The sequence below is a fragment of the Apodemus sylvaticus genome, chromosome 9 (assembly GCF_947179515.1).
Source record: "Apodemus sylvaticus chromosome 9, mApoSyl1.1, whole genome shotgun sequence".
Lineage (NCBI taxonomy): Eukaryota > Metazoa > Chordata > Mammalia > Rodentia > Muridae > Apodemus > Apodemus sylvaticus.
Window position 1 is genome coordinate 16,469,835 of NC_067480.1, and position 144,179 is coordinate 16,614,013.

At 37.7% G+C, this 144,179-nt stretch overlaps 1 protein-coding gene across 1 annotated transcript; it reads right to left on the reverse strand.

The window, feature by feature from the left end:
* Nucleotides 1-3,174: 3,174 nt before the first annotated feature.
* Nucleotides 3,175-115,078, reverse strand: LOC127692777 (solute carrier organic anion transporter family member 6C1-like). The gene is made up of 13 exons (XM_052193374.1): nucleotides 114,787-115,078; nucleotides 113,045-113,305; nucleotides 98,774-98,962; nucleotides 94,043-94,139; nucleotides 76,553-76,671; nucleotides 65,008-65,117; nucleotides 59,562-59,706; nucleotides 50,627-50,822; nucleotides 37,174-37,327; nucleotides 26,504-26,691; nucleotides 18,397-18,461; nucleotides 9,645-9,782; nucleotides 3,175-3,341 (listed from the first exon to the last, which is right to left on the reverse strand). Exons 1-13 carry the CDS (start codon nucleotides 115,076-115,078, stop codon nucleotides 3,175-3,177), a joined length of 2,121 nt encoding a protein of 706 aa, XP_052049334.1.
* Nucleotides 115,079-144,179: the final 29,101 nt, after the last annotated feature.

Sequence of the window (144,179 nt, forward strand, 5' to 3'; positions counted from 1 at the left end):
CAAGCAATACTACAGAGCAATAGTGTTAAAAACTGTATGGTATTGGTACAGTGACAGGCAGGAGGATCAATGGAACAGGATTGAAAATCCAGAAATGAACCCACACACCTCTGGCCACTTGATCCTTGACAAAGAGGCTGAAAACATCCAATGGAAAAAAGATAGCCTTTTCAACAAATGGTGCTGGTTCAACTGGAGGTCAGCATGCAGAAGAATGCAAATTGATCCATCTTTGTCTCCTTGTACTAAGCTCAAATCCAAATGGATCAAGGACCTCCACATAAAGCCAGACACTCTGAAGCTAATAGAAAAGAAACTGGCGAAGACCCTTGAGGACATCGGTACAGGGAGAAAGTTTCTGAGCAGAACACCAATAGCATATGCTCTAAGATCAAGAATTGACAAATGGGACCTCATAAAATTACAAAGTTTCTGTAAGGCAAAGGACACCATCAAGAGGACAAATTGGCAACCAACAAATTGGGAAAAGATCTTCACCAATCCTACATCAGATAGAGGGCTAATATCCAATATATATAAAGAACTCAAGAAGTTAGACTCCAGAAAACCGAACAACCCTATTAAAAAATGGGGTACAGAGTTAAACAAAGATTTCACCCCTGAAGAACTTCGGATGGCGGAGAAGCATCTTAAAAAATGCTCAACTTCATTAGTCATTAGGGAAATGCAAATCAAAACAACCCTGAGATTTCATCTTATACCAGTCAGAATGGCTAAGATTAAAAATTCAGGAGACAGCAGGTGTTGGAGAGGGTGTGGAGAAAGAGGAACACTCCTCCACTGCTGGTGGGGCTGCAAATTGGTACAACCACTCTGGAAATCAGTCTGGCGGTTCCTCCGAAAACTGGGCACCTCACTTCCAGAAGATCCTGCTATACCACTCCTGGGCATATACCCAGAGGATTCCCCACCATGTAATAAGGATACATGCTCTACTATGTTCATAGCAGCCTTATTTATAATTGCCAGATGCTGGAAAGAACCCAGGTATCCCTCAACAGAAGAGTGGATACAAAAAATGTGGTATATCTACACAATGGAGTACTATTCAGCCATTAGAAACAATGAATTCATGAAATTCTTAGGCAAATGGATGGAGCTAGAGAACATCATACTAAGTGAGGTAACCCAGACTCAAAAGGTGAATCATGGTATGCACTCACTAATAAGTGGTTATTAACCTAGAAAACTGGAATACCCAAAACATAATCCACACATCAAATGAGGTACAAGGAGAAAGGAGGACTGGCCCCTGGTTCTGGAGAGACTCAGTGAAACAGTATTCGGCAAAACCAGAACGGGGAAGTGGGAAGGGGTGGGTGGGAGGACAGGGAAAGAGAAGGGGACTTAAGGGACTTTCGGGGAGTGGGGGGCTAGAAACGGGGAAATCATTTGAAACGTAAATAAATTATATCGAATAAAAAAAAATTAAAAAAAAAACCAATACTGTCTGTTTTAAAAGATGATATCATGGGCACTAGAGAGATGGCTCAGTGGTTAAGACCACTCACTGTATTTCTGAAAGTCCTGAGTTCAATTCCCAACCCCCATATGGCAGCTCACAATTATCTGATGCTGCTCTCTGGAATGCTGATGTACATGCAGATAAAGTACCCATATCCATAAAATACACACATAAGTACATCTTTAAATATGAGGTCATGAAAATTTCAAGCGAATGGAGTGAATTAAATGAAATCTTCCTGAGTGAGATAACCCAGACCCAGAATGACAAAAGTGGTATAAATTTATGTACATACATGTGTGTGTGTGTGTGTGTGTGTGTGTGTGTGTATTAGTCATTGGATAGATGATAACTGACAAACAACCTGAATACCCAAAAATGCTGCCTTAGTTAGGATTCCTATTGCTATAAAGAGACACTGTGACCACAGGAACTGTTATAAAAGATAACATTTATTTCAGGCTGTCATACAGTTCAGAAGTTTAGTGTCAGCTGTCATTATGGTGGGAGATAGGACCTCAAGGAAGCAGCATCCAGACATGGAGCTGGAGAGGAAGCTGAGCAGTCTACACCTAATCAGCAAGCAGTGGGAAGAGAGAGAGTGACAGTGGGCCTGGACTTTAACTTCTGAAACATCAAAGCCCAACCCCCTAGTGACACACTTTCTCCATCAATGCCACTCAGACTCCAACAAAGCCACACCTCCTAAGAGTGCTGCTACCTATGAGCCTATGGGGGCTGCTTTCCTTCAAACCACCTCAGAGGTTATGTAGAGCTTAAGACTCTTGGGGAGGTGGGGGAGCAGATGGATCACCCTGGGAGCTGAATGTAGACCAGGTTTGGGCAGTGTTTCCACTGACAAGTTAGTGGGGACATAAAAATAAGGATTAGGTGGGGACAAGCAGGGAGATAGGGTGAGGCTGGGAATACAAGGAGAAACACCTGGAAATGAGGGGCATTTGAGAGAGAGAGAGAAAGAGAGAGAGGGGGGGGAGAGGAAGGGGGAAGGGGAAAGGGGAGGGGGAGGGGAGGGGGAGGGGGGAAGGGGAGACAGATAGTGAGAGGATGTCACCATCAAGTCCCTTCCCTTTGACCTCCAGCAACTCAAAGGGAGAGAAAGCAGAGAGAGTCTAAGAGCCAGAGGACACAAAGACAGGAGAGGTACTCTGTATCAACTGAAAACGTTCTTGTGATTTCACAGAAACTGAAATATCATGCACAGGGCCTTCATGGCTCTCCACCAGGTCTTCTGCAATTGTATCTTTGAGATTATTATTTTTATGGGACTTTTGAGAGTGTGAAAGTGTGGGTCTCTGACTCTTGAGCCTGCACTTTTCCCTTCCATTACGTTGCCTTGTCCAGCATCAAAGCAATGGATTTTCCTTTTATCTTATTATAATTTATTTTGGTATGTTTGCTTGTTATCTGCTAAAAGCCTGTTTATTTCTAGAAAGAGATAGGAAGGGGTAGCATCTGGAGGTGAGGGGATATGGGAGACCAGGGAAAGGTAGAGGAAATGCAAAATAATCAGAATATATTTTATGAGGAAAAGAAAAATATCTATAATATTGATTGTTTTAGATGTTAGGAAAACTGTACATTTCATAATATCTTCAGCATTTTAAAATTATCAATGTGATATTCCATTGAGGAAGGGAAAGCAAACAATCCTTACCCAATGAAATCAGTTAGAAATTAATCATCTTCTTTTCTTTATTTTTTGCTTTTTTATCCTTCACAGGTTTAGCCAGTCTCACAGATGTAGCCAGAGTTTTAGCGTTTTCTTCTACCATGTAATCATGTCTGCAGATCGCGTAAAGACAAAAAATGCCTGTGGCTATTTGCGTGCTAATCCCTGAAATTAAGACAATATAAATAGTACAAGTATAACTATATCATATTTAGCAAGTTTTTCAAATAAAAAATGCCATTTACCCAGATAAAACATATAGTTTACTTCTGAAGGTATTAATTTCCCATTGACAAAAAATTATAATTTTATGGTAAATTATGTATTTTAAAATGATACCAAGTTTTTCATACTTCTCAGATAGCTTCCACAAAGTGATGTTCCCTGAATTCATCAACTTAATTTGCAAGTACATAAATTATATTTTCAAAATTTAATTATCAATAAGAACTGAAACTTACTTTAAGTTTTATGTAGCTTAATTGATTGAAATATTGATCACACATAAATACTAATAATTGTTTTATAGATTTAGTTTTGTCTCAAATTTCTTAAAATTACAAATATTACATAAAAATAATTAAACTTTATAAGTGAAACACCCTACTAGAGTTTGAAAGTTGTAGAAAATAAAACCAGTTATCTAATACAGCCACTTCAAACAAGAAACATTAATAAGTCTTTTCCATTTATGGAATATGGCATCTGTTTTAAGGAATAGCATCTCAAAGACATAGTTACCTGTGATAGAAAAGTATTGTTACCATGAAAATTGTAAGTAGTAAATAACTGTAATGTGCATTTGGAAGCACAAAGTTTGAGAAGAGAATTAGAAATTACTTAAAAAAAAAAATAAATAAAAAAAAACAACCCAGTACCTCTTCCAAGAAAAGTGGAATGTTAGGAAAAAAATCTGATGACAACGGAAAAAAATCTAGACAATACACTAAAATTCCCATGTTTAATAACTAAAGAAATAAGGAATTAACATCCAAAGGAAGGGAGAACTTCATGACAGTGACATGGAGTACATTTTCCCCCAGCAGATGGGAGCAACAGGTGGAAAACCACACTTTGACCCAAGAAGGATCTGTGAGAGAATGCAGCATTCTGTTGTAGTCTTTTGTAAGACTAATCTGGAATGATTGCACACAACAAACTCCAAAGAAATGCCAAGAGATGTGCTTAATATTTAAGGGCAATGTTCACACAACCAAACAGTAATGATATGCAGTGAGCAGTACTGGCTGGTTTTATTCAGAATTTTAGACCAGAAAAGACTAGGAAACTTTACAGCCTGGTCAGGAAGGAGCAAGACCATGTTTGGAAGAACAAAACCTAAGTGTAACCCAGTCAGCACTCACTAATGAAATTAGTGTGACCCTGCAAGAGTGGACAGTTGAGGATCAGAACCATGAAGAAAGGCCTACAGAGCATTCCAGACCAGAAATGGACTTGCTGCTCAGAGAGCTTCCTCTCCTTGCTGCCAAGTGAGTGCCACAGAAATAGCCATGGCTCAGCCTTCAGTTCACAACTCACACTGACAGCAGATCGTACTAAATGGTCCTAGTTGTCCAGGGAAGCAAAATGCAAGTGCTGTGGGGTCCTGACAGCTTCAACAAATTCTCACAAGAAGTCCCGAAGACAAGACTGACATGTGCTACAAGGTTTGAGCCTATAGAGTATAGACTTAATGGGGCTATGAGAAGTTGAGCTTCGGAAGTGGACCTGCTTAGGAGACAATAGACAAGCAGAGCAGTAAAAAAAAAATTTCTACTGCTTCAGATAAAGTTGTAGATAATTTGCAAAGCCAGAGCAAAATAAAAACTCTAGGTCATAAAGGATTATTAACATCACAGGGCAAAGGTCGCCTGAAAGTAGACCCTTCGTTACAATTTTTACAAGATACAGCTTCAACAAATTTTCATAGGAATTGAGAGGTTTGAAACTTTAAGACTCTGTCTTCTCTGCTGGATTTCAACTTTTGATCTGGCTTCAGTACTCCTTTCCACTTCCTGACATCTTCCTTTGGATTACTGTTGATTATCCTGTGTTTGTCACACTCTGAAATTGTATACATGTACCTTTTTTTCCCCCTTTGGTTTTTTGAAACGGGGTTTCTCTGTGTAGCACTGGCTATCCTAGAACTCTGTAGACCAGGCTGGCCTCATACTCAGAAATCCACCTGCATCTGCCTCCCTAGTTCTGGGATTAAAGGTGTTCCCCACCACTGCCTGGTGACATGTAACTTTTCAAAATATTAGTTTATATATGAAAGTGCTTTCTGTTTTACAGTTAAACTCCTGGATTTAAATCTTTGCAGTGATGTTGCAGGGTCCTAACCACTATGAGGATGGGGTTATTATATTTTATATTAGGAAAAGATCAGAGATCTTCAAAGCCATGGACGGATTGTTATAGATTTGATATTCATGCATTGGAAGCTTGATTGTATTGTGTTAAGACACTGGTGATGATTCTTATAAGATGTAGGGCACCATGGGAGACTCAGAGAACATGAAAAATATAGATTTTACGAGTCATTGTCCTCTATTTTTTCTCATGGTAGCAATATCCCTAAGCTCTGGATTTTGTTGGTTCCTGTTTTAAAATGTGGTAGTTCTCAGACAGGTCCCAGACATCATGTTGAGGACTATGATCTGATAGTACAGCAAAAGGTCTTTTGAGAATTATAATCCTATTTGTAATTTGAAACTCCCAGCCTATGGACTATATAAACTTTATTATAACATACCAAGATTTAACTAATTTTTAGAGCAATTGAAAATGTAATAGTAATACACATAATATCTATAAGATTTATCCATATTTTCAAGAGACATTTTTTCCTTCTTTTCAGATAAGAATAGTATCTGCCATGCAATGTCATATGGTCATCATCCATTCATCAGTTGGTGAGAATACCGTGCATTCTTTTTGACATTTCTAGATGATGACCAAAAACACCTATAACTTTTCTTCAGTATCTTATATTCTCTTTGCTTTGTGTTTCCTTGACTGGTTAATATAAAATGGTTTGACTTCTGACTAACCAGGTCATTTTTATGCCTGTGTGAGCCAGCCACTGAAATTATACTTTACTACCTCAGCCCCTGTGTTGCTAGCTTCATATTTCTAATTTGTTCTCATTCTCTATTTTTAAATTTTTGCTGAATTTATTTTTCATACTTTCTTTTCTGATTGCATTCTCTTGTTTATGTCTATACAATAGAAATATTCCAGTGGAGTATATACCAATGTATACACAGCATTAACTACACTCATTAACACAAACATGCCTTGCATATAATATTAATTTCTGTTTCAACATGCTGATATCAATTCCATTAAATCACATTCACTGTTCACGTCTTTTATGCACACATATTTTATCAAGTGTAAGAATTCATCTTGTATGGGGTCCACCATTCATGAACTTTTAGATAAAATATCTGAATTAGCATAATTTTCTTTTTCTTTCTTAACAGATGTGTCGTTAGTTTGATCCAATTGTTTTCATGAAGCTCTTATGTTTATTTTTAATTTTATTTAAAAGAAGCATTCAATGATACTTCTCAACAATACTTGGACATCAAGTCTCTCATACATTTTAAGGATTTTCAATAAGTTAATATGGTATAATATACATCTTGTCTTACCCAAAATGATGAAACTTTCTAGTTTAGTCTTCAGAGAGTTAATAGTGCTTTGATGATATTATATACATCTTGCCTTAGTTTGTATTTTATTTTTGTGAAAAGAAACTATGACCATGGCAACTCTTCTAATGGAAAACATTTAATTTGTTCTGGATTATATTTTCAGATATATCAGTCCGCGATTAACATGGTGGGAAGCATGGCAGCATGCAGGCAGAAATGGTTGTAAAGATGGAGCTTAGCATTGTGCATCTTGATCCACAGGCAGAAGAAAGAAACTCTGTGCCACATTGGACATAGCTGGAACACAGACAACCTTAAAGCCCACCTCCATAGTGAAACATAGCAAGGCCACAATTACTCAACAAGGCCATACCTCCTAATAATGTCACTTCCTATGGGTCAAGCCTTCAAACACATGGGTCTATGGGGACCATACCATTGCATTTAAATTCCTGGCCCCAGTAGGTTTGTAATTGTATAATGATGCAAAATATGTTTAGTCCATTTTCTTATGTCTCTATAGTTTATCATAGTCTCAACACTATTTAAAATTCTAAGTTCCAAGTGTCTTCTGAGATGCATGCAATCTCTTAACAGTAATCCGTTGTAACATGAAAATCAAAAGGCAGATTACATACTACCAACATGGCACAGGTTATACATTACTGTCCCAAAATGTAAATCAAAAACCAAACAAATAAAGCCCAGATTGCCAAACTCTGACCTCTGCATCTCTTTGTCTGATGTCAAAGTGCTATTCAAATCTCCATCTCCTTTCATCTTTATTGATTTCAACAAACATCTCTCTGTTGGGCTGATTTCATTCCCCATGTTTATCTCTCTTTGAAGGTATCCAATGGATCTGGCATCTCCAACATTTTGGGTTCTCCATGCAGGAGACCTTGTTAACACAGTCCTTGTGTTAACAACTTTTCTTAGTCACAGAGAAAGATTTCATAACCTCTTTCTTTTATTCTTCTCAGCACAGAATCACATGTCCAAAGATACAAAGTTTTGCTGTTGGCTGAAGTTGCAACATGGCCCTGTCATTCAATTCTGTCTTCACCAGCTTTCTGTGTTTGATGACTTCCTTCATTGCCTAAACTCAACTGGCCTGGAACTCCAGCTGCAGTCTAGGCTGACTATGAACTCACATCTCTGCATGCCTTTGTCCTCTGAGTGCTAGGATTAAAGGCATGCACCTCTATACCTAGATTTAAGCTGTCCTTTAATACCTTTTTACAGGATGGAAGTTTACCTTGGTAGGATCTTGTTCTCATGTCATATATCCCTTCATTCCAGTTAATGCCTTTAATATGTTTATCTGCTTGAACATGGGATGCAGCTCCATTGCACTCCCTAGTGACCATTTTCTCCTTGAAAGGTATGTTTTGTATTTTTCTTGTTCCTTTTCATCAAACTAAGATGTTTTGGAGATTTTGTTTGCCAATGAAATTAAACCTCTTCACTTTAGCCTCAGGAACATTTAAGACAAGAGCAGCCACAATCTGTACCCTAATTTCACAAGAATAATCTCTAAGTGGCATATTAAAATTCTTCTCTTCTGAAACTTCTTGAACCCAGCACCCACAGTTCAAATCACTCTCAGCAACACTCTCTTCTGTGTTCTTAGTTGTATGGCCCATTATTCACAGTTAAAACACATTCCACTGCTTTCCTAACTCAGGCTCAAGTCCACATTCCTCCAGATCACATCATGTTCAGGCCTGTCATAGCAATACTCCATTCCCTGGTACCAACTTCTATCTTAGGATGCTACTGCTGAGAAGAGACACCATAATAACTCTTTATTTTTTAGTTTTTATTTATTTATTTATTTATTTATTTATTTATTTATTTATTTATTTATTTATTTTTGGATTTGGTTTTTTTGAGACATGGTTTCTCTGAGTGGTCCTGGCTGTCCTGCAACTCACTCTGTAGACCAGGCTGGCCTTGAACTCAGAAATCCACCTGCCTCTGCCTCCCAAAGTGCTGGGATTACAGGCATGCGCCACCACCACCTGGCTTATAATAACTCTTTTAAAAGAAAACACTTAACTGGGTCTGGGCTATGCTATCAGAGGCTTAGTCCATTACTGAGATGGTGGGAAGCTTGCTGAAGTGTAGGCAGACACAGTGATTGAAAAGAAATTGTGAGTTCTACATCTTGATCTGCAGGTTGCAAGTGACTATATGCCACACTGGGCATACATAGATTGAGCAAAGGAGTACTTAAGCTCAACTCCACAGTTGCATACCCTCTTTGAAAGGTCCACCCCTACTTTAAAAGGACACACCTCCTAGCAGTGTCATTTCCTATGGACCAAGCATTCAAACAGATGTGTGTTTGTAGGGGAGTTATACCTATTCAAGCCACTGAAAAACTGTAATAGTTTTATTCAAATGTATCTAATATTTAACATCATTACTCTCAAAAAACTCATAGGGAAAATAAATAAACATACAAATTAGCAAATACACTGAATTTATAATGATTTTCACACTTTTTTCCTTTTTATTAGATATATTCTTTATTTAAATTTCAAATGTTGTCTCCTTTTCTGGTTCTTCCCCCATAACCCCCTAACCCATCCCTCCTCAGTCTGCTCATCAATTCGCCCACTCCAGCTTTGCTGTCTTGACATTCCCTTATACTGGGGCATCGAGCCTTGTCAGGACCAAGAGCCTCTCATCTCCTTGATGTCCTTTACTTATCAAAGTTCTAATTCATAGATATTGCCTTGGTATAAGTAATTGAAATTTTTTAAAACAACTTTAAGTTTATGCAATTCATATCACTTACATGTTCCCATAAATGTGTAGACCAATTTTTCCTTATGATAGATCCAACAACGTACTTTTCTTCCACATTCATTAATGTCCCAGAAAGTACAACATAAACTTGATACTGTTTGGAAAAATAGTGGTGAAGGGACAAATCCTATAAAAAAGTCAATGATTAGAAGTAGTTCATAATAAAACAGAATAAGTATAATTTCTTCTCAACAAACATGCACTTGCACACACACACACACACACACACACACACACCTGATGCTTGCATATACACCAATGTTAGTCATTTGTCATGATTTTAGAATTCTGTTCATGCTATTGTTTACAAGATATCATAAAGTAGGTTTTTGCATTTTCAGGGAATATTTATCAGGCATATTTACAACAAAGAAACTGTACTACATGATTTTTTGACTCTCACTATCTTTAACGATAGATAACTATGAGCCTTTTTTTGTTACTTTTTTATTAGATATATTCTTTATTTACATTTCAAATGATTTCCCCTTTCCTGGTTTCCCCCTCTCCAAAAGTACCATAAGCCCTCTCGCCTCCCCCTGTTCTCCAATCAACCCCTTCCCACTTTCCTGTCCTGGTAATCCCCTACACTGCTTCATCAAGCCTTTCCAGGACCAGGGACCTCTCCCTCCTTCTTCTTGGGCATCATTTGATATGTGAATTGTGTTTTAGGTGTTCCAAGCTTCTGGGCTAATATCCACTTATCAGTGAGTGCATACCATGTGTGTTCTTTTGTGATTGGGTTACCTTACTTAAGATATTTTCCAGTTCCACCCATTTGCCTAAGAATTTCAGGAATTCATTGTTTTTAATAGCTGAGTAACTGTGAGTCTCTTAATGACCAAAAGTGACTTCATACTATTATCTGATTGCATTCTCTTGTCTATGTCTCTTGAGAACGCTTTTCTTATTCCTGAAAAATACATTCCAAGTATCTCCAGTGGATGTTTGAAACTGTATGTGGCACCAACTTGTTTATACATGCATAAACACAAACACACTCCCACAGTCCAACACATACTTGTGGTGTGTGTGTGTGTGTGTGTGTGTGTGTGTGCATTCAATGTAGTTCAATGTGTTGCTATCACTTAAATCACATTTTTATTAGACATTTTCTTTCTTTGCATTTCAAATGTTATCTCCTTTCCTTGTTTCTCCACTGAAACCCCCTATCCCATCCCCCACTCTCTGTTCTCTCCTGCTTCTCTGTCCTGGCATTCCCCTACCCTGGGGCAATGAGCTGTCACAGGACCAAGGTCCTCAACTCCCATTGATGTCTAACAAGGCTATTCTCTGCTACATATGCAGCTGGAGCCATGGGTCCCTTCATGTGGAGTCTTTGGTTGGTGGCAAAACACATTTCTATTCGTATCTTTGATTTTAATTTAGCTTAAAATCTAGTGAGATCATACATATTTTATTGTTCTTTGGACTCATCCTCTATTCCTTCCCATTCATCTCATTCCCATTCTTTTAAAACCACAACACCCAGTATTCCTCTCTGTGGTTTCATGTCACATGAGTTTGATCATTCTTGTTTATATACTTTTACTCACGCTGCAAGATCAGTGTTGTGCATGTAACTTCTTTATGAAGACTTCATTTGCTCTAAGGCTTCCCTGGACCTTCTTTTGCTGCTCCATTATTCCACTCCCTGCCCAAACCCCTCTGTTCCCTACATTCTCCCTCTCTACTTTCATCTCACCTATTTCTGTCATCTCTTCTCCCCAAATGCATCCTATCAAGCAACGAGCCATTTCTAGTTTCAACATGGACTTTGGGTTAAGTCTACAAATGATCAGAAGCTAGATTCCATATATGACTAGAGACAGTTAGAATTATATTGTTGGACATGAGTTACCTCACTCAATATAATTCCTTTTGGTTATATCCATTTTCTTGCAAATTTCTTTTTTTTAATATTTTTATTTTTTATATTCTTTGTTTACATTCCAAATAATTTCCTCTTTCCTGGATCCCCCCTCCCCATATGTCCCATAAAACTTCTCTCCATCCATTCTCCAATCACCTCTCTCCTTTTTTTCTCTGTCCTTATATTCCCCTCCAATGCTAGATCAATCCTTTCCAGGATCAGGACCTTCTCCATACTTCTTCATGGGAGTCATTTGTTAGGCAATTTGTGCCTTGGGTATTCAGGGCTTCTGGGCTAATTAATATCCACTTATAAGAGATTGCATTCCATGTGTATTCTTTTGTGACTGGGTTACCTCACTTAGGATGATATTTTCTATATCAAACCATTTGCCTAAAAATTTTGTGAATTCATTGTTTCTAATTGCTAAGTAGTTTTCCATTGTATAAATATACCATATTTTCTGTATCCATTCCTCCTTTGAGGGACATATAGGTTCTTTCCAGCTTCTGGCTATTATAAATAAGGCTGCTATGAACATAATGGAGCATGTGTCTTTATTGCATGCCGGGGAATACTTTGAGTATATGCCCAGGAAAGGTATAGCAGGGTCCTCCAGAAGTGTCATGTCCAGTTTTCTGAGGAAGCGCCAGACTGATTTCCAAAGTAGTTGCAACATCTTACAGCCCCACCAGCAGCAGAGGAGTGTTCCTCTTTCTCCACATCTCCTGAGTTTTTGACCTTAGCCATTGTGACTGGTGTAAGGTGAAATCTCAGGATTGTTTTGATTTGCATTTCCCTAATGACTAAAGATGTTGAGCACTTTTTAAGGTGCCTCTCGGCCATCCGAATTTCTTCAGGTGAAAATTCTTTGTTTAGATCTGTACCACATTTTTTAATAGTGTTATTTGGTTCCTTGGGGTCTAACTTCTTGAGTTCTTTGTATATATTGGATATTAGCCCTCTATCACATGTAGGGTTGGTGAATATCCTTTCCCAATATGATGGTTGCCGTTTTGTTCTTTTAACAGTGTCCTTTACCTTACAGAAACTTTGTAATTTTATGAGGTCCCATTTGTCAATTCTTGATCTTAGAGCATAAGCTTTTGGTGATCTGTTCAGGAACTTTTCCCCAGTGCCCATGTCCTCTAGGGTCTTCCCCAGTTTCTTTTCTATTAGTTTCAGTGTGTCTGGTTTTACATGGAGGTCCTTGATCAATTTGGAGTAAAGTTTAGTCCATGGATATAAGAATGGATCAATTTGCATTCTTCTGCATGCTAACCTCCAATTGAACCAGCACCATTTGTTGAAAAGGCTATCTTTTTTCCACTGGATGTTTTTGGTACCTTTGTCGAAGATCAAGTGACCATAGGTGTGTGGGTTCATTTCTGGATCTTCAATTCTATTCCATTGATCCACTTGTCTGTCACTGTGCCAATACCATGCAGTTTTTAATACTATTGCTCTGTAGTATTGCTTGAAGTCAGGGATACTGATTCTCCCGGAATTTCTTTTGTTGTTGAGAATAGTTTTAGCTATCCTGGGTTTTTTGTTATTCCAGATGAATTTGAGAATTGCTTTTTCTAACTCTGTGAAGAACTGAGTTGGCATTTTGATGGGGATTGCATTGAATCTGTAGATTGCTTTTGACAAGATGGCCATTTTAACTATATTAATCCTGCCGATCCACGAGCATGGCAGATTTTTCCATTTTCTGAAGTCTTCTTTGATTTCCTTCTTCAGAGACCTGAAGTTCTTGTCATATAGATCTTTCACTTGTTTGGTTAGAGTCACACCAAGATACTTTACATTGTTTGTGGCTATTGTGAAGGGTGTCACTTCCCTAACTTCTTTCTCAGCCTGCTTATCCTTTGAGTATAGGAAGGCAACTGATTTGCTTGAGTTGATTTTATAACCAGCCACTTTGCTGAAGTTGTTTATCAGCTGTAGGAGTTCTCTGGTGGAGGTTTTCGGGTCACTTAAGTAGACTATCATTTCATCTGCAAATAGTGATAATTTGACTTCTTCCTTTCCAGTTTGTATCCCCTTGACCTTCTTATGTTGTCTAATTGCTCTAGCTAGAACTTCAAGTACTATATTGAAAAGATATGGAGAGAGAGGACAGCCTTGTCTAGTCCCTGATTTTAGTGGGAGTGCTTCAAATTTCTCTCCATTTTGTTTGATGTTGGCTACCAGTTTGCTGTATATTGCTTTAACGACATTTAGGTATGGGCCTTGAATTCCTGTTCTTTCCAAGACTTTTTAGCATGAAAGGATGCTGAATTTTGTCAAATGCTTTTTCTGGTTTTTTTTCTTTGAGTTTGTTTATGTGGTGGATAGCATTGATGGATTTCCTTATATTGAACGATTCCTGCATCCCTGGGATGAAGCCTACTTGATCATGGTGGATGATCATTTTGATGTGTTCTTGGATTTGGTTGGCAAGAATTTTATTAAGTATTTTTGCATCAATATTCATAAGAGAAATTGGCCTGAAGTTCTCTTTCTTTGTTGGATCTTTGTGTGCTTTTGGTAACAGTGTAATTGTGGCTTCATAGAACGTGTTATGTAGAGTTCCTTCTGTTTCTATTTTGTGGAATAGTTTGAAGAGTATTGGTGTTAGGTCTTCTATGAAGGTCTGATAGAATTCTGCACTGAAGCCATCTGGTCCGGTGCTTTTTTTGGTTGGGAGACTTTCTATGACACTTTTTATTTCTTCAGGTGTTATGGGACTGTTTAGTTGATCTATTTGATCCTGATTTAGTTTTGGTGTCTGATATCTGTCTAGGAAACTGTCCATTTCCTCCAGATTCTCCAGTTGTGTTGTGTATAGGCTTTTGTAGTAGGATCTAATGATTTTTTGAATTTCCTCAGTTTCTGTTGTTATATCTCCCTTTTCATTTCTAAGTTTGTTAATCTGTATACTGTCTCTGTGCCCTTTGGTTAGTCTGACTAAGGGTTTATCTATCTTGTTGATTTTCTCAAAGAACCAGCTCCTGGATTTGCTGATTCTTCGTATGGTTCTCTTTGTTTCTACTTGATTGATTTCAGCCCTGAGTTTGATGATTTCCTGCCTTCTATTCCTCCTAGGTGAAATAGCTTCTTTTTGTTCCAGGGCTTTCAGGTGTGTCATTAAGCTGTTAGTGTATGCTCTCTCCATTTTCTTTTTGGAGGCAATCAGGGCTATGAGTTTTTCTCTTAGTACTGCTTTCATTTTGTCCCATAGATTTGGGTATGTTGTGTGCCTTCATTTTCATTAAGTTCTAAAAAGTCTTTAATTTCTTTCTTTATTTCTTCCTTGACAAAGGTATCATTGAGTAGAATATTGTTCAGTTTTCACATGTGTGTGGGTTTTCTGTTGTTTTTTTTTTGTTGCTATTGAACACCACTTTTACTCCATAGTGATCTGATAGGAGGCATGGGATTATTTCAATCTTCTTATATTTTTTGAGGTCTGTCTTGTGACCAATTATATGGTCGATTTTGGAGAAGGTACCATGAGGTGCTGAGAAAAAGGTATATTCTTTTGCTTTAGAATAGAATGTTCTATATATATATCTGTTAATTCTAATTCATCCAAAGCTTCATTTAGTTTCATTGTGTCCCTGTTCAGTTTCTGTTTTCCTGATCAGTCCATTGAGGAAAGTGCAGTGTTGAAGTCACCCACAATTATTGTGTTAGGTACAATGTGTGCTTTGAGCTTTAATAAAGTTTCTTTTATGAATGAGGGTGCCCTTGCATTTGGAGCATAGATGTTCAGGATTGAGAGTTCTTCTTGTTGTATTTTTCCTTTGACCAGCAAGAAGTGTCCCTCAGAATATCTTTTGATGACTTTGGGTTGAAAGTCAATTTTATCTGATAATTAGAATGGCTACTCCAGCTTGTTTCCTGAGACCATTTGCTTGTGAAATTGTCTTCCAGCCTTTTACTCTAAGGTAGTGTTTGTCTTTGACCCTGAGGTGTGTTAAGGAATAGTGATTGCTACTTCCTGTCATTTTTGATGTTATTTTTTAAATTTGATTGGTTAACTTCTTTTGGGTTTGATGAGAGAAGGTCACTATCTTGCTTTTTCCAGGGTGAAGTTTCCCTCCTTGTATTGGTGTTTTCCTCCTATTATCTTTTGTAGGGCTGGGTTTGTGGATAGATAGTGGGTAAACTTGGTTTTGTCATGGAATATCTTAGTTTCTCCATCTACAGTGATTGAGAGTTTTGCTGGATATAGTAGTTTTGGCTGGCATTTTTGTTATCTTAGAGTCTTCATGAGATCTGCCCAGGATCTTCTAGCCTTCATAGTCTCAGGTGAAAAGTCTGATGTGATTCTGATAGGTCTTCCTTTATATGTTACTTGGCCTTTTTCTCTTACTGCCTTTAATATTCTTTCTTTGTTTAGTACATTTGTTGTTTTGATTATTATGTGACGGGAAGTATTTCTGTTCTGGTCCAGTCTGTTTGGAGTTCTGTAGGCTTCTTGTATATTCACGGGCATCTCTCTCTTTAGGTTAGGGAAGTTTTCTTCCATAATTTTATTGAAGATATTTGCTGGCCCTTTAAGTTGTAAATCTTCACTCTCATCTATGCCTATAATCCTTAGGTTTGGTCTTCTCATTGTGTCCTGGATTTCCTGGATATTTTGGGTTACAAGCTTTTTGCATTTTTCATTTTCTTTAACTGTTGAGTCCATGGTTTCTATGTTATCTTCAGCATCTGAGGTTCTTTCTTCTATCTCTTGTATTCTGTTGTTGTATTTGCATCTATGTCCCCTGATTTCTTTCCAAGGCTTTCTATCTCCAAAGTTGTCTCCCATTGAGTTTTCTTAGTTGTTTCTACTTCTGATTTTAGGTCCTGGATCGTTTTGCTTAGCTCCTTCACTTGCTTGTTTGTGCTTTCCTGTAATTCTTTAAGAGATTTTTGTGTTTCCTCTTTCATGACCTCAGCCTGTTGACCAAAGTTCTCCTGTATTTCTTTAAGTGATTGTTGTGTTTCCTCCTTATTGGCTTTTGTATTCTCCTGAATTTCTTTCAATGATTTTTGTGTTTCCCTTATAAGGGCTTCTAACTTTTGATCCATTTTCTCCTGAATTTCCTTAAGTATGTCCTTCATGTGTTCCTGTACCAGCACCATGACCAGTGATTTTAAATCCAAATCTTTTTTTACTGGTGTGATGGTGTATCCAGGGCATGCTGTTAAAGGAGAATTGGGTTCAGATGCTGCCATACTGCCTTGATTTCTGTTAGTGACGTTCCTGCGTTTGCCTTTTGCCATCTAGTTCTCACTGGTGTTAGTTGGTCTTGTCAATGCTGGACTCACCAGTGCAAGCTGCTTCTTCCCAGGTGGCCTCTGGTGCACTGCTGACCTCTTGCACTGCCTGGAGACAGGGTGCTGTGCCCCAGGCTGTTCAGATCCTGAAGCAGACACCTGAAGGTTCCCGCAGGGGCCTGCTGGACTCACCAGAGCACACTGACTCCTCCCAGCTGGCCTCCTGGATGCCCCTCTTGCCTCTTCCAGGACCTGGAGATGTGGTGTTGCAGCCCAGGCTGTTCTGGATTCCAAAGCGGAAATCTGAGGGCTCCCACCAGAGGCCTCAGGACTGGAACCTAGTTCTGTGCTGCTGGAGCAAGCTGTTCGTTTCCAGTCTGCTTCCGGGTTCACACCAGGTCTCTTGCACTTCCTGGAGACCGAGTGCTGTGGCCCAGGCTGTTCAGATCCCGAAGCAGACCCCTGAAGCCTCCTGCAGGGGCCTGCTGGACTCACCAGAGCACACTGTTCTTGAAAATTTCTTAATGCCACTTTTTTATTACTGGTAAACAATGTTATACTATGTATATGCATGCATTATCAGGGTTTATTTATCAGCTGTTGACCATCTAAGGTGCTTTGATTCCTAGCTGTAATGCAGTATAAAATCAATAAGCATGAATATGGTAGTATTATGTAATAAGATATTGATTTATTTGGTTATATGCCCAGGAATGGTATAACAGGTTCATGTGGCAAGAATTATTTCAGAGTTTGAACAGATATGTACTACATTTGTAAATAACACTCTTCTTGAACACATGAAGTATTAAGTGAAAATCTCAGTATCAAACACTATTTTTCTTTCTGTTAGTTATTGGTCAGGGAGGCTGTAGAGGCACTTGAAACAATATGGTCTAAGGCTATTGACAATAGTACCACCACCTCTAGATGATAAAAACCTGATTACTGAAGATACTACACATTTTGGTTACAAGACACAGAGAAAAGAACCCTGAAATATCTATGCTGACTAGTGTTCATAGAGTTGGGAGAGCTAAGCCATGTGATGGAGAAAAGTAGGGACTTATCCATGGCCAGACCAAAATGTTGCACAAAGCTTTCACGAAGATAGTGCCCATGGTATAATAGGCAAGATTGTTTATATGGGCAACAAACCCTTTTCTTATTGAACCAGAGAACTACTCTGCAGGAGGAAATTTATGAGTACTACTATAAATATGGTCAAAAAACTATGAGTAGGGAAAATATTTCAAAAGACAGATTTCTTATGGGAACCCACAAGCATGCAGCAAGTATTGCATTATCTTGAATATGTGGATGTTTTATAAAATCTATCAGTGTAATTTTTGTGTGAAAATGAAGACACTTCAGCTCCAAATGCAAGGCTTCACCTTACACAATATAATTGATGCCTATTTTGTTTAATTGGATGACTTTTATTTCACCTAATTTCTCTCTGTATTTACTTAGCTTCTAAATATTTCAGACAAATCTCATATTCAGTTTTGTATCACTTTACATTATTATTTATTGAAGTTTAAATATACATGAAAATTTACATATCAAAGCTGAACAATTCTATACATTGAATATAGCTCAAAACACATACCAATGAATTTCAAAAGTGTAAATGTCACACCCAGGCTTATTGAAGTCCAACTGGTAGGTACAGTTCTGAAAGCACATAGCAATGATATTACCTGTGAATGACACATGCTAGATTTATGTTTTTAAATTTATATGTTATACTTAATTTATACCACAAATATTTAGCTGGTTAAAAAAGTTCAATTTGGCCAATGAACATCGTGTATATCTATTTACCCATTATTTAACATGATTAAAATCTCAAACCTGTAAATTCTTTCCATGAGAGAGAACTTTATGGATTAAATCTGACCTTTTCTTGAAACAACTCAACTCTGTCTGGCTTTTACGTTTACTTTTCTCCCTTTTCCAAGCATGGTATTCTTTAGTGTCCATTTCAGCACTGTTAAGTCAACTCTGCATTTTCCCAGTTTGATGTTTCTGGTGGATTCTACACTCCATAAACTGTATCAGTAAGTCTAAACTTAACATTCTGGACTTTGATTGAGTTCAAATTAAATAGCACTTAGAATGAAAGGGACAGCTTAAATCCAATTTTTACATTCAGGCTTTTCCCCATGGTTACCTGGGATGAGTGAGTTCCACAGAAAGTTGTCTTCCTTACAAGGCTTCCTCTCACTCTCATTCCCTGCAGAGTATGGTGGCTGCACACCACACTATGGAATAGCATTCCTTACATCCAGCCTACATTTAGATGCAACTTTATTCAATTTTACCTGTATCATCTTAATTTATGAGTTTCCCCTATTTTATGTAGTACCCTTATTTTATTTACAACTCCAGATTAAAATAAATGAAAGATAACTTTACATCTTTTAAAAGAGGAAGCACTAATCCACACTGATTAAAATAAGTCTAATTTATCAAACCTTTCACAGAAAAACAGCATTAAAGACAGAAAAGTCTTATTGTGAAGAATAAAAGTTCAACAGGTACAGAAGAAATGGTAAAAAAGGAAAATCTAAAATTTACTATATACATTCATGAGTAAAAGTTAACATGTTTTTCTTTCTTTTTTTGACAGAAGTGTATACAGACTTGTATAAATTTATTCAGTGTCTCTAAATTACAGAGCCCCCATCCCTCCTTGCTTCAAAGACCCATGATTTCAAATCTCATCTTCCCACCCCTGTTAGACCTCCTCTTCTCCTCAGAGATAGAGGATCTGTCTTGTGTACCAGTCCTCTCTGGGACATCCAGTTACAGTATACCTAAGCGCATTCTCTCTCACTAAGGCCCACAGGACTGTTTGGTGAGAGGATGTGATCCAATGGCAGGCATTCTTGTCAGAGACAGACATTTCTCCCACTGTTAGGGGATGAACATGAAGACTAAGATTCACTTCAGTTCCCAATGTGTAGGGGCCTAGGTCGTTGGTTAATCTCTGAAGCTCCCACTGCCCCAGGTCAGTTTACTCTGTAGGTCTTCTTTTGGTGTAATTTGCCTTTCCATCTTTCTAACTTCTACTCTTCCATTGTATTTCATATTGAACACATGACATATTTGTTTAAGAAACAAATTAATTAAATCTTTATTTTAAATCAACACCTTGTGCTTTGGGAAAAATATTTATCCATTTTCATTTTTCTACATACAGATGACAAGTTAGACCACAGTATTTATTGAAGATGCTTTCTTTGGTCTATTGTATATTTTTGGATTCTTTGTCAATGATCAGGTGTGCATAAAGGTGTAGGTTTATTTCAGGGTCTTCAATTCTAATCCATTGACCGACCTTTCTGTCTATGTACCCATCCCGTGTTGTTCTTATCACTATTGCTTTGTGGTACAGCTTGAGGTCAGGGATGGTGTTTCCCTAAGAAGTTCTTTGTTTAGAATTGTTTTCCCTAGATTGGATTTTTTTTTCCATAAAGTTGAGAATTGAGTTTTCCATGTCTGTGCAGAATTGTGTTGGAATTTTGATAGGAATTGAGTAGAATATGTGGATTGCTTTTGGTAGAATAGGCATTTTTACTGTTAATCCTACCAATACACGTACATGGGAGATTTCTCCATTTTCTGAGGTCATCTTTGATTTCTTTCTTGAGTGGATTGAAGTTCTTGTGACAAAGATATTTCACTTGTTTGGTTAGAGTTACCCCAAGGTATTTTTTTAATTATTATTTGTGACTGTTGTGAAGGGTGTTGCTTCCCTATTTTCTTCTCAGTCAATTTATCATTTGTATAAAGGAAGGCTACTGATTTGAGTTAATTTTATAGCCAATCAACTCGCTGAATGTGTTTTATCAGTTGTAGAATGTCTCTGCTAGGATTTTGGGGGATCACTTTTTTATACTATTATAACATCTGAAAATAGTGATACTTTGACTTCTTTGCCAATTTGTAGCCCCTTGATTCCCTGTTGCCATATTGCTCTAGCTAGAACTTCAAATACTATATTGAATAGGTATATGGAGAGTCTAAGTGGGTCAAGAACCTCAACATAAAACCAGGAGCACTGAATCTAATAGAAGAGAAATTGTTAAAGAGCCTCGAACTCATTAGCACAGGGGGAAATTTTCTAAATAGAATGCCAGTGGCTCAGGCTCTAAGATCAAGAATTGAGAAATGAAACATCATGAAACTGAAAAGCTTCTGTAAGGCAAAAGACACAGTCAATAGGACAAATAAGTAACCTACAGATGGGGGAAACTCCACATCCAATATAAGGCTAATATCCAAAATAAATAAAGAACTCAAAAAGCTAAACTTCAGAAACCAAAACAACCCAATCAAACAATGAGGTATAGAGCTAAACAAAGAATTCACAACAGAGCAATCTTAAATGACTGAGAAGCACTTAAAGCAATGTTTAAAGTCCTTTGTTGTCAGGAAATTACAAATCAAAAGAACTCTGAGATTCTACCTTTATACCAATTAGAATGGCTGAGATCAAAAACTCAGGTGAAAGAACACTGGCAAACATGTGGAGAAATGAAGCACTCCTCCATTTCCTGTGGGATTGCAAACTTGTCCAGCCACTCTGGAAATCAATCTGGAGGTTACTCAGATAATTGTAAATAGATCTACATTAAGACCCAGCAATAGCCAGGAGGTGGTGGTACACGCCTGTAATCCCAGCACTCTGGGATGCAGAGGCATGTGGATTCCTGAGTTCGAGGCCAGCCTGGTCTACAGAGTGAGTTCCAGGACAGACAGGGTTATACAGAGAAACCCTGTCTGGGGGGGGAGGGGGGAAAGACCCAGCAATACCACTCTTGAGCCAATATTCAAAAGATGCCACACTGTACCACAGGGCCATGTGCTCTAATATATTCATGGCAGCCTTTTCTGTGAAAGCCAGAAGCTGAAAACAACCCACATATCTCATAACTGAAAGGATAAAGAAAATTTAGATCATTTACTAAATGGAATACTATTCAGCTCTTAAGAATGAGGACATCATGAATTTTGCAGGCATATGAATTGAACTAGAAAATATCTGCCTGAGTTAGGTAACTCAGACCCCAAAGGAGATGCATGGTATGTATTTAATAATAAATTGCTATTAGCCAAAAAGGTACAGAGTTCCTAGGATACAATCCACAGAACTCAGAAAGTTAAAAAACAGAAGGGCCCAAGTTAGGATGCTTCAGTCCCACCTGGGAGGGAGAAGAAAACAATCAAGGGAGGCAGAGGGAAGGAGGGATCTAGGTGAGAGATGGGAAAGAGAGGGAAAAGAGAAACATGGTCAGGTATGGTTTTCTGGGGGGTGGGGGTGGGAAGAAAGGAAGAAGCCCTGAGAGTCATCAGAATGAACAGAAATGTACAACCTTGAGGGGAGGGGTTGGGAGGTGGGATTAATCTCTGGAATGTACCAGAGACCTGGGAGGTGAGAGATTCTCAGAACTCAAAGGGAGGGGGCCTTACATGAAATGCCAACAGTGGGAAATTTGTAGAGTCCACGTCCAGGATAAAGGCAGGTCATCAAATGGAGAGATGGTGTTGGTATCCCACAGTCAAAAATTCTGACCCAGAATTGTTCCTGTCTCAATGAACTGCATGGATAAAGTAGAGAAGAGACTAAGGGAAAGGTGGTTCAGTGGCTGGCCCAGCATAGGGGAGGCTGCAAGGTTTGACACTATTACTGATACTCTCCTGTACTTACAGACAGGAACTCAACATGGCTGTCCTATGAGAGGCCCAACAAATAGCTGACTGACACAGATGCAGATACTTACATGCAACCAGTGGAGTGACTGATGTCGTCAATCCCTGTGATTGAATTAGGGAAAGCGTGGAAGAAGCGAAGGAGGAGGGTGACCCATAGGAAGACCACAACTAACCTGGACACCTGAGATCTCTTAGATACTGAGCCACCAGCCAGGCAGCATGAATGAGCTGGCTTAAGGCCCTCAACACTTATATGGCCTAGTACTGCCTGCTCTGGCCTCAGTAGAAGTGCCTAACCCTCAAGGGAAACTTGACGTCCCAGGGCAAATAATAAAAAAAGTAATGAAACAAAGGGGAAAAATATCAGCACCATGTACTCTCCATTCACTATTTATTTCCTTGTATTACAACTTTAAACATTATCCAAAATGACTAATTTATAACATTCAACATTACTGTCCATGATAAATAGTTTCATAATTTCTTCCTCTATCTTTCAGAATTTTGAATATAAAATGAATGCCTACTTGGCAGAGCTAAGCAAGATGAAATGTAGCACACAAACCTTCATGCATGTAAGTACAACTGGCCTCCTTTAGTGACATCTACCTCCTGCTCCTTTCTCTCTTCTACTCTTCTCAAAATCTATTAAAGGTTGTCACTCTACCTTTTAATGCTCCCAACATTTAAGTAATTAAATAAAAGCACATGTCTCTGAATTATCCTGCTCATCATGGATTGCAAACAATGTTCATTGATTTTAGTTGACAATATATTCCTATTTAAATTTCTTCGGTTTTGTTTCATTATTAAAAACTATTATTGGTATTGGTACTTATCTCAGTATGTAGCCCTAGCTGACCAAAAAACATTGTGTAGAACAGATTGGCTTTGAACTCACAAATATCCACCTCATTCTGTCTCACAAGTGGTCTATTTATAGGGACACACTGCCATGCCCTGCAGTTGCTTTCCTTTTTTATTATATATGCCAATTGCACAAACCAATGACTTCTGAGTATACAATGTACTCACTTTCTGTTTTATTTATTTATTTATTTATTTATTTATTTATTTATTTATTTATATTTATATAGGCAGTCTCAGGTTTCCTAGGATGGCAACAATATCCCTTCATTTCAAAGTCTGATTTTGAACTCCTGATTCTCCAGCAGGAACCTTGTAAATTATGGGATTAGAGGAATATACAAATAATTTCTAGGTCATGTAATGCCAGACATCAAGCCCAAGGTTTTGTGAATATTCAGTAAGTAGTCTCCAAACAGAAGTACAGTTGAGCCTTCACTTCTTTATACTTGCTTTGTGTTACCCTTGTTTTCCTAGGACCTGAAGATACATCATTAATCTATTTATTGAGATCGATGTAAAATGTAATACATGCCTTTTATTTAGAATTCTCCTACCTGCAAGTGACTTTTATTTGGATCTAAAATTTTTGTCTAAAACCATTTGATAACTCATTTGAGCCACTTTCAGGCTTCAAAACTGAAAGTATCTTTTGTATTGATGTGGAAAACCACAGTTAATTCTTGTGATAATAAATATTCTTCTGAAATTCTCCTACTTTAAGTGAACTCTACTGCCATCCATAGGATTCTGAGATGTCATGAAATGTCATGCTTCCAAAGATTATATATTCATTTACTGAACACTTATTTTCTATATTCTGAAAATTATTTTATTAGAGATATCCTGGGTATTCTCCTTGTCTTCTGTGAAATCGGTTCCAGATAGATTTTCACTTGTCTGCTTATACTCAGCCCTGTCCAAAAACATCTATATTTAAGTAGGAACCTTATATTCTGATAAAAATTATATGCAGAAAATTCATGACATCTGTAAATTCTGAGGTGTCCTTCAAATTTCTTCCTTTCTTTTCAACAAAAAATCACTGAATAACCCAAACTGTCTTCAAAGTCCCAGTGTTCCAGCTTCAGTATTTAGTGTTGAGTTCAACACAGTCATGCCACATTTGTTTGTTGTTCCTTAGAAACATTATTGTGGCACATAGGAGGTGAAAATCCAGTATGGCTTCAATTTGTATACATGTAATTTTAAATTGCTGTGTTTTATCAACTCATAATTTACAATATATATGTGTATGAAGGCATATTGTTATTCGTTTTTGTAATGAATAGAAATGAGAAGACTCAATCACATTTCAGGAATGTAATTCTCTCTCTGCCGAGTACTTTTATTGCATATTTGATTTCTACTTTAATGAAGTCACTTATTTACTAATAATTAATGTGTGTGTGTGTGTTTTGAAAGTGAGTAGGGGGATGGAGAGTGAGAGTGAGTGAAAGGGAAAAGGAGGGAAAGATAGAGAGAAAGATGGTGTACTGCTGAGGTCAGAAAAAAACCTTTCATTATATGTAAATACACTGTAGCTGTATTTAGACACTCCAGAAGAGGGTGTCACATCTCATTATGGATGGTTGTGAGCCAACATGTGGTTGCTGGGATTTGAACTCAGGACCTTCGGAAGAGCAGTCAGTGCTCTTAACCACTGGGCCATCTCTCCAGTCCCAGAAGAAACCTTTCAAGACATGGTATTTTTCCATCTGCCATGTGAGTTCTAAGGGATTGAAATCAGGTTCTCAGATTGATGGCAAGTGTCTTTATTCATGGAGACATTTCATCAAGTCGAGTATGAGTGCTTTTCCGTTTCTTTTCTTTGAATTTTACCTTTTCATTAATAGAGCCATTCTTTTAGTTGCCCAAAGTGGAAGCCTGAATATGATTCTAGATGTCTCCATATGATCACTAAGGTTATAACTTTCACCCTTTTAACACAAATATTTTTGAAACTACCAAATATTTCCAAATTATCTCTAAATGTCACTATTTCAACCCCACTTTCTCTTTTCTTCACTTCCCTTCTTTAACTTTATTCTTCCTGCTATCTTCAAACTACTCTATTCAGATGCACTTCTGACTGCAACCCAAGCCGAGGACAGGCTAGGCCAGAATTGTTAGATGTTTGAGGGGCAGCTTGGGTTGTACAGCAAGATCTTATCCACCAAAAACAATAGCAAACCAAATACTTCAACTACAGCAACATAGAAGAAATTTATGTTGCTCTTTAATTTTCTTCATCTTTTGTAGAGAAATTAATTATGCATATTATATGTTATGATCAAATCATCCCATATTTTCCCTCACATCCAGTTCCTCCTTATTTTTCCCTCATGTTTATTTTTTTCATCAAACTATATATTTGCTAGGATATTCTTTTCTATGTTCATTCCAAAACAGAGAATATGTCATAAGTAAGCTATTGTTTTCTTGTTGTCGGTCAGTCTTTACTGGATAGTTCGGTCGCAGACATCCTTGTTAACCACTCAACAGATTTAGGATAGAATAATGCCCCTTTATTATGTATCTAAAGTTAAAACAGGGGCTAGTTGGGCTAAACATATTCTGGACAATCATATAAATGACAAATGTTGGGGGCCATTTTAATAAATTGAAACTGTAATTGTTACCGTTGCCCTTTGTTGTTGACACTTATGCTTTCTCAGGACTGAGCTGTTAATATAGAATTATAGTTAAATACACATACTAAGTCAAATCTATGTGACAATTTAAAATTTTCTTGATTATGGATTCATCATGTATATTCTACAAGGTAAATATAAGATTTCTTTTAAAGTTATGTTGTTTCTGGTATATAGAAAACTATATTTGCTGCATAGTTAGAGAGCAATATAGACAATTCCAAAACTTGTAGCATTTTTAAATTAAAGTGAGAATAAAAGTAGCATCTATACACATTATGCTAAAAAGACCAAGTAAAATAAGTAAAAGAAAAACACTATATATGTACACAAATTTTAACAATATAAATATTTTCTCTTTATAGTTGATACAATAAAACAAAGGAAATCATTTGTTGTAAAAATTTGAACTATTTCTCAGTGTATCATTCTTATGAACTAGCTTCTCAATAATTGTAAAAATTACATACTTACTCCATGATAATCAGGAGGGCAGGTATACAACTGAGATTAGAATAAATGGCCGCAGAAAAGTAAAAGGCAAAAAATAAAGGTAAAGTAAGACATTTGGTATTACATGTTCCAGAAAATGCATCAATATATTGGCCTTCCTCATCAGGAGATGTCAATCCTTCTTTAATGCAAGAACAATTGTAGTATGCCTATTAATATTAAAAATAAAAATAGTATTTCAGAAACAGCCAGCATGTAATTGCCTTATTATTATGAGTGTAAAAATTAAATTTACATTCAAGAGATATTTCCCAGGCTTTTATTTCCTATTGCTTTCATATATTTTTATCTCATGATATTAAATTTTAATCATCTAATTTCTCTTTCCTTTCCTCTCCTCAAAGCCTTTATGTCCTTATTTCAAAATAGTAGCCACTTTCTCTGTTTTATATACTGTTACACACACATATGTTCATATATGTGTATACATACACAAATGTAAATACACATACATGTGTGTATGTAAATGCATCTAGCTCAGTCTGTATAATATTACTTATATGTGTAATTTGGGGGCCGACCATTTGGTATTGGGTAATCATTTTGCTGTGCTCTTCATGGAGAAGTCTATTTCTCTTGTTCTCAGTATTCCTGTAAGAAGATTTTACTACATAACCTGGATGTCACAGAGGTCTATCTGACTCTGTATACAGAGTATTGTAATTAAAGAATATGCCATCACACTGAGCTTAGAATGTGACTTTTAATGAATATTCTCATGCTGAACCTGCTATAAATTACTTATAAATTGAAAATTAGTTGAAAAGTCTGAGATATTTTACTTGCCAGTAAATCACATGGAGTTGTTTATGGGTATATGATTATAAATAAGGCAGAGGCCTACAAATTTTAGAAGTACTAGTCACTTATGTAAATTTCATTATTATTGGATGTCAATATACATTAAAGGCAATTAGAGGTAATAAAGTATTCATGTTTTAATTAATTACTTTTATCTGAGATTTGAAGTATGGACATTAATCTGACTATGAAAGATTGCATAATTATGTTAAACCTTTGTTTTGTGTGTAATCATGAACATAATTAATTCTTACTAAGCAGAATAGAAACATTGTATCAGAGATAAAATTTTGTAAGACCATTGAGAAGCTATTGTAATGAAAACATTGGGAGGAACACAAGACACATAAACATGCATGAGCACAAGTGTGCATGCACACATGCAAGCAGGCACACACACACACACACATACACACGCGCACACACACACACACACACACACACACACACACACACTTCCTATAACCCCCTCTAACCCCTGGTGAAAAAAAGCAGTCACTGAGCTCCTCCTAACCAAAAAAAAAAAAAAAAAAAAAAAAAAGACATGTATATTTAGGGAACAGTTCGAGTCAACTCCCATACTCTTCAAATTATTGCTCCAAATGGAAAAGTATCCACACTTGGTCTTCCTTGTTCTTGAGCTTCATGCATTCTGTGAGTGGTATCTTTGGTATTCTAATCTTTTTGGATAATATCCACCTATCAGCAAGTGCATACCATGTGTGTTCTTCTGTGATTGGGTTACCTCACTCAGGATGATATTTTGTAGTTCCATCCATTTGCCTAAGAATTTCATGAATTCACTGTTTTTAATAGCTGAGTAGTATTCCACTATGAAAATGTACCACATTTTCTGTATATATTCCTCTGTTGAGGGACATCTGGGTACTTTCCAGCTTCTGGCTATTATAAATAAGGCTGCTATAAACATATTGGAGCATGTGTCCTTATTACATGTTGGAGCATCTTCTGGGTATATGCTCAAGAATGGTATAGCTGGATCTTCAGGTAGTGCTATGTCCAATTTTCTGAGGAACCTCCAAACTGATTTCCAGGGTGGTTGTACCAGCTTGCAATCCCCTCAGCAATGGAGGAGTGTTCCCACCAGCAATGGAGGAGTGTTCCTCTTTCTCCACATCCTCTCCAGCATTTGCTGTCTCCTGAGTTTTTGATCTTGGCCATTCTGACTTGTGTGAGGTGGTTTTGATTTGTATTACCCTGATGATTAAGGATGTTGAACATTTCTTTACGTGTTTCTCAGCCATTTTTAATCCTCAGTTGAGAATTCTTTGTTTAGCTCTGTACCCCATTTTTTAAAATACGGTTATTTGGTTCTCTGGAGTCTAACTTCTTGAGTCCTTTGTTCTTTGTTCTTTGTTTTAATATGGTTATTTGGTTCTCTGGAGTCTAACTTCTTGAGTTCTTCTGAGTTCTTTGTATATATTGGATATTAGCCCGCTATCAAATGTAGGATTGGTAAAGATTTTTCTCAATCTTTTGGTTACCATTTTGTCCTATTGACAGTATCCTTTGCCTTACAGAAACTTTAAAATTTTATGGTCCCATTTGCCAGTACTTGATCTTAGAGCATAAGCTGTTAGTGTTCTATTCAGGAAATTTTTCCCTACGCCCATGTTCTCCAGGTTTTTCCCCACATTGTCTTCTATTAGATTCAGTGTATCTGGGTTTTTTTTTTTTTTTTTTTTTTTTTGATTTGGTTTTTTTTCGAGACTGGGTTTTTCTGTATAGCCCTGGCTGTCCTGGAACTCACTCTGTAGACCAGGCTGGCCTCGAACTCAGAAATCTGCTTGCCTCTGCCTCCCAGAGTGCTGGGATTATAGGCGTGCACCACCGCCGCCGACAGTGTATCTGGTTTTATGTGGAGGTCCTTGATCCACTTGGACTTGAGCTTTGTACCGGGAGATAAAATTCTAAAAAGTCTTTATTTCTTCCTTCAACAAGTTATCTTTGAGTAGAGTATTGTTCAGTTTCCATGTGTATGTGGGCTTTCTGTTGTTTTTGTTGTTACTAAGACCAGCCTTAGTCTATGGTGATCTGATAGTGTGCATAAAATTATTTCAGTCTTCTTATATCTGTTGAGGTCTGTTTTGTAACCGAGTAATTGGTAAATTTTGGAGAAGGTACTGTGAGGTGCTGAGAAGAAGGTATATTCTTTTGTTTTATGATAAAATGTTCTATAGATATCTGTTAAATCCATTTGGTTCATAACTTTTGTTAGTTTCACTGTTTACTTTGTGTTTCCCTGATCTGTCCATTGGTGAGAATGGGCTTTGAAGTCTCCCACTATTATTGTGTGGGGTGCAATGTGTGCTTTGAGCTTTAGTAAAAAGTTTACTTTTTTAGTAAAAAAAAGTTTCTTTTATTAATGTGGGTACCCTTGTATTTGGAGAATATATGTTAAGAACTGAGAGTTCATCCTGGTAGGTTTTTCCTTTGATGAGTATGAAGTGTCTTTCCTTATTTTATTTGATTACTTTATGTTGAAAGCCAATTTTATTCAATATTAGGATAGCTACACCAACTTGTTCCTTGGGACTATTTGCTTGGAAAATTGTTTTCCACCCTTTTTCTCTGAGGTAGTATCTATCTTTGTACCTGATGTGTGTTTCTTGTATGAAGCAAAATGTTGGGTCCTGCTTATGTATCATGTCTTTTAGTCTATGTCTTTTTATTGGAGAATTGAGTCCATTGATGGTAAGAGATATTAAGGAGAAGTGATTGTTGCTTCCTGTTGTTTTTGTTATTAGAGTTGAAATTATGTTTGTGTGGCTCTCTTCCTTTTAGTTTGTTAAAAGAAGATCAATTTCTTGCTTTGTCTAGTATGTAGTTTCCTTCCTTTTGTTGGGGTTTTTCATTTATTTTCCTTGGAAGGGCTGAATTTGTGGAAAGATATTGTGTAAATTTGTTTTTGCCATGGAATACCTTGGTTTATCTATCAATGGTAATTGAGAATTTTCTGGGTATAGTAGTCTGGGTTGGCATTTGTGATCCCTTAGGATCTGTAGAACATTTGTCCAGGCTCTTCTGGTTTTTATATTCTCTGGTGAGAAGTCTGGTATAATTCTGATAGGGCTGCCTTTGTATATTATTTCTTTATTTCTTTATTTCTAGTAAAACAGTTGGAAACCTATAGGAAATATTCAAGGGTATGCCATGGTGTAGCTGCCCCTCCTTCTTTCTGTGCTAGGAAGTTATTCAAGAAGGTTGCTGCTATTCCTTCCATCAGTTAAACATAACTTCATATCTAATACCTAGGGAAAAGACTCTGTGGATTTTATTTCTCTGGTATTACATGTGTCATGAGGGAAAAAAGGCTACTTTGGTTGAAGTTCAAATGACTAGGTGAGCTTCAAACTACACCAGGCATTTTCTGTTCAATATTGGCAACCTATGATTCAATTATGCTGGCTTTGAGGGAAAGGAGTTTGTCTGTGAAAGAATTTGAGTAATCCATATAAGCTAAGCCTGCCTCTGAAGAAAGGTAGCAAAGAAAAACAGATTTTATTGCTTTCTAGCTTAGAGAAGCCAGAAGAATTTATTAAGTCATTCCTTCTTAGAGATTCTGGAAAGTGAAGAGCTTGGGCTTGATCCCAGTTTTCTGTCTGGGCAACTGGGCCATATTTGTCTGGGATTCTGAACACAGAATTGGGGTGGGATCATAAACAATGTTATTCAAATTCAAAAGAATATTGCTAGTAGAGATAGGGTAACAAATGATGAATATTGATCCCAGCTCAAGATACATAGTGATTCCAAATAAATGAATTAAATGAAAATTATATTCATGATACTACAGAAAGCACAAGCAAAAGAGAAAATTATAAATGTTTGCAGACTGACAAGATAATACAGCTCTGTGGTGGTGAATTTTGGTTTTGAGGGTGCCCTGTTTAATTTGTGGAATTGATTGTGAGCATTGTGTCTAATATGACGTGGCCAGAAGGAAATAAAAATGCTAGATGTCAGCTCTGTTTCTTCATAAACATCAGGAGACAGAGGAAACAAAAGACAAGATTTTAGTGCCTAGATCCATATTTTATTCCAATAAAGAGGTAAAATCTGAAGAAAACATAGTTAGAAGCTATAAAACATGCACACAAGGACAGGAATGATAATTTTGTGAGGTGACAAAATGGGGTTCTCATGTCACCTATATTAAATCCTGGCATGGTAGTGTGCTTGTAAGCTCACAGCTGTAGATGCACAAATGTGTGGTTCCCTGGAGATGTGGGAGAGCTCCAAGCCTGTGCAGACTGCCTCACAACACAAGGTAGACTGATCCTCATGAGTGACATCAGACATTGTCCTCTGACCAGTGCACCATTTATCTAATTTCTTTTTCCCTTTTCCTTTTTTTATTGAATATTTTCTTTTTTTATATAACTATATTTTATTAGATATTTTCTTTATTTACATTTCAAATAACTTCCCCTTTCCTGGCTCTCCCCTCCCCAAAAGTCCCATAAGCTCTCTTCCCTCCCCCTGTTTCCCAATCAACTCCCTCCCGCTTCCCTGTCCCATATTCCCCTACACTGCTGCATTGAGCCTTTCTAGGACCACTTTCTCCTTCCTTCTTTTTGGGTATCATTGATATGTGAATTGTGTCTTGGGTATTCTGAGCTTCTGGGCTAATATCCACTTATCAGTGAGTGCATACCATGTGTGTTCTTTTATGATTGGGTTACCTTACTTAGGATGATATTTTCCAGTTCTACCCACTTGCCTAAGAATTTCATAAATTCATTGTTTTAAATAGCTGAAAACAGTATTCCATAGTGTAAATATACCACATTTTCTGAATCTATTCCTCTGTTGAGGGACATCTGGGTTCTTTTCAGCTTCTGGTTATTATAAACAGAGCTGCTATGAACATACTGGAGCATGATGTGTCCTTATTACATGCTGAGGAATCCTCTGGGTATATGTCCAGGAGTGATATAATGTGGTCCTCCAGTAGGATCATACCCAGTTTTCTAAGGAACTGCCAGACTGATTTCCAGAGTGGTTGTACCATATCCTCTTTCCAGGAAGCCCCTATCCTCTCCTCCCTCCCTCTGCTTCTATGAGAGTGCTCCAGCACTCACCCTCCCACCCACTTCTACCTCCCTGCTCTGTCATTCCCTTGCACTGGGATATTGAGGCTTCTCAGGACCAAGGGCTTCTCCTACCATTGTTGTCCAACAAGGCCATTCTCTGCAGCATATATGACTGAAGCCATGTGTATTATTTTGTTGGTAGTTTAGTTCCTGGGAGATCTGGGGTATTTGGTTGTTTGACATTGTTGTTCTTCTTATGGGTTTTAAATCAATTGAGCTCCTTCAGTGCTTCCTTTAACTCCTCCTTTGGGGACCCTGTGCTCCATTGCTTGGCTTCAAGCATCCACCTCTGTATTTTCCATGTGTTGGTATCACCTCTCAGGAGACAGCTATATCAGGCTCCTGTCAGCATGCACTTCTTGACATCTGCAATAATATTTGGGTTTAGTGGCTGTATATGGGATGGATCCCCAGGTGGGGTAGTCTCTGGATAGCCTTTCCTTCAATTTCTGTTCCAGGTTTTGTCTCCATATTTCCTCCCATGAGTATATTGTTGCCCCCTGAAGAAAGACTAAAGCATCCACACTTTGGTCTTCCTTCTTGTGGTCTGTGAATTTTATCTTGGGCATTCTGAGCTTTTGGGCTAATATCCACTTATAAGTAAGTGCATACCATGTGTGTTATTTTGTGACTGGGTTACCTCACTCAGGATAATATATTTTAGTTCTATCCATTGGCCTAAGAATTTCATGAAGTCGTTGTTTTTAATGGCTGAGTAGTCCCCATTGTGTAAATGTATCACATTTTCTGAATCTATTCTTCTATTAAGGGACATCTGGGTCCTTTCCAGCTTCTGGTTTTTATAAATAAGTTTGTTATAAACATAGTGGAATATGTGCCCTTAGTAGGTGTTGGGTTTGTTGCCCCAGTATAGGTTAATGCCAGCATATGGAAGTAGGAGTGGGTGGGTTAGTGAACAGGGGGAAGGGGAATTTGATATGGAGTTTTCGGGGGGGGAAACCGAGGAAAGCAGATAACATTTGAAATACAAATAAAGAAAACATCTAATAAAAAAGAATGGGTTGATATACATTCTTCTACAAAATTATCTTTCAGCACCAGCACTATTTGTTGAAAATGGTGTCTTTTTTTCCATTGGATGGTTTTAGCTCCTTTGTTAAATATCAAGTCACCATAGATATGTGGTAGGCTCATTTCTGTGTCTTCATTTCTATTACATTGATCTTCCTGCCTGTCTCTGTACTAATACCATATAGTATTTATCACTATTGCTCTGTATTATAGCTTGAGGTCAGGGATGATGATTCCCCTAGAAGTTCTTTATGTTTAGAATAGTTTTTGCTATCCTTGGCTTTTTGTTATTTCAAATGAATTTGCAAAATTATCTTTCTCAGTATATAAAGAATTGAATTAGACCCTGGAGGACATGGGCACAGGGGAAAAGTTCCTGAACAGAACACCAATAGATCAATAATTGCCAAAAGGGACCTCATAAAATTACAAAGGCAAAGGACACCATCAAAAGGACAATCGGAAACCAACAAATTGGGAAAAGTTCTTCACCAACTCTACATCTGACAGAGGGCTAATATCCAATATAAACAAAGAACTCAAGAAGCTAGACCCCAGAAAACCAAATAACCCCATTAAAAATGGGGTACAGAGCTAAACAAAGAATTTTCACCTGAAGAACCTTGGATGGCGGAGAAGCATCTTAAAAAATGGTCAGCCTCATTAGTCATTAGGGAAATGCAAATCAAAACAACCCTGAGATTTCACTTCACACCAGTCAGAATAGCTAAGATCAAAAACTCAGGAGAAAACAGGTGCTAGAGAGGATGTGGAGAAAGAGGAACACTCCTCCACTGCTAGTGGGGCTGCAAATTGGTACAACCACTCTGGAAATCAGTCTGGCGGTTCCTCAGAAAACTGGGCTCTTCACTTCCAGTGGACCCTGCTATACCACTCCTGGGCATATACCCAGAGGACTCCCTAGCATGTAATAAGGATACATGCTCCACTATGTTCATAGCAGCCCTATTTATTTATTTATTTATTTATTTATTTATTTATTTATTTATTTATTTATTTAATATTTTTATTTTCTATATTCTTTGTTTACATTCCAAATGATTTCCCCTTTCCCAGATCCCCCCTCCCCATATGTCCCATAAACCTTCTTCACTCCATTCCTTCTCCAATCACCTCCCTCCATTTTCTCTGTCATTATATTCCCTTCCCATGCTAGATCAATCCTTTCCAGGATCAGGACCCTCTCCATACTTCTTCATGGGCGTCATTTGTTATGCAATTTGTGCCTTGGGTATTCAGGGCTTCTGGGCTAATTAATATCCACTTATCAGAGATTGCATTCCATGTGTATTCTTTTGTGATTGGGTTACCTCACTTAGGATGATATTTTCCAGATCAAACCATTTGCCTAAAAATTTTGTGAATTCATTGTTTCTAATTGCTGAGTAGTATTCCATGGTGTAAATATACCACATTTTCTGTATCCATTCCTCCTTTGAGGGGCATCTGGGTTCTTTCCAGCTTCTGGCTATTATAAATAAGGCTGCTATGAATATAATGGAGCATGTGTCTTTATTGCATGCCGGGGAATCCTTTGGGTATATGCCCAGGAGAGGTATAGCAGGGTCCTCCGGAAGTCTCATGTCCAGTTTTCTGAGGAACCTCCAGACTGATTTCCAAAGTGGTTGTACCATCTTACAGCCCCACCAGCAGTGGAGGAGTGTTCCTCTTTCCCCACATCCTCGCCAACACCTGAGCAGCCCTATTTATAATAGCCAGAAGCTGGAAAGAACCCAGGTGTCCTTCAATGGTGGAATGGATACAAAAATGTAGTATATATACACAATGGAGTACTATCTAGCCATTAGAAACAATGAATTCATGAAATTCTTAGACAAATGAATGGAGCTGGAGAACATCATACTAAGTGAAGTAACCCAGTCTCAAAAGATCAATCATGGTATGTACTCACTGATAAGCAGATAGTAGCCTAGAAACTTGGAATACCCAAGTCATAATCCACATATCAAATGATGTCCAAGAAGAACAGAGGAGTGGCCCCTGGTTCTGGAAAGGCTCAGTGCAGCAGTATAGGGCAAAACCAGAACAGGGAAGTGGGAAGGGGTGGATGGGGGGACAGGAGGGAGGGAAGAGGGCTTATGGGACTTTTGGGGAGTGGGGAGCCAGAAAAGGGTAAATCATTTGGAATGTAAATAAAAATATATCAAATAAAAAAATTAATGAAAAAAAGAATTGAATTGGAATTTTGACGGGGATTGCATTGAATCTGTAGGTTGCTTTTGGCAAGATGACCATTTTTATTATATTAATTCTGCTAGTCCATGAGCATGGGAAATATTTATATCTTTTGAAATATTATTTCATTTCTTATTCAGAGACTTGAAATCTTCTCATACAGATCTTTCACTTGTTGGGTTAAAGTCACACCAAAGTATTTTATATTGTTTGTAACTATTGTAAAGTGTTTCATTTTCATAATTTCTTTCTCAGTCTGATTATCCTTTGAGTAAAGGAAGGCTTTTGATTTGTTTGAGTTAATTTTATATCCAGCCAAATTATGGAAGTTGTTTACCTTGTTTGGGAATTCTCTGGTGGAATTTTTGGGGTCACTTAAGTACTCTATCATATCATCTGCAAATAGTGGTATTTGGACTTCTTCCTTTCCAATTTGTATTAATTTGACCTTCTTTTGTTGTCTAATTGCTTTGGCTAGGACTTTGAGTCCTATATTGAATAGGTAGTGAGAGATTAGCCTTGTCTAGATCCTGATTTTAGGGAGATTGCTTCAAGTTTCTTTCTGTTTAGTTTGATGTTGGGTACTGTTTTGCTGCATATTGCTTTTTCTATGTTTAGGTATGGGCATTCTAGCTGAATACTTCTTACATTTTAAAGAATTAAATACCATTATGCATTCACAAGCATCCTTCACATATACACACACACATACACACACACACACACACACAAGCTACATATATAACCACATCATAACATGCATACACACAAAATTAAAACAAGAAAGTCTCACAAATTTATATAAGTAGTAGAGTAGGCAATTGCTCTCTATAACAGAAAAAGGACTTAATAAATGAAATTAGTTTAGTGAGTTGGCAGCATTTCTGGATGTAGGAATATTCAAATCACTGCTATGAGATATGTAATGACTTTTGAGCATATTCAATTTCTCCCATTTATTCAAGCTATAGTATGCTATAGCTTGTAGTTTTCTATGTTGGATATGTTTTTGAAACACACACACACACACACACACACACATATGATCTGGTGCTCAGTCAAAAAACTGGGAATTGGTGATGTGGCTCAGTGGTGGAGGACTGGATTTCCAAACACCCATTTTAAAAAATCATGACCATATCTGAGTTATTGTGGAGCAAAAATAGGTAATATCAGGAAAGTGTAGAGCAGGCATTTTGAATCTCAGTCAAAAACATAGTTGAAAGAAAGGTGACTCACAGGAAAACACTGGGTCACCCTTGGCATGTAAAAAGATTGTTAACAGAGTTCATGGAATGCTGCTGAAAGGGAATTTGGTAAATAAAAATTAACTTTTATTTCCATATGGTTAAAATTAAAATTAAGGAAAATTAAGAAAAAATTTAAAAACCATTGAGTGAAATCTAGGTACCATGTACAAGTTGTGAATGTTACTGGACAGGAAGAAGCAATAATAAAATCTACCTTTTCTGTCTTTAGGCGTTTAGAAGCACTGCACCCTGCAAAGCAGGGAGAGAAATATTGTTTCTCATTTCGTCCACATATAGCAGTATAGGAAGTAGATGTACAACCACAGTTCTCATTGCATGGAGCTCTAAGATTTCCAATTTCCCCAAATCTGTGAAGTTGAGATTGAACAGAATTATAATACCAAAAGTGAAATTTATAATGTGTACATGAAGGTACCAACACATTCCATAAATATGCCTTTTGAAATATTTTTTCGACAAAACTTAGGTTCCAGTCCTGAGGGTTCTGGCAGGAGCCTTCAGATGTCTGCTTTGGGATCCAGAATAGCCTGGGCTACAACACCACATCTCAATGCCCCAATAAAAAGACATAGACTAACTGACTGGATACGTAAAAAGGACCCTACATTTTCCTGCATACAGGAAACACACCTCAGTGTCAAAGACAAACACTATTTTAGAATAAAAGGCTGGAAGACAATTTTACAAGCAAATGGTCTCAGGAAACAAGCTGGAGTAGCCATTCTAATATCCGATAAAATTGACTTTCAACCCAAAGTCATCAAAAGAGACTCTGAGGGACACTTCTTGGTAGTCAAAGGAAAAATATACCAAGAATAACTCTCAATCCTGAACATCTATGCTCCAAATGCAAGGGCACCCTCATTCATAAAAGAAACTTTGCTAAAGCTCAAAGCATTATTGCACCTAATATAAGTCAACACTGTACTTTCCTCAATGGACCAATCAGGAAAACAGAAACTGAACAGGGACACAGTGAAACTAATTGAAGCTTTGGACCAATTAGATTTAATATATATATATAACATTTTATCCTAAAGCAAAAGAATATGCCTTTTTCTCAGGACCTCATGAGACCTTCTCCAAAATGGATCATATAATTGGTCACAAGACAGACCTCAACAAATATAAGAAGATTGAAATAATCCCATGCCTCCTATCAGATCACTATGGAGTAAAAGTGGTCTTCAATAGCAACAAAAAAACAACCGAAAACCCACATACACGTGGAAACTGAACTATATTCTACTCAATGATACCTTGGTCAAGGAAGAAATAAAGAAAGAAATTAAAGACTTTTTAGAACTTAATGAAAATGAAGACACAACATACCCAAATCTATGGGACAAAATGAAAGCAGTGCTAAGAGGAAAACTCATAGTCCTGATTGCCTCCGAAAAGAAAATAGAGAGAGCATACACTAACAGCTTAATGACACACCTGAAAGCCCTGGAACAAAAAGAAGCTATTTCACCCAGGAGGAATAGAAGGCAGGAAATCATCAAACTCAGGGCTGAAATCAATCAAGTAGAAACAAAGAGACCCATACAAAGAGTCAGCAAAACCAGGAGCTGGTTCTTTGAGAAAATCAACAAGATAGATAAACCCTTAGTCAGACTAACCAAAGGGCACAGAGACAGTATACAGATTAACAAACTTAGAAATGAAAAGGGAGATATAACAACAGAAACTGAGGAAATTCAAAAAATCTTTAGATCCTACTACAAAAGCCAATACTCAACACAACTGGAGAATCTGGAGGAAATGGACAGTTTCCTAGACAGATATCAGACACCAAAACTAAATCAGGATCAAATAGATCATCTAAAAAGTCCCATAACACCTGAAGAAATAAAAAGGGTCATAGAAATTCTCCCAACCAAAAAAAGCACCGGACCAGATGGCTTCAGTGCAGAATTCTATCAGATCTTCATAGAAGACCTAACACCAATACTCTTCAAACTATTCCACAAAATAGAAACAGAAGGAACTCTACCCAACTCCTTCTATGAAGTCACAATTACGCTGATACCAAAACCACACAAAGATCCAACAAAGAAAGAGAACTTCAGGCAAATTTCCCTTATGAATATTGATGCAAAAATACTAAATAAAATTCTTGCCAACCGAATCCAAGAACACATCAAAACGATCATCCACCATGATCAAGTAGGCCTCATCCCAGGGATGCCGGGATGTTTCAATAGAAGGAAATCCATCAATGCAATCCACTACATAAACAAACTCAAAGAAAAAAACCATATGATCAACTCACTAGATGCAGAAAAAGCATTTGACAAAATTCAGCATCCTTTCATGCTAAAAGTCTTGAAAAGAACAGGAATTCAAGGCCCATACCTAAACATTGTTAAAGCAATATACAGAAAACTGGTAACAACATCAAACTAAATGGAGAGAAACTTGAAGCAATCTCACTAAAATCAGGGACTAGACAAGGCTGTCCTCTCTCTCCATATCTTTTCAATATAGTACTTGAAGTTCTAGCTAGAGCAATTAGACAACATAAGGAGGTCAAGGGGATACAAATTGGAAAGGAAGAAGTCAAATTATCACTATTTGCAGATGACATGATAGTCTACTTAAGTGACCTGAAAACCTCCACCAGAGAACTCTTACAGCTGATAAACAACTTCAGCAAAGTGGCTGGTTATAAAATCAACTCAAGCAAATCAGGTGCCTTCCTATACTCAAAAGGATAAGCAGGCTGAGAAAGAAGTTAGGGAAATGACACCCTTCACAATAGCCACAAACAATATAAAGTATCTTGCTGTGACTCTAACCAAACAACTGAAAGAGCTATACTATCTATACGACAAGAACTTCAGGTCTCTGAAGAAGGAAATCGAAGAAGACCTCAGAAAATGGAAAAATCTGCCATGCTCGTGGATCGGCAGGATTAATATAGTTAAAATGGCCATCTTGACAAAAGCAATCTACAGATTCAATGCAATCCGCATCAAAATGCCAACTCAGTTCTTCACAGAGTTAGAAAAAGCAATTCTCAAATTCATGTGGAATAACAAAAAATCCAGGATAGCTAAAACCATTCTCAACAACAAAAGAAATTCTGGGGTAATCAGTATCCCTGACTTCAAGCAATATTACAGAGCAATAGTGTTAAAAACTGCATGGTATTGGCACTGTGACAGACAAGTGGACCAATGGAATAGAATTGAAGACCCAGAAATGAATCCACACACCTATGGTCACTTGATCTTTGACAAAGGACCCGAAAACATCCAGTGGAAAAAAGATAGCCTTTTCAACAAATGGTGCTGGTTCAATTGGAGGTCAGCATGCAGAAGAATGCAAATTGATCCATTCTTATCTCCATATACTAAACTTCACTCCAAGTGGATCAAGGACCTCCATGTAAAACCAGACACACTGAAACTAATAGAAAAGAAACTTGGGAAGACCCTTGAGGACATGGGCACAGGGGAAAAGTTCCTGAACAGAATACCAATAGCTTATGCTCTAAGATCAAGAATTGACAAATGGGACCTCATAAAATTACAGAGTTTCTGTAAGGGAAAGGACACTGTTAAAAGTCACTGACAAAACGGCAACCAACAAATTGGAAAAGGATATTCACCAACCCTACATCTGATCGAGGGCTAATATCCAATATACACAAGGAACTCAAGAAGTTAGACCCCAGGGAAACAAATAACCCTATTAAAAAATGGGGTACACATCTAAACAAAGAATTTTCACCTGAAGAAATTCAGATGGCCGAGAGGCACCTTAAGAAGTGCTCAACATCATTAGTCATTAGGAAAATGCAAATCAAAACAACCCTGAGATTTCACCTTACACCAGTCAGAAAGGCTAAGATCAAAAACTCAGGAGACAGCAGGTGTTGGAGAAGGCGTGGAGAAAGAGGAACCCTCCTCCGCTGCTGGTGGGGTTGTAAGATGGTACAACCACTTTGGAAATTAGTCTGTTGGTTCCTCAGAAAACTGGACAATACACTTCCTGAGGACCCTGCCATACCTCTCCTGGGCATATACCGAGAGGTTTCCCTGGCATGCAATAAAGACACATTCTCCATTATGTTCATAGCAGCCTTATTTATAATAGCCATAAACTCGAAAGAACCCAGATGTCCCTCCAAGGAGGAATGGATACAGAAAATGTGATATATTTACACAATGGAATACTACTCAGCAATTAGAAACAATGAATTCACAAAAATTTTAGGCAAATGGTGTGATCTGGAAAATATCATCCTAAGTGAGGTAAGCCAATCACAAAAGAATACACATGTAATGCAATCTCTGATAAGTGGATATTAATTAGCCCAGAAGCTCTGAATACCCTAGGCACAAATAGCATAACAAATGACTCCCATGAGGAAGTATGGAGAGGGTCCTGATCCTCGAAAGGATTGATCTAGCATTGTAGTTGAGTATCAGGACAGAGAAAAAGGAGAGAGGTGATTGGAGAATGGGTGGAGAGAAGATTTATGGGACATATGGGGAGGGGGGATCTGGGAAAGGGGAAATCATTTGGAATGTAAACACAGAATATAGAAAATAAAAATATATGTATTAAAAAAAGAAAAAATAGAAATATTTTTTCACACAATTACTAAGGTATTGAAGCATAATAAATACACATTTATGAATTTACCAATTGATAGCCATGGAGCATTGTCTTAGTTCTTAAGAATATGTCCTGTCCTTTCAGAGGAGTAAAATCCCATTTCTAACATGGCACATGGCATATGGAGTTACCATCTGTAACTCCAATTCCATGGAGTCTAATGCCCTCATATGGTCTCTCTAGACACCAAGCATGCATATAGTACATAAACACACGTGGGTGAATACTCAAACACATAAACTAAACATAAATAAATCTTAAAATATGGACCATAAGAATTATTTTTGTGCTGTAATAAAATTTTCACTAGTCTTTAACAAACAAAATCATAATCACCTAAAAATGGGCTGACACCTCCCCACTGCAAATATTTACTTTACCACTTTAGTACTTAATTACTTACACATTATTTCTTATTAATTCTCTCTTCCTGTTCATCTGTTGGGATTTTATAAAAAATAATCACACCATACTTACATTTTCCTTGCTTCTTTTGCATTAATGACTTTTATTTGTTCTTTTAAGGACAAATATTTTCATGAGCTTTGTGTAGTAAAAGTAGAATATTTAAAATGTATGAAAGTTGTTAATGTAATTATATTAGGATTATTTTATGTGTGTGTGTGTGCTTTGCTCAAATGTATGTATATGTACCATGTGAGTGCAGCACCCATGGAAGCAAAGGAAAGTCATTGGATCTATTTGAACAAGAGATAATAGTTATGATCTTCTATGTGAGTATGTGAAACCAATCCTGGGTCTATGGCAGGAGACCAAGTACTGAACCTTGCTCTTAAGTACTGAACCACCACTCTAACTCCCTTTAAATTTTTTTCCAAAATAACTGTCACTTTTCCAAAATGGCTTATTTTTAGAATCATAAAACTTTTTGTGTTCACACAGATCACTAGGTAAACCAGAAATGTTAAACACACAGACTTTTCTCTCAAAGGTTTGGACATATTACCTTTTCTTTCATCCAGAAATATTCAAATTGGAAGTGACTAATAGCCATTTGTTCTACATTATCTTTTGGGGCAGGCCATAGTTAGCTCTCTCAACCAGGATTAAAGATAATCTAAATGTTTCTTATATTGCCTGTACCAAAATCAGCTTCCCGGAGCTCCTGCATCCAGGACCAGAGGTGACTAGTAGCCTACATGATCTCTCCAGTATATATATGATTATGACTACAGTTGAGCCTTCCTTATCTCCATAAGCTAGTGCTGGCGTTCTCTATATATCCCACCTTCTTGGGATAAATGACAGAGACCCTGAGTTGATTCAGTGTAATTATGCTTCTTTGTGTATAGAAAGGGCCCTTTATTACACCAAGAAACTTTCCCCCAAAATGCTGTGTTTTAATATGCTAATATTAAGCAGCCTGACACTAGAGCTCCTGAAGTTTGATCTAGGATAATGAAGTCAATCTGAACCAAGTTTTCATTCTAACTTTTTAAGAATCCATTTTTTTTCTCTCTGCTGTGACACCTACAAAGTCCTCCACAATAGGTCCAAAGCATGAAGCACAAGATCCATTGAAAATGTAAGAAAAAATTCTTTAAATTGATATTAGGGTTTTAGGATACTTGGGCCTCTAACAGAAAAGGGTTCTCCACTCTTGAAAGAGTGGTACTAACATGGTACTAACTTCTCAGTCTTTGTGACAAATCATTTTGTACAATTATTGAAAATATTTTTAAGATCCAGAAGACCAAAACATTTAGAGCTAATCTGAATATGAAAATAGCCCATGCGAGAAAAAAATCTGTCAAACATTTTGTAAAATTCAGATAGATGATAGATAGACAGAATTTTGTGCCAGACACACCTTGGCAAGGCATACAGAATGGACTTCAAAGCTCCTAAGCTTCCAGGCCAGCTACACAGGATCAGGGCTTACCCTTCTCATGATCTGATCATAACTCAGAATTCTCTTGCTGCCTGCCTCCTGTCAGCCCTTCCTGTCAGAGCCCAGTAGTGTAGAGCAGCAACACCTGAGTTCCAAGCAATGACAGGAAGAGCTCAAGTGCCTGCAACATGAGCTTTGTATTTTGTTTATGTTTGTTTATTTGTTGTTTTTCCCTCAAAGAAAGAATAGTTCAATATCAAGGTGCCTTCATGAGAAAGTTTTCCCTCATACCAAGAACCAGTATCAGTATCAGTGTCTCCAGGAAAGAAAAAGATATCAAAGGAGCTCTACTTCAAGTACAGGAACAATTACAACTAAGGTAAAGCATTTAAGTTGATGCTGACTGAATTTACTGAGTTATTGGTCATTTAAGTTATGGAGGGCATTTTGTTTCCCTGCTCTTTAAATCAATGTTTAAGTTAGTACTTAGCTTTTGTGGTAGATAAACTAAAGGAAAAAATTAATTTTGGGGGGGGGGGGGCTAAATAGGTTTGGGCTAAATTGATTTGGGTATCATTTTTTCTGCTTATTACTACTGAGGATTTGAACCTGCTCTTTAGGTTCTTTTCTGGAGGCACCTGGTTAAAAACTGAAAGAAATATAACACCAAAAAAAAAAAAAAAAAACCAGCAAGTTTGAGGCTCTACATTAACTGACCTCATATGTAAATTGATGCATGAAAGACAGAGATGAATTGAGAACAGAAACTGACCTAACTTGAGAGAAACAATACTGAAGAATTGTGAATGTAGAAAGGATATAGTGAATGGTAAAACTTATCATGATGTACTTGACGTTTGATATGAATCAACAGAATTTGGAAAGGATGGCACATGAGTAGTTTGGGTACAAAATTTGAGAAGAGCCAAAATGGCTGCAGACTCCTGAATTTGATCCAAGCTGACAAGGTCAATGCAAACTGCAATTTTACTCTCACCCCTTTGTGGTTCATTTCTCTAATTTCATGATACCTGCAGGGATATTCTCAGTTTCTGGTTGAAATTCTGCTAGCAATATGTAAGAGTTTCAACTGTTTTCCACATTACTTTGTAAGGGTATGGTCTCATCAATTTACACATTCTTATATGGGACAATTTCTGAGTGACTAATGGGAGTGAATTAACTTCTATCTACATATTTTCCACGTATATGTAAACATTATTTGATGAAATTGTTTCAAATTATTTGTCCATTTTTTGTTATGCCATTTCTCATTACTAATATACCACTCTTAAATGTTTTATATGACCAGTCTTTTGTATATTTTTCAATGTCTCTTTTATACTCCATGACTTAATTTTTAAAAGAGTCCTTGATCTAAAGTGTTCAGCAGCCCTCCTTTATACATTTGATAAATGGGACAAGAAAGAATGTCTGGGAAACAAAACCCTTTACAATAGCAAGAATAATATAAAATGTTTTCTTGTATCTCTAACCAATAAAGTGTAGGAACTGTATGACAAGTACCTCAAGTTCCTGAAGAAAGAAACAAGAAGATATCATAAAACAGAGATATCTCACATTATTATGGATGGGAGAAAATGACCATCTTTCCAAAAGCAACCTTCAGAGTCAATGCAATCCCCATCAAAATTCCAACACAACTTTTTATGGACTTTGAACGAGCAACTCTGAACTTCATATGGAAAAACAAAAACAAAACAAAACAGAACAAAAAAACAAAAAACAACAACAACAACAAAAAAAAACCCAGGTTAGCCAAAACAATCCTGAACAATGAAAGAACTTTCAGAGGAATTGCCTCTGAGGTCTGCTGTACTACAGTGACCTCAAGCTGTATTACAGAAAAACAGGGATAAAAATTGCATGGTACTGGTACAGAAACAAACATGTTGGTTAATGAAATGAAATCTAAGTCCCAGATATAAACCAGCATACATATGGACATTTGATTTTTGAAAAAGAATTTCAAATCATACAAAGGAACTAGGAAAGCATCTTTAATAAAGGGATCTGCTCTAACTGGATATCTACATTTTAGAATAATACAAATAGATACATATTTAACATTCTACACAAAACTCAGCTTCAAGTGATTCAAGAATCTCAACATAAAAAGAGATACACAAAGAACTCAATATAGTAGACTCCAGAGAACCAAATAACCCTAGTTAAAAAATAACCCTAGTTAAAATCGGTTACAGATCCATCACATATACAGTCACCAAACGAAGACACTATTCTGGATGCCAAGAAGTGCTTGCTGACAGGAGCCTGATATAGCTGTCTCCTGAGAGGCTCTGCTGGAACCTGACAAATACAGAGGCATAAGCTTACATAAGCTTGGACTGAGCATGCAGTCTCCAATGGAGGAGTTAGAGAAAGGAGTAAAGGAGCTGAAAGGGTTTGCAACTCCATAAGAAGAACAACAATATCAACCAACCAGACGTCCCCCCAAGAGCTCCCTGGGTCTAAACCACCAACCAAAAAGGTACATATGGAGGAACCCATGACTCCAGGCAGAGGAGGGCCTTATCAGGCATCAATGGGAGAGAGGCTCTTGTTCCTGTGAGGCTTGATGCCCCAGTGTAGAGGAATGTGAGGGTGTGGAGGTGAGAGTGGATGGGTGGGTGCAGGAACACCCTCATTGAAGAAAGGGGAAGAGGAATGGGACAGGGAGTTTGGAGGAGAACCAGAAAAAGGGATAACACTTGAAATGTAAATAAAGAAAATATCCAATAAAAAATTTAAAAAATTAAAAAATAAGAAAATAAATTAAAAATTAAAGAATTTGGTTCTCTGGAGTCTACTATCTTGAGTTCTTTGTGTATCTCTTTTTATGTTGAGATCCTTGAATCAATTGGACCTGAGTTTTGTGTGAGTTTTTAAAAAAATTAAAAAAATTAAAAATTAAAAAAATTCTGTCTAGTTAGTACAGAACTAAACAGAGAATTCTGAGACTGCAGAACCTCGAATAGCTGAGAAACCCTTAAAGAAATGTTCAGCATTCTCAGTCCTCAGGGAAATGCAAAATAAAAAGATCCTGAGATTCTACCTTACACCAATCAGAATGGCTGAGATCCAAACCTCAGGTGAGAGCAGATCCTGGTAAGGATGTGGAGCAGGAGGAACACTTCACCATTGCTGGTGGGACTGAAAGCCGGTAAAGCAACTGGAGAAATCGATCTGGTAGTGCCTCAGAAAAATGCAAATATGTTTACTTGGTGACCCAGTTATACCACTACTGGGCACATACCCAAAATATGCCCCAGTATATTTATAGCAGCCTTGCTTATAATAGCCATAAGTTGGAAACAAACCAGACATCCCTCAACAAAAGAAGGGATACAGAGAATGAGGTACTACTCAGCTATTTAAAAAAATGACTTCATGATATTTTCAGGCAAATATATGGAACTAGAAAATATCATCCTGAGTGAGGTAACCCAGACACAAAGAACATCACATGGTATGTACTCACTGATAAGTAGATATTAGCCTAAAAGCTCAGAATACCCACAATACAACCAACAGACTACATGGAGCTTAGGAGGCAGGATGACTAGAGAGTAGATACATCATTTCTACATAGAGGTACAGGATGATCTCAGGAAGTGGAGGGAGGGGGGATTGGAAGGGAGAGATGAGGGGAAGGAAAAAAGAGAGAGCAGGATCATGTACTTGAGGGTCAGGGAATCAAATAAAATTATGTAGCAGTGGGTATGTATGTGGGTAGCCACTGGGGGTTCCCAAGATGCCAGGGAAGCAAGAGGCTCCCAGGACCCAACAGGGATGACTTTAGCCAGAAAGAAATGTGAAGGGGAGATGGAAACTATAGAGACTATGTCGGGTAGATAGTCATGGCCTCATGTGGAGGAATTGGGCCACCCAGCCATCTCAAAGTTTTTAACCCAGAAATGTTCCTGTACAAAGGAAAGAAAGAGAGGGACAAAAAGTGGAACAGAGACTGAAGGAAGTTCTATCCAGGTATGGCCCTACCTAGGGATCCATCTTGTCTGCAGACACCAAACCCCCACACTGTTGCTGTTACCAAGTGGAACTTGCTCATGGGAACCTGATGTGGCTGTTCTCCTGGAAGCTCTGCCATCCTCTGACCAATGCAGATGCTTAGAGCCAACCGTCATCCTGAGCTTGGGATCCTGTTGGGGGAACTGGTGGAAGGACTGGAGGAACAGAATGGTATTGCAACCTTGTAGGAAGAACAGTGTTATCTGACTAGAGCAGCTAGTGGTCCCAAGGAACTAGACCATCAACCAAGGAGTGTGTAGGGCTCCAGATACATATGTATCAGAGGATGGTCTTGTCTGACATTAATGGGAGGGAAGTCCCTTGGTCCTGTGGATGTTTGATGCCCCAGTGTAGAAGGATGCTGGAGCAATGCTGCAGGAGTGAGTGGGTGGGTAGGGGAGCAAAAGGTTAGAGAGAAAGAGCAAATGTTGAATTGGGGTTAAGGAGGGGTAACTGGGAAGGGGGATATAATTTTGATGTAAACAAATGGAATGATTAATAAAAAAAGAGAAAATAGATACAATAAATCTCATAGAAGAGAATATAGGAAAAACCTTAGAACACATTGGTATAAGAGACAATTCCCTAAACACAATTGTCTCAGGCTGTAATATTCAAATTTGGTAAATGGGACTTCATGAAAGTGCTAAGCTTCTGTAGGGCAAGGACATAGTTAATAGAACAACATATCAGGAGCCTAGAGATAGGGAAAGGATCTTCAAACCTCTACCTGACAGAGGGCTAATATCCAAAATTTACAAAGATCTCAAGAAGTTAGACATCAATAACCCAAATAATCCAATTAAAAATGGTGTACAGAGCTAAACAGAATTTTCAACAGAGGAATCTTGAATGACGAGGAAACATTTTTCAAGGTCCTTATTCATCAGGGAAATGTATATCAAAACAACACTTGAAGTTCTATCATGCATCAGAATGGCTAAGATCAATAACTTAAGAGATAGTACATGTTGGAAAGGATGTGGAGCAAGGGGAATACTTCCTCATTGTTGGTGTAAGTACAAACTTGTATAACCATTTTAGGAATCAATTTGGTGGTTTCTCAGAAAACTGAGAATAGTTCTATCTCAAAACTCAGCAATATCACTCTTGGCCATATACCCAAATGATGCTACAACATCCCACAAAGTCACATGCTCAACTATCTTCATAGCATATTTATTCATCATAGTCAGAAGGTAGCAACAACTTAAATGTCCATCACCCGAAGAATGAATAAAGAAAATGTGGTATATCTACACAATCGAATATGCTTCAGCTATTATAAAACAAAGACACCATGAATCTTGCAGGCAGATAGATGGAACTTGAAATATCATCCTGCATAAGGTAATCCAGTCCCAAAAGAATACACATGGTTTGTACTCACTTATAACTGGTTATTAGCTGTAATATACATATACCTTGCTATACTTCACAGACTGATAAAGCTAAATAAGAAGGAAGATCCAGGAGAGGAAGCTTGAATCTCACTCAGAAGTGTAATAAAATAGCCATAAGAGGCAGATTGAGGGAAGGTACTAGGTAGAAGAGGGATGGAAGGGTAATGAGGGATTCAGGGGTCAGATGTGGAGATGAACAGGAGAGATTGTTAGATGGCCATGAAATGGATGGAAATCTGCAACTGACAGGGGAGAGAAGTTCTAGGATGAGGCAGAGACCTTGGATAAGGAAGGTGCCCATGAATCAATGGGGGTTACCTTTGATGTAACTCAGAACATTGGGGATATGGAAGCTGAAGAGACCACCTGCTATAGCCAGACAGGAATCCCAGTGAAGCGATAGAGACACCATCTTATCCATAAAACTTTCAACTGAACTTTATCCTGTCTAGAAGAAATGCAGGCACGGGGAATGGAACAGAGACTGAGGAAACAGCCCAACCTCAAACCCATTCCATAGGCTAGCCCATTCCCTACCACTATTAAAGATACTCTGTTATACTTGCAGATAGGAGCATGTTGTCCTGAAATAGGTCCCTCCGAGCAGCTGACTCAGATAGATAAAGAATGGATGGAGCTTTGGGACTCTTATGGAAGAATAGGAGGAAAGATTGTGGGTTCCCTAGGAGATATGGACTCCATAGGAAGACCAACAAAGTCAATTAACCTGAACCCTTGGCGTTCTCAGAGTACGAATCACCAAACAAAGGACATACCCAAGCTAGACCTAGGCCTCTCTGCACATATGTAGCAGAAGTGCAGCTTGGTCTTTATATAGGTCCCGAACAAATGGAATAGAGGCTATCCCAAATGCTGTTGCCTGTACATGGGATATGTTCTTTAGCTGGGCTGCCATTTCTTGCCTCCATGGAAGAAGAATTACCTAGTTTCACAGAGACTTGTAATGCCAAGGTACGGGGTGGAGGGGTACAATGGGAGGACCTGACCTGGTCAGAGAAGGAAAAGGTGGATGTGGGAAAGATTGTGGGATGGAGTGACTTGGGGGGAGGGGCAGTGAACAGACTATAAAATAAATATGTAAAACAAAACAAAACAAAATTAAAATAAAAAAAAAGTGACATTAACACCATGTTCTATAGCTTCATGGTAAACTCTAGTAGCATTTATTGAATAGTGGTATGTTATATGCTACCCCATTGTAGTTGAAAGTACTATTATTACCTTTTATTATTTCACTTGTTCAGTCCTCTTGTTTACAGTTACATTTATGTTGTCCAATATTTAGTATGATCTCATGCCAAGCCTTTTGAACTTTGGCTATTTAATCTAAAATGCCTATATGTATGCTCAAATATACTTCAAATCTATTCTGCGAATTCTATAAGATAGACGTATCAGTTCAAGAGTACAAAGTAAAAGAAAATGTTACAGATATTTTAGCAAAATCTGTTCCTTGCTGCACACCTTGACACAAAGTTCTAGTTTTGATCATAAATCACTAATAAATGCATGATAAACCAGTATCTCTATGAGTTATGTACTCTAATATAAGAAGAAAAAACATGTTTGATATTTCAATTGCATGATTAATAATTCCAAAAATTATTTGATTATATAATTATTGAATTATTAGTATAGAAAATATCCCATTGCTTATGATTAATACATGGAGTCTACAAACATATATTTACCCATCATAATCATCATTGATTCCAGGAAATCTTGCTGTTTCACAGTTCACAGTAATCAGAAATAGGAAAAGTAGAATTGATATAGCAGATACTGCCGTTATAAATTTCAATTTGTTCTTAATATTCATTTTCAATTTGTCAACAATATAGCCTCCACAAAAACGGCCAACAATACATCCTGGAAATATAAAAAGTCCTGAGAAAGGAAAATAAAATACTGTTAAACATCATCTGTTGAACAACAACAAAAAAAATTACACATACATATTATTCCCTCTAGCCTAGCACAGATTTTAAAACAAACCAAGAGACAGAAAACAAACTAAGATGTGATATTTGAATAAATCTGGCCATTATAATATATATAATCCTGTGATGAAAGTTTATGGAGACATTATAGGTCTACAGATTCTGATATAGATGGTGATGCTTACCTCTCAAACACCGAGTACTTAAACAACCCAGGAACATAGTCCATGCCACACAGAAATTAGGAGTTGTCTTTTGTTTTCTATATTCTTTGTTTACATTCCAAATGCTTTCCCCTTTCCTGGTCCCCCCTCCCCATCAGTCTCATAAGCCCTCTTCCTTCTGCCCATTTCCCAATCATCTCCCCTTCCATTTCCCTGTCCTGGTACTCCCCTAAAATGCTGCCTCAACTCTTTACAGAACCAGGGCCCTCTCTTTCCCTTTTCTTGGGTATCATTTGATATGCTGTGTCTTGAGAATTCAGAGCTTCTGGGTAATTAACATTCATTTATCAGTGATTGCATTTCATGTGTATTCTTTTGTGATGGGGTTACCACACTTAGGATGATATTTTCCAGTTCCAACCATTTGCCTAAGAATTTAATGAATTGATTGTTTTTAATTGCTGATTAGTATTCCATTGTGTAAATATACCACATTTTCTGTATCCATTCCTCCATTGAGGGACACCTGGTTTCTTTCTAGTTTCTGGCTATTATAAATAAGGCTGCTATGAACATAGTGGAGCATGTGTCCTTATTGCATGTCGGGGAATCCTCTGGGTATATGCTCAGGAGAGGTATAGCAGGGTCCTCCGGAAGTGTCATGTCCAGTTTTCTGAGGAACAGCCAGACTGATTTGCAAAGTGGTTGTACCATCTTGCAATCCCACCAGCAGTGGAGGAGTGTTCCTCTTTTTCCACATCCTCTCCAATACCTGCTGTCTCCTGAGTTTTTAACCTTAGCCATTCTGACTGGTGTGAGGTGAAATCTCAGGGTTGTTTTGATTTGCATTTCCCTAATGATTAATGATGTTGAACATTTCTTAAGGTGCTTCTTAGCTAACCGAAGTTCTTCAGGTGAAAATTCTTTGTTTAGCTCTGTACCCCATTTTAATAGGGTTATTTGGTTCTCTGGGGTCTAACTTCTTGAGTTCTTTGTATATATTGGATATTAGCCCTCTGTCAAAAGTAGGGTTGGTGAAGATCCTTTCCTAATCTGTTGGTTGCCGTCTTGTCCTTTTGACAGTGTCCTTTGCCTTTCAGAAACGTTTATGAGGTCCCATTTGGCAATTCTTGATCTTAGAATGTAAGCTATTGGTGTTCTGTTCAGGAACTTTTCCCCTGTGCCCATGTCCTCAAGGGTCTTTCCCAGTTTCTTTTCTATTAGTTTCAGTGCATCAGGTTAAGGGTTGTCTTACTGAGAGATATTATTACTGTACCATGTGAATGTACTGTGTATTTCTAGAGACTTAATTAAAATAATAGGATGATAAGATGGTCTGACTCACTGAGATCTCTCATAGATTGTCAACATGAATATTTTTAAAACAATCTGAGACTCTGTAGTGCCTCTTAATAATGTATGCTCTTTTCTACTTAAGTTTAAGTAACAGAAAGAGGAAATCACAAGAAGAATATGGGTTGGAACAAAGCAAAAGAAGAGAAAAAGAAAAGTAAGTGTAACATAATAAATTTCCACACTAATACAATACAATCAGCTCCAAATAATAGGTCACTGTGTATAAATGTGAGATGGAAAACAAAATACCAATAACCACACAGACACAAAATTAAATTATGGCATAATAAATACATAAAAATGAAATGTTTCTTAAAAATGGAAAAAAGTGAATAAGGAAGAAGTAAAGGTGATGGTTGAGCAAAACAAACAAACAAAATGTGGGCAATATAATTAAACACACAGTTGATAAAATAAAATTTTAAGTTCAGGTTCACAGTGGTGGTATAGGGATACTCAGGAATAGCTTTCTCTTCCATTGCCTGGAAAGAAAATAATAGACTTGAAACTTGTCATGGAAGGAAGAGTGGGTGAGAACAGTCTGCACAGGAAATAAACCCTAGCACATTCCACACACTATGGAGAATGAAGAATAAAGCAGGTGAGCAAATAAATACTTTTGCTTTTCAAATACAAAAGTTTAAAAGGGAGTTAGACTTCATGTTCCTGGGCAGGACAGTGTCAGTGGAAGGCAAGACATGGCACTGACGGCTGCATCCGGCAGACAAAAAGCCTAGATACACACCAGGTGAGGAGGATGAAAGCAAGCTAGCTTCAGGACAGAAATTACCAGGAAGCTTGGTGAAAACTCAGTCACAGAGCTGCCTGGAGGAGGTTCTGTTGTTAGGTACTCAGCCATTCCAAGACTGGAAATCCAGGCATGCTCTGAGACCTCTCAGAAGAACCTCAGTCTTCTTGTGGACACCTCAGTACATAGCAAGGTAAGTAAGACAGTTATTATACCTTGGGCAAGTGTCTCAGCCTCAAAATACTGACAGGTGTATACTCACACACACTGTGGGAGGTGTTCCAGGCATTCCTCATTTCTGTGATGTTTCCTGTGCCTCAGTTTGCAAAAAAAAAAAAAACCCAAAGGCTTTCAGAGCAACTATGCACCAATTCAGATTGGCCTTTAGACTGCCCAAGTTTACTGTTGTTCAGTGAGAAGAGCTCCCTGGAGCACAAACACTGTCTACACATTAATAGAACAGGGTAATACTTCCTAAGTGAAGATAAACCTAAAGTAGAATAGATTCCTACTATGCCCATGTGGCTAGACAGGCTCACTGCTCTACCATCAACCTCCATGGGCAGGACACTGCATACTTAACAAATCTGGAGGGTATAATCAAAGTGTTTGTCAGGTGTTAAGCACAGCCTGGTTTTGATCCCATTAGTTTGTTGACAACTGAGAAGAATTAGAATAATCTGAAAATGCATTCTACAATTCTCATCTTATTCATCGAGCATTTTAACTCTAGAAGATCCAGAGAGATCTTAGCAAGGAAAATGCTTTCACTTGCTGTTCACTGCATCTATTTACATTTTAACATTGCCATTTCATTTCTTTTAATTTCCACACATTTTCTTCACTTTAATTGAGATTTCTCTCTACTCATTTATCTTTTCATATTTCTCTTTATTCTTTTCATTTCTATTTTTATCATTTTAATGTTTCCTTTGTTCTTTTTATATGGTTTTCTTTTTTATTGGATATTGTATTTATTTACATATTAAATGTTAGCCCCTTTTTCTGGTGTCCCCTCCAGAATCCCCATCTTCCATCCTTCTTCCCCCTGCTTCTATGAGGGTGCTCCCCAAAACAACCAGCCACCTACTCCCACATCCCTGCTCTGCCATTTGCTTACACTGGGGCATCGAAGCCTCCCAGAACCAAGTACTTTGCCTCTTATTGATGTCAAACAAGGCCATTTCCTGCTACATATGCAGCTGGAGACATGGGAGCATCCATGTGTATTCTTTGGTCGGTCGTTTACTTCCTGGGAGCTCTGGGAAATCTGAGTATTTGATATTGTTGTTCTTCCTATGGGTTTCAAAGCACCTCAGTTCCTTCTGTCCTTTTTTTAATTCCTCCACTGGGGACCCTTTGCTCAGTCCAATGGTTGAATGTGAGCATCGGCCACTGTATTGGCTGGGCTCTGGCAGAGCTTCTCAGGAGACAGGAATATCAGACTTCTGTAGGCATGCATTTCTTGGCATCCACAATAGGGAATTTCTGAATGGCTTTTCCATCAGTCTCTACTCCACATTTCATCTCCATATTTCCTCCCGTGAGTATTTTGTTCCTCTAAGAATGTCTGAAGCATCCACATTTTGGTCTTCCTTCTTCTTGAGCTTCACATAGTCTGTGAATTGTGTCTTGGGTATTCTAAGGTTGTAGGTTAATATCCACTTATCAATGAGTGCATAACATGTGTTTTCTTTTGTGACTGGGTTACCTCACTCAGGATATTTTCTATTTCCATCCATTGGCCTAAAAATTTCATGAATTCATTATTTTCCATAGCTGAGGTCCATTATGTAAATGGACCACATTTTCCGTATCCATTCCTCTGTTGAAAGACATCTGGGTTCTTCCCAGGTTCTGGCTATTATAAATAAGGCTGCTATGAACATAGTGGAACATGTGTACTTGTTACATTTTGTAGCATCTTTTGGCTATATGCCCAGAAGTGGTATAGATAGATGTGTCCTCAGTTAATATGTTCAGTTTTCTGAGGAACTGCCAGACTGATTTCCAGAGTGGTTGAACCAGCTTGCAGTTCTACCAACAATGGAGGAGTTTTCCTCTTTCTTAACATCCTTACCAGCATCTGCTGTCAACTGAGGTTTTGATCTTAGCCATTCTGACCAGTATGATGTGGAATCTCAAGGTTGTTTTGATTTGCATTTCCCTGATGACTAATGATGTGGAGCATTTCTTTAGGTGTTTCTTAGTCATTTGATATTCCTCAGTTGATTCTAAAGACACAGAAATGAACTCTCACATCTATGTTCCCTTAATATTTGACAAAGGAGCTAAACCAATCTAGTGGGAAAAAAAAACAGTATTTTCAACAAATGTTGCTGGTTCAACTGGAGGTCCACATGTAGAAGAATGCAAATTGTTCCATTCTTATCTTCCTGAACAAACCTCAAGTCCAAGTGGATTAAGGATCTCCACATAAAATCAGATGCACTGAGTCTAATAGAAGATAAAGTGTGGCAATAGTCTTGAGCACATGGGCACAGGGGAAAATTTCCTGAAGAGAACACCAATGGCTCATGCGCTAAGATCAACGATTGACAAAGTGAAATTCATAAAATTTGCAAAGCTTCTGTAGGGCAAAGAACACTGTCAATAGGACAAAACAGCAACCAACAGATTGGGAAAGATCTTGACCCTGCTATAGCTGTTTCCTGAGAGGCTCTACTAATGCCTGACGAATACAGAGGTAGATGCTCTCAGTCAACCATTGAGTTGAGCACAGGGTCCCTAATGAAGGAGCTAGAGAAAGGACCCAAGGAGCTTAAGGCTTTTGCAGCCCCATAGCAGCCCTGTAAACCAACTGTGCCCCTGAAAGCTCACAGGGATGTAACCACCAACTAAAGAGTACACATGGAGGGACCCATGGCTCTAGCCACATGGGTAGCAGAGGATGGCCTAGTCAGATATCAAGGAGAGAAGAGGTCCTTGGACCTGTGAAGACGCCATGCCTGAGTGTAGGGGAATGCCAGGATAAGGAAGCAGGAGTTGATGGATTAGTGAGCAGGGAGAGAGAGGATGGGATGGGGGCATTTTCAGAGGGGAAATGTAGAAAGGGGATAACATTTGAAATGCAAATAAAGAAAATTTCTAATTAAAAAAAAAGAATAGGAAAATGGGACCCCATAAAATTGCAAAACTTCTGTATGGCAAAGGACACTGTCAATAGAACAAAACAGTAACCTACAAATTGGGAAAAAGTCTTTACCAGCCCTACATCTGATAGAGGGCTAATATCCAATATATACAAAGAACTTAAGAAGTGAGACTACAGAGAACAAAATATTAAATATTGGGTACAGAGCTAAACATAGAATTCTCAACTGAGGAAACTCCAAAAGCCAAGAAGCACTTAAAGAAATGTTCAACATCCACAGTCAGCAGGGGAATGCAAATCAAAACAAACTTGAGATTCTACTTCATACCAGTCAGAATGGCTAAGATCAAAACCTCAGGTGGCAGCAGATTCTGGTGAGTATGTGGAGAGGGACACTCCTCCATTGCTGGTGGGATTGCAAGCTGGCACAACTGCTCTGGAAATCATTCTGGCTGTTCCTTAGAAAACTGGACATAGTACTACCTGGGGACCTATTTATACTACTCCTGGGCATATACCCAGAAGATGTTCCAACATCAAATAAGGATACATGCTCCACTATGTTGATAGCAGCTCTATTTATAATAGCTAGAAGTTGGAAACAAGGCAGATGTCCCTCATCAGAGGAATGGATACAGAAAATGTGGTACATTTACACAGTGGATAAATGTACCACAGCTATTGAAAACAATGACTTAATGAAATTTGCAGGCAAATAAATAGAACTTGAAAATATCATCCTGAATGAAGTAACTCAATCACAAAATAACACACACAGTATTCACTCAATGATATGTGGATATTAGTCATCCCATATATAGTCACCAAACCTGGATGCTATTCTGGATGTCAGGAAGTGCTTGCTGACTCCCAGATATGGCTGACTCCCAAAAGGCTCTGCCAGAGCCTGACAAATACAGAGGTGGTTGCTTGCAGCCAACCATTAGACTGAGTGCAGGGTCCCCAGTGGAGGAGTTGGAGAAGGGACTTAAGGAGATGAGGGGTTATACAGCCCCATGGAAGGAGCAAGAGTGACAACTGGCCAGACACCCTGGAGCTCACCAGGAATGGTCCACCAACCAAAGAGTACACATGGAAGGACCCATGGCTTGGCCACACATTTCCCAATGGCCTTATTGGCATCAGTGGGAGGAGAGGTCCTTGGGCCTGTGGGGTTTGATATCCCGGAGGAGGGGAATGGCAGTGTAGGAAGATGGGATTGGGTGGGTAGGTGGGGGGAGCACTCTTATAGAAGCAAGGGAAGGGGGTATTGGGTAGGGAAATGCAAATCAAAACAACCCCGAGATTTCACCTTACACCAATCAGAATGGCTAAGATTAAAAATTCAGGAGACAGCAGGTGTTGGCGAGGATGTGGAGAAAGGGAAACACTCCACTGCTGGTGGGGTTGCAAATTGGTACAACCACTTTGGAAATCAGTCTGGCGGTTCCTCAGAAAACTGGGCATATCACTTCCGAAGGATCCTGCTATACCACTCCTGGGCATATACTCAGAGGATTCCCCAACAGGTAATAAGGATACATGCTCCACTATGTTCATAGCAGCCCTATTTATAATAACCAGAACCTGGAAAGAACCCAGGTAACTCTCAACAGAAGAATGGATGCAAAAAATGTGCTATATATATATACAATGGAGTACTATTCAGCCATTGCGAATACATGAAATGAATTCATGAAATTCTTTGACAAATGGATGGAGCTGGAGAACATCATACTAAGTGAGGTAACCCAGTCTCAAAAGATTAATCATGGTATGCACTCACTAATAAGTGGATATTAGCCTGGAAAACTGGAATACCCAAAACATAATCCACATATCAAATGCTGTATAAGAAGAACGGAGGAGTGGCCTGGTTCTGGAAAGACCCAGTGTAGCAGTATAGGGCAAAACCAGACCAGGGAAGTGGGAAGGGGTGGATGGGAGAACATGGGGAGGGAAGAGGGCTTATGGGACTTTTGGGGAGTAGGGGGCAAGGAAAAGGGGAAATCATTTGAAATGTAAATAAAAAATATATTGAATTTAAAAAAAAAGGGAGACCTGGAAAGTGGAAGATATTTGAAATGTAAATAAAGAAAATATACAATAAAAAAGAAAAAATATATCTATAGATGAAATGATATCAGTGCCCTGAGGTATTATGCCATTGTTTATAAGAATTAAGATCAAATGTAATTTTATATCTCTTAGTATAATAATAGGTAAACTGTTGTATGTACATAAACAGTTGGTTCTCCCTGGTGTCCTGTGTAGATTTAATGTTTCTTATCTTCTAATCCTGAATACTGATTAATCAAGATGGGATTGCCCATGTCAGCAGATCCTAAGTTACTCAAATAATGCCACTTGAACCTTTTCCCCAATTTAATAAAAGTCTAGAGCATGTACTTGTGTAGGAGATGGAGAAAGTTGGTTGCAAGGAGAGATGAGATGGGGAGAGAGAGAGAAAGAGACAGAGAGAGACAGAGAGAGAGGCAGAGAGAGAGAGAGAGAGACAGAGAGGGAGAGAGAGAGAGAGAGAGAGAGAGAGAGAGAGAGAGAGAGAGAGAGAGAGAGAGAGAGAGAGAGAGAGAGAGAAGAGGTAGACAGAGGAGGAGGAAGCAGCCATGGATCAGAACTGCATAGCTAGGAGAAATAGAAAGGAACAAGGATTTTTATAGCTGGAGAATAAGGTATTGAAGCCCCAGATTGGCCTAATCTAGGCATATGGCTTGTAAATAAAATACCTGAATTGCATGTAATTTTATATGGGCTTATGGTTTGAAGTCCTATTACATTTTGGCAATTAAGAAGAAAGAATAGCACAGCGTAGTTTCAATGCATTAAGTTCATACCCATCTGAATCTGAAACATATGGTTTCTGTTGAAAGAAATAGGAGAATCGGTAGTCAATGCACATATTTTAGAAAAGCACTGAGTAAAAACAGTACTCAAGAAGGAAAAGAATACTTGTACATTGAGTACAAGAAGAAAGTTAGAGAAGCAGTTAAAAGTAGGAAGGATTGTGGTTTTAAGAAGGGGTGTTTCTTAAACAGGAATGGGCAGGCATGTAGATGTGGTGGCAGGAAGATAACAATAGAAAGTGCATTGTGAAATTTTATGTATTAAAAATATTTTCGTGGTATTGGGAGTGTTCCTCTCTTGATAGTTTTAGCAAATGGCACTCCAGTACAATATTCTTGCTGTCTTCTGCTTACCTGACATATTTCTTAAAAATATATCCCACTTAAATATGCACATTGTGAAAATATAGAAATAAACCCAGTAAGAAGAAACATCTACCTGTGAGCATAGCAGAATGTACTGGCGTCAATAAAAAATGAGTTTGTAAATATAGGGGCAAAAAGTGTGAGGATGCCTTAAAAGTCAAAGACTCTGTGATTTTGCAGAATATCTGGGTCAACATCACTGGGTTCCTCAGTAGACACTGAAATAGAACAAATCATAGCACAATGATTTTACCTCATCCCATGCACCACTGTCTTTCTATAGTCTAAATCTAATGATTGAAATTATGTAAAATTATATAATTGCCTAATAGACACATTTCATAAGAGACTTGTAATTTGGTTTCTATTTACAGCAAATGTAACTTTTACCTATGGATCAGGTAGCTTGTTGAATGTATTTCTCAGTGTCTTATTGGATACATTCATATTTAAGCATTTACCTAAGTCAAATGGTAAGTGCTATCTAATTTTACATCATGTGGTTTCATTTTATTTATTGTTTCCAATAAAATTAAATATTTAAACTCACAAATGTTGCTGTACTCAGCTTGGGTCCATCCTCTGGCACAGCCTGCCATACCCAGTTGACGCAGGGAGGAGGCAGCTTAACCACCCAGGAGTTCAGAGAGACCTGCCTGCACAGGTAGAACCACCCTTACCAGAGGATCACACCTGGAACCCTCTGGTGGAAACCCTCTGGTTTCCTTCTCCAGCTTGGGACCACCCTCTGCCACCATGTAACATATTCCAGTGATGCACAGAGGTAGCTAACCACTCAGGAGTGCAGAGAGGCCCTGCAACACAGTAGGATCACCCCTGCGCCTCAGAGGAAACAGCTGGAAACACTGAGGACACAAGAGCCTAGGAAAAGCCTGGGACAGGAGTTTTGCAATTACCAAAGCCACCGAGCTACATACCCAAATACAACCACAAAAGAGCAGGTCTCAAAGGAGTACCTACAAAACAGTGTACACATAGAAAACAGACCTCCAAGGAGCACAGATACAGAGGCTTGCATGACAGATAAGCCACAGTAAGGGACAGCAACACCAGCTAACACCAGAGATAATCAGATGGCAAAAGGCAAGAAGACTACCAAGAGAAACCAAGGCAACATGGCACCATCTGAATCAACTTCTCCCACAACAGCAAGCCCTGGATATCCCAACGCACAAGAAAAGCATGATCTGGATTTAAAATAACATCTCATGATGCTGATAGAAGATTTCAAGAAGGACATAAATAACTCACTTAAAGAAGTACAGGAGAACATGGATCAACAAGTAGAAGTCCATAAAGAGGAAACACTTAAAGGTAGAAGCACTTAAAAAGGAAACACAAAATTCCCTTAAAGAAATACAAGAGAACATGGGTCAACAAGTAGAAGTCCATAATGAGGAAACAAAAATCACTTAAAGAAATACAGGAGAACATGGGTCAACAGACAGAAGCCCTTAAAACAGAAACACAAAAATCCCTTAAAGGACTTGTGTTTGCTAAAACATGAACAAGTGAGGGAACTGAACAAAATCTACCAAGAAGAACTCTCAATTCTGAACATCTATGCTCCAAATGCAAGGGCACTCTCATTTGTAAAAGAAACTTTACTAAAGCTCAAAGCACACAGTGCACTGCACACAATAATTGTAGGTGACTTCAATACCCCACTCTCCTCATTGGACTGATCAGGGAAACACAAACTAAACAGAGACACAGTGAAACTAAGTGAAGCGTTGGACCAAATGGATTTAGCAGATATCTGTAGAACATTTCATCCTAAATTGAAAGGATATACTTTCCTCTCAGCACGTCATGGTACCTTCTCTAAAATTGACCTTATAATTGGGCACAAAACAGACCTCAACAGAGGAGACTGAACTAATCCCATGCATTCTATCAGATCAGTATAGAGTAAGGGTGGTCTTCAATAGCAGCAAAACCAACAGAAAGTCCACATACACATGGAAGCTGAACAATGCTCTTCTCAATGATAACTTGTCTAAGGAAGAAATAAGGAAAAAAATCAAAGACATTTTAAAATCTAATGAGAATGAAGACACATCACACCCAAATTTATGGAACACAATGAAAGCAGTACTGAGGAAAACACTTATCTCTGAGTGCCTCTAAAATGAAGTTGAAGAGAGCTTACACTAGCAGCTCGACAGCACACTTGAAAGCTTTACAACAGAAAGAAGTTAATTCACCCAAGAGGAGTAGAAGGCAGGAAATCATCAGACTCAGGACTGAAATCAACGAAGTAGAAACAAAAACAACCATACAAAGTATCAACAAAACCAGGAACTGGTTCTTAGAGAAAATCAACAAGATCAATAAACCCTTAGCCAGACTAACCAGAGAGCACAGAGACAGTATCCAAATTTACAAAATCAGAAATGAAAAGGGAGATATAACAAGAGAAACTGAGGAAATTCAAAAAAAAATCATCAGATCCTACTACAGAAACCTATAATCAACACATCTGGAAAATCTGGATAAAATTGACAATTTTCTAGACAGATTCCAAATACCAAAGTTAAATCAAGATCAGATAGACCATCTAAAGAGTACCATAACTCCTAAAGAAATAGAAATGGTCATTTACAATCTCTGAACCAAAAAAAAAAAGCACAGGACCAGATGGTTTTAGTGAAGAATTCTATCAGACCTTCAAAGAAGACCTAACACCAATACTCTTAAAACTATTCCATAAAATAGAAACAGAAGGAACACTACCCAACGTGTTTGATGAAGCCACAATACCAAATGCTGATACCCAAACTACACATAGATCCAACAAAGATAGAGAACTTCAAAGCAATTTCCTTTATGAATATTGATGCAAAAATACTCAATAAAACCCTTGCCAACTGAATCCAAGACCACATCAAAATGATCATTCACCATGATCAAGTAGGCTTCATCCCAGGGATTGCAGGGACAGTGCAATATATGGAAATCCATCAATGTAATCCACTACATAACCAAAGTCAAAGAAAAAACACATGATCATTTTATTAGATGCTGAAAAGGCATTTGATAAAATTCAGCATCCTTTTATGTTCAAAGTCTTGGAAAGATCAGGAATTCAAGGCCCATACCTAAACATAGTAAAAGCAATATACAGCAAACCAGTAACCAACATCAAACTAAATGGAGAGAAACTTGAAGCAATCCTACTAAAATCAGGGACTAGACAAGGCTGCCCTCTCTCTCCCCATCTATTCATTTTAGGCTTGAAGTTCTAGCTAGAGAAATTAGTCAACAAAAGGAAGTCAAAGGGATACAAATTGGAAAGGAAGAATTCAAATTATCACTATTTGTAGATGATATGATAATATACTTAAGGGACTCAAAAAGCTCCACCAGAGAACTCCTACAGCTGATAACTTCAGCTAAGTGTCCAGATATAAAATTATCTCAAACAAATCAGTAGCCTTCCTATACTCAAAGGATAAACAGGAAGGGAAATGACACCCTTCATAATAATCACAAACAGTAAAAAGTATCTTGGGGTTTGACTCTAAACAAACAAGTGAAAGATCTGTATGACAAGAACTTTAAGTCTCTGAAGAAAGAAATTGAAGAAGACCTCAGAAAATTGAAAGGTCTTCCATGCTCATGGATTGGCAGAATTAATAAAGTAAAAATGACCATCTTGCCAAAAGCAATCCTCAGATTCAATGCAATTCCCATCAAAATTCCAATTCAATTCTTCATAGAGTTAGAAAGAGCAATTCTCAAATTCATCTGGAATACCAAAATCCCAGGATAGCTAAAACTATTCTCACCAGTAAATGAACTTCTAGGGGAATCAGTATCTCAGACCTCAGGCAGTACTACAGAGCAATAGCTAAGGAGGATAAGCTTCATCTAAATATTGCACTTATAAATAAGACAGTTTTATGTTAGGCTAGTAAGTTTTGTCACAAAACAATAGCAAAGACCACATATTTTGAAATATTTGATCATCATTGCTAACATTTGTATACTTCTAAATTTTGTGATAAAGACATATACAAGATAGTATTTATTTGTTTTGTGTTTCTATGGTTTCATATAAATCTGCAGTGTGAGGGCTGGAGAGATGCCCCAGTTGGTAAAATGCTTTCTTTACTCAAGGATCTGAACTCATCCCCCATAACTCATATTTTAAAACTGCCAGACAGAGAGGGACACACTCATAAAATCAGTGCTGAGAGATGGGGGATGGTCCTGAGGCCTATTAGCAAGTTAGTTTAGCCTACATATCTAGTTCCAGGCTGGAGTGTTTCGAAAAAGAAAATAAAGATGGATAGCTCCTAAAGAAGCACACATGAAGTCACCTGCATATTTCCAGGTGAATCTGAACATACATGGATATCTACATACATGCCAATAAACACAAACCTGTGTATTTCTCTATATAATTTAAGTGTGTTTGTGCATGGATTCAGTTACACTTCTTTATCGTTTGAGTTGATTACCTAAGAATTCCCAATTTATTCTAAATATTAACTTCTTGCATTTAGGTAACCATTATCGCCTATAGATTAATTAATGGGAGAAATATTTTTGCTTTTATATAATCTAACCTATATACTTTTATGTTTTACATCATTTAAAACTCATTTTAAATGCTTTTCTCTTCTATGTTCTATATATATTGATATAGTCCAAGGTTTGCATTAACCATTTTATATTACCATAAAAAATTTGTGACTCTGAAAACAATCTGTGTACATAATATGAAATAGGAATTCTGATATTTATCATTGCATGCACAGAACAATATTATGTCCATTTTTCATATCATGTAGCAAATAATTCTTATACTATGCATATATTCAAAGAGAAAATGAATTATTAAGTTGTCTATAACTGTGTTTTTTTTGGATTAAAATGAGGACATTGTCATTCTTTAAACTATAAATGCCATGTGATCATCAAAAATCACTATCTAACACTACGCCTGTCTTTAATAATATCATATAAGGGAGCTATTTCTTTCCATTATAAGGAAAATGTATAATATAGTAATTTATCTAAGGGACTCTAAACCTTTTGTGCAAACATAAATTAAAAACCTTCTTAAAGTATTTTTTAAAAAAATTTAAAAATTTTTATATATTTTTTTATTTTCTATATTCTTTGTTTACATTCCAAATGCTTTCCTCTTTCCCACTTCCCCCCTCCCCATATGTCCCATAAGTCCTCTTCTCTCCATCCATTCTCCTATCTTTCCCCCTCCCTTTTCTCTGTCCTGGTACTCCCCTACAATGCTGGATCAAGCCTTTCCAGGATCAGGGCCCTCTCCTTACTTCTTCATGGGAATCATTTGATATGCTAATTGTGTCTTCAGTATTCAGAGCTTCTGGGCTAATTAATATCCACTTATCAGATTGCATTCCATGTGTATTCTTTTGTGATTGGGTTACATTATTCTTAAAGTCTTAACTTTATAAGGAAATGACATAGGTCAATTTAACTGGCTTGTTAACAGAAATATTTTACTTTACCCATATAGCATGGAGAACACTTTTCAAATTAGGCTTGATTTCCTTATTTATAAGTCTCTTGTCAATGCAGGGATGTTCCTGATTTTTTGCAAGTCTTATCTTGTGTGCACCTGTAGGTCACAAGGAAAATAATGTTTTTTTTATATCAAAGTTAGTATATGAAAATATACATCATGTATTTTTACACATTATAATAATTTCATTTTTCATGGAATGGCAAGTGAGTTATGTTAAACACAGTAAAACTAATGTGTGTTTCAGAATGCAAATTCTTCAACAATAGTAGTGCTTTGCAAAACACAATTCATTGATAGTGAAAAATTTCACATTTCAATTAGCCATTATATGTGTCTCTTAACTGCTGAAAGTGTGGTATCTATTGCGGAATTAATTCATAATTTCAGGGAGGAGTCAAAAGCCATATTCAATAAATAACATATGATGAACAGCTCAAAAACTACCCCTCCAAAAATTGCCCCTCCAAAATTTCCGTATCACAAATTATATGTTTCCATTTTTATTGGATATTGTCTTTATTTATATTTCAAAAGGTATTTCTTTTCCCCATTCTTCTCACCCCAGAAACTCCCAAGCCCATCCCCTTAACCCCCGCTTCTAAGAGAGTATTCCCCCACTCAGCCACTCTCTTTTTCCCCTACACTGGGGCATCGAGACTTCACAGGTCCAAGATCCTCTCTTCTCATTGCTGCCAGACAAGGCAGCATACATATGTGCCTTGCTACATATGTGGCTAGAGCCATGGGTCTTCCCATATTTACTTCTTGGTTGGTGGTTTCATCCCTGGGAGTTCTGGGGGTCTGGTATTGTTGTTCTTCCTATGGGTTTCAAATCACTTCAGCTCCTTCAGTTCTTTCTCTAACTCCTCCATTCGGGAGCCCTTGCTCAGTCCAATGGTTGGCTGTGAACATCCACTTCTGTATTTGTCAGGCTCTGGCAGGGCCTCTCAGGATACACCTATATCAGGTTTCTGTCATCATGCACTTCTGGCATCCACAATAGTGTCTGAGTTTAGCAACTGTATATGGGATGGATGTCCAGGTGGGGTAGTCTGTAGATGGCCTTTCCTTAAGTCTCTGCTCCACAATTTGTCTCTGTATCTCCTCCCATGGGTATTTTGTTCCCTGTCTAAGAAGGACTGAAGAAAATACAATTTGTTCTTCCAGGTTTTTGAGCTTCATGTGGTCTGTGAATTGTGTCTTAGGTTATTTCAGGCTTCTGGGCTAATATCTACTTTTCAGGGAGTGCATATCTTCCTCACTCAGGATGATATTTTCTAGTTCCATCCATTTGCCTAAGAATGGCATGAATTCATTGTTTTTAATATCTGAGGAGTACTCCATTATGTAAATGTACCACATTTTTCTGTATCCATGCCTCTGTTGAAGGACATCTGGATTCTTTCCAGCTTTTGGCTATTATAAATATGGCTGCTATGAACATAATAGAACATGTGTCCTTACTACATGTTGGAGCATCGTTTGGGTGTATGCCCAGGAATGGTATAGATGGGTCCTCAGGTAGTACTATGTCTAATTTTCTGGGGAACTTCCAGATTGATTTCCAGATGGTTGTACCAGCTTGCAATCCCACCAGCAATGGAGAAGCGTTCCTCTTTCTCCATATTCTCACCAACATCGACTGTCACCTGAGGTTTTGATCTTAGCCATTCTGACTAGTGTGAGGTGTTATCTCAAGGTTGTTTTTACTTTCATTTCCTTGATAACTAGGGATGTTGAACATTTCTTTAGGTGCTTCTTGGCCATTTGATATTCCTCAGTTGAAAATTATTTGTTCAGCTAGGTACCACATTTTCTAATATTAAGTGATTATCTGGTATCTAACTTCTTTAGTTCTTTGTATATGTTGGATATTAGTCCTCTATTGGATATAGGATTGTTAAATATCTTTTCCCAATGTGTTGATTGTCTTTTATCCTATTGACAGTGTCCTTTGCTTTACTGAAGCTTTGCAATTTTATGAGGTCCCTTTTGTCAATTCTTTATCTTAGAGCATAAGCCATTAGAATTCTGTTCAAGAAGTTTCTCTGTGTGCATGTGTTTGGAGCCCTACCCTAGTTTCTATTCTATCATTTTCAGTGTATCCAGTTTTATCTGGAGGTCCTGAATCCACTTGGACTTGAGCTTTGTACAAAAAAGAAGAATGGGGCTCATTGTCCCAATGTCGAGGAATGCCAGTACAGGGAAGCAAGAGTGGGTATGTTAGTGAACAGGGAGGGGGGATGGGATAGGGAGTTTTTAGGAGGGGAAAAAAGGAAAGGGGATAACATTTGAAATGTAAATAAAGAAAATATCTAATAATAATGAAAAAGAATGGGTTGATATGCATTCTTCTATGTCATGACTTCCAGTTGAGCCAGCACCATTTGTTGAAAATGCTCTTTTTTTTCCACCAGAGGGTTTTAGCTCCATTGTTAAGTATCAAGTCACCATAGGTGTATGGGTTCATTTCTGCATCTTAATTTCTATTCCATTGGTCTTCCTGCTTGTCTTTGTACCAGTACCATACAGTTTTTAACACTATTGCTGTGAGGTCAGTGATGGTGATTTCTCCCCCCCCCCACAGAAGTTCTCTGGCTGTTTAAGTATATTTTTTTGCTATCCTGGGTATTTTGTTATTCCAAAGGAATTTGGAAATTGCTCATTCTAACTTTACGAAAAATTGAGGTGTAATTTTGATGGAGATTTCATTAAATCTGTAGATTGCCTTTGGTAAGATAGCCATTTTTACTCTAGTAATCCTTCTAACCCATGAGCATGGGACATCTTTCCATCTTTTGAGGTCTTGTTTGATTTCTTTCTTCAGATACTTCAAGTTCTTGTCATACAGATCTTTCACTTGTTTAGCTAGAATCATATCATGGTATTTTATATTGTTTGTGACTATTGTGAAGGGTGTCATTTCCATAATTTCTTTCTCAGCCTATTTATCCTTTGAGTAGAAGGAGGCTACTGATTTGTTTGAATTATATATCCAGCCACTTTGCTGAATTTATCAGGGTTAGTAGTTCTTTGGTGGAATTTTTGGGGTTTCTTATGTATACTATCATATCATCTGCAAATAGTGATAATTTGACTTCTTCCTTTCCAATATGTATCACTTTGACATCCTTTTGTTGACTAGGCTCTGCCTAGGACTTCAAGTACTATGCTGAACAGGTAGGGAGACAGTGGGCAGCCTGTCTAGCCAACGATTTTAGTGGGATTGCTTCAAGTTTTTCTTCATTTAGTTTGATGGTGGTTACTGGTTACTGGCTTGCTTTATATTCCTTTGAATATGTTTAGGTATGGGCCTTCAATTCCTGATCTTTCCAAGACTTTTACCATGAAGGGGTGTTGAATTTTGTCATATAATTTTTCAGCATACAATGAGATGATCATGTGTTTTCTTTCCTTTGAGTTTGTTTATATAGTGGATTACATTTATGGATTTCCATATATGGAACCATCTCTGTATCCCGCGGATGAAGTTGTCTTGATCATGATGGATGATTGTTTTATGTGTTCTTTGATTTCATTTGCAAGAATTTTATTGAGTATTTTTGCTACGATATTCATAAGGTAAATTGTTCTGAAGTACTCTTACTTTGTTTGCTCTTCATGTGGTTTAGGTATAAGTGTAATTGTGGCTTCATAGAACAAATTGGGTGGTATTTCTTCTGTTTATATTTGTGGAATAGTTTGAAGAATATTGGTATTAGATCTTCTTGGAAGGTCTGATAGAATTTTATACGAAAACCATCTGGTCTTGGGCCTTTTTGGTTGGGAGACTTTTAATGACTGCTGATACTTCTTCAGGTGTTATGGGACATGTTTATGCTTTATCTGATCCTGATTTAACTTTGGCACTTGGTTTCTTTCTAGAAAATTGTCCATTTTATCCAGATTTTCCAATTTTGATGAGTAAATATTTTGTAGTAGGATCTGATGATTTTTTTTAATTTCCTTAGGTTACTTTGTTATGTCTCCCTTTTCATTTCTGATTTTCTTAATTTGGATACAGTCTCTGTGCCTTCTGGCTAGTCTGGCTAAGGGTTTACGTATCTTGTTGATATTTTTCAAACAACCAGATCCTGGTTTTGTTGTTTCTTTGTATAGTTGTTTTTGTTTCTACTTGTTTTATTTCAGCTTTGAGTTTGATTATTTCCTCTTGTCTACATCCCTTGGGTCTATTTGCTTCCTTTTGTTTTAGAGATTTTAGGTGTGCTATCAAGCGGCTAGTGTATGCTTTCTCCAATTTATTTCTTTTTTTAAAATATATTCTTTATTTACATTTCAAATGATTTCCCTTTTCCTGACCCCCCCCACTGAAAGTCCCATAAGCCATCTCCCCTCCCCGTTTCCCAATAAACCCCCTAATGATTCCCTGGCCTGGTATTCCCCTACACTGCTGCATTGAACCTTTCTAGGACCAGGGGCATCTCTTTTCTTTGATGTCCAACAAGGCCATCCTCTGCTACCTATGCTTCTGGAACCATAGGAGATTCCATGTGTACTATCTGATGTTTTTGTCCCTGGGAGCTCTGATAGTACTGGATGCATATTTATCATAGTTCCTCCTATGGTGCTGCAAAACCCTTCAGTTCCTTGTGTCCTTTCTAGCTCTCCCATTGGGAGTACCCTGAGCTCACTACAATGGTGGGCTGAGAGTGTCCAAGTCTGTATTTGTCATGCACAAGCAGAGCCTCCCAGATGACAGCTACATCTGGCTCCATTCAGCAAGTACTTGTAGGCATCAATAATAGTGTCAGGATTTTGTAACTGTGTATGGGATGGATCACTAGGTGGGGTAGTCTCTAGATGGCATTTCCCTCAGTCTCTGCTCCACATATTGACTCTGTGTCTCCTTCTGTGAGTATTTTGTTACCCCTTCTAAGAAGGACCAGAGTATCCATACTTTGTTCTTCCTTCTTCTTGAGCATCATTTGACATGTGAATTGTGTCTTGGGTATTCCAAGCTCCTGGGCTAATATTCACTTATCAGTGAGTGCATACCATGAGTGTTCTTTTGTGATTGGGTTACCTCACTTAGGATAATATTTTCCAGTTCTATCCATTTGCCTAAGAATTTCATGAATTTGTTGTTTTTAATTGCTGAGTAGTATTCCATAGTGTAAATATACCTAATTTTCTGTATCCATTCTACATTGAGGGATATCTGGGTTCTTTCCAGTTTCTGGCTATTATAAAAAAGGGCTGCTATGAACATAGTGGAGCATGTGTCCTTATTACATGCTGGGGAATCCTCTGGGTATGTGCCCAGGATTGGTATAACAGGGTCCTCCCCTAGTATCATGCCCAGTTTTCTGAGGAACTGCCAGACTGATTTCCAGAGTGGTTGTTCCATCTTTCAATCCCACCAGCAGTGGAGGTGTCTTCCTCTTTCTCTACATACTCACCATTACCTGCTGTCTCCTGAGTTTTTGATCTTAGCCATTCTGAGTGATGTGTGATGAAATCTCAGAATTGTTTTGATTTGCATTTCCCTGATGACTAATGATGTTGTATATTACTTTAGGTGCTTCTCAGCCATTTGATATTCCTCAGTTGAAAATTTTTGTTTAGCTCTGAACCGCATTTTTAATAGGGTTTTTGGCTCTCTGGATTCTAACTCCTTGAATTGTTTGTATGTATTGGATATTAGACCTCTGTTGGATATAGGGTTGTTGAAGATCTTTTCCCAATTTGTTGGTTGCTGTTTTGTCCTATTGACAGTGTCCTTTGCCTTACAGAAACTTTGTAATTTTATTAAGTTCCATTTGTCAATTCTTGATCTTAGAGCATAAGCTATTGGTGTTCTGTTCAGGAAATTTTCCCCTGTGCCCATGTGCTCAAGGCTGTTCCCCAGTGTCTTTTCTATTAGTTTCAGTGTGTCTGGTTTTATGTGGAGGTCCTTGATCAACTTGGACTTGAGCATAGTACAAGGGAATAAGAATGGATTGATTTGAAAATGAAAATTAAAAAATAATTACTGGATATAAGCTTCTCAATGCTTAAAAATAGACATAGCCTCATTGTTTTCTGATTGGAGAATGCTTATAATGACTATGCTATGAATACATTTGTGTGTGTGTGTTTATGCATATATATATTGGCATTTTTAGAAAGTCATGTGTTTCATGAATTCTTCCTGTGATTTTGTTAATAAGTAACCATATTGCTTTATTTCCATAATGTCCATACCAAAAATTAGTTAAAAATTTGTATTTTACTTAATTACATTTAATTTTCTTTCAAAATTAAGTTATATATATACATACATATGGATTGATTTGCAATCTTCTGCATGCTGACCTCCAGTTGAACCAGCACCATTTGTTGAAAAGGCTATTTTTTTTCCACTGGATGGTTTTAGCTCCTTTACCAAAGATCAAGTGATCATATTGGATGTGGATTCATTTCTGGGTCTTCAATTCTATTCCATTGATCTACCTTCCTGTCACTGTACCAATACCATGCAGTTTTTAACACTATTGCTCTGTAGTACCACTTGAAGTTCGGGATACTGATTCCCCCAGAAGTTCTTTTACTGGTAAGAATAGTTTTAGCTATCCTGGGTTTTTGTTATTCCAGATGAAGTTGAGAATTGCTCTTTCTAGCTCTTTGAAGAACTGAGTTGGAATTTTGATCGGGATTGCACTGAATCTGTATATTACTTTTGGCAATATGCCATTTTTCCTATTTTAATCTTGCCAATCCATGAGAATGGAAGCTTTTTCCATTTTCTGAGATCTCTTTCGATTTCCTTCTTCAGAGACCTGAAGTTCTTGTCATACAGAACTTGTTTGGTTAGAGTCACACAAAAATATTTTATATTGTTTGTGACTATTGTGAAGGGTGTCATTTCCCTAATTACTTTCTCAGCTTGTTTATCCTTTGACTATAAGAAGGCTACTGATTTGTTTGAGTTAATTTTATATCTGGCCACTTTGCTGAAGTTGTTTGTCAGCTTTAGGAGTTCTCTAGTGGAGTTTTTTGGGTCTCTTATGTATGCTATCATAGCATCTGCAAATAGTGATAATTTGACTTCTTCCTTTCTAATTTGTATCCCTTTGATCTCCTTTTATTATCTAATTCCTCTAGCTAGAACTTCAAGTACTATATTGAATAAATCTGGAGAGAGAGAGAGAGGTCAGCCTTGTCTAGTCCTTGATTTTAGTGTGATTGCTTCAAGTTTCTCTCCATTAACTTTGATGTTTGCTGTATATTGCTTTTACTGTGTTTAGTTATGGCCCTTGAATGTCTGTTCTTTCTAAAACTTTTAACATGACAGGATGCTGAATTTTTTCAAATGATTTTTTCAGCATCTAATAAAATGACAATCTGTTTTTTCTTTGAGATTTTTTATGTAGTGTATCACATTGATGGATTTCCCTGCATCCCTAGGATGAAACCTACTGCATTGTGGTGAATGATCCTATTGATAAGTTCTTGGATTTGGTTTACAAGAATTTTATTGAGCATTTTTACATCAATATTCGTAAGGGAAATTGGTTTGAAGTTCTCTTTCTTTGTTGGATCTTTGTGTAATTTTGGTATCAACATAATTGTGACTTCGTTGAATGTGTTGGATAGTGCTCCTTCTGTTTCTATTTTGTAGAATAGTTTGAAGAGTATTGGTGTCAGGTCTTCCTTGAAGAAGGTCTGATAGAATTCTGCACTAAAAGCATCTGGTTCTGTGCTTTTTTTGGTTGGGAAACTTTCAATAACTGCTTCTATTTCTTTGGGGGTTATGTAACTGTTTGGATGGTCTAACAGATCCTTATCTAACTTTGGAGTGAAGATGGTGACCTCATCTCTTACTGAGGGACTCCCTGCAGAGCAGATGTCTCCTGGCAGGATAGGTTCACAGATGCTGTGGTGCTGCCCAGCTCCTGTGTTCCTGTCTGCACCTGTCTGCTCTGTCCCTCCAATTTCTTTTTGGAGGCACTCAGAGCCTCAAAAAGAGGCTCTTTTCATTGTGCCCCATAAGTTTTGATATGATATGCCTTCATTTTCACTAAATTCTTAAAAGGTATTTAATTTCTTTCTCTATTTCTTCCGTGAACAAGTTATCATTGAGCAGGGCTTTGTTCAGCTGCCATGTGTATGTGGGCTCTCCATTGTTATAAACGAAATGGATTTAACATGTATCTACAGAACATTTCATCCTAAAATAAAAGAATATACCTTCTCAGCACCTCGTGGTACTTTCTTAGTACTTCATGGGACCTTTTCCAATATTGACCATATGATTTGTCACAAAACAGGCCTCAACAGATAGAGGATTGAAATAATCCCATGCACATTATCAGATCACCATGGCTTAATGCTTCTTTTAATAATCGCGAAGTATTTTATGGAACGAAGGTAGAAGTTCATGCAAGAATACATAGTAATAATGCAATAATAATAATAATAATAATAATAAATGTGATTATAATATTTTCATTCTTGTAATCATATCATTATACTTTCTTACTTGACATGATTTTAATCACTGCCATCTCTTACCCTCCTTTATCTTTTCTTCTCATGCAGCCCGTTTGGCCCTTCATAGCCTACATGTCCCTGCCACCATAGCATTTTTCCTGCAAATGTCATGACTATTCTTTACATCTGAGTGAAGTGCCCTGGGTAACAAATTTTCCTCACCCAGTATTTTGTTGTTGTATTTCTAGGCAGGCTTTAACTCATGGTTGTTGTGAATAGTGCAGTAAGAGTAATGAAGGTTTCACTTTTCCTGGATGATGTCACATTGGCACTTCCTTAAGGACAGCCACTCTGGGTGGTAAAAGATTCAATCTCAAACCAATCTCAAATTGCACTTCTCTGATTGCTAAAGTTGTTAAACAATTACTTTAAATCTTTTAGGTTAGCACATAAAGTCGTTGGCTTCATAACTTTTTCCCTGTGTAAATACCATCATACTCTGTTTTTATTTGTTTTCTTTCCCTATTGCTTACCCACATGTCACGACTACCCACCCCCATTGATTCCTCTCCCTGTCAGTCTCACATTCGGCTCATGTATTATCTGTATTTCATTACTGCCTATCCAACTTCCCTTAAGCTCTCTTCAGATCCTCCCCCCATTACTTCTCTACTTGCCACAACCACAATGCCTCTGCACATATGCACACACAGGTACACACATACTACTCACAAGCATGTGTAAATACATGTGTTTTTTATATTTACATCCTATTTATGGAAGAAAAAACATTTGGTATTAGACTATCTGAGTTTCAGTTGTTTAACTTAACATAAGAATTCCTGATTCTCTCATGATGTTATTTTTCTTTACAGCTGAATAAAATTCCATTGTGCATAGTACTATGTTTTCTTTATCCCATTAAACTGTTTACAAATATTTAGATTAGTTCCATCTTCTAGTTATTGTAAATAGTGACTAAAGATACACAGCTACTCAGGCGTACCTATGGGACAGTCATGTAATTAAGTTATATCATAGTTTTATTTTCAGGTTTGAAAAGAAATTAAATATGTATAAATTTGTGTGTGAGAAAATATGTGCACATGAGCAATTTCCTGTGTATCCCACAGATACAGGTAGTTGTGACCAAATTCAGGTCCTCTGCAAGAGTGGTATGCATTGTCAACAGCTAAAACATCTCCCCAGCCCCAGATTTTCTGAATTTTTTCTTTAGAAGAAAACCTCCAGAGTAACTTTAGGATCAATTCAATATACAGGTACAAAATCCAGACACTATTGTGGATGCTAACAAATGCTTACTGACTGGAACCTGATATAGCCGTCACCTGGGTGGCTCTGCCAGTGCATGACAAATACAGAGCGGGACACAGCCAGCCAGCCCTTAAACTGAGCACAGGGTCCACAATGGAGGAGCTAGAGAAAGGACCCAAGGAGCTAAAGGAGTTTGCAGTACCATAGAAGGAACAACAATATGTGCCACTTAGTACCCCCAGAGCTGCCAGGGAATAAACCATCAACCAGAGTACACATGGAGGGACCCATGACTCCAGATGCATATGCAGCAGAGGATGGCCTTCTTGAACATTGAAAGGAGGAGAGGCCCTTGGTCCTGAGAAGGCTTGATGCTGCAATGTAGGGGAATACCAGGACAGGGTAGCTGGAGTGGGTGTATTGGTGAACAGGGGGGGGGGGGGAAAGAGTTAGGGCATTTTTGGGGGGGAGGGACCAGTAAAGGGAACAACTTTTGAAATGTAAATAAAGAATATATCTAATAAAAAAATATAAAAAGAAGTTTATATTGCCACCAGCACTGAGTAAACTTTTTTTCTTTCCCCACGTTCTCATAAGCATTAATTCTCTTGGGGATAGCTGTTCTGACCATGTGGAAATGGAATTATAATGCAGGTCAAATTTACAAGTCCATAATGGAAAAAGACACCAAATCTTCTTCAAATATTCATTGTCTATTTGTATTTATTTAAAAATGGATTATTTAGCCAGATGTTGGTGGCACACACCTTAAGTCATAGCAATTGGAAGGGAGAGACACTTGAATCTTTGATTTCAAGAACAACATGATCTATGGAGTGAGTTCCAATACAGCTAGGCCTAGAGTAAAATCCTCCTCCTCCTCAAGAAACAAACCAAAACCAAAAAAAAACCAAAAAAACAAAAACAAAAACAACAACAACAAAAAAACAAAACTCAAAAAACAAAAAAAAAAACAACCAACCAAACCAAAAAACCAACCAACCAAACAAACAACAACAAAAACAAAACGAGCTCCAGCATAAGCTCTGTTAGTGATGAGATTTCCTTTCCAGAATTGTTTCAGCTTTTTTCCAAATATTTGTATATATTGTACTTTTATCCTTCATTTCTATTTATTTCTTTAAGAACTCAACCTGAACATTCAGACATTTCCTGACCCCTTTTCCTCTTTCCCTGCTTGCTTTGGCCTTCATCATTAGCAAGTCCATTCCTTCACTGGCATTAGAGCCTACTTTGTAACTTCAGTATGTATTGAACATAAGCTGAGGCATCCTCACTCATGGACTGAGCAACTACTGACCATCTTTTCACAGACAGACATTGTTGGATTAGCTGCACCAGAGCTTGTAAGTCATTCTAAAGAAATATATGATATTTGTGATCATACATATATGAATCATATATATACATATATATATATATATATAATATACAGAGAGAGAAAGAGATCCAGTAAGTTCTGTTATAATAGAGAATGTGACTAACATTGGATAAATAGATTTAAGCATACTTTCATATTTAAAAGCATCTAATAACTTTAAACATGCTGGGATAAAAGAAGAAATAACAGGTAGCATAAATACATACAAATAAAAATCTAGCTCATAAATATAATATTTGGATGGGATCCTCTTGGTTTCATAAAAATGACAACAAAACAATGATAATGCTCTTTCATCACAGAATAATACCAGGAGGAGTATGCTTTTACTCATTTTGAAATTATTTTATCAGTGCTTTAAGAATGGGAGCATAGGGTAAAAAATAATGTGACTAATTATATTTCTTTTTATACTCACCAGGTAAATTAGATGGAAAACAGAGCAGCGGTAAAGTTGTACAAAGTGAGCCTATAGCAATAAAAATGTAAGTTTTCCACCAACCATTCTGCAATATTCGAAATTTCTGAACATGTCCACTTGTACAGAGAAAGAGAGAAAAATTCAGTTAGGAGATTTTTAAAAATCATAATTTGTTGGTCGAATTTTCTGCTTATTTATATTCACTTATAATTTGTGACTATTAATTTTGGGGCTTTGCTGACAAGAGCTGGTTGTTAGCATTCGATGTTATTGGTCCTATTTAAAAAAAATTTCCCCTTTAATCTGTGCCTCTGGAAAACCAAGTCTTGCTTCTTTGTCCGGCTCCTTTAATCTTACACCTGGACCTCTCTAGCAGGAAGCCTTGCTCTTCAGGTTTTAATTCCTTTCTTGTTTATGACATCTGACCTTTTAGGACACATGACCTCTGCAATCCCTTCCTTCAGGCCCCTTGTGCTAATTGTACTTGCTACTTCTATGTTCTTTCCAGTTTTCCTTATTTGTATTCTACTTAAGATTTGTTTTGCTCTTCCCAAAGCTTAGGAGGCGGCAAAGTAGTGAAGGGATATGAAAGACCCTGTCCTGGGGTTTGCTAAATTTCTGTTTCACAGAATGTCTATGATCTATCAGTGTCTCCTCTCTTTAATCAATACTGAGCCCAATAGAATACTTTTAAAAGTTACCAAGAGTTGTTTGTTTGTATGTATGTTTGTTTGTTTGTTTTAATCATTTAGAGATAAGATCTACAGTAGTCAGTGAATGTTCCATTACTAATATTTTCAAATCCATACCATGGAAAATCTTATCTGGGAGACAGAAAGGATCCCCAGCAGGGATTATGACCACTGGATGTGCTTGCAGGGAACAGGGTTTGTTTCCTGTAACCACATGCTGGCTAACAGTCATCTGCAGGTTTCAAAGGATTCAACCCTCCATCACTTCATACACATTATGCAGACATATATATGCTGCAAAACCACGCCCACACATAAAATACAAATGAATACATCTTTATTATGATCTAAGATCTTCACTAAACAGTTATTGTAGGACAGATGCTCACTTCTACATCATCATGCTCTGCAGGAGCTCTTCTCCTACAATACTTGAAGAGTTTATTAGACTTTTTCATAAAATGTAGAATTGTTCACTAGTGAGACAATGCCTTTTCATTTGAGGGTGTTATTCAGGAATATAGGTATCCACCCACAGTCACATATGGTCCCAATCTTCATTTCCAATAAGCGATTGTCCTATGTTAATATGCAGCATCCATAGGAGCTAGACATTTCTCTCTTGTTATTATCTGATTATTGTTGTTTATTTGTTGTGGTCCTTTGGATTAAACCCAGTACCTTCTGCATGCTAAGCAGGAGCTCCATAATTAAGAAATTCCTACCTTACCTTGAAAGACTTACTCTATGTTCTGGATAGCCCTGGGCTTTTATTTTGATGCTAATTCCACTCCTGGGAGGGGCTGCAGATGAGGAGTTAACCTTGGGTACCTTCTCCCCACCTTAACTTTTCAAATAAAGGTTTGAACCAATGATTGGGCAGGAGGAAGGAGGAGGAGCTGAGGGTTTGGGGGAGGAGAAAGGGATCCATGGGAAGGGGGAGGAGCTATGGAAGATTGATGGGAAGGAAGAGGATCTATAAAGGATCAGAGGATTGAAGGAGAGGCTGGAGAGAAGCTCCTGGCCTGGAGAAACCTCAAGTTATATGGGTTAATATAGATGGGAATAGAGTAGTATAGTAGGGATCTGCCCAATCTAGACTTATAGCTTATTACTGATTGAGTCGAGATTTGTTTTACTGGGAAATTGGGTTAGAAAAATATAGCAACAACTCTAAGATGAACAGCCTCACAGTAATCTCCCAAACCCTTGAGAATATATAGATTACCACTGTTCCTTGCTCTATGTTGCTTGTAATATCCACAAGTTTTGTGATTTCTATTACTGTGAATCTACTTATGTTTTTAATAATATATTACATGTGACACATACAATGTGTATTTCTGCACCTAAAGAACTGGGGCCTCAACTAAATGCAAATTCTTTAACTATTAAATCTAAGCAAAAATATTGACAAGGAGATCATATATACCAGCTATATTTTGAAATCAATCTTTGAAAACTAAAAACTTATGATTCCACTATACAACTCTCATTAAACTCTTTGAAAGTCCCATATACTAGTTTTCTGATACATATTAAAAAAAACCTATAACAAACCTTCTTTGAACAACATTAAAAAGACTAGAGAAAATATCACAGCATGCTGATTTCTTTCATGGAAAGTTAATAATGCTTCCCAATTTGACACATAGGTGTAGTTGAAATCTAAGTGCTTTGGTCATTATCAGAATTCTGGATTTACCAGGAAAGAGCATGTGTTTATTTTAAATAATTATTGTATTCTTAAAATCTTGTTATAATTATTTATTTGATGTATACGAGTGTTTTGGCTGCATGTATGTGCAACATATGCAGAGTTTAGAAGACGCTGTCACACAAACTCTGGACTTGTGGTTACAGATGGTTGTGAGCCCCCATGTGAGTGGCAGAAAAACCAGGTCCTCTGAAAGAACAAGAAGTGCTCATTACTGCTCACCCATCTCTTCAGCTTCAACATGTGTTTGTGTGTGTGTGGTGGGGGTATGCTTATAGACAAGTGTTAAACTGTTCAAAGATCCTCAACTGCTAAAAAAGGAGGTTTTAATACTGAAATAAAGAAAATATGTCATGGGATATAAAAGGAGAAAAACTTTTCACCATGGGGGAATTTAGATATAAAATTCTTTGTTGGCAATAATTTCTACTATGTGCATAAATATATCAAAGACCAAAAAAATTACATAATCATCTCAATGGTTATAAAAAGTGTTAGATCAACAGGGTCACCTAAGCAGGACCATTGGAGCTCCCAGAGACTAAGGCAGCAATCAAGGAGCATCCATGCTCTCTTTCCAGACTTCTCCCACTGACCTTTCTGGCCTCAGTGGGAGAGAATGTGCCTAATCCTGTAGAGAAGTGAGGTCCCAGAAAAGGGAGGTGCTGGAGAGGGTGTGAAGTGGAGGTGTGTGGGGAGTACCCTTTTAGAGTTAAAGGGATAGGGAATAGGGAGGTAGGAATTCTGGGAGGTTGGGACCATGAAGGGGGCAATGTTTGTAATGTAAATGAATAATTTAATAAAAAAGTGTTATGTTAAAATCCAACCAGTCTTCTAGTTAAACCTCAAAGAAAGTATCAGAAGAGTCAGGTACACCCATGAATTATAATAGAGCTCATAAGCCATTGCTGCAGGAAGGATTGATCTAAACAAGGCCAATCTAAAAGCCTCTCCACTGCAGTTAAGAATGGAAAGTTGAGTACCAACTCTCTGTACACTTACTCAAGAGAGCTCTTATGTCTTAATCTAAGTAGATGGATGAGGAAAAGAAATAGAGAAAAGTAGACATAGGTAGGAGGGAAACTAATTTATTTAAAGATGATAATATCCTATATTTAACATACTCTGAAGACTCATGGAACAGTAGTAAGATAGAAAATTGGCATATAAAGATTAATGACTTTCCTAGAAACAACAATAAGCATACTAAGAAAACTATCAGAAAACACCCACATTAACAGGTGAACCAAGACAAATAAGAACCTAGGGGACAACTTATGAAGTAAAAGTGTATGTTTTCCACTATCCATAGTAGGTCATGTACATAGAACATTAGGAAAACTGTCAAGAAGAAATAAAGAAATAAAGAGAAGAAATAAAGGAAAATAATAAAAGATGGAATGTCCTTCATGTTCATGAGTAGAATTAATAATGTAAAAATGGACATTATTTTTTTTTATTCTTTCATCTTTTCTCACAGTCCAAATTTTATCCCCTCCAGGTCCACCCTCAGACTGTTCCACATCCCACACACCACCAATGCCACCATCCCTCTTCCCCTGTCTCTAAGAGAATGTCCCCAATCTACACACACACCCCAGACCTCCCCACTCCCTTGGGCCCAAATATCTTGAGTGGGCCTTTGGTGCATCTTTTCTGACTGAGTCTAGACCTGGCAGTCCTCTGCTGCCTATTTGTTGGGGGCCTCATATCCGCAGGTATATGCTGCCTGGTTGGTGTTTCAGTGAAAGACTCCAGGTGTCCAGGTTAGTTGAGACAGCTGGTCTTCCTATAGGGTAGCCTTCCTCCTCAGCTTCTTCTAGCTTTTCCCTATTCAACCACAGCAATCACCAGCTTCTTTTCATTGGTTCGGTGTAAATATTTGCATCTGACTCATTCAGCTGCTTGTTGGGCCTTTCAGAGGGAAATCACTGATAGGCCCCTGTTTGTAAGCACAACATAGCATCAGTAATACTGTCAGGCCTTGGGGCCTCCCTCTGAACTGGATCTCAATTTTTACCTGTCACTGGATATCCTTTTCCTCAGGCTCTTCTCTAATTTTGTTCCTGCAGTTCATAATTCTATGTCAGAGATCTGACAGTGGGCTGGCAGCCCCATCCCTCCACTTGATGCCCTGACTTTGTAGTCAAGGTAGACTCTACAAGTTCCTTCTCCCCACTGTAGGACATTTCATCTAAGGTCCCTTTGAGTCTTGAGAGTCTCTTACCTCCCAGGTCTCTGGTACATTGTAGAGGGTCCCCCTACCTCCTGTGGTTGCCTGTTTTGATTCTTTATGCTGTCCCTCAGGGTTTTAATCCTGTCCCCCCCCTCCTTTGCCCATAACTCCCAATACCTAATCATGTTCACTTCTTCCCCTCCCTGTCCCCTTTCCCATCCAGGTCACTCCCTCTCTTCCTTACCTCCTGTGATTGTGTTGTACTCCCTCCCAAGTGGGACTGAAGTGTCCTAATTTGGGCCCTTCATCTTGTTAGCATTCTTGAGTTGTGTGGATTTCATTCTGGGAATTCTGAACTTTTGATAATATCTATTTATTAGTAAGTACATACTACTGTGCATATCCTTCTAAGTCTGAGTTACCTCATTCAGGATGATATTTTCTAGTTCTATTCATTTGCATGCAATGAAATGATGTCCTCATTCATTCTAAAAAGCTGAGTAGTATTCCATTGTATAAATGAACCATATTTTCTGTATCCATTCTCCCTTTGTGGGATATCTGGATATCACAATAAGGGCTCTATGAACATAGTGGATCATGTACTCCTGTGGCATGGTGGAATATCTTTTGGATATATACCCAGGAGTGGTAGAGATGCATCTTCAGGTAGATCTATTTCCAGTTGTCTGAGAACCTCCAAATTGATTTCTAGAGTGGTTTTACCCATTTGCAATCCCACTAGCAGTGGAGGAGTGTTCCCCCTTTTCCATATCCTTGCCAAAATATGCTGTCACTTGAGGTTTTGATCTTAGCTATTTTGAGTGATGTAAGGAATCTCAGGGTCATTTTTATTTGCATTTCCCAGAAGACTGAGGACTTTGAACATTTCTTTAAGTGCTTCTTAGCCATTCGAGATTCTTCTGTTGTGAGTAGCTCCACACCTCATTTGTTCATTGGGTTGTTTGGTTTCTTGGTGGTTAGCTTCTTGAGTTCTTTACATAATTTGAATATTAGCCCTCTATTGCATGTGGGGTTAGTGAAGACATTTTTGAAATTAGTAGTTTGTCGATTTGTCCTATTGTCTCCGCCCTTTCCAGTTTCATGGAGTCCCATTTATCTTTTTTTTTTTTTTTTTTTTTTTAAATCTTAGTATCTGATCCATTGGAGTCCTCTTTAGGAAATTTTCCCCTGTGCCAATGAGTTCCAGTCTCTTTCCCACTTTCTCTTCTATTAGATTCAGTGTACCAGGTTTTTGGTTGCAGTTCTTAATCTACTTTAACTTCAGCTTTGTGCAGGGTGAAAAATGTGGGTCTATTTTCATTTTTCTACATTCTGACTGCCATTTATTGAAAATGCTTTCTTTTTCCATTCAATATTTTTGGCTTCTTTGGCAAAGAGCAAGTGTCCATAAGTGTGTGGCTTAATTTCTGGGTCTTCAATTTTATTCCATTGATCAGTGTGTCTGTCTCCATACCAATAATCTGTAGTTTTTATCACTATAGCTCTGTAGTATCACTTGAATTCAGGGATGGTGATTCTCACAATCGTTCTTTTATCGAAAACAGATGTATTATTGAATCATTGTAAAGATATAATTCAATACTTAGCAAATGCTGAGGACATTATTTGCAGAATTAGAAGAAATATCCTAATATTCAAATGCAGACACAAACACCTAAACAGTCAAAGAGTTCGAGGAAATGCAATGCTGAAGAAATCTCAATTTTGGATCTTAAAGTTCACTACATTCATGGTGCCTAATATCACATGGTATTTGCAGAGAATTAAGCACATGAATAGAGATGGTGAGAAACTAAAGTTACACTGCAGATGTCTGATTATAAATGAAGGGAGGAATCACATACTGGAGAAAAGACAGGTTCTTAAAACCTGGTTCTGGGGAAAGTAGATGTGCATATGCAGAAGATAAAAGGAGATCTTTTTCACTCTAAAAATCAGTTAAAATGAACCAAAGGTCTTAATCTGAAACCTGCAAATTCTAATCTTGCAGAGAAAAACAGAGTGAAGAGACTCCAGGGCAGAGGCACCAGCAGGGACATTGTCTATCACACTGGATGTGCGGGTTCTCCTCTCATCTCCCGAGGATCTTCCTTCACCTTCTCAGGATATTATTTGTCTTTATTACTAATGTTTCATTTTCAAAAGGTGGCAGCACATCATCAAAGCTTGCTATGGAGTATTTTTAATTGATGTGATAGTTACCACATTTTGTGTAATGACTGAATTTAAGATAGATATCAATTTATTGCTTTAAATTATAGCATTTTTAATGTGGTGAATGCCTGATGGATAAGTTTATTATTATACTATGCTATATTTATTATATTATATTGCTCCAAGTTTATATAATTACTCTTAGCTATGAGTTATATCTTTTCAATTTTTACTCAGCTCAGTTTTAGCCAATTACTTCATTTTTTTTTTTTTTAGGATAGATTTCCATTTCTTTCAAACAATCTAATAGTGAATACAAAGACTTCTCCATGGCAATTTCTGCTCTTTGACTGCTTGCTGTTGACCTGACTAACAAATACATTCCTTCACTGGGCTTAGAGCCTACTATTTCAGGAACCAAACAGATACTGAAGATCATCTGAGACATCAAGCCTCACAGACTGAATAACTGATTTTCCATTCATAGGCAACTATCAGTGGATGAACAGAAACCTATACATATATAAATATATGTGTGTAATAACTATTATATATTATATAATATATGATATAAATGTATATATGTATATACTATGTATATATAACAGATATAGTACGGATACAGATATACAAAGATAGAGATATATCTGATAAATTCTGTTAATCTAGAGAGCACTGTCTAACACAGTATGTAAATAAATTTGAGTATATTTCAATATAAAAGACAGCTGTACACATTGCATGTATGCTGGGACATGTGCATAGGTCAGTGGACAAATGACATGAATGGATACTTTTTCCAGGAATCTATTCATATTGATTATTTATAGGCAGATTATCTTATATCAATTTGAATTCTAACTGATTTCAATGATATTTTGCTCATTGTAACACTCAGATATTAATATATTCCAACTTGATTTCTTTATAGAGTGCATACCAAATTTTATTCTTTCAATTTTGCATGCATGTGTATATGTATGGAGATGTTACAGGAGGAGGTCAGAGTACAAACTGCAGGAGTTTATACTTTCTATCAGGTGGGACCTGGCTTCTAAGAAAAGGTCTTCAGTGTTGGTGTCCAACAACTTTGTACAATAAGATATCTTGCTGGCCCTTATCTAATCCTTTTAACATGATTATTTTTGTTATTTGCTTTCCAGAAATTCTAATCAAGATGTTTATTTCTCTGAGTGTGTAGTCACTTTTGCTGTTTAAAAGCTAGATATCACCCTAGAGTCATCTTTCTCACGGTTCTCTTTTGTAGGTGATGTAGGTTTTACAGCAATACAATGGATAAACAGATGCAAACATTCTCGATAAAATATTTGCAAACCGAACACAGAAGCATATCCAAAATGTCAGCTGCTATCTAGGCCTTGTCCCAGAGATGCAGATATCATTTCACATACTTAATTCAATAAATATACTTAACTACATTAAACAGACTTAATGACAAAAATCACACAATCACTACATTAGACACAAAAGAGACCTTCCACAAATGCAACATTTCTTTATGATAAAAGTTCTGGATACTCTGGAGATAGAAGGTACCTACCTCAACAAAGCACAGATGATTTATATCAAGCTCACATCCAAAATCAACTAAATGGAAATAAACTTTAAAAATTGCTACTAAAATTTGAACCAGGAACAAAGGACTCTTTCCATCCTTACTCGGTTTAGTACTTGAAATCTCACACAGAGCAGTAAGACAACTGAAGGATGTCAAGGAGATACAAATACAATAGGAAAACCAACAAACAATCTTTATTTTTAGGTGTTATGGTTTTATGAATAAAAGACCATAAACATTTCATGACAAAACATCTACAACCAATAAACATTTTCAGCAGAACAGCTTGAAACAAAACCAACACAGAAAATTCAGAAGCCTTCACATATACAATTGAAAAATAGGCTAAGAAAGAAATCAATGAAACAACATATTATACAACAGCCTCAAAAATACATTGAGTGAAAAACCATGTAATAAAAACTTAATATATTAATGAGAAGATGGGGTCAAAGGACTAATTTAGTGGAAATGGATATTCTAATATTGAAGAACAGATTTAAGAAATCTCATGAAATTTCCAACACCCTTCTTTGCAAATAGAAACAAACTCAATTTCATATGAACACACACAGACAGACAGACAGACACACACACACACACACACACACACACCCTGAATGGTGAATGGATTGCTGAAACTATCACTATCTCTGAATTCTAGTTTTACAAGAAACTAAGATAGTAAAAACAGCATGGTATTAACATGAAAACAGACACACTGATCAATGGAATCAACCTGAATCCAGACATAATTCTATGTGTATGGACACTGCATTTTTTACTAATAGATAAAAAATAAATACCAGAGAAAAGATTACCTTCAATAAATGGTGGTGGTAAAAGTGGCTGCGATATAAAAATGCAAATAGATCCATAACTATCTCTCTGAATGAAACTCAACTCTAAGTGGATCACTGACATTAACCTAAAACCAGGTATGCTGTTACTCAGAGAGGAAAAGTGAGAAATAAGCTTGAACTCACTGACATAAGACAGAACTTTCCAACAGGACGCCAGTAGCAAAGGCACTAAGACCAAACACTAATTAATGGGATCTCATGAAGCTAAAAATAAGGTAAAGCAAGCAGAGCATCCTTCCAGTAAAGCTGCAGCCAAAAGAACAGTTAAAAGGCAAATATATGTCTGGTAAAATGTTAGTAGCTACAGTATATAAGGAACTAAAACACTGAGCAGCAGAAAATAACCCAATTTAAAATGATATGCAGAACTCAGCAGAGAGTCTCAAAAGATAAGATACAAAGGTTCATGTAACACTTAAAAGAAATGCTCAGCAACTTTATCTGTCACGGAAATGCAAATTATGATACCCAAGAACAGGGAAAGAGAGGGCCCTGGTTCTGAAAAGAGTTGATCCAGCATTGTAGGGAAGTACCAGGACAGGGAAATGGGAGGGGGGGTGATTGGGAAATGGGCTGAGGGAAGAGGACTTATGAGACGGATGGGGAGGGGGGGACGGGGAAAGAGGAAAGCATTCGGAATGTAAACAAAGAATACAGAAAAAAAAGATTTCATTTCATACAAGTCACAACTACCAAGATCAATAAAACAAATGATAGAACATGCAGATAAGAGTGCCCACTGGTAGGGTCAGTATAGAAAATTAGGGTAAAGGTTCCACCAGGAAGTTGAGTGCAAATCTATATCAATCAAATTATACTACTATTTGAAAATTATCAAAGGGATTCTACTGTAATACTTGTTTATTCACATTCATTGAATCTGGGTTCTACATTATGAATAACTCCAGAAGTTAAGTACCAAATAAGGGGCCAGCAAGAACACAATCTCCCGTGTTTGAGGGGCGGCAGTGGAGGTGGCAGCAGCAGAGGTGGTAGCGGCAGTAGCGGCAGCAGCAGTAGCAGCTGGTCCAGCGGAAGGGCCATCAGCAGTGGAAGCAAGGTGACAGGGTTCAGGCAGACCTTGCGCCCACTACCACTGACCTTTGCTGGCCAGCCGAGCTGCAAGCGCTGGCAAATTTACAGCGCCTTTCAACCCACAGAAGCCACATCAGAAATCTGCTTCCCGCCAGTCAGTTACGAGAGACTCTTCGCCATCTTGGATCTCAGGCGCCAGAGAAATCCGACAGACTGAGGTACGCAAATATAATCCGAGGCCAACATCGCGGGGGTCTAAGCCCAACTGGCGTTGGCCTACACCCAGGCCGTGGGCTGTTCGGGGGGCCATCGGGGTGCCAACCTGGCCAGGAGGTTGTTTGCCGCCATTTTCACTATGGGATGCCAGAGAGTTCTAGCAGGCAAAGTCAGCTAACAGGCATAGCCCAAGGCTAACATAGTAGGGGTCTAAACCCGACAGGCCTTGGACTGACCCCAGGCCCTGGGCTGCTCCATGGGCCATCTGTGTGCCAACCCGGCCAGGAGGTTGGTAGCCTAGCAGACTATCCTGGCACTTTCAGGGAGTGATGCACACTCCACCATTCTGGCCACCTGACAGAACCAATTAACAGTCATAGCCCAAGGGGAACTTTGCTCGGACCTTAGCCTGCCAAGCTTTGCCTAGACTCGGGGCCTCAGCAGCTAGGCTAGCCTTGTGTGCACCAACACGGTTGGGAGATCGGCTGCCCAGCAGAGTGACCAGCACTCGGAAAAGGTCACACAGCATAGACCATCAACACTCACTGAAGAAGCAAACTGGCACCGCCTGGTTCACACGGACAATCTGGGCAAGGCACACTAGGGCTGCAAGGGCACCCAAGAGAAGGACAGCACATCAGCAATCTGTAACAGGGGAAACCCATCCATCCAGTGTTGTAGAAAGAGCCCTACAGCCCCACAGAAGGCACAAATACCAGCCAGAGACAAGACCAACTAGCTCCAGAAATAACAAGATGGCAAAGGGCAAGCGCAGGAACACTACTAATAGAAATCTAGGCAATATGGCAGCGTCTGAACCAAACTCTCCAACATCAGCAAGTCCTGGTTACACAAACACACCAGAAAAACAAGATTTGGATTTAAAATCACTGTTCATGATGCTGCTAGAAGAACACAAAAAGGACATAAATGAATCTCTTAAAGAAATACAGGGGAACATGAATAAGCTAGAAACCTGTATAAAGGAACCACAAAAATCACTTAAAGAAATTCACGAGAATAAGGCTCAAGAGATAGAAGCCAATAAAGAAGAAACACACACACACACACACAAACTTTAAAGAAATGCAGGAGAAAGTGAGTCAAACAGCAGAAGTCATGAAAGAGGAAACACAAAAATCTCTTAAAGAATTACAGGAAAACACAAACAAGCATGTGAAGGAGCTAAGCAAAACCATCAAGGATCTAAAATCAGAAGTAGAAACAACTAAGAAATCACAAAGGGAGACAACTTTGGAGATAGAAAACCTTGAGAAGAAATCAGGGGCCATAGATGCAAATATCAACAACAGGATACAAGAGATGGAAGAAAGAATCTCAGATGCTGAAGATACCATAGAAACCATTGACTCAACAGTCAAAGAAAATACAAAATGCAAAAAGCTTGTATCCCAGAACATCAAGGAAATCCATGACACAATGAAAAGACCAAACCTAAGGATTACATGTATAGATGAGAGTGAAGACTTACAGCTGAAAGGGCCAGCAAGTATCTTCAACAAAATTATGGAAGAAAAGTTTCCCAACTTAAAGAGAGAGATGCCCATGAATATACAAGAAGCTTACAGAACTCCAAATAGACTGGACCTGAGCAGAAATACCTCTCATCACATAATAATCAAAACCCCAAATGTACTAAACAAAGAAATAATATTAAAGGCAGCAAGAGAAAAAGGCCAAGTAACATATAAAAGAAGACCTATCAGAATCACACCAGAATTCTCACCAGAGACCAGAAGATCCTGGGCAGATCTCATGCAGACTCTAAGAGAACACAAATGTCAGCCAAGACTACTATACCCAGCAAAACTCTCAATCACTATAGATGGAGAAACCAAGATATTCCATGACAAAACCAAATTTACACAATATCTTTCTACAAACCCAGCTCTACAAAGAATAATAGGAGGAAAACTCCAATATAAGGAGGCAAACGACACCAAGAAAAAAGCAAGACAGTTACCTTCTTTCATCAAACCCAAAAGAAGATAACCACTCAAATATAAAAATAACATCGAAAATGACAGGAAGAAATAATCACTATTCCTTAATATCTCTTAAAGTCAATGGACTCAACTCCCCAATAAAAAGACATAGACAAACAGACTGGATAAGGAAACAGGACCCTACATTTTGCTGCATACAGGAAACACACCTCAATGTCAAAGACAAAAACCAACTTAGAGCAAAAGGCTAGAAGACAATTTTACAAGCCTATGGTCTCAGGAAAGGAGCCAGAGTACCCATTCTAATATCAGATAAAATTGACTTTCAACCCAAAGTCATCAAAAGAGATACAGAAGGACACTTCTTGCTGGCCAAAGGAAAAGTCCACCAAGAAGAACTTTCAATTCTGAATATCTATGCGCCAAATGCAAGGACACCCTCATTCGTAAAAGAAACTTTACTAAAGCTCAAAGCACACATTACACCTAACACAATAATTGTGAGTGACTTCAACACTCCACTCTCCTCAATGGACCAATCAGAAAAATAGAAACTAAACAGGGACACAATAAATTAATTGAAGCTTTGGACCAATTGGACTTGACTGATATTGATAGAACATTTCATCCTAAAGCAAAAGAATATACCTTTTTCTCAGCACCTCATGGTACCTTCTCCAAAACTGACCATATAACTGGTCACAAGACAGACCTCAACAAATATAAAAAGATCGAACTAATCCCATGCCTCCTATCAGATCACTATGGAGTAAGAGTGGTCTTCAATACCAGCAAAAACAACAGAAAGCCCACATACACATGGAGGCTGAACAATACTCTACTCAATGACACCTTGGCCAAAGAAGAAATAAAGAAATCAGAGACTTTAGAATTTAATGAAAATGAAGGCACAACATACCCAAATCTTTGGGACACAATGAAAGCAGTGCTAAGAGAAAAACTCATAGCCCTGAGTGCCTCCAAAAAGAAAATGGAGAATGCATACATTAGCAGCTTAACGGCACACCAGAAAGCCCTGGAACAAAAAGAAGCCAATTCACCCAGGAGGAGTAGAAGACAGGATATCATCAAACTCAGGGTTGAAATCAGTCAAGTGGAAACAAAGAGAACCATACAAAGAATCAACGAATACAGGAGCTGGTTCTTTGAGAAAATCAACAAGATAGATAAACCGTTAGCCAGACTGACCAAAGGGCACAGAGAAAGTATCCAAATTAACAAAATTAGAAATGAAAAGGGGGATTAACAACAGAAACTGAGGAAATTCAAAAAAATCATCAGGTCCTACTACAAAAGCCTATATTCAAAATAACTGGAGAATCTGGAGGAAATGGACAATTTCCTTGACAGATACCAAATACCAAAATTAAATCAGGACCAAATAGATCATCTAAACAGTCCCATAAGCCCTAAAGAAATAGAAGGGGTCATAGAAACCCTTCCAACCAAGAAAAGCGCAGGACCAGATGGCTTTAGTGCAGAATTCTATCAGAGCTTCAAATACTCTTCAATACTATTCAAACTATTCCACAAAATAGAAACAGAGGGAACACTACCCAATTTCTTCTATGAAGCCACAATTACGCTGATACCAAAACCACACAAAGATCCAATAAAGAAAGAGAACTCCAGACCAATTTCCCTTATGAACATCGATGCAAAAATACTCAATAAAATTCTTGCCAACCGGATTCATAAACACATAAAAACAATCATCCACCATGATCAAGTAGGCTTTATTCCAGGGATGCAGGGTTGGTTCAATATATGGAAATCCATCAATACAATCCACTACATAAACAAACTCAAAGAAAAAAAAAACACATGGTCATTTCATTGGATGCTGAAAAAGCATTTGACAAAATTCAGCATCCTTTCATGCTTAAAGTCTTGGAAAGAGCAGGAATTCAAGGCCCATACCTAAACATAGTAAAAGCAATATACAGCAAACCAGTAGCCAGCATCAAACTAAATGGAGAGAACCTTGAAGCAATCCCACTAAAATCAGGGACTAGACAGGGCTGCCCACCTTTCTCCTTATCCTTTCAATATTGTACTTGATGTACTAGCTCAGGCAATTAGACAACATAAGGAGGTCAAAGGGATACAAATTGGAAAGGAAGAAGTCAAACTATCATTATTTGCAGGTGATATGATAGTCTACCTAAGTGACCCAAAAAACTCCATTAGAGAACTCCTACAGCTAATAAACAACTTCAGCAAAGTGTCTAGATAAAATTAACTCAAGCAAATCAGTAGCCTTGCTATACTCAAAGGATAAGCAGGCTGAGAAAGAAATTAGGGAAATGGCACCATTCACAATAGCCACAAACTGTATAAAGTACATTGGGGTGACTCTTACCAAACATGTGAAAGATCTGTATGACAAGAATTTCAAGACTCTGAAGAAGGAAATGGAAGAAGACCTCAAAATGGAAAAATCTCCCATGCTCATGGATCGGCAGGATTAATATAGTTAAAATGGCCATTTCGCCAAAAGCAATATACAAATTCAATGCAATATCCATCAAAATCCCAACTCAATTCTTCATAGAGTTAGAAAGAGCAATTCTCAAATTCATCTTGAATAACAAAAAACCCAGAATAGCTAAAACTATTCTCAACAACAAAAGAAATTCTGGGGGAAACAGTATCCCTGACCTCAAGCAATACTACAGAGCAGTAGTGTTAAAAACTGTGTGGTATTGGTACAGTGACAGGCAAGCAGATCAATGGAACAGGATTGAAGATCCAGAAATGAACCCACACACCTATGGCCACTTGATCTTTGACAAAGGGGCTGAAAACATCCAATGGAAAAAGATTGCCTTTTAAAGAAATGGTGCTGGTTCACCTGGAGGTCAGCATGCAGAAGAATGCAAATTGATCCATCCTTGGCTCTTTGTACTAAGCTCAAATCCAAATGGATCAAGGACCTCCACATAAAGTTAGACACTCTGAAGCTATTAAAAAAGAAACTGGGGAAGACCCTTGAGGACATCGGTACAGGGGGAAAGTTCCTAAACAGATCACCAATAGCGTATGCTCTAAGATCAAGAATTGGCAAATGGGACCTCGTAAAATTACAAAGTTTCTGTAAAGCAAAGGACACCATCAAAAAGGACAAAATGGCAACCAACAAATTGGGAAAAGACCTTCACCAACCCTACATCAGATAGAGGGCTAATATCCAATATATACAAAGAACTCAAGAAGTTAGACTCCAGAAAACCAAATAACCCTATTAAAAAATGGGGTACAGAGTTAAAAAAAGAATTCTCACCTGAAGAACTTCAGATGGCAGAGAAACATCTTAAAAAATGCTCAACTTTGTTAGTCATTAGGGAAATGGAAATCAAAACAACCCTAAGATTTCACCTTACACCAGTGAGAATGGCTAAGATTAAAAACTCAGGAGACAGCAGGTATGGCAGGGATGTGGAGAAAGAGGAACACTCCTCCACTGCTGGTGGGGTTTCAAATTGGTGCAATCAGTCTGGTGGTTCCTCAGAAAACTGGGCATGTCACTTCTGAAAGATCCTGCTATACCACTCCTGGGCATATACCTAGAGGATTCCCCAGCATGTAATAAGGATACATGCTCCACTATGTTCATAGCAGCCCTATTTATAATAGCCAGAAGCTGGAAAGAACCCAGGTATCCCTCAACAGAAGAATGGATGCAAAAAATGTGGTATATATACACAATGGAGTATTATTCAGCCATTAGAAACAATGAATTCATGAAATTCTTAGGCAAATGGATGGAGCTGGAGAACATCATACTAAGTGAGGTAACCCAATCTCAAAAGATCAATCATGGTATGTACTCACTAAGAAATGGATATTAGCCTGGAAAACTGGAATATCCAAAACATAATCCACACATCAAATGAGATACAAGAAGAACGGAGGAGTGGCCCCTGGTTCGGGAAAGACTCAGTGTAGCAGTATAAGGTGAAACCAGAACCGGGAAGTGGGAGACGGTGGGTGGGAGAACAGGGGGAGGGAAGGGGGCTTATGTGACTTTCGGGGAGTGGGAGACCAGAAAAGGGGAAATCATTTGAAATGTAAATAAAAAATATATCGAATAAAATAAAAATACATAGAAAAAAAAAAAAAGAACACAATCTCCCAAGGAAGCAGAATACAACACAGTGTTATTGACATTTAAGAAAGAGACTAGAATGGGAGGGATAAAGAGGGAAGAATACAAATGCACAGGTAAAGGAAGAAATATAAGGGCATAATCTAACTGAAGTCTTTTTCAAATTTCACATGGAAACATACTACACTTAATTTATTCCTGGGATGTGACAGCATAAGACATCTAGTTGGGGCACTGTATACCCAATTATTTGATGAATCTATTTGAATTATTTTCATACATGTATTTATTTCTAAGCTTCTACTATAGTATAGTAGTGTCTTTCCATGGTAGACATGCTGTTATGTCATTTTTTTAATTCATTCAGAATACAGAAGAAAAAAACAGCCATACTCACAAAAATGAAAATAAAAATAAAAGACCAACAAAACAATGAAATAAATGATAAAACTAAACAAAATGAAAAAAATTCATCAAAAAACTTTGAATTCATTTTGTATCGGCTAAATCTCACAATGGGACCTTCTGTGGAGTGCTATGGTTACATGTAGTGACAATCTGCTATAGAAAACTTATTATCCCTATGTATATAACATCATGTGGGTAGGGAGGTAGCTGGGAGGAGTTTGGTGCAAGGGAAGAATGTGAAAATATATTGCATGAAAAATATCTTTTAATTAAATACAAACCTATTACTGTTGTGGTTCATTGAATGAGTATTGTATGTCTTTAACAACAGAACATAAAAACTATTGACCTTTTGAGTCATCACATTTATTATATTTCAAACAGTAAACATACAAATGCACAGTATAATTGTACTTCTATTTACATATATGTACACATCACCCACAGTTTAATACATTTGCTATGTATTATTCAACATGTGCTTTATACAGCATAACCTAAGTAGAATAGTAAATAGTATGACTTACACTGCTTTCATAGCTTCTTTCACAGGCATCTGAAAATTTTTTAGTCCTAGTAGAAAACCCATAATGTATCCGAATGTTAGTGAAGCATCTGCAATAGCTTAAAAAGGAACACAGAACAAAAAAGCTTAACAATCACACTTGGCCAAATAAAATAGAAATGAACTATCTTAGTGATATCTATAATTTTTCATGCCATTCTCTATTATTTGGCAAAGATGGGTAGGAACAGAGGAAGAAATAGGAACTAGTGAAAAATGGAGGAGAGAGAAAGCTGTATATATTTCTGGAATTTATTCTAGCAAGTTTCTAACTAATGTGACAAGAAGCTTGTGATAAATTCATGTAAGAGTTGATGATATTCTTAGAGTTGATGCTAGTCCTGAGACACAGTTTCTACTTCTTTGGGTATAGTGAGTGTGCCCTGTTATGACTCTACATTGTTGAGTGAGGACTGTTCTTATAACCCAAGTCATGTATTTTACTAAATACCTGAAGATTGTGAATATTAATTGTACCTAAAACAATCTCAGACGTCCATCTAACTACTGACTGGCAGTACAACTGAGTGGCATAGCATTTTATCTAATCAAGTATCAGATATGCATAATTTAATTATTAATTTAATTTTATCTTAATCTATATATATTCAATTTAGCATGAATATATTTATATTCAATATGAACATAAATTAATTATATTTCCTATAGTATATCACTATGGATGTTATCAAAGTAAATATAAAATAAGTTTATGATTTTAAAAATGTTATCCAACCATTAATCTGCCTGTCTGTCTCTATACCAATACAATCCAGTTTTTATCACTATGGCTCTATAGTACAATTTGAGGTCAGGGATGGTGATTGTACCAGTGTTTTTTGTTGTTGTTGTTGTTTTATTATTATTATTGAGAATGGTTTTCACTATACTGGGATTTTTGTTCGGAATTGTACTTTTTATCTCTTTGAAGAAATGAGTTGGAATTTTGATAGGGATTGCATTCAATCAGTATATTGCTTTTGGTAAGACCTGGATATAATCCCAAACACCTATGGTCACTTGATCTTTGTCAAATAAAGCCATCCAATGGAAAAAATATAGCATTTTCAACAAATGTTACTGGATCAACTGTTGGGCAATATATAGAAGAACACCAATTGATCCATTCTTAGCTCCTTGTATCTATCTCAAATCCAATTGAGTCAAGAACTTCCACATAAAATCATATATGCTAAATCTAAAAGAGAAAGCAGAAAAGACATTGGCACAGGAAAAAAATTTCTTGAACAGAATACCAATGACTCATGCTCTAATACCAACAAATTAAAAATGGGACCTCATGAATTTGAAAAACTTCTGTAAGGCAAAGGAAACTTTCAACAGGGCAAATGACAACCCACATATTGGGAGAAGATCTTTATCAAACCTCTGAGAGAGGGCTAATATCCAAAGTACAGAAAGAACTCAAGAAGTTAGGCCTGAGAGGATGAAATAACCCTATTTAAAATGGGGTACATAGCTAAATAAATAAATCTCAACTAAAGAACTTGAATGACTGAGAAGAAGGAGGAAGACCAAAGTGAAGATACTTCATAACAATACAATCAAGGGAGTTAGCGGGTGAGAGGAACTCTGAAGGGAGAGAGGAGGGGGAGGGAATAAAATGGGGACATGACATGTATGGGAGGAGACAGAGAAGAAGTATAGGGAGTCAGGAAATTGAACAGAGGTGTGTAGCAATGGAGGATGTGGAACTGGGGTAGCCACCAGTAAGTCCCAGAAGCCAGGAAAGCAAGAGGCTCCCAGGACCCAATCAGGATGACATTAGCTGAATACCAAAAAATGGAGATCATATCCAGAGGCTTGGCATGGCCCCCAAATGAGGGATAGGGCCATCTCTAAAGTTTCAATTCATAATTGTTCCTGTCTAAAGGAAATACAGGGACAAAAAGTAGCAGAGACTGAAGGAAAAGCAATCTAGAGACTGCCCTACCTGGGGATCCAATCCCATATACAGCTACCAAACTCAGACACTATTGCTGATGCCAAGACATGCTTGCTGATAGGAGCCTTATATAGCCAACTCTTGAGAGTCTCTGCCAGATCTTGACCAATACAGATGTGGATTATTGCAGCCAACAATTGATTGAGCATGGAACCTCATATGGAAGAGTTAGGGGAAAGACTGTAGGTGCGGAAAGGGTTCACATGCCCATAGGAAAAACAAAAATATCAACCAGGCTGATCCCCACCCCCCACAGAGCTTACATGGATTAAACCACTAATCAAAAAATACACATGGAGAGACTCAGGGCTCCAGCTGCATATGTAGCAGAGAATGACCTTATTTGGCATGGATTGGAGGAGAGGCCCTTGATCATGTGAAGTGTTGATGTCCCAGTATAGTGGAATCTTAGAGCAGTGAAGCAGGAGTGTGTAGGTGGGTGGGAGAGCAGCCTCATAGACAACAAGGGGAGGAGGATGGGATAGGGGTTATGTGGAGGAGAAACATGGAAAGTGGATAATATTTGAAATGTAAATAAAATCTATTAAAATTATTTATTATTATCAAAAAAGGAAATGTGCAATATCCCTAGTCATCACAGAAATACAAATCAAAAGAACCCTGAGATTTCTTTTCATTCCAATCAGAATGGCAAAGATAAAAATAAGCAGGTGACAACAGATGCTGGTGAGGATGTGGAGAACATGGAAAACTCCTCCATTGCTGGTGGGACTAAAAGCTTGTAAAACCAGTTTTGAAATCAATCTTGTGGATCCTGAGAAAATTGGAAATAGTACTACCTGAAGACTCAGCTATATTACTACTTGATATATACCAAAATGATGCTTCAACATGTAGCAAGAACAGGTGCTCCACTATGTTCATAGTCATCTTATTTATAATAGCCAGAAGCTGGAAAGAACCTAGATGTCCTTTAATAGAGGAATGGATACAGAAAAAGAGGAATGGATACAGAAAATGTGTTACATTTATGTAATGGAGTACTACGTGCAATTAAAAATAATGACTTCATGAAAATTGCAGGCAAATCGCTGGAACTAGAAAATATCCTAAGTGCAATAACCAGACACAAAAAAACACACATGGGATGTACTCACTGATAAGTGCATATTAGTCCAAAAGCATCTCAGAATGCCCATGATATAACCCACAAGCCATACGGAGCTTAACCATAAGGAAGACCAAAAGGTAGATGCTTCAAAGCTACATAGAACTGGGAACAAAATAAATACAGGAGGTAGAGGGAAGGAGGGACCTTGGAGGGAGACAGGAAATGGAGAGAAAATGGGAGCAGGTTTGGGTATTGGAAGGCACAGGAGAGAATTATAGAGGACCAGAAAATTGAATAGAAGCATGCAGCATTGGGGGATGGCGGATGACTACTAGTGTTAGCCACTAGAAAGTCCTAGACTCTGGGGAAGCAAGAAGCTCCCAGGACTCAATGGTGATGACTTTAGCAGAAATAACCAACAAAGCAAAGATACAACCTGTAGAGACCACCTCCTGTAGATAGGCATCGGCCCCAGTTGAAGGATAGGGTTACCCACTCAGCACAAATTTTTAACTCAGAAATGTTCCTATCCAAAAAAAGACAGAGATAAAAAATGGAACAGATGCTGAAGGAAAGGCCATCCAGAGACTGCCCCACTTAGGGATTTCCCATCTATAGACAGTAAACCCCCACACTATTGCTGATACCAAGAATCTCTTGCTGACAGGAGCATTATATGGTTGTTTTCTGAGAGGATCTATCAGCACCTGACCAATACCGATGCAGATACTCAGAGCCAACAGTTGGACTGAGCTCAGGAACCCCAAATGGAAGAGCTAGGGGAAGGCCTGATGGTGCTGAAGAAGATTTCAACTACATCGGAAGAACAATGTCGTCCAGCTGGACCACCCAGAGCTCCCAGGGACTACACCACCAACCAAAGAGTACTCATGGAAGAAGCCAGGATTTCAGATACATATGAAAGAGGATAGCTTTATCTGACATCAATAGGAGGGGAGGGAGGCTTGATGCAACAGCATAGAAGTATGCTAAGGGATGAGGTGGGAGTAGCTAAGCTGGTGGAGGAACACACTCTCTTAGAGGCAGAGGAGAGGGGGGATAGGAGGGATGGGATAGGGAAACTGTGGAAAGATAACCAGGAAGGGGATATATTTTGAAATGTAAATACATAAGATGATTAATAAAAAGAAAAAAATGATATCTAACATGTCTGTGAAAATCTTGCCTATCAGGATCAGAATCTATTACTGGTTTCCAGATAGATTACTTAGGATTCGGTAAATACTTATTTAATGCAGGACACAGTTTCACAAGAACTGTAAAATGAAGAGATGATACTGTGCGTAGCTATCTCCTTCTAAACCCCCCGCCCCCGTACCATTCTCTATCCTTTCATTGACCCTCCATGTCCCTCCCCACTCTCTCAGGAAAAGAGAAACAGAGACACAGAGAAAATTTTACCACTTAAAACATGCCTATACTTTCTATTCCTGGAAAACTTTTCAGTGACATTTAGGTGACTTTACTAGTGTTCCTACTCTCATAAGTAGATGTATCAATGTGATTTGGAAGTTATAAAATAAGTCATCACTCTTTAGTACAATGTCATTACCTAGACACCAGAACTTACCTATCAGTTAAACCACACAGAAATCTGATACTCAAAATCGCCCATACATATTTAAAAAACTTGCCTAAATATAATCCAGCTGAGAATGTGGGAACGTGGTCAAAAATGAAAGTTATGGCAAGCACATGAAGTGGTATTCCTGCTATTCCATGGAGGAACTGCCCGAGGATGAAGAGATATACACATATTAATTTGTGTGGTATTACTGATGCCCCACAAACTTTAGGTTTTCTTCCATAAATGCACAAATGCTCTGAAAGATAAGAAGTATGTTATACTGAATTGAGTTCAAAATTAAATTTTCAGTTAATTTTCTGTTACTATCAGCACCATGCTTTTCTTGTTAGATTGAGTTTAGTCATATAACCAATGCAGCATTATGTTTTAAATAGAAATAGCACATTAAAAGAAAATGGGTGAGAATACTGGAAGAGAAATACAGATTATGAAATAGTATAGTTACTTATATGCACAAGATTACATGTATACAGATACTCTTATATACACGCACATTTTTACATGCATAATACATATTGTACTCATTTTCCAATACCTTGAATCCTGTTCTTCTGATATTTATCTGCAGAATAACAGCACTTGCAATGCCCTGGATAGTTCACCATCTGAATATAATTCCATGGTCCTTTCTTTAGCAATCTTTAAATTAAATATACACTACTCCTAGGATTAAATAATTTCCTATTTTAGACCCTTGAACTTCTATAATATACTATTTTGGTTTGTATATGAAATACCTCTCTAAAGTCTCACAGATTCAATGTCATTCTCTGTTGATATTATTTGGAGAGTTCCTACAAGTATGAGAGAGAGACTGAGACACCTCCTTGTCTCTGAAAGGAATATCTTGTCCCAGATATTTCCTGTCTTTACTCTGCATTGTTCCACCATGAGGTCAACTGGCTTCCTTTGCATACTCCCAGTGTTCTGCCTGGTCATGGCTCAGAGTCTATGGAGCCTAGCAACCATGGAGGGAACACTCTGAAACCATGAATTAAAAAGACATATTCCCTACTGTTTCTTTTTCTGACGTTTTTTGCACAGCAACAAGACAACTAAGTGAACATAGGATTACAAAGACAAAGTATTAAATGATAAAGATTTCCTTAGGTAGTTTGTGGTCAACTACCCATTTTATTTTAAAATCATTTAGATCACAGGTTATTTCTTAATTTTCTTATTCACATGGTTATAGGGTTTGTGCATTTATACTTATTAGTAGACAGGCAGTACTAAGCACATAATAGTAAACCATAACTATTATGACGATCTTGGGTGAAAATTTACACATGCTTGCAAAATGTTATTGGGGAAACTGATAAAGTGACATACCACCTTTTATACCAGTGAAATGGCTTCTGGTGTAGTTTGTGTGAAGCAATACTTAACTCAGTGGAAAGTGGGAAGCTGCACTAAAATTATGATTTAGCTTAGCATATAGCTCCTTTGTTTTTTTAAATACATTCTGTGTTCAATGGGTATTTAAGACATTTCATACATATATGTAATATATTCAGACAGATGTCATATCTTTACTATTTCACTCTGCTTCAGATTCCCGCTCATAGCTTCCACTTTGCAACATGATCCCTTTACAACATTCATAGACTTATTTTTTTAATGGCTGAATAAGTTGTGTTAGAATTCACTTAGGTAGTCTATCATATCATCTGCTTAGCTTATGCTCTAGGATCAAGAGTTGACAAATGGGACCTCATAAAATTACAAAGTTTCTGTAAGGCAAAGGACACCATCAAAAGGACAAATTGGCAACCAACAAATTGGGAAAAGATTTCCACCAGCTCTACATCCAACAGAGGGCTAAAATCCAATATATACAAAGAACTCAAGAATTTAGACCCCAGAAAACCAAATAACCCTATTAAAAATGGGGTACAGAGCTAAACAAACAATTTTCACCCAAAGAACTTTGGATGGCTGAGAAGCATCTTAAAAAATGCTCAGCATCATTAGTCATTAGGGAAATGCAAATCAAAACAACCCTGAGATTTCACCTTACCCCAGTCAGAATGGCTAAGATTAAAAACTCAGGAGACAGCAGATGTTGGCAAAGAATGTGGAGAAAGAGGAACTCTCCTCCACTGCTGGTGGGGTTTCAAACTGGTATAACCATTCTGGAAATCAGTCTGGCAGTTCTTCAGAAAACTGGGCACATCACTTACAAAAGATCCTGCTATACCACTCCTGGGCATATACCTAGCGGATTCCCCAGCATGTAATAAGGATACATGCTCCACTATGTTCATAGCAGCTCTATTTATAATAGCCAGAAGCTGGAAAGAACCCAGGTATCCCTCAACAGAGGAATGGTTACAAAAAATGTGGTATATATACACAATGGAGTATTATTCAGCCATTAGAAACAACGAATTCATGAAATTCTTAGGTAAATGGATGGAGCTGGAGAACATCATACTAAATGAGGTAATCCAGTCTCAAAAGATCAATCATGGTATGCACTCACTAATAAATGGATATTAGCCTAGAAAATTGGAATACCCAAAACATAATCCATATATCAAATGATGTACAAGAAGAATGGAGGAGTGGCCCCTGGTTCTGGAAAGACTCAGTGTAGCAGTACAGGGCAAAACCAGAACAGGGAAGTGGGAAGGGGTGGATGGGGGAATAGGAGGAGGGAAGGGGGTTATGGGACTTTCGGGAGTGGGAAGCCAGAAAAGAGGAAATTATTTGAAATGTAAATAAAAAATATATCGAACAAAAAAAATAAAAACTCTTTGTAAATTAAACAAAATAAAATAAGAAAGAAGTTGTGTTAGAATTGTTTACTAAAAGACAAAAGAGGGGTTATTTGTAGGAATTGTGGACCCTGTTCACCTTGCCAGGAACTCTTCTTCCTCTCTCTCTCTCTCTCTCTCTCTCTCTCTCTCTCTCTCTCTCTCTCTCTCTCTCTCTCTCTCCAGAGAAACACCTAGCTACATGTACATCTACAGGAATGCATTGGAAGATAATTTTCCATCTGTGATAGTGTGTTCACAGAAGCTATCTCAGGTACCTGATGTGAAGACATTTCCTGCTTCCTTGAGTTCAAGACTACAATGGAGTCTTCATGCCTAAGTTCAATGTTTCACACAACTTTTCACACCCTCTATCCCATCTAGCTCTTTCCTCCTTCTGCCTCTTCTTCTGCAATGTTCTGTGGTCCTGGTGGAACTCAATTATGAATGAGCCTATAACAGCCACCCTTTCTTAATTCTTATTCTTCTCAACTTTCCAGCTAATGTCTTTTAGTATGTGATCTAAATAATCCTTTAAAACTCCTTTAAAACTCCCGTTGGAATGTTTCTGTTAACTATCTCTGACCTATGTGAATTTTTCTGTGTCATTGGCATGTCTTTAATATTTTCTTTCTTTTACAATGTGAAAACTCTCAGTAAAATTCCAACCTTACTCAAATTATTATTTTTCTGAGATCTCTAGCTATACTTTTGAGCTGATGAAAAGCATGTGAACCATCCTTGCTCCTGTGACTGAGTAGACAGGTGCAGACAGGTACATAGGGATCACCCAAGTAGAAGATCACATGGGACACTGCCTGCCAGGGCTCCACCTATACCTAGAAGGTGGGCAATGCCACTGCAGTCTGTGCACCTTCCCTGTCAGGGGACATCTGTACTGCAGGAAGTCTCTCAGTTAGAGGTGAGGCCACCATCTTCACTCTTACTACTGAGTGGGCTGCTGCAACTAGGAATGTAGAGAACACCTGAGAGTAAGATCACGTGGGACTCTGTCTGCCCAGGTCCCACCTGCACCCAGGAGCTGGGCAGTCCCACAGCAATATGTGCCCGGGGAAAGTCAGTCACCCAGGGGTGATGAGATAGGGTTGAAGGCACACAGGAGGGACAAGCACCAGCCAGTGACAGCAGGACCAACAAACACCAGAGATAAGTAGATGGCAAAAGACAAACACAGGAACGTTACTAACAGAAATCAAGACAATATGGCACTATCTGAACCCAATTCTCCCAGAACAGCAAGTCCTGGATACCCCAACACACCAGAAAAGCAAAATTTGAATTTAAAATCACAGGTCATGATGCTGATGGAGATCTTCAAGAAGGACATAAATAACTCCCTTAAAGAAATACAGGAGAACACAGGTAAACAGAGAGAAACCCTTAAGGAACTAAAGGAAAACACAACAAAACAGGTAAAGGAATTGAACAAAACCATTCAGGATCTAAAAACGGGGGTAGAAACAATAAAGAAATCACAAAGGAAACAACTCTGGACATAGAAAACCTAAGAAAGTATTTGGGAGTTATGAATACAAGCATCAATAACAGAACACAAGAGATAGAAGAGAGAATCTCAGATACAAAAGATAACATAGAAAGCATTGATACAACATTCAAAGAAAATGAAAAATGCAAAAATCTCTTGACCCAAATCATCCAGGAAATCCAGGACAAAATAAGAAGACAAAATTTAAGGATTATAGGTATAGAAGAGAGCAAAGATTTCCAACTGAAAGGACCAGTAAATGTCTTCAATAAGGTTATAGAAAAAAACTTCCCTGGAGAGGTTCCCCTGTTCCCAGGAGAACACAAGTAAACAGAGAAAAATCCTTAAGGAACTAAAGGAAAACACAACAAAACAGGTAAAAGAATTGAACAAAACCATCCATGCTTTAAAAATGGAGGTAGAAGCAATAAAGAAATCACAAAGGAAACAACTCTGGGGATAGAAAACCTAAGAAAGAAGTCGGGAGTCATGAATACAAGCATCAATAACAGAATACAAGAAACTTCCATGAACCCATGAACCCATGAACATACAAGAAGCCTACAGAACTCCAAATAGATTTGACCAGAAAAGAAATTCCTCCACTCACATAATAATTAAAATATCAAATGTACTAAACAAAGAAAGAATGTTAAAAGCAGTAATGGAAAAAGGTCTATCAGAATGATACCAGACTTCTCACCAGAGACTATGAAAGTCAGAGGAGCCTGGGCAGATGTCATACAGACCCTAATGGAGCACAAATGCCAACCCAGAGTGCTATATCCAGCAAATCTCTCAATAACCATAGATGGAGAAACCAAGGTATTTCATAATAAAAACAAATTTACACAGTATCCTTCTACAAATCCAGGTGTTCAAAGGAAAATGAATGGAAAACATCAACAAAAGGAGGGAAACTACACACTAGAAAAAGCAAGAAATTTGTCTTTCAACAAACTCAAAAGAAGATAACCACACAAACATAAAATTTACATTAAAAATAGCAAGAAGCAGCAATCACTATTCATTACTATCTCTTAACATCAATGGACTCAGTTCCCCAATAAAAAGACATAAACTTACAGACTGGATACATAAACAGGACCCAGCATTTTTCTGCATACAGGAAACACATCTCAGTGACAAAGAAAAACATTACCTCAGACTAAAAGGCTTGAAAACAGTTTTGTAAGCAAATGGTCCATGGAAACAAGCTGGAGTAGCCATTCTAATATCCAATAAAAAAGACTTTCAACCAAAAGTCCTCAAACAAGACACAGAAGGACACTTTATACTAGTAAAGAAAAAAACTACCAAAAACAACTCTCAATTCTGAACATCTATGCTCCAAATACAAGGGCACCCTCATTTGTAAAAGAAACTTTACTAAAACATAAAACACATATCGCACCCCACACAATAATTGTGGGTGACTTCAACGCCCCACTCCCCTCAATGAACAGATCAGGGAAATACAAACTAAACAGAAACACAGTGAAACTAACATGTTTTGGACCAAATTGATTTAATAGATATCTATAAAACATTTCATCCTAAATCAAAAGAATATACCTTCTGTTCAGCACCTCATGGTACCTTCTCCAAAATTGACCATATAATTGGTCACAAAACCGTCCTCAACAGATGTAAGAATATAAAACTAATCCCATGCCTCCTTTAAGATCACTATGAAATAAGGGTAGTCTTCAATAGCAACAAAAATAACAGAAAGCCCACATACACATGGAAGATGAATAATGCTCTACTCAATGATACCTTGGTTAAGGAAGAAATAAGGAAAGAAATCAAAGACCTTTTAGAATTTAGTGAAAATGAAGGCACAACATACCCAAATTTATGACACACAATGATAGCAGTGCTAAGAGGAAAACTCATAGCTCTGAGTGCCTCCAAAAAGAAGCTGGAGAGAGCATACACTAGCAGCTTAATGGCACACCTGAAAGCTTTAGAACAGAAAGAAGTTAATATACTCAAGAGGAGTGGAAGGCAGGAAATCCTCAAACTCAGGGCTGAAATCAACTAAGTAGAAAGAAGAAGAACTATACAAAGAATCAGCAAAACCAGGAATTGGTTTTTTTGAGAAAATCAACAAGATAGATAAACCTTTAGCCAGACTAACAAGAGGGCCCAGAGACAGTATCCAAATTAACAAAACCAGAAATGAAAAAGGAGAAAAAACAACAGAAACTGAGGAAATTCAAAACATCATCAGATCCTACTACAAAAGCCTATACTCAACACAACTAGAAAATATGAATGAAATGGACAATTTCCCAGACAGATACAAATTGCCAAAGTTCTATCAGGTTCAGATAGACCATCTAAATGGCCCCATAACCCCTAAAGAAATAGAAATTGTCACTGACAGTCTCCAAACCAAAAAAAAAAAAAAAAAAAAAAAAAAAAAAAAAAAAAACCCAAAACCAAACCCACAGGACCAGATGACTTTGTGCAGAATTCTATTAGACCTTCAAAGAAGACCTAACACCAATATTCTTCAAACTATTCCACAAAATAGAAACAGAAGGAACACTACCCAACTTGTTCTATGAAGCCACAATTTTGCTGATACCAAAACCACACAAAGGTCCAAAAAAGAAAGAGAACTTCAGATCAATTTCCCTTATGAACATTGATGCAAAAATACTCAATAAAATTCTTGCCAACCAAATCCAAGAACACATCAAAATGATAATTCACCATGATCAAGTAGGCTTTATCCCAGGGAAGCAGAGATGGTTTAATGTATGGAACTCCATCAATGTAATCCACTACATAAACAAACTCAAAGAAAAAACACCACACAGTTATTTCATTCAATACTGAAAAAGCAATTGACAAAATTCAGCATCCTTTCGTGTTAAAGTTCTTGGAAAGAACTGGAATTCAAGGCCTATACCTAAACATAGTAAAAGCAATATATAGCAAACCAGTAGCCAACATCAAACTCAATGGAGAGAAACTTGAAGCAATCCCACGAAAATTAGGGAATAGAAAAGGGTGCCCACTCTCTCCATATTTATTCAGTATAGTACTTGAAGTTCTAGCTAGAGCAATTAGACAACAAAAGAAGGTCAAATGGATAAAGGAAGAAGTCAGATTATCACTATTTGCAGACGATATGCTAGTATAACTAAGCAACCCAAAAAATTGCACCAAGAACATCTACAGCTGATAAACAACTTTAGCAAAGTGGCCAGATATAAAATTAACTCAAGCAAATCAGTAGCCTTCTTATACTCAAAGGATAAACAGGCTGAGAAAGAAATTAGTGAAATGACACCCTTTACAATAGCCACAAATGATATAAAGTATTTGGTGTGACTCTAATAAAACAAGTGAAAGATCTGTATGACTGAAACTTCGGGTCTCCGAAGAAAGAAAATAAGACCTCAGAAGATGGAAAAATCTTCCACTCTCATGGATCGGCAGGATTAATATAGTAAAAATGGCCATCTTGCCAAAAGCAGTATACATATTCAATGCAATCCCCATCAAAATCCCATCTCAATTCTTCATAGAGCTAGAAAGAGCAGTTCTCAAGTTCATCTGCAATAACAAAAAACCCAGGACAGCTAAAACTATTCTCAACAGTAAAGTACCTACTGGGGGAATCAGTAGCCATGACCTCAACCAGACACTCTGAAACTAATAGAGAAGAAACTGGGGAACAACCTTGAGCACATGGGCACAGGAGGCAAGTTCCTGAACAGAACACCAATAGCTTATGCTCTAAGATCTGTAATTGACATTGGGACCTCATAAAATTACAAAGTTTCTGTAAGGCAAAGGACACTGTCAATAGGATTTTCGAGGGGGTGGGGATCCAGGAAAGGGGAAATCATTTGAAATGTAATAAAAATATATATCTAATAAAAATAAATTAAAAATAAGAAGAAAAGCTTGTGTCATTCAAAAGCCAATTTGACTTGATGATGAATAGACTCAAGAAATTCCTTCAGAGTTATGACAGTCATAAAACATCTCCTGAGTCCATTTCTTTCTTTCTTGTTATAGAATCATGAGCTTACTAGACTACCTATTCTTAAGGATCATATTTCTCAGATTTCCATTGGCTAATCTTTTTTATTATTAACAAAATAATAATTCTCCATTAAGAAAATTAAAAACGACTGATAAGTGACTTAACATCTAAGAAGTATACATAGAAATCTCTAAAAGAGAAACTATCAAGTGGTGGAGTGTGTTCAATACTACAAATTCAGATTAAATGTCTAATTTAAAAACATATAAGGTTTAATTATAGGAAATAGAATGAGTTATGTTAATGACTTGATAAAATTTTTCTACCATCTTAGTTAAAAGTCATGTTGAAATTGATGAAAGAAATATATAGAAAATCAATAAGTTGTCTTTCATACACTCTTGTATGAAAACAAGATTTCAACAGGTGGTAATAAGAATGAGAAGAACTTGGAGCTGGAGTGGTCCTCAGCAATTCAGAGATCTGGGTATTCTCCCAGAGAACCAGCATTCTGTTTCCAGCAGCTAAATGGCAGCTCAAATCTGTCTGCATCTCCATTTCAAGGTAATCTGACAACTAGGCATCAGCATGCACATGCTGTGCATGAATACATGTATGCAAAACACTCAACATATATAATTTTTATGGTATAACACCCCTCCCTCAATTACAATGTAGCCATTATAAATACAAAGAAGACATTAACTCAAGAGTGACAAACTGTGGAAATATACAGGATTGTAGGGAGGGAATAATATGTTATGGTTTATGAAGACAAAACATAGGAGGGGTTGGAAAAGAGAAGGAGGAAGCGTCATTATGCAAAATTGAAAAACAAATATGAGATAGTCAAAATTTAAAATATGGAATGAGATAATTTTATTACGTTTAATCATTAGAACAGAGAGAAGGGAATCTTGTAGACAGCAGTAGAAGGGGGTGACAAATAGAAGGAATGATGAGTAGGAGCATACAGAATGATCACTAAGGGACAGCTCCTTCATTTTCACTGCAGGGAAGAATTGGATACTGATACACAAGTGTAGGCTAATGTACAGCTTCAATGTTAATAAAGTAAGGCAATTTTTCTACATGCTGATATTTTCCATCCAGTATGGGACAATGTAGGAGTTTAGTAAACAACAAAACAAAACCACAACCTTACCCAAACAAAGAAAACACCAAGAAACAAACAAAACAAAACAAAACAAAACAAAACAAACAAAAAATGGAGCGGGAGAACATCATTCTAAGTGAGGTAACCCAGTCTCAAAAGATCAATCATGGTATGCAGTCACTAATAAGTGGATATTAGCTTGGAAAACTGGAATATGGAAAACATAATCCACACATCAAATGAGGTACAAGAAGAACGGAGCAGTGGCCCCTGGTTCTGGAAAGATCCAGTGTATCAGTATAAGACAAAACCAGAACAGGGAAGTGGGAAGGGATGGGTGGGAGAACAGAGGGAGGGAAGGGGGCTTATGTGACTTTCGTGGAGTGGGGAACCAGAAAAGGGGAAATCATTTGAAATGTAAATAAAAAATATATCGAATAAAATAAAAAAAACTAATGTTTTTTCAAAGATTACAATATATTGTGGACTAAATGACTTTCACATGAATAGATCCATTTCTGAAGAAACTAGCACTTCCAATTCACAGGAGTTGATTTATCACAGGATTCAGCAGCCCCTGGCTTAGAAAAAGGGGCAGGTACATGACTTACTCCCAAGGTTTACAATCAGAAGATAAAAGGAAAATGAGATAAAATAGCTGAGGGCACTCACTAGAGGAGATTTGAAAGATTTTGGTATGGCATATTGGCAGAAAGAAATCAATATGCAAATGAAGGGAAGTAGCAACTAGAAGAATTAGGGAAAGATCGTTTTCACTATCCACTAGTCTTTTTTTTTTATTCGATATAATTTTTTATTTACATTTCAAATGATTTCCCCTTTTCTAGCCCCCAACTCCCCGAAAGTCCCATAAGCCCCTTTCACTTCCCCTGTCCTCCCACCCACCCCTTCCCACTTCCCTGTTCTGGTTTTGCCGAATACTGCTTCACTGAGTCTTTCCAGAACAAGGGGCCACTCCTCCTTTCTTCTTGTACCTCATTTGATGTGTGGATTATGTTTTGGGTATTCCAGTTTTCTAGGTTAATATCCACTTATTAGTGAGTGCATACCATGATTCACCTTTTGAGTCTGGGTTACCTCACTTAGTATGATGTTCTCTAGCTCCATCCATTTGCCTAAGAATTTCATGAATTCATTGTTTCTAATGACTGAATAGTACTCCATTGTATAGATATACCACATTTTTTGCATCCACTCTTCTGTTGAGGGATACCTGGGTTCTTTCCAGCATCTGGCAATTATAAACAGGGCTGCTATGAACATAGTAGAGCATATATCCTTATTACATGGTGGGGAATCCTCTGGGTATATGCCCAGGAGTGGTATAGCAGGATCTTCTGGAAGTGAGGTGCCCAGTTTTCAGAGGAACCGCCAGACTGATTTCCAGAGTGGTTGTACCAATTTGCAACCCCACCAGCAGTGGAGGAGTGTTCCTCTTTCTCCACACCCTCTCCAACACCTGCTGTCTCCTGAATTTTTAATCTTAGCCATTTTGACTGGTGTAAGGTGAAATCTCACGGTTGTTTTGATTTGCATTTCCCTAATGACTAATGAAGTTGAGCATTTTTTAAGATGCTTCTCCGCCATCCGAAGTTCTTCAGGTGAGAATTCTTTGTTTAACTCTGTACCCCATTTTTTAATAGGGTTGTTTGGTTTTCTGGAGTCTAACTTCTTGAGTTCTTTATATATATTGGATATTAGCCCTCTATCTGATGTAGGATTGGTGAAGATCTTTTCCCCATTTGTTGGTTGTCAATTTGTCTTCTTGATGGTGTCCTTTGCCTTACAGAAACTTTGTAATTTTATGAGGTCCCATTTGTCAATTCTTGATCTTAGAGCATATGCTATTGGTGTTCTGTTCATAAACTTTCTCCCTGTACCGATGTCCTCAAGGGTCTTCCCCAGTTTCTTTTCTATTAGCTTCAGAGTGTCTGGCTTTATGTGGAGGTCCTTGATCCATTTGGATTTGGGCTTAGTACAAGGAGACAAGGATGGATCAATTCACATTCTTCTGCATGCTGACCTCCAGTTGAACCAGCACGATTTGTTGAAAAGGCTATCTTTTTTCCATTGGATGTTTTCAGCCTCTTTGTCGAGGATCAAGTGGCAATAGCTCAAAGAACAAAACCACATGATCATTTCATTGGATGCTGAAAAAGCATTTGACAAAATTCAGCATCCTTTCATGCTTAAAGTCTTGGAGAGAACAAGAATCCAAGGCCCATACCTAAACATAGTAAAAGCAATATACAGCAAACCGGTAGCCAGCATCAAACTAAATGGAGAGAAACTTGAAGCAATCCCACTGAAATCAGGGACCAGACAAGATTGCCCCCTTTCTCCTTATCTTTTCAATATTGTACTTGAGGTACTAGCTCGGGCAATTCAACAACATAAGGAGGTCAAAGGGATACAAATCGGAAAGGAAGAAGTCAAACTATCATTATTTGCAGACGACATGATAGTCTACCTAAGTGACCCAAAAAACTCCACTAGAGAGCTCCTACAGCTGATAAACAACTTTAGCAAAGTGTCTAGATAAAATCAACTCAAGCAAATCAGTGGCCTTCCTATACTCAAAGGATAAGCAGGCTGGGAAAGAAATTAGGGAAATGACCCCCTTCACAATAGTCACAAACAGTATAAAGTATCTTGAGGTGACTCTTACCAAACATGTGAAAGATCTGTATGACAAGAACTTCAAGAATCTGAAGAAGGAAATGGAAGAAGACCTCAAAAAATGGGAAAACCTCCCATGCTCATGGATCGGTAGAATCAATATAGTTAAAATGGCCATTTTGCCAAAAGCAATATACAGAGTCAATGCAATACCCATCAAAATCCCAACTCAATTCTTCACAGAGTTAGAAAGAGCAATTATCAAATTCATCTGGAACAACAAAAAACCCAGGATAGCTAAAACTATTCTCAGCAACAAAAGAAAGTCTGGGGGAATCAGTATCCCTGACCTCAAGCAATACTACAGAGCAATAATGTTAAAAACTGCATGGTATTGGTACAGTGACAGGCAGGAGGATCAATGGAACAGAATTGAAGATCCAGAAATGAACCCACTATCCACTAGTCTTAATGATAGAAAAGAGTGTAGCCTTCATTCTGAGTAAGTACAAACTGCTGGTGGCTATTATCAAAAACCTATGCTAAGATAGATGTGTAGACGGTCACCTTATAGTTCTAGAAAATAAAGGTAAAAATTGGGGAGAAAATTTGTGTTGAATTGTTCAAGATATTGTACTATATGATGTGTATGATGTCCATGTCTGTTGAGTCACATATATTCTACAGGAGTGTAGAGCGTGAACTTGTCGTCATTGTAGATAAGTGTGCAAGCATAGAGCAGACAACAAATCGAAAACAGAAAGCAGTGGACTATACCAAAGATGGTCAGAGAACACATAATTAAAGATGAACCTATTTGCAACCCTACCAACAGTGGAGAAGTGTTCCTCTTTCTTCACATCCTCGCCAACACCTGCTGTCTCAGTCTGGCGGTTCCTCAGAAAATTTGGTAAGTCACTTTCGGAAGACCCTGCTATACCACTCCTGGACATATACCCAGAGGATTCCCCTGCAGGTAATAAGCATACGTGCTCCACTATGTTCATAGCAGCCCTATTTATAATAGCCAGAAGCTGGAAAGAACCCAGGTATCCCTCAGCGGAAGAATGGATGCAAAAATGTGGTATATATACACAATGGAGTACTATTCAGCCATTAGAAACAATGAATTCATGAAATTCTTAGACAAATGGATGGAGCTGGAGAACATCATACTAAGTGGAGGTAACCCAGTCTCAAAAGATCAATCATGGTATGCACTCACTGATAAGTGGACATTAGCCTAGAAAATTGGAATACCCAAGACATAATCCACCATCAAATGATGTACAAGAAGAACGGAGGAGTGGCCTGGTTCTGTAAAGACTCAGTGTACCAGTATAGGGCAAAGCCAGAACAGGGAAGTGGGAAGGGGTGGATGGGAGATCAGGGGGAGGAAAGTGGCCTTATGGGACTTTTGGGGAGTGGGGGGCCAGAAAATGGGAAATCATTTGAAATGTAAATAAAAAATATATCCAATAAAAGAAAGAAAAAAAAAAGATGAACCTAGTATCTAATCATGAAATCACAAAAAGGAAAAAAAAAAAACAGGAAAGAAAACTAGGAGACATAGTAATAATGGAAGATGTGTAGAAAAATGGAGAATCTCCCCGAGCACTGTGTGTGTGTGTGTGTATGTGTGTGTGTGTGTGTGTGTGTGTGTGTGTGTAAGCCGATGACATCAGAGGCCTTATTCTTCATTTCTTGTTAAAACCTAGCTTAGCATGCCAGTAAAAGCCTGTACACGATAAGTAATGATCTGAGACAGTAGTAGTAATGGAAACATACTCCAAGTACATTTCAAGTGGATCTTATTTACTAGAAAACGGGAAAATTATGGAATGAACACTGAACAATGTCATAAAGCCACCATCTGGATAGATTCAAATGGTAGTCAAAGATTAGTATATTGCTTTTGTAAAAGATTACTTTTCTAGTCATCCTACATTCTCTGTAGGTTTGTTCCTGTATTTGAACTTTTATGGGTCTGTGCTATGAATAAAAGAAACAATAATTCAAGTATCTAGTACAAAATAAAATGACTTACCATAGTTCTCTAGAGATTTGCAACATCATTAAAATTGTACAAAAGAAATAAGCTTATAAATTATCCTACAATGATACTTCCTAGACTCATATTTTTCCAAGAGCAAAATCAGAGCACTTTAGGTATTATTAATAATGGTTACATGTACACACACAGATGAAAGAACTCACAGATATACATCATAAACTAGTCTCAATTTTGATATTATATGAAAATATAGTAGAAAAAACAATCTCACCTTCCACTACTGCGCCAAGTCTTATAATTTCATAATAAAAGTAAGGTGCACCAAAAACAATTGCAGCAATCCCTGTTACAATGCTCGCAGCTGCCATCCATCTTGCTCTGTTCCCTCGACCTCCAAAGTGTGCTACAAGTATTGATACCAAGAAAGAGCTACCATAATCAGTAACATCCATTAGGAATGCCTCTGAAACTGACGGGGAAAGTTGAGACACATATACTTTTAAACTCAGGTCAACAAGAGCAAATATCATACCTAGAAAAGACAAAAGAAAGACATAAGTCAATATAGTACTATTTAAAAGACAAAACAGATCACCATTACAATAATTTAAAGAAAAATTTTATTTATAGTGTATAAATTTATTTCATAATACTATCAAAGATTAAAACCTATAAATAAAATTTATTGACTTTTATGAAATAATTTGCATGAGTATGGAAGCTATTTTACGTCTATTAGTAGTCTCTTATAAATTATGTTCAAATTATCTAAGCACTATATTAGATGTATCATGTTCTGATTTTGAAGAATTAATAAATAATATAATGGATGTTTACCTATTTTTTAAAATGAAATTATAAAGACATTTGAAACCCAGCTTGGTTTTCAAAGTACAACCTTGTTCCAGATCTAAGATTTTGTACTTGAAAGTAAACATTTCTGAACATTTTCGATCTTTATATATAAAAAACAATGTTAGACATTCAAATAAATCATTCTAAAGAACAATAAATAAATAAATGTAGCATTATCTGTGTATAATCACCATCCAACATGTAAAAAAAAAACAATCATACAAGGGGAAAAATGATATGATAAAATAGCTGAAAAAATTCCATTTCTTGGAGTAAAAACAGAAAATGGTTTCATATTAAAACTCACAGTGTGTCTGCAAAGTAACAGGGTCACATGTCATTGCTGAAGCAACCATTGCAGCTGTTGCCCAATTACGTCAAACACTCCTAAGATTGCAGGGATCCAGGAGTCCATACTGCTCTTCCTAAAGCTCTGAGAACCGACTGATCCCCGCTGGTCTACTGTCCCAGGGCCAGACACAGGAGCACAGTGCTGCTGAAATATTCATGACTGTTGCTGATAGGATTTCTACTGGTACCTACTGCCCCAGCCTCTCACTGGCAATAGCTAAGCGTGAGTGCCAGCAGGAAGCCAAAGGGCAAACGTAGTTTACAAGTTATTACAAAAATTATGAGTAAAAATATATAACTAAAATAATAGAAGAAGGAAGAGGAGAAGGAAGCGGAAGGAGAGCACAACATATGGATAAGAGCACTGTCATGTTTCTTCCTGTGATCTGAACCACTTGAAGTCTCATCACCCCTCAATTCAAAAATGAAGACACAAACTGCAGGCAGAAACCTGGTTTGTTGAGTGTTTCAAACTTGTGAGCAGAAATCGTGATGGCGATGCTGTTTCCAGTTATATCTTAATCACCCAAGCATTCAGTCAGAACTTAAGTTGCTCGTTAAGTAACAGGCACTAACCCAACACCACCTTCCCATCAGTTCTGAAGCTGAAGCCCACAGTATGGAGTGCACCCCGCCAAGGAGGGAGCCAAAGACTGAAGGCAAAGGCAGAGCATTGGGTTAAGTGGTTTTCATTCAGGTTTGGAAAAGGAGTCAGAACTTGTCCACCCTCTCCTTCCCTCTGTGTGTCAGACTCATGTCTACAGAAATAAATCCTTTTGCCTGAGGAACCCGGCTTCTCCAACTTACCATGAGGCAGGGTCACTAAACAGCACATAATCAGGAAGAACTTAACGTTGTTGAAACGCTGTAAACAAGGAAAAACGAGAGGCCCAAAACCAAATGGCCCCTCTGAGGGACCACTGTATTTTGGATCTGTGCTTTTTTTATCTGGGATGTCTGCAGCCTTCTTCACAGCAGTTGGAAGTGTTATCATGTGCGTTTCTATTTTCCTGGATTCCACAGTGTTCTGGGGTTCATTCCTCTCTACCACCTTAGACTGCTTCACTTCATCTTTTGTTTTTCTCTTGTCCCGTGCCATGGCTTATCCAAAGCAGCTCCGAGGATACTGCAGGTGTGTTGTGAGGCACCCGGGTACTCCCTGGTCCCAGGTGAGTAATGTCGTCACTGCGCTGGAAGCTCTACACGGAACGTTATTTCCAGTGCAGCGAGCCAACGTCCCTACAGACCAGTTGACTGACGCTGCGGAAGTTCCAAGCCTGGATTCCATCTTCTCTGTGTCACAGAGAAGGAAAGAAGAGGAAGGGGACGAGGGAGAAAATAAATAAGAGAGAGGTGAATATGACTAAACAATGTTGAACAAAATGTTGAATAAATACTGAGTATTTGTAAAAGAAACATGGAAAAATAAATGTGTAAGTAAAGAACTGAGAACCAACCATCCGTATCGCCAGGCTTTCTGCAGTGTGGTGTCTCTACAGCTCGATAATCTCACTTGATAGAAATTCATTTGGATTCTATAGCAATAAGCATGCAAGCAAACAAGCAAGCTAGTAGATATCAGGAAACCTGAGACAATTCATCCTTTTCCACTGTGATGGGAGAACAAGCATCCCAAAGGATTATAGGAGCCACAGGTGTTGAAGACACCATGAGAATATGGCCCACAAAATCAGATAATCAGGACTCACAGGGGCTCACAGACACTGAAGCAGCAATTATGGAGCCTGCAAGGGTCTGAGCTGGGTCCTTGCATATATGCTATGGTTGGTGTCCTTGTGAAACACCGGAACAATGGAAAATGAAGGTGTCTCTGAATCTCTCTCCTGCCTTTGGGACCCTTTTCCTCTTACTGGGTTTCCTCATCCAGCCTTATGTGAGGGCTTGTGCCTAATATTATTGTAACTTGTTATACCATGTTTGGTTAATATCCCTGGAAGACCTGCTCTTTTCTGAATGGAAACAGAAAAGAGTGGATCTAGGGTAGACAGTGAGTTTCAGGGGTCTGGCAGGAGTAGAGGAAGAGGAAACTGGAGTCAAGTTAGGTAATGAATGAGAGAATGTTTTTTAAAGTTTTAAAGTGTGAAACTTAACAGTAGAATAGATACAGAAGAGAGCAAGAAGACTGAACCAAGCCTCAGCTATGCAGAGAGAACCACTGAGCCACAAACCTAAACGGAAGGAAAAAGTGTAACTGCTGAGCCATCCCTCCTGCCCTTTCTGTGTGATTTTTATATATTTTCTCTCTTGCTGTTCAGCTTGGTGGCTTCCAAAAGACCTGTGCTCAGTTCCCAGTCTCAATTTCAGGCAGCTCATAACTGCCTATATATAATTCCAGCTCCAGATAGTCTAATACTCTTTTCTGGTCTCCTCATGTGTATGTATGCACAGGCACACATACACACACACACACACACACACACACACACACACACACACACACACAAACACACAGTCAAATATCTTTAAAAGAAAACACAAATTTATAGATTACTAGGTCTTTACTTATTAATAACAGCCTTGGGTATAGAGTGCTTATGCTATTACATTAAATGAAGAGAATAAAACAATAATAGACACATTTATTTTAACAAAACCAAAAGATTGAAAACAAGGGTCTTTTCTAAACAAGGGTCTGTGAAGAAATTGCGTTGGAAAACGGGAAGTGTCTTGAAAGAAATGGAAATGAAAACACAGCTTGCTAGAAAATGATGAAAAACAGCCAAAGCAATCCTGGGGGAAGTTTATAGTCAGGGGCTACAGCAGGGAGAGAGAGGGGGTGGGGAGGAAAGGTGAAATACAAACCACTCTCCGAATCAGAAAAAAAATCAATAAATAGAGCAGTGATAATATTCATGTGTGTAGAGCAAGAAAATTGTCAGTTTTTTAAAGGATAAATATCATTGCCAAACTTGTTTTATCTAGATTAACTGAGAAAAGAGAGAGAAGACTAAATAAATTAAATCAGATGTGAAAATGAAAACATCAAAATTGACTCCATAGAAATACAAGAACCATATGAGGCTTCAACAAACCACTATTCTTGAATTTGAATTTAAAAGCCTCAGGTACATAAATTTCTGCATACATACAACCTATGAAGATAAAGGGAACACAGAAAGATCAATAACATCAACAAAATGCTTGTATTAAAACAAACACACAGACAAATGGAGCTGCATAGACCCCAGAATAAATCTACAAATTAAAGTTAACTGGTTGTTTTCACAAAGGTATCAATAAAATCTGATGACAGCTTTAAGAGAGATACCTCTTTAATAAACTTGCTATACATACACATGAGAAAGAAACTATACTCATATCTCTCACTAGTCACAAAATTCAATTCAACCTGGAATAAATCTCATGTGTAATATATGAAACTACAGAACTGTGATACAGTATATTAAAAACGCATGAAGATGCTCATTTAGGAAAGAGTGTGTTTATGCCTCCAAAGGCACAGGAAACAAAAGCTGACTGGACAAATGGGTTTACATAAAACTCAAAGGAATCTTTCCATCAAAGAAAATAATCAAAAGTCTACAGACATAGCCTAAATAATGGGAGTGATATTTTCTAGTTGCTCATCCAACTTTAATTTTCAATATCTATAAAGTACTGAGACATTTCAAGAGAGAAAAAAAAGTTCCTTTCTCCAATGGATATCATTGTATGATGTTGATGTCCTTGTCAAAAAGAAAATAAAATGTAAACAGAGAAAAAACAGAGAAAAAAAGAATCAGAATAAAAGATGTCAAGCGATGGCCTTGATGAAAAGCTATATCCTGAGCAAGAGTCCTGGATATTCATTCCCAGGCAAAAGCAGGAAGGCAGGTGTATATTCTACTGTACATTAAGGCATGGACTTCCGAGGATCTCTAACATTCCTGGGGGAGATATGTCATTTGAGAGAAGGTCCATGGTATATTGTATGAATCTTGTTTTATATAAAAATGCAATTTTAGATCAGCCTCCTTCTTAGGATGAACCTGACTCAGTGTAGCCACAGGGTATCATTCTATTATAGATGAACATATCTTCTCTCTTAAGATGTCGACATGTTGCCACAACTCATGAAGCTTAGAGCAGTTTGCCACTTGATTTTTCAATATGGTAGAACAGATTAACAACTGACTAAATGTGGAAAATTAGTACGCATTCAAAGAAGAAAATATTCTTTCTTACATTAAGAAGCTTGATTTTTTCATCATACTACATGAATACAGCAAATGCCTAGTTTACTAATTCCTCATACTTGGTATAAATACCCTCTCATTGCTTCATTATATTAGTAAGCATAAATGAAGCAGGGATCCTAAGAATAAAACATGTGGGACAGAAAGAATCTCTCTACTTCTCCCTGATACTCTTCATAATCTAAAGGCAGAAGGAGATAGGTAGCTGTGAGAACAACAAAAACACTGGAAATTTTGTTTCTATTAATGACATAGAAATCCAATTTCTGCCTACCCAGAATAGCTAACCCAGATCTTCTAAATCAATATTTGGAGTGGTCCAGCAGAGAGCTAAATTTGCAGTCATTAAGTGAATTCACTTCAAAGGGTAAGAAGCTATTAGAAAATAGTACAGAGCATCCATGTATCTGTTTAAAAAAACATAAAGATGGAAAGAACCATGGAGAAATGGAACATAAGAAGCAATTAAAGTTTTAATGACTTGTTGAGAATTACTCAAAGGCTTTTTTGCTGTTGTTTTTATACTGTTGTGAAAGGTTTTGCTTGGCTGATTTTTCTCATTCTGGTTGTCATTTATACATACAAAAGCTACAGAGTTTTTTGTGTGCATTGATTTTGTATCCTACTATGATGCTAAATTGTTTATTTATTTGATGCAGAAGTTTCTGGTTAGGTTTTTTTGGGGGGGGGTCTTTTAGAATCTTATCATCTGCAAGTATACATAATTCGACTCTTTTCTTTCTTACATAAAATCTCTTGATTTCCTTCAGTTTTTATTGTACTAGCTAAGGGTTCAAGTACTATGTTGAGTAGGTATGGATAGAGTGGACATCATTCTTTTGTTCCTGATTTTGGTGGATTGCTTTGAATTTCTCACTGTTTATGCTGCTATTAGCTGGACATTTACTGTCCCTTGCCTTTGTAGTGCTGAAATATGTCCCTTGTGTCCCTAGTCTCTCCAAAATCTTTTATTATGAAGGACTGGTGGGGAAGTTGTTAAAGGCATTTCCGATATCGAATGAGATTTTCATGAGGATTTTGCCTTTTAGTCTGTTTATGTGCTAGATTAAATTTATTGAATTTCCATATCACTGCACCTCTGGGATAAAACCTGTTTAATCACTTTGCAAAATCTCTCTCTCTCTCTCTCTCTCTCTCTCTCTCTCTCTCTCTCTCTCTCTCTCTCTCTCTCTCTCTCTCTCTCTCTTGTCCTTGATTCAGTGTACAAGTATTTCCCAGAGGATCACAGATTTTTATTTGGAAATTCATAGCTTCTTGGATGCACATAATACCCTATAAAGGGTAACTCCAGTTAATAACTTATAAGGATATAGGTATGTAGGTAGATAGACAATAAATAGATTAATGATAGAGAGATGAACAGATAAATATACATAGACTGGTACATACATGACAAATGGAAAAAAGAAAGGAAATGAAGAAAGAAGGAAGGAAGGAAAGAAAAGGAAGAAAATAAGAAAGAAAGAAAAAAAGAAAGAAAGAAAGAAAGAAAGAAAGAAAGAAAGAAAGATGGATGGATAGATGGATAGATGGATAGATAGATAGATTATAGAATGTTTGAGAAAGCCATATAGAAACCTTTAATGACACAATAAGGTCCAGAGCTGTCAGTGCTGGGAATAAAGGTCTATGCCACTGCTGCTTGGTATTTACAGGCCTTAACTTCAAATATTGACTTGTGTGTATAATTTCAAGTACCTGTAGAATCCAGGAAACTGGAAAGGGATCTTTGGTGGGGAGAGGGAAAAAAAGACCTTAGGGGAGAAGGAGAGGTGAATAGTAGAGGGTGAGATTTAAGTGAGAAGAGGGTTAATAGGGCATAAGAGGAGGAATGAGTTGGATAACTAATTGTAAAGGCCTAATTGTGTCATTAATAGGTTTCTATATGGCTTTCTCAAACATCCTATCATTTCTTCCTTCCTTCCTTCCTTCCTCTTTCTTTTCTTCCTCCCTTTCCTTTCGTTCCTTTCTTTTTCCATCTGTAATGTATATAAGTTTATCTATGTATATATGCATCTATCTATACATCTGTCATTTATCTGTTTATTTATTATCTGCCTGCTTACCTATATATATATATATTCACATAAAATTTTAACTGGAGTCACCCTACATAGAGTATTATGCTCATCCAAGAAGCTATGGATTTCCAAATAAAATTCTGTGTCCTCTTGGAGATACTTACACACTGAATCCAAGAATACACACACACACACACACACACACACACACACACACAAATTTTGCAAAGCGATTAAATAGGTTTCATCCCAGAGGAGCAGTGATATGGAAACATTTATGATCAATAAATTTAATCTAGCACATAAACAGACTAAAAGGCAAAATCTTCATGATAATCTCATTAGATACAGAAAACATATTTAAAAACTTCTACTAGTTCTTCACAATAAATGTTTTTGGAGAGACTAGGGACACAGCAAACATCCAGCTAATATCGCATAAACAGGGAGAAAAATCAAAGCAATTCCACTGAAATCAGGAAAAAAAGAATGATGTCTACTCTATCCATATTATTACTAGAAACAAATTTTCAGGTGTTTCTGCTGTTTGCAGAGCTACCTTTCTCCTTCTCTCTTTAGGTTATGAAGAGTCTAGTATTCTTCTAGGGAGAATCTAGGGAGAAGAAGAGGGATTCTTTCCTTCTCACACAAACTGGCAAACTGTTCTAAGCTTCATGAGTTGTGGCAACATGCCAACCAGGTAAGAGAGAAGATAGGTTTATCTATAATAAAAAAATACCTTGTGCCTACACTGAGTCAGGTTCATCCTAAGAAGGATGATCTGAAATTGCATTTTTATATAAAACAAGTTTCACACAATATACCATGGACCTTCTCTCAAATGACATATTTTCTCCAGGAATGTTAGAGAACCTCTGCAGCCCCTGCCTTAATGTAGAATAGAATATACACCTGCCTTCCTCCACGTAGAGTAGAATATACACCTGCCTTCCTCCATGTAGAGTAGAATATATACCTGCCTTCCTCCATGTAGAGTAGAATATACACCTGCCTTCCTCCATGTAGAGGAGAATATACACCTGCCTTCCTCCATGTAGAGTAGAATATACACCTGCCTTCCTTCATGTAGAGTAGAATATACACCTGCCTTCCTCCATGTAGAGTAGAATATACACCTGCCTTCCTCCATGTAGAGGAGAATATACACCTGCCTTCCTCCATGTAGAGGAGAATATACACCTGCCTTCCTCCATGTAGGGGAGAATATACACCTGCCTTCCTTCACGTAGAGTAGAATATACACCTGCCTTCCTTCATGTAGAGTAGAATATACACATGCCTTCCTCCATGTAGAGTAGAATATATATATATCTGCCTTCCTGCTCTTGACTGGGGATGAATTTTCAGGACTCTTTCTCCATGTAAACTTTTATTCAAGGCCATTGCTTGGCATCTTTTATTCTGGTTCTTGCTTGCTCTAGTTCTTCCATCAGAGTGGAAAGGGAAGAACTGTCTCATGTTTGCTGATATCTACTTGTTTACATACTTGCTTACTACTATAGAACTTTAAGGAATTTCTACCAATTGAGGTTATCCAGCTGTAGAGACTCCACACAGAAGGAAGCCTCGAGATACTGATAGTTGGGTTTCAGTTCTTTGCTTACACTTTTCCCCTGTTTCTTTTAACAAATATTCATTATTTATTTAACAGTTTTTTCAACATCACTTCACCATATTCTCCTCTCTATTCTTTCCCCTCTCTTTTCTTCCCTTCCTCTTCTTTCCTTCTCTGTGACATAGAGTAGATGGAATCCAGGCTTGAAACTTTGGCAGTGTCACTCAATTAGTCTGTAGGGACATTGGTTCACTGCACTGGAAACAACGTTCTGTGACGACATTACTCACCTGGGACCAGGGAGTACCCGGGTGCCTCACAACACACCTGCAGTATCCTCGGAGCTGCTTTGGATAAGCCATGGCCCGGGATAAGTGAAAAACAAAAGATGAAGTGAAGCAGGCTAAGGTGGTAGAGAGGGATGAACCCCAGAACACTGTGGAATCCAGGAAAATAGAAACGCACATGATAACACTTCCAACTGCTGTGAAGAAGTTTGTAGATATTCCAGATACGAAAATATCAGATCCAAAATACAGTGATTCCACGGAGGGGCCATTTGGTTTAGGACCTCTCATTTTCCCTAGTTTACAGCATTTCATCAACATTAAGTTCTTCCTGATTCTGTGCTGTTTAGTGACCCTGCCTCTTGGTAAGTTGGAGGAGCCAGGTTCCTCAGGCAAAAGGATTTATTGCTGTAGATATGAGTCTGACACACAGAGGAAAGGGGCAGGCGGACATCTTTTGACTCCCTTTCCAAACCTGAATGAAAACAAGTTAACCCAATGCTCTGCCTTTGCCTTCAGTCTTTGGTTCCCTGCTTGGCTGGGTGCACTCCATACTGTGGGCTTCAGCTTCAGAACTGATGGGAAGGTGGTGTTGGGTTAGTGCCTGTTATTTAATGAGCAACTTAAATTCAGGTTGAATGCTTGGGAGACTAAGATATAATTGGAAACAGCATTGCCATCACGATTTCTGCTCACAAGTTTGAAACATTCTCAACAAACCAGGTTTCTGCCTGCAGTTTGTGTCTTCATCTTTGAATTGAGGGGTGGTGAAATTTCAAGTGTTTCAGATCACAGGAAGAAACATAACAGTGCTCTTATCCATATGTTGTGCTCTCCTTCCTCTTCATTCTCCTTCTATTATTTTAGCTATATATTTTTACTCATAATATTTGTAATAACTTGTAAACTACGTTTGCCCATTGGCTTCCTGCTGGCACTCACGCTTAGCTATTGCCAGTGAGAGGCTGGGGCAGTAGGTACCAGCAGAAATCCTATCAGCAACAGTCATGAATATTTCAGCAGCACTGTGCTCCTGTGTCTGGCCCTGGGACAGTAGACCAGTGGGGATCAGTCGGTTCTCAGAGCTTTAGGAAGAGCAGTATGGACTCCTGGATCCCTGTGATCCAAGGAGTGTTTGACGTAATTGGGCAACAGCTGCAATGGTTGCTTCAGCAATGACATTTTCAAATTTTAATTTGAAACTATTTTCTGTTTTCATTCCAAAAAATGAAATCTTTTTGCAGCTATTCCTTGTATCTCATCATTTTCTCCCTCAGAATGAGTTTTTTTGCTTTGAATTTTTTACATGCTGGGTAAAAAATATTCACAGATAACCCTAAATTTATTTATTTCATGCTCTTTAGAATGATTTATTTGTCTGTATACATTCGTTTTATTTTTTATTTTTAAATGGAAAATGTTCAAAATGATAAACTTCAAGACAGAATCTCAGTTCTGGAGCAAGGGTATATTTTGAAACCAAACCTGGGTTTCAAATGTGTTTATAATTTTAATTATATAATTGGTAAACATCCATTATATTATTTAATAAGTCTTAAAAATTGAAACACGATACATCTCATATACTGATGAGGTGGTTCATAATTTACCTCTAAGATGCTATCAGTAGAGGTACCTAAAATAGCTTCTTATAAACAGGTAAAAATATTTCATGAAAGTTAATAAATTTATTTTCATTTATAGATTTTACTCATTGATAGTATTATAACATAAACTAATAGTATCAATATGATTTTTCTTTGAATGATTATAATGGTGGTCTGTTAGTTCTATTAAACTGTATTATATTGACTTTTGTCTTTTTTTTTGTCTTTCTGGGTATGATATTTGCTCTTGTTGATCTGAGTTTAAAAAGTGTATGAGTTTCAATTTTGTCATCATCAGAGACACTCCTATTGGACTCTAGTGATTATCTTATCGGTATCATGGTAATAATAGTTGTAGCACACTTTGGAGGAAGAGGTAACAGAGCAAAGTGGGTAGCAGCTGCCACCTTTGTAACAGGGCTTGCTGCAATTGTTTTTGCTGTACCTTACTTTAATTTTGAAATTATAAAACTGAGCGTAGTAAAAGAAGGTGAGACTTTTTCTAATATAATTTCATATATTACTAATATTTATTTAACTCTTTCTTTGAAGAAATTGAAAATAGCTTATGATGTATATCTGTGTATCTTTACTTCTGTGTGTGTTTATGTGTATTATGCTTCATAATATCTGTAGTGTTCTTAGTTTTCTCTTGGAAAGGGATGAATCTAGGAAGAAACATTGTGGGATAATTTATAAAATTATTTCTTTTATACAATTTTAAGGATGTTACAAATCTCTAGAGAACTATGGTAAGTAATTTTATTTTGTGCTTCAATTTTTCTCTTTCTTTCATTCATAGCTCAGACCCATAAAAGTTCAAATACAGGAACAAGCCTACAGAGAATGTAGGATGACTAGAAAAGTAATCTTTTCCACAAGCTATATGCTACTCTTTGACCTCCATTTGAATCTACACAGATGGTGGCTTTGTGACATTGTTCAGTGTTCATTCCACAATTTTCGCTATTTCTAGTAAATAAGATCCAGTTGAAACATACTTGAAGTATGCTTCTGACACTACTGTGTCAGGTCATGCCTTATCATGGGCAGGCTTACACTGTCATGCTAAGTTGCATTTTAACAAGAGATGAAGAAGAAGGGGCATGTATCCATGCATAGGTATAAGTGCATTGATGCTTTTGAAGTTTATAATGTTTATTAAATTCATATAATATTAAATTTAAAAGTACAATTGTTTTAATATAAAAATAGTTTTACTCTATGTAATGCATACAAATGTTAGAGGTGTATATTATACATGTTTGCAAAATGTCATTTATAGATATAGAACTCATACTTGCTTCAATGAGAAGTTGACTAATGAAAAGATCATGGAAAGCATTTCCTTACTTGGTTCTCTCAACAATATTCTGGTCAGGAATAGCAGAATCCTCAGGAACTTGTCATGATCAATATTAAAATTTCTAGTCAGCAATTAAGAAATGTACTACCCTTGCAGAGGACCTGAGTTTGGTTTCAAGCATAGACATTATCCAGCCAGAAAACACAAATAACTATACCTCAAGGGAACTATTCTTCTGGCTTCTGATGTTATTGGCTTACACACACATACACACACGCACACACACACACACACACACACACACAATTTTAGTTATAAAACTGAATTTTTAAAAGGACGTTATCAGTGCTGAGGACTCACAGCAGTAAATATTTTTTTCCTGTTGAATCTTGTTCATGTCATTTATGCTTTATACATTTTGTTCTACCTGGGATTATGTGAATAATTCTTTTTGACTATGCACTAAGTTTATCTTGTACAAACACACAGCCACAGGCAAACAGTCACATTTCCATGCATGTATACACACATACACACACACATGTATGCACACACACATGTATACACACACACATGTATGCACACACACACACACACACACACAGAGATTCTTCTCTATTTGTTTATCTACTCATCTTCCTTTAGTGCTATGTCTCCTAATTTTGTTTTCTGCTTTTTCCTTTTTGTGTTTTCATGATTAGACTCTAGATTGGATAACAAATAGAAATCTGAAAGCTGTGGATTATACAAAAAAAGATTCAGAGAACACAAAATGAAAAATGAAATTTCTCGCCCAATTCGTATACCCATTCTACATTATCACTTTTGTTTTCGAGAACTTCATTTAAGGTGACCATGCACACATCTATCTTAGCAGGTATACTGAGCTCAGGGTTTTGGTGATACCCATGAGTGAGTGGTTCATTCTTACTCAGAATGAAGGCAAACTTGTTTTCTATCATTAGGACCAGTGGATAGTGAAAACCAGTTTTCCCTGATTCTCCTAGTTGCTACTTCCCTTCATTTTCAGATTGATTTCTGTCTGCCAACATGACATACCAAAATCTTTCAAACCTCCTCTAGTGAGTGCCCTCAGCTATTTTATCTCATTGTCTTTTTATCTCCTGCTGGGAATCCTTAGCAGTGAATCATGCACCTACCCCTTTCCCCAAGGCTGCTGAGTCTTGTGATGAATCTGCTGCTGCCAACTAGAAGTGCTAGTTTCTTCACAAATGGATCTATTCATGTGAAAGTCATCATAGTCCAGAATTTATTGTAACCTTTGAAAAAACATTTGTCTTTTTTTGTTTTGTTTACTTCATCCTTGGTGTTTGGTTTTGCTTGGGAATGGGACTGATTTTGCTTTATTTCTTACTAAGCTCCTATGCTGTCCTATGCTGGATGGCAAATATCATGTAAGAAAATCGCCCTACTTTCTTTTTTATAATTGGATATTATTTATTTATATTTCAGATGTTATCCCTTTTCCCAGTTTCCCCTCTGCAAATCCCTTATCCCATCATCCCTCTGCCTGCTTCAATGAGGGTGTGAAAACCAGCTCTCTGTGATTCTCCTAGTTGCTACTTCCCTTCATTTGCAGATTGATTTCTCCCATCCACCTACTCCTACTTCACTACCCTAACCATCCCCTATGCTGGGACATCAAGTCTTCACAGGACCATGACCCTCTTCTCCCATTGATTCCAGATAAGGCCATTCTCTGCTTCATAGGCAGCTGGAGCCATAGGTTCTTTTATTTGTATCTTTTGGTTGGTGTTTTAGTCACATATAAAATGTTATAAAAATATTTTTGTCAAGTCATTAACATAACTCATTCTATTTACTGTACTATTTATATAATTCTTTTGTTCTGTGCAATTAGACATTTAATCCTCATTTGTAGTTTTGAATACACCCTTCTTGATAGGTCTTCTTTTGGATAATTCTTTGTATGCTAGTTAGACATTAAGTTACTTATAATCTGTAATGAACAATTAGTTTTTATTGTTAAGACTCAAAAAGTGTAGCCAGTAAAAAACTGAGAAATATGTTTCATAGGAGTATGTGGACTATTCAACTTTCTAGAACAAGACAGAAGCAAATAGATTCAGGAGGTGTTTTATGACTGTCATGAACATGAGGAACTTTTTTGAGTCTATTCAACATGGAGTCAAATTGGCTTCTGAATGTCATATGATTTTCATAGGCTCAAAATTATAGCTAGAGTTCTAGGAAAAATCATAATTTTACTACAGTTGTAATTTTACCAAGAGTTTGCATATTGCAAAAAGAGAGAAAATATTAAAGAAGTGTCAATGATAATTACAGAAGAAACATGTACAGAGCCACTGAGATAGTTAACAGGAGCATTCCAAAAGGAGTCTTAAACGACTATTTGGATCACATACTAAAAGACAGTAGCTGAAAGATGAGAAGAATAAAAATTAAGAAATAGTGATTGTTATACACTCAGCCATGAGTGCGTTCTACAAGGAGCACAGAACATTTCAGAAGAAGAGGCAGAAGAAGGGAAAACTTGATGGGAATGAAGAGTATGAAAAGTAGTATGAAGCAGTGAACTTAGCCATGAAGTGGCCATTGTAGTCTTGAACTCATGGAAACTGTGAGTGTCTGCACATAATTTGCCCCAGATAGCATCTGAGAATAACCTATCATGGAGGGCCTATTAGTTCACAACAAGTCACCATGCATTCCTGTAGATGTATATGTATCTAGATGTTTCTGAGAGAGAGAGAGAGAGAGAGAGAGAGAGAGAGAGAGAGAGAGAGGAGAGGGAGACAGAGACAGAGACAGAGAGAGACAGAGACAGAGACAGAGGAGTCCCTGGCTAGATGAGCATGGTACACAAAATGACCCTTCTGTCTTCCCGTAAATAATTCTAATGCAGTTTATTGAGTCATTGAAAAAATAAGACTGTGAATGTAGAAAAGGGATTCCATTACAAAATAGAAGCCAATCAGTGGGAGTCTGAAGCAGAGAGAGAGTAAAGATATGACATAAATTGTAATATACTGCACACATGTATGAAAATGTCTTTAAAATGCCCCTTGAATAGAGAATATATTTAAAAAGACAAAGGAGTTATATGATAAGCTAAATCATAATTTTAGTGTATCTTCCTACTTTCCACTGAGTTATGTATTGCTTCACACAAACTACACAAAATGCCATTTCATTCGCTATAATAGGTTGTACTTTCACTGTATTATTTTCTACAAAACATTTGCAAGCATGTGTCAAATTTTACCCAAGGTCGTCATACTGGTTATGATTTACTATTATATGCTTAGTTCTGCCAGTCTACTAACAAGTATAAATACACAAACCTTATAACCATGTAAGAAAATTAAGAAATTACCTGTGATCCATATGGTTTTAAAATAAAATAGTTGACCACAGAATGCCTAAAATAATCTTTATCATTTAATATTTTGCCTTTATAATCCGATGTATACTTAGTTGTCAGGTTGCTGTGTAAAAAGGTTAGAAAAAAAACAGCAGTAGGGAATATGCCTTTTTAATTCATGGTTTCAGAGTGTTCCCTCCATGGTTGCTAGGCTCCATTGGCTCTGAGCCATGGCCAGGCAGAACACTGGGAGTATGCAAAGGAAGCCAGTTGACCTCATGGTGGAACAAAGCAGAGTAAAGACAGGAAAGATCTGGGACAAAATATTCCTTTTGGACAGCAGGAGGTGCCTCAGTCTGTCACACACAAACACTTGTAGGAACTCTCCAAATAACATCAACAGGAAATGACATACTGAATACATGAGACTTTAGAGAGGTATTTCATATACAAACCATAATAGTATGTTATAGATCAATGGTCTAAACAAGAAATTATTTAATCCTAGGAGTAGTGTATATGTAATTTAAAGATTGTAAAGAAAGGACAATGGAATTATACTCAGATGGTGTACTACCTAGGGCATTGTAATCCCATATAATGCTGCATCAAGCCTTTCCAAGACCAGGACCCTATCCTTCCTTCCTTCTTGGGAATGATTTGATATGTGAGTTGTGTCTTGGCTATTCAGAGCTTCTGGGCTAATATCCACTTATCAATGACTGCATTCCATGTGTGTTCTTTTGTGAATGAGTTACCTCACTTAGGATTTGGTATCAGTATAACTGGGGCTTCAAAGAACAAATTGGGTAGTGTTCCTTCTGTTTTTATTATGGGGAATTTTTGAAGATTATTGGTAGTAGATCTTCTTTGAAAGTCTGATAGAATTCTGCACTAAACCCATCTGGTCCTGGCCTTTTTATTTTTTTTTTTTTGGTTGGGAAACTTTTAATGAGTGCTTCTATTTCATTAGGTGTTATGGGACTGTTTAGATTGTTTATTTGAACCTGATTTAACTTTGGTATTTGGTATCTGTCTAAAAATTTTTCCATTTCATCCACATTTTCCAGTTGTGTTGTAGACAGGCTTTTGCAGTAGGTTCTGATGATATTTTTTTTAACATCTTCAGTTTCTGTCATATGTCCCTTTTCATTTCTGATTTTGTTAATTTGTTTCTGCCTCTGTGCCCCCTTATTAGTCTAGTTTATCTTGTTGATTTTCTCAAAGAATCAACTCATAGATTGTTTGATTCTTTGAATATTGCTTTTGTTTCTACTTGATTGATTTCAGCCTTGAGTTTGATTATTTCTGCTGTCTACTCCTCTTGGGTGCATTTGCTTCTTTTTGTTCTAGAGCTTTAAGGTGTGTTGTTAAGCTGCAAGTATATGCTATCTCCAGTTTCTTTTTGGAGGTACTCACAGCTATGATTATTCCTCTTAGCACAACTTTCATTGTGTCCCATAAGTTTGGTATGCTGTGTCTTCATTTTCATTAAATTATAAAAAGTCTTCAATTTTGTTATTTATTTTTTCCTTAACCAAGTTATCATTGCGTAGACTGTTGTTCAGTTTTCAAGTGTATGTATGCTTTCCATTGTTTATGTTGTTATTGAAGACCAGCCTGAGTCCTTGGTGATATGATAGGGTGTGCATGGTATTATTTCAATCTTCTTCTATCTGTTAAGGCCTGTTTTGTTACCAGTTGTATTGTCAATTTCGGAGAAGGTACTATGAAGTGCTAAGAAGAAGGTATATTCTTTTGATTTAGGTTGCAATGTTCTATAAATATTTATTAAGTGCATTTGGTCCATAACTTCTGATAGTTTCACTGTGTCTCTTTAGTTTGTGTTTCCATGATCTGTCCATTTCTGAGAGTAGTGTGCCAAATTTTCCCACTATTATTGTGTGAGGTACAATGTGTACATTGGCCTTTAGCAAAGTTTCTTTTATGAATGAGTGTGCCCTTCTATTTGGAACATAGATGTTCAGAATTGAAAGTTCTTCCTTAGTAGATTTTTCCTTTTATGAGTATCAAGTGTTCTTCCTTATCTTTTTTGAAGACTTTTGATTGAAAATCAATTTTATCTAATATTAGAATGGCTACTACATCTTGTTTGTTGGGATTATTTGCTTGGAAAATTGTTTTCCAGCCCTTTATTCTGAGGTAGTATTTGTCTTTGACACTGAAGTGGATTTCCTGTATGCAGTGAAATGCTGGGTCCTGTTTACACAACCAGTTTGTTAGTCTTTGTTTTTTTATTGAGGAATTGAGTCCATTGATGTTAAGAGATATTAAGGAAAAGTGATTGTTGCTTCTTCTTCTTTTCGATGTTATTTTTATGTTTGTGTGACTATCTTTGTTTTGGTTTGTTGAAAGAATATTACTTTCTTGCTTTATCTAGGGTGTGGTTTCCCTCCTTGTGATAGTGTTTTCCACATATTATCGTTTGTTGGGCTGGATTGTGGAAAGCTTTTCTGTAAATTTGGTTTTGTCATAGAATATCTTGGTTTCTCCGTCTATGGTAATTGAGAGTTTTGCTGGTTATAGTAAACAGGGCTGGCAATTGTGTTCACTGAGGGTATGTATGACATCTGCCCAGGATCTTCCAACTTTAATAGTCTCTGGTGAATAGTCTGGTGTAATTCTGATAGGTCTACCTTATAAGTTACTTGACCTTTTCCCCTTACTGCTTTTTAATATTCTTTCTTTGTTTAGTGCATTTGGTGTTTTGACTATTGTGTGTTGGGAGGAATTTCCTTTCTGGACCAATCTATTTGGAGTTCTCTTGTATGTTTATGTACATTTCTTTCTTTAGGTTTGGAAAGTTTTCTTCTATAATTTTGTTCATGTTATTTACTGGCTCTTAAAGTTGGGAATCTTTTCTCTCATCTATACCTTTTTATCCTTAGGTTTTGTCATCTCATTGTGTCTTAGATTTCCTGTACATTTTGGGTTAGTAGTTTTTTGCATTTTTCATTTTCATTGACTGTTGTGTCAATGTTTTCTATGGTATCCTCTGCACCTTAGATTCTCACTTCTATCTCTTGTATTCTGTTGGTGATGCTTGAATCTAAAATTCCCAATCTCTTTCATAAATTTTCTATCTCCAGGGTTGTCTCCCTTTGTGATTTATTTATTGTTCCAATTTCCATTTTTAGATCCTGGATGGTTTTGTTCAATTCTTTTACCTTGTGTTTTCCTGTAATTCTTTAAGTGATTTTTGTCTTTCTTATTTGAAGTCTTCACCCTGTTTACCAGTGTTCTCCTGTATTTTTTTAAGGGATTTATTTATGCCCTTCTTAAATTCCTCTATCAGCATCATGAGATTTGATTTTTAAATCAGAGTTTCCAGGGCTCTCTGTGGTGAGAGAATGGGGTTCTGATGTTGCCAAGTAGTCTTGGTTTCTATTGCTTATGTTCTTGTCCTTGTCTTTTGCCATCTGGTTATCTCTGGTGTTAGCTGTTCTTGCTGTCTCTGACTGTATCTTGTCCCTCTTACAAGCTTCTATGTCAGTACTTCTGGGAGAACAGTTCTCTCCAGGAAGAATTTGGGTATGAAATCCTGTGGTGCAGGCTTCCTACTACCTGATGGCTCTGGTAGGGCCCTGATTGGGCCAGAAATTTGAACAAAAGTGGTGGTCTTACATGTGCTTGCAGGTGTGTCAGCTCTCCTGGGAAATCAGCTCTTTCCTGCTGCTATTTGGGTATGGTGCCCTATGGCAGAGGATCAACTCCTGAGCAGATGAACCCAGAAGGCTCCTGTCCCAGGCTGCTCCTTGGTTCCTGGGTTCTGAGGGTTCTGGGTGAATGAATCCCTCTATCTGCAGTGGTGGTTATCCCTGCACTCATGGGCTTGTTGGCACTCCTGGGAGGATAGTTCTCTCCCTGAGCTATTTTGTTATGGAGCCTGTGGCAGAGGATCAATCAGCTCCTGGCACAGATGGAAACTGCCTAATTTTCATAATGACCTTACAAGTGTGCACTGTAATCAGCATGTGATGCATTTTGCTTTTTGATCTTGATAGTGGTGACTGGTTTGAGAAGAAATCTCAAAGTAGATCTCATTTGCATATCCTTGATTGATAAAGTTGTTGAGCATTTCTTTTAAGTGTTACTCAACCCTTTGTATTTTATCTTTTGAGATTCTGCTGAGTTCTGCACAACACTTTATATTTTATATATATATATATATTCAGTGTTTTAGTTCCTTATATACTGTAGCTACTAACATTTTGTTGGACATATACTTGCTTTTCAATTGTTCTTTTGGTTGCAGCTTTGCTTGCAGGATGTGTTCTTTGCTTTGCTTTATTATCAGGCTCATGAAATCCCATTAATTAATTCTTGGTATTAGTGCCTTTGCTATTGGAGTCCTGTCAGAAAGATCCCTCTTCTGTCTATTTCTCACTTTTTTGTCTGTGAAAATATGGTTTTATGTGGAGGACAGTAATCCACTTGGAGTTGAGTTTTATGCAGAGAAAGTTATGGATCTATTTGAATTATTATACTTGCAGCCACATACTTTAACCACTACCATTTTTGAAGATAATCTTTTCTTCACTGTTTTTTTTACATTTTTTTCTTTATTGTTATATTTTTTTTATTTACATTTCAAATGATTTCCCCTTTTCTGGGTCCCCACTCCCCACAAGTCCCATAAGCCTTCTTCCCTCCTCCTTTTCCTCCATCTACTCCTTCCCAATTCCCAATTCTGGTATTCCCCTATATTGTTGCATTGAATCTTTCCAGAATCAGGGGCCACTCCTCCATTCTTTTTGGACATCATTTAATATGTGGATTATGTCTTGGGTATTCAATGTTTCTAGGCTAATATCCACTTATCAGTGAGTGCATACCATGATTGATCTTTTGAGACTGTGTTACCTCACTTAGTATGATATTCTCCAGCTCCATCCATTTGTCTAAGAATTTCATGAATTCATTGTTTCTAATGGCCGAACAGTACTCCATTGTGTAAATATACCACATTTTTTGTATCCATTCCTCCGATGAAGGACATGTGGGTTCTTTCCAGCTTTTGGCTACTACAAATGGGGCTGCTATGAACATAGTGGAGCATGTGTCCTTATTGCATGCTGAATCCTCTGGGTAATTGCCCAGGAGTGGTATAGCAGGGTCCTCAGTAAGTGTCATGCCCAGTTTTCTGAGGAACCGCCAGACTGATTTCCAAAGTGGTTGCACCATCTTGCAATCCCACCAGCAATGGAGGAGTGTTCCTCTTTCTCCACATCCTAGTCAACACCTGCTGTCTCCTGAGTTTTTGACCTTAGCCATTCTGACTGGTATGAGGTGAAATCTCAGGATTGTTTTGATTTGCATTTCCCTAATGATTAATGAAGTTGAACATTTCTTAAGGTGTTTCTCATCCCTCCAAAGTTCTTCATGTGAAAATTCTTTGTTTAGCTCCATACCCCACTTTTTAATGGGGTTATTTGGTTCTCTGGGTTCTACCTTCTTGAGTTCTTTGAATATATTAGAAATTAGCCCTCTGTCGGATTTAGGGTTGGTGAAGATCCTTTCCCAATCTGTTGGTTGCAGTTTTGTCCTTTGAACAGTGTCCTTTGCCTTACAGAAACTTTGTAGTTTTATGAGGTCCCATTTGTCAATTCTTGATCTTAGATTGTAAGCTATTGGTGTTCTATTCAGGAAGTTTCCCTCTGTGCCCATGTCCTCAAGGGTCTTCCCCAGTTTCTTTTCTATTAATTTCAGTGTGTCAGGTTTTATGTGGAGGTCCTTGATACATTTGGAGTTGAGCTTGGTACAAGGAAATAAGAATGGATCGATTTGCATTCTTCTGCATGCTGACCTCCAACGGAACAAGCACCATTTGTTGAAAAGACTATCTTTTTTCCATTGGATGCTTTCAGCTCCTTTGTTGAAGATCAAGTGACCATAGGTGTGTTGGTTCATTTCTGGGTCTTCAATCCTATTCCACTGATCCACTTGCCTGACATTGTACCAATACCATACAATTTTTATCACTATTGCTCTGCAGTTAAGTTGAGGTCTGGGATACTGAATTCCCCCTGAACTTCTTTAAATGTTGAGAATAGTTTTAGCTATCCTGGGTTTTTTGTTATTCCAGAGGAATTTGAGAATTGCTCTTTCTAGCTCTATGAAGAACTGGGTTGGGATTTTTATGGGGATAGCATTGAATCTGTAGATTGCCTTTGGCAAGATGGCCATTTTAACTATATTAATCCTGCCAATCCACAAGCATGGAAGGTTTTTCCATTTTCTGAGATCTTCTTCGATTTCCTTCTTCAGAGATCTGAAGTTCTTGTCATATAGGTTTTCCCTTGTTTGGTTAGAGTCAGGCCAAGATACTTTATGCTGTTTGTGGCTATTGTGAAGGGTGTCATTTCCCTAATTTCTTTCTCAGTCTGCTTATCCTTTGAGTATATAAAGGCTATTGATTTGCTTGTGTTGATTTTGTAACCAGCCACTTTGCTGAAGTTGTTAATCAGCTGTAGTTCTCTAGTAGAGTTTTTTGGATCACTTAAGTAGACTATCATATCATCTGCAAATAGTGATACTTTGACTTCTTCCTTTCCAATTTGTATCCCTTTGACCTCCATATGTTGCCTAATTGCTCTACCTAGGACTTCAAGAACTATATTGAAAAGATATGGAGAGAGGAGGCAGCCTTGTCTAGTCCCTGATTTCAGTGCGATTGCTTCAAGTTTCTCTTCATTTAGTTTGATATTGGCTAGTGGTTTGCTGTATATTGCTTTAACTATGTTTAGGTATGGGCCTTGAATTCCTGTCCTTTCCAAGACTTTTAGCATAAAAGGGTACTGAATTTTGTCGAATGCTTTTTCAGCATCTAATGAAATGATCATGTGGTTTTTTTCTTTGAGTTTGTTTATGTAGTGGATAGCATTTATGGATTTCCTTATATTGAACCATCCCTGCATCCCTGGGAAGAAGACTACTTGATCATGGGGATGATCATTTTGATGTGTTCTTGGATTCGTTGGGCAAGAATTTTATTGAGTATTTTTGCATTGATATTCATAAGGGAAATTGGCCTGAAATTCTCTTTCTTAGTTGGATCTTTGTGTGGTTTTGGTGTCAGTGTAATAGTGGCTTCATAGAAGGAGTTGGGTAGTGTTCCTTCTGTTTCTATTTGGTGGAATAGTTTGAAGAGTATTGGTGGTAAGTCTTTGAAGGTCTGATAGAATTCTGCACTGAAACCATCTGGTCCTGTGCTTTTTTTGTTCAGAAGCCCATCTATGATCCTTTCTATTTCTTTAGGGGTTATGGGTCTGATTAGATGGTCTAGTTAATCCTGGTTCAATTTTGGTAATGGGTATCTGTCTAAGAAAATGTCCATTGCCTCCAGATTCTCCAGTTGTGTTGAGTACAGGTTTTTGTAGTAGGATCTGATGATTTTTTGAATTTCCTCGGTTTCTGCTGTAATATCTCCATTTTCTTTTCTAATTTTGTTAATTTGGATACTGTCTCTGTGCCCTTTGGTTTGTCTGGCTAAGGGTTTATCTATCTTGTTGATTTTTTCAAAGAACCAGCTTTTGGTTTGGTTGATTCTTTGTATGGTTCTCTTGGTTTCTACTTGATTGATTTCAGCCCTGAGTTTGATGATTTCCTGTCTTCTTCTCCTCCTGGGTGAATTAGCTTCTTTTTGTTCCAGGGCTTTCAGTTGTTCTGTTAATCTTCTAGTGTATGCTCTCTCGAATTTCTTTTTGGAGGCACTCAAAGCTATGAGTTTTCCTCTTAGCACTGCTTTCATTGTGTCCCATAGATTTGTGTATGTTGTACCTTCATTTTCGCTAAATTCTAAGAAATCTTTGATTTCTTTCTTTATTTCTTCCTTGACCAAAGTATCATTGAGTATTGTTCAGTTTCCATGTGTATGTGGGCTTTCTGTTGTTTTTATTGTTATTAAAGACCACTTTTACTCCATAGTGATCTGATAGACATGGGATTATTTCAATCTTCTTATATTTGTTGAGGTCTGTCTTGTGACCTAATATATGATCGATTTTGGAGAAGGTACCATGAGGTGCTGAGAAAAAGTTATATTCTTTTGCTTTGGGATGAAAATTTCTCTATATATCTGTTAAATCCAATTGGTCCAAAGCTTCAATTAATTTCACAGTCTCCCTGTTTAGTTTCTGTTTTCCTGATCAGTCCATTGGTGAGAGTGGAGTGTTGAAGTCACCCACAAGTATTGTGTTAGGTGCAATGTGTGCTTTGAGCTTTAGTAAAGTTTCTTTTATGAATGAGGGTGCCCTTGTATTGGGAGCATAGATGTTCAGGATTGAGAGTTCTTCTTGTTGGATTTTTCCTTTGACCAGCAAGAAGTGACCTTCCATGTCTCTTTTAATGACATTGGTTGAAAGTCAATTTTATCTTATATTGGAATGGCAACTCTGGCTTGTTTCCTGGGACCATTTGCTTGTAGAATTCTCTTCCAGCCTTTTACTCTAAGGTAGTTATTGTCTTTGACACTGTGGTGTGTTTCGTGTGTGCAGCAAAATGTAGGGTCCTGTTTATGTAACCAGTCTGTTAGTCTATGTCTTTTTACTGGGGAATTGAGTCCATTGATGTTAAGAGATATTAAGGAGTAGTGGTTATTGCTTCCTATCATTTTTTATTTTAATTTTATGCATGTGTGGTTATCTTCTTTTGGGTTTGATGAAAGAAGCTTAATATCCTGCCTTTTCCAGGGTATAGTTTCCCTCATCGTAATGGTGTTTTCCCCCTATTATCCTTTGTAGGGCTGGGTTTGCGGAAAGATATTGTGTAAATTTGGTTTTGTCATGGAATATCTTGGTTTCTCCATCTATAGTGATTGAGAGTTTCGCTGGGTATAGTAGTGTCGGCTGGCATTTGTATTCTCATAGAGTCTACATGAGCTCTGCCCAGGATCTTCTAGCTTTCATGGTCTCTGGTGAGAAGTCTGGTGTAATTCTGATAGGTCTTCCTTTATATGTTACTTACCCTTTTTCTCTTACTGCCCTAAGTATTCTCTCTTTGTTTAGTACATTTGGGGTTTTGATTATTATGTGATGGGAGGTAGTTCTGTTCTGGTCCAGTCTGTTTGGAGTTCTGTAGGCTTCTTGTATATTCATGGGCATCTCTCTCTTTAGATTAGGGAAGTTTTCTTCCATAATTTTGTTGAAGATATTTGCTGGCCCTTTACGTTGTTAATCTTCACTCTCATCAATGCCTGCAATCCTTAGATTTGGCTTTCTCATTGTGTCCTGGATTTCCTGGATGTTTTGAGTTACAAGCTTTTTGCATTTTGCATTTTCTTTAACTGTTGAGTCCATGGTTTCTATGGTATCTTCAGCATCTGAGATTCTTTCTTCTATCTCTTGTATTCTGTTGTTGATATTTGCGTCTATGGTCCCTGATTTCTTCCCAAGGTTTTCTATCTCCAAAGTTGTCTCCCTTTGTGCTTCCTTAGTTGTTTCTACTTCTGTTTTTAGATCCTGGAAGTTTTTGCTCACTTCTGTCATTTGCTTGTTTGTGTTTTCCTCTAATTCTTTAAGAGCTTATTGTGTTTCTTCTTCTTGACTTCTGCCTGTTGATCAAAGTTCTCCTGTATTTCTTTAAGTGATTTTTGCATTTCCTTCTTTTTGGCTTTTGTATTCTCCTGAATTTCTTTCAATGATTTTTGTGTTTCCCTTGTAAGAGCTTCTAATTTTTGATCCATTTTCTCCTGAATTTCTTTAAGTATGTCCTTCATGTGTTCCTGTACCAGCATCATGACCAGTGACTTTAAATCCAAATCTTGTTTTTCTGGTGTGTTGGGGTATCCAGGACTTGCTATTGTTGGAGAATTGGGTTCAAATGCTGCCATAATGCCTTGGTTTCTGTTAGTAATGTTCCTACATTTGCCTTTAGCCATCTAGTTCTCCCAGGTGTTAGATGGTCTTATTGTCACTGGCTGGTGCTTCAACCTACTGTGGATCTTTAAGGTTATTTCTGCAACACTGGATGACTGGGTTTCCTCTGGTACAGATTACTGATATGCTGCCTTCCTCTTTTGTGCCTTTAAACCCTGGTCAGTCTTGCCTCAAGCAATGTTATACTTAGGTTGTCAAGTCAACCAGGTGTTCTCTGTCTGCTCTATTATGCAGTGAAGATGGTGTGGTGGGGGTCACTCCCTCTGTTGATTCTCCCATAGGATACAGATCCCGCTATGGCTTGCAGGTGAACCACCTATGTGCTCAGTTCCTGAGTGCAGGCAGACCCCTGGAGATTTGCACCCCCAGAGATCTAAAGCTCAAGGTGATCTGTACCTTGTTATGCTTTTCTGTCCTGGCAGGGAGCGATTATGACCACAGGGAATCTCTTCCTCTGCTGCTCTCTGGGGAGGACACAGGTCCCACGCCCAGCAGGCTGGTGGACAAACCACCTATGTGCTCAGTTCTTTGGTGTAGGCAGACCCCTGGTGGTTTGCACCACTGGAGATCTAAAGCTCAGGGTGATACAGTACCTAGTGACCCTTTTCTGTCCTGGCAGGCAGCAAATATGGCCGTGGGGCTTCTCTCTTTCTGCTGCTCTCCGGGCAGGACACAGCCCCAGTGCCCGGGTTGACTGGCAGACAAACTGTCTATGTGCTCAGTTCTTTGGTGTGGGCAGACCCCTGACGGTTTGCACCATAGATCTAAAGATCAGGGTGATACAGTACCTTCACTGTTTATTTTTGGCTTATTAGTAAAAAATTCAGTCTCCATACATATAGAATTAAGTCTGGATTTTCAGGTTGATTCCACTGATCAATGTGTCTGTTTTTACTATCTTAGATACTTTTTATATAAGCCATTTCTAGGGGAGGACCCTATTATACCACTCCTGGGCATTTACCTAGAGGATTCCCCAGCATTTAATAAGGATACATGCTCTACTATGTTTACAACAGCCCTATTTATAATAAACAGAAGCTGGAAAGAAACTAGATATCCCTCAATGGAGGAATGGATAGAGAAAATGTGGTATATTTCCACTATGGAATACTACTCAGCTATTAAAAACAATGAATTCATGAAATTCCTAGGCAAATGGGTGGAACTGGAAAATAACATCCTAAGTGAACTAACCCAGTCACAAAAGAACACACATGGCATGCACTCACTAATAAGTGGATATTTGCCCAGAAGTTCGGTATACCCAAGACACAATTCACATATTAAATGATGTCTAAGAAGAAGGAAGGTGTGGTCCCTGGTCCTGGAAAGGCTCAATGCAGCAGTGTAGGGGAATAAGAGGACATGGAAGCAGGAGGGTGTTGGCTGGGGACCAGGGGGGAGGGAAGAGGGCTTACGGGACTTTCAGGAAGGGAGTAACCAGGAAAGGGGAAATCATTTGAAATGTAAATAAAGAATATATCTAATAAAAAGAAATAATAAAAAGAAATAGTAAAGTAATTTACTAAAGCAGAGATTAGAAAGTAAAAAATTTGAAATATAAAACTCATAGTAAAAGTAATTTTATAAATAAGAAACAATATAATACAATGTATTGTATCATATCATATCATCATATCATGTCATATATCATATGCTTCATTCACCTCTGTAGAAGAAATGCTAAAGTGTAAAGCAATAAAATTGATAACTATCATATTTTAGTCATTACACAAATATGTTAACCGTCACGTCAATTAAAAATGCTGTATAACAAGTTTGATGATATGCTGTTACTTTTTGGAATTCATAAATTAGTAAGAAAGACAAATGATAACCTGAGAAGGTAGAGGAAGAGCCTTGGGAGTTGAGAGAAGAGCTGCATACCCAGTGTGATGGACGATGTCCCTGCTGGTGCCTCTGCCCTGGAGTCTCTTCATTCAGCTTTTCTCTGCAGGATTCAAATTTGCAGATTTCAGATTAGGAACTTTGTTCATTTTAACTGAATTTTAGAGTGAGAAAGATCTCCTTTCATCTTGTGCATAGGCACATCTACTTTCTCCAGAACCAGTTTTTAAAGAAGCTATCTTTTCTCCAGCATGTACTTTCTCCCTTTATTCATAATGTTCAGTGTAGCTTTAGCTTTATACCATCTCTATTCCATGGTCTCTATTCCATGTGCTTGTTTCTGTGCAAACACCATGCTGTATTTGGCGCCATTAATCATTAGTGAACTTTAAAATCCAGTATCAAGATTTCTCCAGGATTGCATTTTGGCAGACTTTTTGACTGTTTAGGGTGTTTGTGTCTGCATTTGAATATTAGGATATTTCTTCTAATTCTATAAATAATGTCCTCGGCATTTGCTAAGAATTGAATTATTTCTTTGAATACAATTCAGTAATATATCTGTTTTCAATAAAGGAAATTCTAGGGGTAATCACCATCCCTAACCTCAAGCTATACTATAGAGTAATAGTGATAAAAATTGCGTGGTATTGGTACAGGGAGAGATACGTTGATCAATGGAATAGAATTAAAGGTCCAGAAATATAACCACACACTTACAAACACTTGATCTTTGACAAAGAATCCAAAAATATACACAATGGGAAAAAGAAGGCACCTTCAATAAATAGTGCTTGTCTAACAAAGAATCTATATGTAGAAAAATTAAAATAGATCCGTATTGTGACCTTGCCTAAAGCTCAAGCCCAAGTGGATCAAGGACCTAAACATAAAACCAGGTACACTGAATCTAATAGAAGAGAAAGTAGAAAGGAGAGTTGACCTCATTGGCACAGGAGGAAATTTCCTAAACAGAATTCAAAGGGCTCAGGTCCTAAGATAAAAAATTGATAAATGGGACCTCATGAAACTGGAAAGCTTCTGTAAGGTGAAGGACACAGCCAACAGGACAAATTGGAAATCTACCAATTGGGAAAAATTCTTCAACAACCCCACATCTAATAAAGGACTAATATTCAAAATATATAAAGAACCCAAGAAGTTAACCAAGAAGAAACCAAACAGCACAGTAAAAAAAAGGGGGGGGGGAGGTTAATAGAGTTAGTCAGAGAGTTCAAAAAGGGGAATCTCAAATGGCTGAGAAGCACTTAAAGAAATATTCAAAATCCTTAGTTATCAGAGATATGCAAATCAAAATGACCTAGAGATATTCTACCTTATATCAATCAGAATGGCTAAGATAAAAAACCCGCAGGTGACAGCACATGTTGATGAGTATGTGGAGAAAGATGAAAAATTCTCCATTGTTTGTGGGATTGCAAACTGGTAAAACCACTCCGGAAAACAATCTGTAGGTTCCTCAGAAAATTGTAAATAGATTACCTGAAGATCCAGCTATACTCCTAGACTCTCTTATTTGTGATAGCCAAAAGCTGGAAATAATCCATATGCCCCACAACAGAATGGATACAGAAAATGTAGTTCATTTAAACAATGGAATACTACTCAGCCATCAAGAATGAGGCACATCATGAGTTTTGCAGGCAAATGTATGGAACTAGAAAATATCTTTGAGTGTGGTAACTCAGACTAAAAAGGATATGCATGCTAGGTACTCACTAATAAGTGGATACCAGCCAAAAAAGTACAGAATTCCCAGAATACAATCCACAGAACTCAAGAATGCTAACAAGACAAAGGGCCAAAGTGAGGATGTCTCATTCCCACTTAGGAAGGAGAAGAAAGCAATTACAGCAGGGCAGGGAGGGAGGGAGGGGGAAAGAAAAGGAGGGAGGCAGGGAAGGAAGGAGGGAGCTGTTTGGGAAAGGCAACAGGGAGGGGAAGAGAGGAACATGTTCAGGTATTGAGCAGGGCTGTAAACAGGACTGGAGCCCTGAGGTCCAGCAGAAAGAAATGGAAAAAGACAACCTAGAAAGGTAGGATGTTGGGGTACACTCTCGAATGTATCAGAGACCTGGGAGGTGAGAGACAATCAAGACTCAAAGGGAAGGACCTTAGATGAAATGCCTTACAGTGGGGGGAGGGGATGTACAGATCCATCTCTACTAAAAAAAAAAAACAAGCATCAAATGGAATGATGGGTTGCCATCCTATTGTCAAAAACTATTACCCAGAATTGTTCCTGTCTGAAAGAACTGCAGGAATAAAAATAGAGAAGATCCTGAGGAAAAGGAGGTCCAACAACAGGCCCAAATTGAGCTACAGCTCAAGGGGAGGCCCTAAGGCCTGACACTATTATTGATGCTATGGTGTGCTTACAAACAGGGACCTATCATGACTGCCCAGTGAAAGGCCCACCAAGTAGAAAGAGTCAGATACAGATGTTTACTCTCAGCCAATGCACAGAATCTGGTGACCCCTGTGGTTGAATTAGTGAAAAGCTCAAAGAAGCGAGGAGTACAGTAACCCTATAGGAAGATCATCTCTCTCAACTAACCTGGACTGCCATGATCTCTCAGACACTGAGACCCCAACCAGGCAGCATATACCTGCTGATATGAAGCCCCAAACACATATGCAGTAGAGGACAGGTGGGTCTGGGTTAAGTCAGAGAAGATGTACCTAACCCTTGAAAGAGTGGGGCCCCAGAGAGAGTGGGGAGGTCTAGTGGGGTGGGGTCTGGGATGGGGACATACTCCTGGAGACAGTGTGGGGGAGGAGGTGTGGGATGTGGAACATTCAGGGGAATGGAATATTCAGAGTATGTAGAACATTTAGCTAGTTATCCCCTAGGTTCTTTTTTGTTTGGGTTCACCTGTTATTGTGGGTGTTTTCTTATATTTTTCTTAGTATACTCATTGTTGGTTCTAGGAAAGTCATTAATCTTTATATGCCAATTTTCTCTCCTACTACCGTCCAAAGGTATTTATAATGATTATCTCTCAAGACATCTCAGTGAGTCTTAAGGGTATGTTAAGTATAGGATCTTATCTTTAAATCAACTAGTTTCCCTTCTCCCTATGTATAGATTTTCTATTTCTTTTCCTCATCCAACTACTTGGGTTAAGACAGAAGAGCTGTCTTGAGAAAGTGTAAAACATTGCTACTCACTTTCCATTCTTAACTGCTGTGGAAAGGTTTTCAGATTGCCCTTGTTTAGAATAATCCTTCTTGGAAGGATGGATTATGACCTTTGTAATTCTTGAGTATACCTGACTCTTCTGATAGTTTCTTTGAGGTTTAACTAGAAGACTGGTTGAATTTTGGCATAACACCTTCTTATTAAATTATTCATTTACATTCCAAATGTAAATGGACCCCTTCCTGGTCCTCTCTCCCAGAGTTCCTACCTCCCTATCCAACATCCCTTTGACTCTGAGAGGCTGCTCCCTACACACATCCACTTCACACCCTCCCCAGCACCTCCCTTTCCTGGGGCCTCACTTTTCTACAGGATTAGGCACATCCTCTCCCACTGAGACCAGAAAGGCATTGCTCTGCTACATATTGGCCTGGGCCAGGGAAGAGAGCATGTATGTTCTTCAACTGACACTGTAGTCTCTGGGAATTCCAATTGGTCCTACTTAGTTGACACTATAACAATTGAGATGATCATGTGCCTTTTTCTATTTTTTTTTAATTTTTTGGTCTTTGATATATTTAAGCATTTAATGACAAATTATTGGAAACAGAATTTTCTATTTAAATGCTTTCATAGTTACAGTTTTTTCTTCTATATCCCATGATATGTTTTCTTTATTTGGGTATTAAAACCTCATTTTTTCAATATTTAGAATTTTTTGGACAGTTTAACCCTCGTCTATAAGCATATCCCCATCACATACACACAAAAACACTTTGAAGCTGAAGAGATGGGTGAGCAGTAATGAACACTTGTTCTTTCAGAGGACCTTTGTTTCCCAGCACTCACATGGGAGCTCACAACCATCTGTAACCACAAGTCCAGAGA

Bases quoted from the DNA above. Each gene is read 5' to 3' on its own strand.
- LOC127692777 (XM_052193374.1), bottom strand. From the start codon at position 115,078: ATGGCACGGGACAAGAGAAAAACAAAAGATGAAGTGAAGCAGTCTAAG. The intron at 94,140-98,773 runs GCAAGTTTTTTA...TTCCTTTTTAAG, and splicing joins CTCAGCTGGATTATATTTAG to CTATTGCAGATGCTTCACTA. The intron at 65,118-76,552 runs GTGAGTATAAAA...TGTGACCTACAG, and splicing joins TTTTCCATCTAATTTACCTG to GTGCACACAAGATAAGACTT.